At 34.2% G+C, this 128,841-nt stretch overlaps 7 protein-coding genes and 3 long non-coding RNA genes across 12 annotated transcripts; 4 read left to right on the forward strand and 6 right to left on the reverse strand.

The window, feature by feature from the left end:
* Window positions 1-4,565: 4,565 nt before the first annotated feature.
* LOC144547290 (long chain acyl-CoA synthetase 6, peroxisomal-like) lies at window positions 4,566-17,184 on the reverse strand. Its single transcript, XM_078295900.1, has 23 exons — window positions 16,977-17,184; window positions 16,485-16,545; window positions 16,188-16,265; window positions 15,760-15,831; window positions 15,564-15,645; window positions 14,832-14,937; window positions 14,668-14,744; window positions 14,475-14,519; window positions 14,281-14,367; window positions 14,029-14,118; window positions 13,221-13,300; window positions 12,831-12,924; window positions 12,514-12,602; window positions 12,340-12,428; window positions 11,966-12,095; window positions 11,425-11,543; window positions 6,145-6,268; window positions 5,945-6,031; window positions 5,607-5,710; window positions 5,408-5,493; window positions 5,129-5,215; window positions 4,953-5,039; window positions 4,566-4,860 (listed from the first exon to the last, which is right to left on the reverse strand). Exons 1-23 carry the CDS (start codon window positions 17,095-17,097, stop codon window positions 4,777-4,779), a joined length of 2,079 nt encoding a protein of 692 aa, XP_078152026.1. The 5' UTR covers window positions 17,098-17,184; the 3' UTR covers window positions 4,566-4,776.
* Window positions 17,185-23,989: 6,805 nt separating this feature from the next.
* Window positions 23,990-106,017, forward strand: LOC144547294 (nudix hydrolase 16, mitochondrial-like). Of its 2 annotated transcripts, XR_013509065.1 has the most exons (5): window positions 23,990-24,299; window positions 25,423-25,537; window positions 25,761-25,844; window positions 26,540-26,886; window positions 106,004-106,017. XR_013509065.1 is itself a non-coding variant. In XM_078295905.1 (4 exons), the coding sequence occupies exons 1-4, from the start codon at window positions 24,229-24,231 to the stop codon at window positions 26,825-26,827; spliced, it is 558 nt and encodes a 185-aa protein (XP_078152031.1). In that variant the 5' UTR covers window positions 23,991-24,228; the 3' UTR covers window positions 26,828-27,056. The 2 variants fall into 2 exon arrangements, 1 of the variants encoding a protein (XP_078152031.1); XM_078295905.1 differs by lacking the exon at window positions 106,004-106,017 and having other exon boundaries at window positions 23,991-24,299; window positions 26,540-27,056.
* LOC144547496 (R3H domain protein) lies at window positions 34,397-37,831 on the forward strand. The gene is made up of 7 exons (XM_078296163.1): window positions 34,397-34,692; window positions 34,863-34,933; window positions 35,093-35,201; window positions 35,647-35,729; window positions 35,973-36,131; window positions 37,192-37,293; window positions 37,377-37,831. The coding sequence occupies exons 1-7, from the start codon at window positions 34,626-34,628 to the stop codon at window positions 37,527-37,529; spliced, it is 744 nt and encodes a 247-aa protein (XP_078152289.1). The 5' UTR covers window positions 34,397-34,625; the 3' UTR covers window positions 37,530-37,831.
* Window positions 50,786-52,576, reverse strand: LOC144547173 (uncharacterized). The gene is made up of 4 exons (XM_078295764.1): window positions 52,545-52,576; window positions 51,330-52,359; window positions 50,885-51,248; window positions 50,786-50,802 (listed from the first exon to the last, which is right to left on the reverse strand). The coding sequence occupies exons 1-4, from the start codon at window positions 52,574-52,576 to the stop codon at window positions 50,786-50,788; spliced, it is 1,443 nt and encodes a 480-aa protein (XP_078151890.1).
* Window positions 73,746-76,513, forward strand: LOC144547293 (uncharacterized). The gene is made up of 3 exons (XM_078295904.1): window positions 73,746-74,191; window positions 74,354-74,429; window positions 74,533-76,513. Exons 1-3 carry the CDS (start codon window positions 74,156-74,158, stop codon window positions 76,005-76,007), a joined length of 1,587 nt encoding a protein of 528 aa, XP_078152030.1. The 5' UTR covers window positions 73,746-74,155; the 3' UTR covers window positions 76,008-76,513.
* On the reverse strand, window positions 84,991-90,814 carry LOC144547503 (uncharacterized). The gene is made up of 8 exons (XM_078296169.1): window positions 90,704-90,814; window positions 88,547-88,832; window positions 88,160-88,261; window positions 87,970-88,077; window positions 87,589-87,690; window positions 87,099-87,206; window positions 86,173-86,384; window positions 84,991-85,495 (listed from the first exon to the last, which is right to left on the reverse strand). The coding sequence occupies exons 1-8, from the start codon at window positions 90,743-90,745 to the stop codon at window positions 85,184-85,186; spliced, it is 1,272 nt and encodes a 423-aa protein (XP_078152295.1). The 5' UTR covers window positions 90,746-90,814; the 3' UTR covers window positions 84,991-85,183.
* Window positions 99,084-100,791, forward strand: LOC144547640 (uncharacterized). Of its 2 annotated transcripts, XR_013509125.1 has the most exons (4): window positions 99,084-99,315; window positions 99,402-99,773; window positions 99,853-99,905; window positions 100,577-100,791. It is a non-coding gene; the product is annotated as an uncharacterized LOC144547640 (long non-coding RNA). The 2 variants fall into 2 exon arrangements; XR_013509124.1 differs by having other exon boundaries at window positions 99,402-99,905.
* Window positions 101,914-103,558, reverse strand: LOC144547612 (uncharacterized). The gene is made up of 3 exons (XR_013509116.1): window positions 103,474-103,558; window positions 102,260-103,387; window positions 101,914-102,171 (listed from the first exon to the last, which is right to left on the reverse strand). It is a non-coding gene; the product is annotated as an uncharacterized LOC144547612 (long non-coding RNA).
* A 1,195-nt stretch (window positions 106,018-107,212) lies between the features above and the next one.
* LOC144547295 (uncharacterized) lies at window positions 107,213-108,134 on the reverse strand. Its single transcript, XR_013509066.1, has 2 exons — window positions 107,990-108,134; window positions 107,213-107,547 (listed from the first exon to the last, which is right to left on the reverse strand). It is a non-coding gene; the product is annotated as an uncharacterized LOC144547295 (long non-coding RNA).
* Window positions 108,135-108,566: 432 nt separating this feature from the next.
* On the reverse strand, window positions 108,567-113,295 carry AILP1 (aluminum induced protein with YGL and LRDR motifs). The gene is made up of 5 exons (XM_078295906.1): window positions 112,827-113,295; window positions 109,675-109,915; window positions 109,453-109,573; window positions 109,241-109,350; window positions 108,567-108,918 (listed from the first exon to the last, which is right to left on the reverse strand). The coding sequence occupies exons 1-5, from the start codon at window positions 113,027-113,029 to the stop codon at window positions 108,883-108,885; spliced, it is 711 nt and encodes a 236-aa protein (XP_078152032.1). The 5' UTR covers window positions 113,030-113,295; the 3' UTR covers window positions 108,567-108,882.
* Window positions 113,296-128,841: the final 15,546 nt, after the last annotated feature.

A 128,841-nucleotide genomic window follows, 5' to 3' on the forward strand; every position in this document is an offset into this window, starting at 1 on the left:
ATACATATATTATAAAAAAAATGAGTTATACATATATTGAGTAGAACTAGGGTGCTCTTAAGATTACCAAAGTTTTGGTGAGCTTAACTCTAAAACTCATCAAATCAATTTCAAATGACGAATCCGAACCGTTGAAACCCGCCTACCTTACGTGCGATGCATCTACATGTGAAATTTTTAAACATTCGAATTAATTTAGTATAAAGTCAAGCGGTCAAAAAACGTTCAAAAAATGAATGCACTAAAATTAATTTATTAACCTTCTAATTTTGACCGCCTGACTTTATACTAAATTAATTCGAATGTTTAAAAATTTCACATGTAGATGCATCACACGTAAGGTAGGCGGGTTTCAACGGTTCGGATTTGTCATTTGAAATCGATTTGATAAGTTTTAGAGCTAAGCTCGCCAAAACTTTGGTGAGCTTAAGAACACCCTAGTTCTACTCACATATATTATATATACATATATTTTCTTTCTCCAAACTCTAAAAAAAAAAAAAAAAAAAATCTGGGCCGCAAAAAAATCTGCGCTCGGAATAAAAAAATATTTCGGAGCACATATTTTTTCCACGGTCCGGAATAAAAATTCCGGAGCGCAGAAAAAATCTGCGACCTGGGTATTTTTAAAATTCCACTCAAAACCTGGTTATTTTTAATAAAATAATTTTTTTTTAGGTATTTTAAAAAAAATCGGAAGATTCCTATGCAACTGGAACTTTCTCAAAATTAAATCAATTTTTATAGTGTCTTTCCTTTTCGAAATCTTGCACTAGATGTTTTTTTTTCCATAAGATAAACATGGTACCAGCCCCGTTCAGCAAGATGGATTAAGGGGTGAAGGATTAAGCGCTCAAGGAATGCTAAGGAGCTCATGTTCACTAAATGAAAGATTAAGATGAAAAGAGGATTATACATTAAAAAAGTCCATTCTATTATGTGATAAGAGTCAAAGACCAATATACCTCCATCCTATATTATTATATATTGTTATATAGATAACGGTAATTGATTCAATGTTTTTCACAACATAAATTGAATTAAATATAAAATGAAATTTGATGAAAACTAAACAAATTTTATGACAAACAAAACCTAACAACAGCTCGGTAAGCTAAGTAATACAATCTTGTTTCGTATGTAACAGCTAAAAAATAATTTTTTTTTTCTCAAAAGTAATAAAAAGGAAAAAGAAAAGAAGAAAAGGAATTGATATTATTTAAATCTTGTTCACAGCTCAAAAAAGATAACAGTAATGTATGTTTTAATCTGATGAAAATTAATAACAGTAATGCATCTTTCACAAATTTATTAAAGCTTCAACTTCACAGCTCAGAAAAAATAAAATTAACCAAAGTACAACACTTGCCCATTGCAGTAATGAATCTCCTTCATAAACATGCATCTCCTTCATTGCAGTAGTGAAAAATAGCACATATTCAAGGTTTATATCTTGTTTTTTAATTGAAATCTGTCACAACTTTTAACAACTATTATATAAAAAAAATGAAATCTGTCTTATGAAGCTATGATGGCAGCTAACCCACTTTATGAAGAGGCTAAGACCCTTCTAGCAATTTCGCTTCAAAGGACTGATACCGACTTACCCATGTCAAGGAGATCTTGTAGATATGAGTTTCTAAAACTCATTTCAATTGTTTCATTAATCTAAAAATGAGGCACTTGGTGTATGCATACTCATCTCAATGTACTATGTCTCATTTATAATTAACACAATATCAAACTTAGTTGCTTAATGGCATATATAAATATCATACCAGAAAATCTGAGGTATTAAGATTTAACCATTTTATACACAAATTATTCATGATTTCTCAATAATTTCCAACAATTATTTTGTTAATCAAGTGGAGGCCTAGAGTTGATCAACAAATTGAAATTACAGGAAAAATAAAAATTTTCTTGTACATCTTAAAATAATACAAACTTTAGAATCAAAATTAAAAATAGATACACATTTCGTTATAATACCAGAATTTTTCACATGCACCGGTGAAAATATTTGTGTTCTTCTCATGTCGATGGTGTCATGACTCATGTGTGATGTGTACTTTTATTCAAAAAATAATTTGTAATTAGTTTAATTTGATTGAACTTTGAGCTTTTAATAACTCAAGTTACCGAGCGTTGAAATTTACTCAATAATTAAATTGGCTTGAAAATTACACTCCGACTCAATAATTATAGAGATTTCTTTAAAAATTCAATAAATTCGAGGTTACTTTACATAGATTTTTCAAGATAAACATTGTGAAAATATTTCTTTATTCTCGTGTGTCCATCGCGTCATGCTTTTACAATAATAAAAAAGGAACTTGTGTATGATTTAATAAAAAAAAAGGTTTGTAATTAGTTAATTTGATTGAACTTTGAGCTATTAATAAATCAAGTTATCGAGCTCAAAATTCTTATGAATTAAATATGACTCCTTGAAATTTACTCAGTTATTAAATTGGCTCGAAAATTACAAAAGTTGAGATTAATCCGTCTCGATAATTATAGATACATCTTTGAGAATTCTATAAATTTCGAGGTCTATTATATGCTGGTTTTTCTCGTGATAAATCCTGACCACATCACACTTAACTAGAAAGTAAGATTTCTCTAATTATGTCCAGGATATTCATATAAGAAAAATCTAAATAACAAAACGCTCAAGAAAAGAAAATCAAAATTGAGGGGATATACCGATTAATTTAGACTATGGCCAAAGATTCTACGGGTGTAAACGGAGCGGATTCAGAGCGGATAATGCTAATATCATATATGTATCTGTTTTTCAATGAGCGGATACAGATACGGATACGAATAGTAAACGGATATCAAAATTTAAAATCATATCCGCCTTAAACGGATACGGAGCGGATAATCAACGGATACGGATTCAAATACGGATACGAAACGAATAATTGTCGGATAATTGAGTTACGCACTTTAAAATACAAAAAAGTAACTTCTTGTTGTCTTGAAATAATGACTAAAATCAATTTAGCAGAGACTAAAAACATACTACATTCACGGACTAAAATCTTGAATGAAAAAGAATGAAGAAATGGAGATAAAAAAGAAAGAAAATTGCATTATTGTAGCACCATCACCAGCAAAAAAGATATTAAATTGAAAATCATATCGTATTATCATTTATATCACAACCAATACTGAAATGAATATGGGATAATATATAACAACTTCTATCTGAAGCATTTAAAGTTAAAGCTGGTTGAGAGTAATTTCGGATCAGAATAATTACAGATATGGATACGGATATTCACCTTTATGAAATTATCCGTATCCGTATTCGTATCCGTCATTTTTTCACCATATACAAAAATTATCCGTATCCGTTTAATCCGGATACGAAGCGGATTATCCGTATCCGTTTACACCCCTACCAGATAAGAACTTGGAATATTTCACGACAAGCAAATCGGAATAATTTAAAGTTTAATAGATAATATAATAATTTGGGGCTAAAATTTAAACTTGCAACTGTTTGATGACGAAATCAAACTATTAATAAATAATATCAAATTAGCTTGAGCTCTAACTATTCAAACTTTTTTAAGTCATGCATTTTAATTTAAAATTAGACTGTTTCTAACTAGCTGACTCATTTGAGTCATTAGAGGGTGAAAACAGAGCGTGAATAGTGGTAAAATTATAATCATATATATTTTTATTTTTTAAATACGGATACGGATAGGAATACGAATTGGATATTAGTCGGATACAGATACAGATTAAATACGATGAATAATATATATCTACTATTCGGATACATAAAACTATATTAACATTCATATCTATACAGTTATTCATATACCTAATATCCAGATCTAATATTTTATTCCATACCGTTTTCACCGAGAACTGATTAGTCATTTGTGTAGCCTTATTCAACGCACAGTTTTAAAATTAAATTCGAGCTCAGGTTTTGGTAGAATTAAATATTGAGTCAGGATTGCAATATAGCAGGCTTTAATGGTCCGGCCCAATCCTTGGCCTAATTGGTTCACACTGTCCTAGCCGGGCCGGGCCTAGGTGTCGTTTTATCAAATAAGAATACGTATCGTATCCTCCGAGAAAAAAGCAGGATAAGGTTAGAAAGTAGACCAAGTAGCGATTAGCGAAATGCTAATTAAGGAAGAAAAACGCCACCAATATTTGTACCAATTGTCCCTCTTAAAATAACTGAGATAACAAACCGCTTCCATATTATCTCTTACAAAGACTTAAAAGAGCTTTGAACTCTTTCGTTTTGACTCTATCATACAAAGCTTTTCATCAAATCCCCACATGACAGTTCACACTTGTTATATGATCAAATTTGTTGCTTTTAAATGAAAGATGGAAATTTCGGCCATTTTATTTATTCACATGAAATTTACTTGTAATTAAAATAAGCAGAATTAACAAATTGAAGAAACCTTCATTGTTCAAAAATCACAACTATTGCTGGGACCGAGTAATAAATTTTTCCATTAGCAACATTTTTACAAAGGTATTATTATTCATCATTACTTTTCACCTGAAGGCATGTTTCCAAAGGAACACATCCAATAAATATGCTTTGCATTAGTATAATCCCAATATTGTCTCTCTCATTTCATTCCAGATTCCTTCTATGACTATGAGTTAATAACATTATTGTAACAAGCTATGGACAACTTATTCCCTCCCATTTTAAACAAAGAACATATTTTATTAACAGATCTCGATATTACCTTTTATTATATATAACAGAATATTTTGTCCCTAATTGTCTGGAGACAGAGACAGTTGGGCATACATGTCAGCTATCGCCTTTGCAAAGTACTCCTTGGCTTGAGGTCTCTTTATCTGAGGAAAATGTACCCACAATTCAGCAATTGAAAATGAACTCATTAAAAAACTGAAAATTAAAAAATAAAATTAAAAGGTATTCATTGTACCTTGAAAGTAGGTGTGAGGAGACCATTTTCTAGGGTGAAAGGCTCAGAAACCAGTGTCACCGCTTTTGCAAATTCAAAACCTCTTAGCTGAAACCAATTGTAATTTCCCCAAATTAACATAAATTTCCTCAAAAAAAAATTTTGTTTTTCAAAAAGAAAAGTGACACGTGCATAACCTGAGCTACTCTTCCAACCCGATCCATGTCAGCAAGAACTGCAGTCCGCACCCTCACGTCATTCACCAGCTGCCCCAGATCTTCACTCTGTTCAGTATTTAAATGGTACCGTACTATTAACAAATAGCTACATTACTTGAATGAAATACATTGTGGGTATATTTTTGCTTTGTTGGGAATTGCTATTTTCAACAATATGTTACGTATGAAATAGGGCTCTGAAATACAAAGACACTAGATAATCATCAATTGGAATTTCTTCAAAAGGTTAGTAATCACCTTGATTCCTTGTGATTCAGCCCAAGATTTCAATATTTCTGGTTCAACAGATACAATAGCCACTAGTACAGAATTGAAACTATCACCTGAAATGTTTTTTCACAACAAATAACAGAAAAAGAAAAATGAAATTAGGTAAGGATGTTTCAACTTCTTTTTTATTTTGAAAAAAAAAGGACGTGATTCATGAGGAGCTTACCATAGACAAAGCACTGTGCAATGAACTTGCACTTGGAATACACATTTTCTATCTTTTCAGGAGCAATGTATTCACCTTGTGCCAACTTGAATATATTCTTTTTCCTAAGATCTCAAAAGAAAATTTTTTGTGTGAAATTTTGGCAAGGGGTCATGCCATTGCATAATCGCATCAACATAGAAAGAAGTCATTTCATCACACTAAAATTTGGCGAATGGCCATTGAAATTTGGCAAGGGGTCATGCCATTGAAATTTGGCGAATGGCGGAAATCTCTAACATGGTAACTTCCCAGTACTAAATCCAAATTCATTAAATTCATGCTGACAAATGAAATACCTGTCTATAATCTTTAGACGTCCCATAGGCAACCACAAGCCAATATCTCCAGTATGCAACCATCCATCCTCATCAAAAACCTCTCTCCTGAAATTAGAGGGGGAGGGGAACAGTGAAGAACAGAGATAGCCAAAGTTAGAAATTAGATTGTTTCCCAGATTGTTATTTCAATCATTACACATGTATATAGATGAAATTACGTTTGAACTTCGTCCTTGAAATAGCCTCTGAAAATGCTATGTCCCCTCACACAAATTTCACCTCGAGGATATGGTACATCATCAGATGTATAATTCATCTCAGGTACATCCACAAGTTTAATCTCTGAAATATTTAAAATTAAATTGAAAACATATATTCATTTTGGTCCCATCAGCCAAGTCAACCAATTCTGTATCTGGTGCTGCTGAAGCACACGTTATGTCCAGTACCACTTTTAAGTATAGTACTGCACAAATGTTGAGACAGCTGCAAGGAGTTTTCTCAATTTAATTATACATTTGTATGCGTTCATGTTTGTTTTATGTAATTTTCATTATTCAATCACTTTATTTATATTTTAAACAAAAGGGAGTTTAATACTAATGATTCTGCACATTCAATCAAGAACTTCTGTATTAGTTACTGTTAAAGGAAAGAAATCATAGTAATTAGAGCATAGTTGTAATTAGGTGATAGCTGTGATATATATGTTTCCTTTTTTAGATTTTTCTTTTTTAGGTTTTCCTTTTCTCTATATATCTGTACAAAACTATCAATTGAGATATACAGAAATTTCCACTTTCATGGTATCAGAGCCCGGACCAAACCCTAGCCGCCGCCGCTGTTTTGTAGAGCTGCATTGTAGCAGCGCACTGTTCCGTCCTGTAGCAGCACCGCACTGTTCCGTACTGTAGAGCACTGTTCATCTGCCGTACTGTAGCTCTGATCAGCCCAGATCTGATTCGCAAGTTGTGTGATCCGATTTTACCACACAAAGACCGCTCTCTTACATCGCTCTCAAACTCTAGATTCTAATGGAGATTGATTCAAATTTTAGGTGCTTGAAAAATGTGCAGTGTCATTATTGCAAAGAGTGGGGTCACATGAAGTGGGATTGCTCGAAGCGCCCCAAAGGTTCTCCACTCCCTCCCCGTGCTCAAGTGGCCCCTGTCGATCAATCACCCTGCGAACGCTCCATTTTAAATGAAGTTACCACAATTGTTCAGCGACTTGAGCAGTTGGGTTTCACTCGTACCAACATGACCTCTCAGACACAGATTCCAAGGGCTACTTTAGCCCACTCAGGTATGATCTCCAATTGTTTTGTAGCATCAAGACCATCATGGATTGTTGATTCAGGTGCTACTGACCATACAACTGGTAACAAAAGTATACTGTCAGGACTTACTACTACCTCACAACCACCTGTCCAAATAGCCAATGGTTATACCTGTAATATTGAAGGAATTGGATCCACCCAGATTTCACAAAATATGCCCTTATCATCCGTCTTATATATCCCTTCCTTTCCTGAAAATCTTTTGTCTGTAAGCAAAATAGCAGAACAGCTATATTGCTCAGTTACCTTCACTCCAACTAAATGCACCTTTCAGGAACTAGGGACGAACATGTTGATTGGTACTGCATACAAGGACAATGGTTTGTATTGCATGGAGAGCTCACCTCAGCGAGTGGCATACTTGAGTACTAGGAGTGCTAAGGAGGTTCATTATCAGTTGGGGCATCCATCTCTCCAGGTTTTGAAGAAGATACGTCCTGAATTTCAGTCTATCTCAGAATTAGTTTGTGAGTCCTGTATCCAGGGAAAGCATGTCCGTGATTCTCACCCACCTAGAGCCATTAGTCGGTCTGACAGTATTTTTGCATTAGTGCATTCTGATGTATGGGGTCCTTGTCCGGTTAAATCTATATCAGATTCTCGATATTTTGTTACTTTTGAGGATGATTTCTCTCGTGCTACTTGGATCTTTATTATTAAATCTAGACAAGAAATCTTTGCAAAATTTTCAGCCTTTTGTTCTTTTGTGAAAACTCAGTTTAAAACTACTGTTAAAACTCTTCGCAGTGACAATGCAAAAGAATATTTTACAAAAGAATTTGTGCAATATACGACTGATAATGGTATCATCCATGAATCATCATGTGCTTATACACCCCAACAAAATGGAGTAGCCGAACGAAAGAATAGACATATTCTTGAGGTAGCTCGTACTATGATGATTCATGGACATGTTCCTCATCACTTTTGGGCAGATGCGATTTTGACCGCGTGTTACCTGATAAATCGCATGCCATCTTCTGTACTTGATGGTGCAATACCATATAATGTCATGTACCCGTCTGCACCTTTATTTTCTGTTCCACCTAAGATTTTTGGTTGTGTCTGTTATGTGTATGATACCCGACCAGGCCGTACAAAACTTGATCCCAAATCCATACGATGCATCTTTGTAGGCTATTCTGGGACTCAAAAAGGTTACCGGTGTTACAATCCTACTCTTAGGCGTTATTTTATATCATCTGATGTTACTTTTCTAGAGTCTGTACCCTACTACTTAGATTCTGAGTCTAGTACTTCTCCCACTCCTGCACCAGTCCTGTCTATTCTGAGATATCCTGATATTCTGATCAGTTCTTCTTCAACTCCTGAGAATGATGGGTCACCGACACCTCCTGCGCCTACTATTACTCAGGTATATACTTGAAGGGGTAAGAAACACCATGTTGGTACTAACTCTGTCCAGACTATGCAGGATCATGAGACTTGTGCATCTCTTGTGACATTACATATATCACCTGACCCAACCACTGAATCCGAACCTGACCCAACCACCGACTCTGAACCTGACCCCACCACCGAATCTGAACCTGACCCTACCACCGAATCTACACAATCCCCTACACAAGCTCCTGACCCTCCATCATCTAGTCCACCAATTCCTACCATTAGCCCTCCACCTCATATCTCAGATCACGATCTTCCTATTGCCCTTCGCAAAGAATCACGCACCTGTACCAGATATCCCCTTAATCGCTTTTGCACCTATGCAGCCTTATCCACTGATCACCGTGCCTTTACTACCAGTCTTGACAATTACTCTGTTCCTAAGAATGTGGCAGAGGCTCTGCAACATCCAGGGTGGTTTAGTGCTATGCAAGAGGAAATGTCAGCTCTGTGGAAAAATGAAACTTGGGATCTCTGTCCTCTCCCTCCTGGTAAACAAGCAGTTGGTTGCAAGTGGGTCTTCACAGTTAAAGTCCATCCCGATGGGTCCCTTCATCGCCTTAAAGCTCAGTTGGTTGCCAAAAGTTACTCTCAGTCCTATGGCATTGACTATGATGAAACATTCTCTCCTGTTGCCAACATGGCATCTGTTCACATCTGCATGGCTCTGGCTGCCACTCGTCACTGGCCATTATACCAACTCGATGTCAAGAATGTCTTTCTCAATGGCATCCTTGAGGAGGAGGTATATATGACTCAACCACCTGGGTTTATTGTTCAAGAGGAGGTATCCAAAGTTTGCCGCTTGCGGAAATCCTTGTATGGTCTCAAGCAATCTCCTCGAGCTTGGTTTGGGCGTCTATCTCAGGCTCTCAGTCATTTCGGCATGACCAGGAGTGCCAATGATCACTCAGTGTTCTACAGGCACTTGAAGGGGAAGACCATAGTGTTAGTCGCATATGTGGATGATCTCATCATTACTGGTGATGATGACGACGGGATCTCCACTTTGAAGTTCTTGAGCAAGCAATTTCAGATTACCGACCTTGGCAAACTCAAGTACTTTCTCGGCATTGAGGTATTACGATCTCGTGGCAAGCTTCTCATTTGTCAAAGGAAATATATACTGGATATGCTCTCAGAAAGCGGGTTGCTTGGATGCAAACCTGTTGATTCACCGATGGTCCCTGAGACCAAGCTTATGCCAGAGGATGGAGAGCTATTACATAATCCTGAGAGATATAGAAGACTGGTTGGTAAGCTGAATTACTTGACAGTTACTCGACCTGACATTTCTTATCCAGTGAGTGTTGTGAGTCAGTTCATGTCGGACCCTCGCACTACACATTGGGATGCTGCTGTTCGGATCCTCAGGTATCTCAAGGGTTCTCCAGGAAAAGGGCTAGTATATTCTGACCAAGGACATGACAGGATAGCAGGCTTCACTGATGCTGATTGGGCAGGCTATCCTATCAGTCGGAGGTCCACTACTGGAGTCTGTGTCTTCTTTGGTGGAAACCTGGTTTCCTGGAAGAGTAAGAAACAGACTGTTGTAGCTCGATCAAGTGCAGAGTCAGAATACCACGCAATGGCAAACACTTCCTATGAGCTAGTGTGGACAAAGCGTTTGCTCAACGAACTAGGTGTTCACCACGATGGTTTGATGACACTACACTGTGACAACCAAGCAGCGATGCACATTGCCAAGAATCAGGTCTTTCATGAGCGGACCAAACACATCGAGGTAGATTGTCACCTTGTTCGGGATTTTGTCAGAGGCACAACTTCGCACCCTCCATACATCCAACTAAGTCATGTTCGAACAGATCTTCAGCTCGCAGATATTCTAACCAAGCCACTTCGGAAAGCACACATTGATAGTATATGTAACAAGTTGGGCATGTTAGATATATATGCTCCAACTTGAGGAGGAGTGTTAAAGGAAAGAAATCATAGTAATTAGAGCATAGTTGTAATTAGGTGATAGCTGTGATATATATGTTTCCTTTTTTAGATTTTCCTTTTTTAGGTTTTCCTTTTCTCTATATATTTGTACAAAACTATCAATTGAGATATACAGAAATTTCCACTTTCAGTTACCAATACCAACTTGGTAGTGACCGCTACCAGTTTGTTACACTGGTATTGTACCAATAGTACACCAGTCATTTCAAACAAATGAAAATTTTATGTTTAAACTTCACTGCTGGTTAACTTAATTGAGGTCTTATCAAAAGGTAGCTAATTATTTACAAATTCCTCTGGAACCAGCATGCCAGCTGTGATGTAATCCTTTCAATTGAAGAAAGGCAGCTTACAGACACAGTTCAGGGAGCCGATAACGTCAAACTTAAAAAAAACTGTAGAACTCAAACTATATGAGTGAGGCTACATTACTATGCATAACGCACTTTGGTCTGTTCTACGGCTCCATATCTTCATTTTCAAACTCTAAATAGTCAATCCGAACTGTTCATCATGTTTTTCATATGAAAATGTACTTGAAGACTAAATGTTACAATTTTTTTACTAATTATTTAGATAGGTACAAAATCATTTCCAATTTAAAAAATAGTAAAATATTCCAAAAAATGTAAAACTTGCCATCAAATCACATTTTCATATGGAGATCATGTTGAGCGGAACGGATTGACTGTTTGCGCTTTGAAAGTGGAGATATGCATCCATAGTACGGACCAAAGTGCGCTATGCATAGTACAATAGACTCATTCAAACTATATATAGCACTTACCAACACAAGGGTTAGGCGAGCCAACATGACCTGATAACATGTCACCACTATCCATTGTTGTCACGCAACAGGATGTCTCCGTCATGCCATACCCCTCCAAAATCTCACATCCAAAGCATCTAAATAAAATTTTCAATTCAATACGAAATATGAAGTGAAGCAAAAGGACCTCCAAGGAAATAAATGTGATGTAGATGTTCATTAAGTTTACATTTATCAGACTGTAAATCTCAAAAGAACCAACTTCTGCTTGCACGGCTTTACTCAATTTTGGAAGGTTATATAGGAACATTTCCATTTCTACCCATACAAGACATCAAAAGTGTTACGGATGCCTGTATAAGGAGATATACCTCATATGCACCTAATAAATAGGAGGAATTGATATGTGTGCCCCAAAATTATCCTTCTTTATCCCTTGCTCATCTACTGACAAAGCAAGATAAGGTATATTTGGCATATTTTGGAAAGGTGGAGAAAGAAAAACATTTTCCAACATTTGCGTGGAGAATTCAATAATTTGAGATTTTCAATAGCTTACACTTTAATAAAATCCAAGACTTCACCAGACAATGGTGAGGCACCTGAAGTCATAAATCTTACACGGCCGCCGAGCTTTTCCTTTATTTTATTGAACACCAACTTGTCCCAAATTGGAGAGGGGCTCTTACCTGAAAAAAATATCATAAGAAAAATATTGCTTTAATCCCTATAAAACATAGGAGATGACATGTGCACCCCAATAAACTATGACAGCATTTTCTTCAAAAGACTAACATACTCAGCCTCCTACATAGCATGTCATTGCATGGGAAAAAAGAGAGGTACTTTTGGGTATTGATTGAAGCAATTGGAAAATGTTTTCATTTTTGTTCATAGATTCTGGCATTAAGGTTGCTGAGGAAGGTTGCATACCATTCAACAATGCTTGTCTCTTAGAATTGAAAGCCACATTAAACAATTTTTCCTTCAAGCCACCCGATTGTTTGACAGCATTAATTATTCTACAAGTTTAAGAAGTGGCAAATAAAATCTATTAAGAAAGTGGGTATGTTACACTAATAAGCAAAGATAACAGTAGAAAATTACCCTGCATAAATTTTGTTATACAACTGAGGGACGCTGGCAAAAACTGTCGGTCTTAGAACAGCCAAATCATCCATTAATTTCAAGTTATCCTGAAAAAAGAAACCAAATAATATACAAAATGCTCCATATATGCTTGATGTATTTTTTTTGTCAACATGAAGTCGTGTACCAGCATATGCCAGTCTGATGCCAGAATTTTCAGAATTAATTTTTAGAGAGTAATGTGTTTGGGATCATAAAAGTTGGATCTATTCTGACAATACTGGCAAAATGCAAGGTAAGATCAAATTGAAGATAAATAAAGCATAGTGCAATACCCCCTGGTAGAAACCAATAGCAACACCATGATGTGTCATTGCAACTTGATAGGCTCTCTCATAGATATGTGCTAGAGGAAGATAGGATAAGTATCTGAAGCCCACGATTGAAACAATTGTAATTTGTAAGTATACAATGATTTTTTATGGGAACAAAAAGGATGAAAAAGATCCTAGTGTTTACAGTAGTGTACTACTCTACAAGCCCATTGAATTTTTGTTTAATTCCTCCTCATAATGTGCTTCTCCTTTCTTTATTCTTATTGATTACTACACCTTGATTCTTTTTAATTCCATTCTTTCTTTCTTTGGGTTTTTTAGTTTTCCCTTTTCTATTCTTTATTCTTTATTTGGCGGGGGGGGGGGGGGGGTTGGAGAATGATTACTAACGTGTCAGTAGGGTTAAAGTCAAGAGAAAGGCAGGTGCCAGCAGTACTTGCTATCAAGTTGACATGCATCAGGACAGCTCCCTGAAAACAAGACAGAATTCCAGAAAGTTTTATCTAAAACACATTCTTCTTCAAAGCCTTTATTTCCAAACAGGTTGGGGTAAGCTAGAAATGAAACCCAACCGGAATCAGCAACACAAGGACTTCACAGGAGGTCACCCATCCTAGTACTACTCCCGCCCAATTCGTGAAACACATTCTTCTTCAAAGCCTTTATTCCCAAACAGGTTGGGGTAGGCTAGAAATGAAACCCAACCGGAATCAGCAACACAAGGACTTCACAGGAGGTCACCCATCCTAGTACTACTCCTGCCCAATTCGTGAGGATTTCATTTCCAAAAAAGGTTTATCTAAAACATATATCAAAATATTCACATGTAAAGAATACCCAGATATAGACATATCAGAATATAAGAAAGAAGCCTATAAGCAGGGCTTTTAGCATCTGTTCAACTATGGACCTCTCATATTTTCAATTATTTCAGTACAGATTATGAACCAGCTTCTTTCTTTCTTTTTTTTTTTTAAACCTTGGCAGGTGCTGCCAAGTGCATGAGTGCATGAACCAGCTTTAGTCCTTTGTTTCTTCCTATAATTTGTTAGGCTTTTCGAATTGCAATTGTAGGTACACAGGTTTGAGGTACAGCCACAAACCACATAACCAGTGCATTGGCCAGCACAAGTTTGTGATAATATTTCAAACACAAACAATTGTATTACTTTGTACAAAAAACAAGTTTAAAGCGTACCTTTGGTGTACCAGTGGTACCGCTTGTGTAGCAAATTGTGGCAATGTTATCAGCCTTTGGAGGTCTGAATGGTTGCGGATTCTTCTGACCCTATAAATATTAATATAAGATAGGCAATCTGATCAAGATTCATCAGGTATGTATAATAGATCTGATAGATAAGTAGGAACACAGACAACTAGATGTCATTTGTCATTTGATTCTTGGTCGAAATTAAAACCATAAAATGATGTAACTTACAAACGAACTCACCTCACTCAGTAATTTAGAGAAGGTAATGACTTCTATTCCATTAGTTAATGGATGAGATGGCATATTTTCATCAAGTCCTCCAACAACCTGTTTCAAACTTGCAGTCAGTTGAAATAAACTACTAACTAAACTTATAATTACATGTCATATACAAAAGTAAATAACAAAATTTTATAATAGTTGCCCGCACCTACCACCATAAGGCGAACAGATGGGATGTTTGATACAAAGCTTAACAGCTGCCAAATAAATATAAATGTCAGGTAGGGTAAAATATCAAGTGAATTTCTCCTATACAAAGTTCTATAAACTGAAAAGAGCATCACGAAGGGAAAAAAAAAACCAGCACAAGAAAAATGAATAAAATATATGAGCAATATGACTTACAATGCTAAGCGTTTGTGGTACACAAAATATGACTTGCACTGAAGCATGATTCACAATGAATTGCACAGCATCAGGACCTGTACAAATATATAGACATAAAATTTTAGCAGAATATAAAAAACAAAACTAAAAGTACTGCTCTTAGAAGAAGAATAAAATTATACCAAGAGTATCATAAAGTGGCACAGAAATGTAAGAATAAGCTGAGCATGCATGATCTGCTATTGTCCATTCTGGCCGGTTTATGAGGTATAGTCCAATGCTTGATCCCTATTCACAGGGAATAAAACAAAACGAGTGAACTTTATAGGAACTCATGAATTCGTAAAGGAGCCGTTTCACATGAGCCCCTGCAAAATCTCAAAAAGCTGCAACTATATACCCTACGAATATGAAAGAATCTCATTGGCAATGGAAAAATCCTTAATAAAATTTACCAAACTAACTTCTTCCTTGCTGAATCACACTCCTTATGATGGAGGTGCAATTTGGCATCCTTATTAAAGATGTGGAATAATAAGGTATGCAGGAGATTTTCATTTAATTTAATGGGAAAATAAGCTACATCTAAATTTTTTTTTTTGGGGACGGCAGGAGGGGGGGGGGGGGGGGGGGGGGGGGGGGGGGGGGCAATTAGGATCCAGTGAAGTAACCCAATCTTTGGGTTTTGGATCGAGACCGTCCGATTTGAATCCGCGACAATCCATCCGAAGTGGAGCGCACACATCTCGAGCATCAAATCCGAATCCCGAGACAATCTCGAGCGACGGATTTGAATCGAACGGTCCCGATCCAAAACCCAAAAGTGTTAGGGGATCCGGACTCTTGGGGGGGGGGGGGGTACTTCTCGCCGTCTTTCTAATCTTTTTTGCATCAATATTAAAATTAGAGAAAACCTGAGGTATTCCACGATTGACAAGGCTAGAACCAATGGCAGTACGGCTTGTGCTTGCTTCTCCATAAGTCATCCATTTATACCTTCAATTTTTCCAGTGTTAAAGTTGAGAAAAAGAGAACATTACAAAATTTTGAAAACTATGCTAGAAAATAAGAAAAGCGATAGGGGGGGGGGTGGGAGCACAAAATTCATACTCTCCAACTGTCCCATCATCATGGACTCTTGCTCCCAAGTATTTATGATCTCTAAAATTCTCCGCTGCATACCTAAAATAATTGCAAGGAACAAGTACAAGATTTCACTTTCCAAAAAAAGAAAATGTTCTACTCCCTGGACTATTAGTTCACAGCAACATGATTAAACACAAGGATAAAGGGCATGAATTGGTAAGACTAAAACTTCTACTGGTAATTACCAGCAGGTTATTTCCCATTAATTGATAAATAGGCTATCAAAAATAAACATACTTCCTATTGAAATAGGGTGGAGAAAGAAGCTCGAAAATATCTAAAAAAGATACCTTTTCTGTTCCTTCTTATATACTCCCTGAGATGACTTGCACTGTATATTTTTATTAAATTACTTCACTGGTAACACGCGGAGCAAAAATAAGAAAACTTACACGAAATTATCATGTAATGTTCGTATTTCAGGATGATCTGGATATCCCTCTAGCAACTTCAAAGGAGCACGTACTGATCTACATTTTTATGGATAATTGGATTGTTAAACTAGATTTGTCCAATGGGAAAGAATAATTAATTAGTTATTGCAATTCTTATTCAAAACCATAATCAATGTTGGTGTTGCTATGGTACTGGTCCATGGCAGTACTGACAGTCTGGAGACATGAGTGGGCATTTGAACAAAAAGTAACAAATTAAAATAAATGAATGAATGAATAAATAAAAAAGCATGCCTATAGACGTTCCACTTTCCAGTCTGCAATTTTTCTGGAAGAACCACAGAGTAGCCTTGCACTGCATGAAAAGATCATTTTTTTTCTTAAATTGGAAGCAGACTATACAACCTCAGGTGTATACATGGTAATTTCATTTAGTCAATGCAAATCAAAATCGGTTCCATGTCAAGATTCCTGTAATTTGCTTTTCTTAATTTTCTCTCACCAAGTAATCGAAATTTTTCATTTCATTTCCAAATCAATTCTTACCCAGAAGTAAACCACCACCTTGGCTAATTTAGCCTGAGTGTGTACCCCAAAAATACAAATTGTAAAGTCGGGCAGACTAAATAAAGTATAATCCAAGCCAAATATTTAAAAACATCTTTAAATTTGTTTTACTTGATCACTGAGTAGGGACCACACAACAGACTCAGAAAATTAAATCAATCAATCAAACATGTTTCCTTCTAATTCCTTTTTACAAAAGCAAATGCATCAAAACAATACCATCTACGAACTCTCCAGCAGTGGGGCTTGTGCTGAAGCGAGAGGAGGCGAAATCGCCGGAAAGAGGAAGGAGATGGCCGGAGATGGCTCTCAAGCGGCGTTCGACGACCGTGGGTTCCATTCAATAGTGGTTGATTATGATTTGCTTCTCTCTCTCCTCCTATATATCTCCTTCACTATGTGATTTCTTTCTTTTGTTTATTTTTTTTTCCAGAAATTAAAAATAAATGTTTTTTAAAACCCGAAAAGATGACAAAACATTTTCATATTAGATTGAACCGAATTAAAAATACGATTTTTTATTTATTTTAGAATTCATCAAGAAACCATATTTTTTTTTGCAATTCTTTTATTTATTTCAGTTAAAGTAAACCACATAAAAAAAATACGAGAAAAAATCGAATTCTCAACTTTTATAACTAATAATTTTAAAAAAAATTTCTAGCCAACTATACCACCCTTTCTCTCACAGTTTACAAACTCAATTGGAGATATTTGAATATTGTGAGATTTTAGTGGATAGTTTTTTTTTGAAGGTTAGTGGAGATTTTCACTAAGATATATTGATTTAAAAAAACTGTACAGGGTGGCTATTAGGATGAGAAGATCTCCATAGCCATATTAAATTACAAATTAGCTCAACTCCTGAAAAGCTCTGATAGTAAAACTAAGAAATCCCCAATGGCACCCAGCCCTCCCCTCACACTATTGCATCTAGCTAAATAGCATCCAATTATGTGCATCCATTGCTGCATCATTAATTAAATTAAACTCTGGTTTGCTTAGTGGATAGTTAGTAATTGCTTATCGGGATATTATATATCAGGGGATCGTCATTTCCAATGCGTTATAACGCAGCATACTGTATATTGCTATTTTGATTTGGAATAAATCATATGAAATCACAATAACATAATGCACTCCATAAACATAGCGTCGACATAATTATTTATCTTGAATATTTTTTTTCTAACAACTTGTTTGTCTTTGGCACAGCGAGAGAAGTTCATTTTAATATTGAAATACAAAAGTGTTATTAAGATGCATCATAATTGTTTATAAAAGTGTTTATATAAGATGCATCATAATTATAATTAGAAGCTTATATATATTTTTTACTTGTTACTTCTTCTTTTTTTTTGACATATATGCGGGTCCTCATGCCAAAATTTTTATTTATAACATTAAAATGAAATGAAATTTCAAAACATATCATCACATTGAAACAAATTAGAAAAATATCACTTTCACCAGATAATTAAGCAGAATGCATAGTTGGAACTGTTGGATAATCGAACAGAAGTTTTTTATTATTTTCAACATTTCATTCAACCAATTTATAGATATAGTTGGGAGGCAAAAATCTCAATTATGTTGAATAATCCAACGGAATTGAAATTTGTACTGGATAATCCAGCGGAAAACATGACTAACTCTACAGGATTATCTAACAAAAATATTTTTGGAAACTACATTAATGTGAGGATATGTTCTGAACTTCTGATATATATTTTTATGTTATGAATAAAAAATTTGGGTCTTAATGGTCAAGTTGATAAATTAATTATTGAAGTTTCTTCGTGTCTTTATTCGATTTACAATAAAGTGTCTCTAATCAGAACAAACTCATAGTCATAGGTTCATTGTTGAAGAGTTTGAAGTTGAGTTTTCCACGTTGGAGCAGTTGAAGTGCAATAAATTAATGAAGCAAGTTATATTGGGATAAATTAATTTTGGAAAGTATGAAAGAAAAAAAAAATAAAGTTTTTGAATTATTTTAAGTAACTTGTGTTAAATTTTGAAGGGGTATTCTTTAAAAAAAAAAAAGGCGGAGCCTACTATCATTTGTTGAAGAGTATATTCTTTAGCGGAATTCGTATCCTCTGCATTAACTCAAAAGGGAATTTTTGAGTTAATGAATCTTGACCATCATATCATTTTAAGATTCGTGCAGACTAGATTCGCACTAATATTAAAAGACCCCTTATATCATAAGTAGTGGCCGGATTGGCTACGTTTCAAATTAGACGGTTGAGATTCATTAACTCAAAAGATTCCTTTTTGAATTAATGCAGAGGATACGCATTCTTCTTAGCGTGCCATCTATAATTAACTTCATTCAATTAAACGAGCAATACAATGCAATAGTCATTGATTTAGTTGTGCATTCAACTTTATAGTTGATGGTTTAATCAAGAGATGCAAAAAAAAAAGTTAAGTCGTGATCAGATACGTGTTATGATTATTTGTAGGACTTTATTACTTTTAAAAAAATTAGTACAGTACAGTATGTCACGTCACGTGATTATTATGTAAGTTACACGTAATCTGTAATAAGAACCGTTAAATATTAATTTAATGTAAATTTTGAATAAACTAACTGTAGTTATGAAATAAACACTTAAACGTGACTAAATGTGATCAAATACTTGTATGCCATCCCTGTTTAATTTATCTATTTAGGTATTTTTCCCACAATATATATATATATATATACTGTTGATATGTTAGAAGCCTGTACGTTTACTTGTTTAGCATTCCACTGATTTAGTAGTGCGGTTTTATTCTAAAAATATTATGAAATTACAGCAGATTATATAGAACGTTAACGTCAATGTGCATTTTGATATTTTGAATTAGTGTTTTATTTTCTTTGCCATATTACATATATATATATTTCGCATAAAGATATTTATAAAAGATAAAATATTAGGAAACTGAAGCAATGTGAAGAACTGAAGATGCTCTCGATCGGCAATATAATATAATATAATATATATTGCTGTTGCGGTGTTGCCTCTGCTACAGTGCTACCAAGGCCAATTAATTAAATTTTAAAGTCCAGAACTTTGTTTGTTTGTTTGAAGAGATAGAGATCGATGATGCGATTGCTCTGTGAGATTAATTATATTGTAGCTAGGGCACGCACTAAGAAGTAAGAAGTTGGGAGACATCGATCGGCTAGCTATTTAATTAATTTCCATTTCTTTCTTTCAAGAGATGATAGCCGAGCCGCCCGTCTGAAAGGTGGTGGCCCGTTTCTTATAGCCACCGGCAGGCACCAATCCTCCTGTGTAGGTGGCGGCACTATACTCTAATATTAACAAATGGAAATTAACTTACGTTGTGGAGGATCACAGTGCTGCATTAGCAGGCACATAATTGTTTCAGGCTCGTCATCACGCAAGTGTTTATATCTCGCTATACAAGTATTTATACCTACACTTGTAAGTATTTTTTACATATGACACTGAAAGTATTAATATCTAAGTATTGAAAGTATTTATACTTATACACTGAAGTATTTATACCTGTGAGGTCAACTAAGTTTGTTAGATGAAGGTTGACGCTGGAATGATTGAGGAACTCGAAAAGAGATTATCTTAACGAGTTACATATCAAAGTATTAATATCTTATTTTTTTTAAGTGCTAATATCTTATCTTCTAAGTATTTATATCTACGAAGATATAAAGATCTAAATATTTTTAACATATGACACTTAAAGTATTAATATCTAAGTATTGAAAGTATTTATATCTATGCACTGAAGCATTTATTTTTATGAGGTCAACTATTTTTGTTAGATAAATGTTGACGCGGAATTAGTGCCGAGACTTTGAAAGGGGACCATAGAGAAAGGATGCTGCTGGGATTTTAGAACAATAATTAGTTAAGACTATATAATATCTTTTTAGAATAATAATTAGTGGGGACCATAATACATTATTCCTCTAAGTGCGGGTACTGTAGCACGGGGGTACTGTAGCACAGGTACTGAAATTATTATTCATTTTATTTAATAATTTTAAATTTTAAATGAGGAGGGTTCAAATGCATCATGATTTTGTGCTTCAATATGCTCCACATCTTTTATTTTTGTTTTTAAAGTTCAAACAGTTGATCTAAATCGCTTAATACGATCTTCATAATAAAATAATCTTGGAGACCAAATTTATATTTTTTTAGAATTTTTTTACTATTTGTTTTACATAGGTACAGTATCATTTTTTTGGATAGTCCAGAATATTCTTAAAACAGTGATTTTTGTACCTATCTAAAAAAAATAGTAAAACGATTCTAAAAAATTATAAAATTTGGTCTCCAAGCATATTTTATTATGAATATCATATTGAACGGTTCAGATTGACTGTTTGGACTTTGAAAACATAAATAAAGGATGTGAAGCATATTGGAGTACAAAATCACGGTGCATTAATTTGAACCCTCCATAATTTAAATTGAACATTTAATTTTAAATAAAAGTGTTATTTGCTTTTAACTATCTTTTTTCTCTCAAGTCTGATATAGAAAATAAATAGTAATTGTCTCTCTATAACCTGTAATTCGAATAGCAATAAATGTCACTTATAAATAGATAGAATTGAGTCATAGCCAACTGTTGGACAAATTTCATTAAGGGAAAAAAATTGGTGTGCCCATATAAACTTTTGAAATATTCAATTTACTCATAAAAACATCATAATATTCATAATTCTCATAAAATTTAACATTCTTTTTTATATCAGTTTTTTATTATTTAACAATTTTATTTAATAACTTTAAAATTAAATTGATCAATATATTTTTTAATTTTAAATAGAGGTGTTCTTCAATTCTAATTGTTTTCTTTCTCCCTTGTACTTCACGCTTAGGGTCCGTTCGGTGAACAACTGTTCACTGTGGGAAAAAAAAATTTGCTCAGAGCTAAGTTTTTATTCCCATGGTGAACAGTAAAATCCAGTTCAAAATTTTTGATTCCCACACCCATTGAGTATAAAAATATTATATGATTGGATTTAATAAGGATGAAAACTTGATCCCCATACTCATCTCTTTCAAAATTAGTTGTTATTTTTTAAAAATTGGACGTACTTTCATTATTTCAATATTTTTCTGGATTAACAAAAAATCATATTCGAAAAAGGGAAAAGGTGGGCCGTCGTCGGTCATGTGCAATTGATGAATTAAAGGAGATATCAAGCAAGTTTTCAAATTTTCATTTTCAAACACGTAAAATAAAAACCATACTCGTTTGATAAATGACATTGCCCATCCTTAATTGCAAGATGAATTAGCAAATTGAGATTTATGTTACTTCAATTAATGAGATTCATAATAATGTAAGTGTACAGTACATTTTATTTAAGTGACTAATTAATTATTTAAAAAAATATACTGCCATCCAACACTCTTCTAAATAATAAAGTTATATTTAACGATAACTATCTTGTAAAAACTCCAGGTATTTGAATTATTGTTTTCATATAAAGAACCTAGTTTTCAATACATGACCTTCAGAGCACACTTGTTTATGGCGAGACTCATCGAAGTATTCATAAAATCAAATGAAATATATTTTAAAAATATCCTATTTTTGAGAGAAAAAAAAGGAAAAAAAATATCCTATTATTACGACTAGAGAAGGAAATATGTGACACGCCGTAACATGACATGACAAACACGTCGTGATTTACTCAGTGACATGATGTGATCAACTTTTTTTTTTTCACGTGACGTAACGTGACTAAAATGGTGGCGGACGGTCATGTCACGCAAATGTTCACGTCACGTGTAGTCGCACCATGATCATACATGACGCGATCACACGTGACGTGACGTAAATTAGTTACATCAAATTTTTTTTATATTTTAATTTAAATTGTTGAAAATACAAAGAAAAATGATATAAAAGTATTAATAATTCTAAAATAAGTAAATAATATTGCAAATTTTTATTTTCTGAGAAAAGACCGTTGGATATCTGACATTACTTTAAAAATTCAAACTACAAATATTCATTACACTAAACTAGAGAAAATAAAAATCAATAATACATGAGTACCAGTATCACTGAACCTACACTAAAAGAGAAACATGGATATTCTATGCGTACCAAAAAAGTTGAATACTCTATGTTTCATACCGTGACGTGACTTAACTGGTTCACGTGATGTAACGTGATATGTAATTTTTGCTCGAATGCAGTCACGTCACGTAAATGATCACGTCATGTAATCAACACACATGACATGACATAACGTGACGTTCCGTAAAGAGCGTATAATTTAATAACAAGTGACCATGCCTTGTGTATAATCCTTCTTTGTTTGAAACAAATTATTAAATTTTAAGAATTGTATTTCTTGCAAGTTTCGATAAAAGCGAGCGTCTTAATTTTTTTAACAAAAGCAGTTTCTGAAATATACCGTATCCCATATTCATAAATCATAACCTATAATGTATCTACACCAATAAATGTGATTACATGAGAAATTTATATATGAAGATGTTTTATTAACCGATTTATTTTATACAAAATTAATTAAAAAAATTATAGATTTTGTATGTAAATGCAATATTCGTACACTAATTGATTTTTACTATTTAAATTTGTCGTTTAATTAATTGGTTAGATTTTAAAATTAAACTAGTAACTCACTAACTTGATATGCATGCCGCATAGTTAGAACTTAGAAGCACATAGAACCTTGATATCACGACAGGTCGGCATAAAGACCGAGTCCGCATCGTCTGCATTAACTCAAAAGAGCATCTTTTGAGTTAATACATATTGGCCGTACGATTATAAACGGAGCTCATCTGGTTCCCGCCTATAACATAGGGTAGTTTTTAATATTAGTGCGGATCTAATTCACACGAATTTTAAAACTTATCGGACGGACAATATGCATTAAATCAAAAGAGATTGCTTTTTGAGTTAATGCAGAGGATACGAATTCATAAAGACCAGGTTTGAATCCACATCCTTTTGGCCAGTAGTATGGCTATTTTTGTCTTTATTGGATTCATCATAACAACGAAGAAACCGACGGGTTTCGCTTTCCATCTTTTTTTTTGTTTGCGGATTAATTTCTCCAGTTTGTAAATGCAGGACTTCTCCAGGAGAATCCACGCCTCTGCTGACCAGTACTTTTCTAGTATACGTGAGGCTGGGCAGAACACCCTGAAGAATGGATCTCTCCTTTCATTATGAAATGGAGATGATTATCTTTCCTAGATTTCTCTCGCGTTGGAGCGCCCCCCGCTCCGTTCTCGTGTTCGCCATGAACTTTTCGCTTTATCCTTCTGAATCTGATTCCTCTCCCTGAAATTTTTCGCTTTATCCTTCCAATGGGGGGTAATAACCTTTTGAGATCCGAAACTAAGAGCAAGATTCACTGATATTAGGAGAAGTTAGTAATAAGAGAGGAATTATTACAAGCAGAGAAGAGAAGGGCATTAGAAGGAATATGTGCGATTTGGTAGCCCGTACCGGTCGCCATCAGCAGCGGTACGAGGATGGCTGTCGCCTTGTAGCCGGGTCTCTTTCTCCTCTCCACTCAAAAGATGCTCTCTTCTTATATTAAACTTTAATTTAGGTTATTTTGAAAATTTTGAATAGGTCTACTGTTTCTTGCTTTGTCGCTGTGATGCCTGTGTAGTGTGTAGTGTAGGCCCAATTAGCTAGTCCTATCAACCGATTTACTTCGATTTGATTGCTTGATTGGTTTGTTCATTAGTTGGCCACGTGGCGTGTGGCTGGGAATGATCAAAATAGTACATGGGCCCAAAATTTAACAGGAGTATTAAACTCTTATTCTGGTTTAAGTTGGTTGTAATTAGCTATTGATGGGAATAAACCTTATTCCTTTACCTTTAATGGGAATAAAAAGGCTGATTCCCACTCTTACCACAAGCTGGCATGGCATGTGAGTAAAAAAGGCTAATTACTAGTCTTAGTCTTACCTTATTTTTACTAGTCAGTTTGATGAAAGGTCCCAATAGACACTGTTGCTAACTCGGCTGTTTTCTACTCTTAATTAGATTTTTTTTTTTTTATTAGAAAGAACAAATTTGATTCAAATGGAAACACCTAAGCTGTTTGGTTGCTAGGAAAAGCAATTGGTACGGTAGAAGATGGGAGGGTGTTTTTTCACCGTATTAATGGTACGGTGGATTACCTTTTTGATACGGCCACAGGCTAGCCTTTTTTACCATTAATACGGTGGAAAAACACCCTCTCATTTTTAAACATACTATTGGTATGGTGGAGTTGCTTTTCCGAAAAAACTCTAAACAGCTTAGCTGTTTCTTTTGAATAAGATTTGTTTTTTTTAATAAAATAAATCTCTTAATTAAGATCCCAGTTTTTCAAGTTTTGCATTATTTAAATGGTGTTTTGTTATTGTTCCCATTTACAGTGGATTAATACCTTATAGATTGCTTTAGTAAATTGCAACAATTTTTGCTTAGAGTTTAAGAAATAGTATGTTACTGATGTATGTATTAGTATATCATGTTTATACTACAACATATGAATTGATTTGCATCATATCTATTTTTCAGTCTTTAACTTGTGTTCAGATTTTTGCTTGTAAATTTTTCATCCAATCATAACTTGTACTATTTATCTTGCATTTTCTGACAATTTCTTACGGCTACAGGTGTATACCATTCAGATACAAAAATAATGACGAGACTTGTGATGGAGAACAGAAGAAGGAAGTTGAAGTTCTTATGATAAACTCAACAAGTGGTCCAGGCCTCTTATTTCCCAAAGTACAGTTTCCGGCTTTAAAATTATAAATATTAGTAACAACATTTACAGCACTATTGCTTAACTAGACCAGATACTCGTATCATTCATTGCAGTGAGATCAGTACTGATAATAATTAAACTGTCCTATCTTGAATAAGTCTGGGACAGTGATGGTACCAGTTTCTGAAGTGATTACTGTATGAGCTTTTATTATCTGTTATTCATTTAAATTTTAATTAATAGGGAGGCTGGGAAAATGACGAAACGGTAGAGGAGGCAGCTATAAGGGAGGCTATAGAAGAAGCAGGAGTACGTGGTGAATTAGTGGTACACCATTCTTTTTTTTGTTTTGCCAACGTTTTATTTTCTTTGTCCAACTTTTTCCCGCCCTGGAATAGTTTCTTAGCTTTTCTACGCTCGCTCCCCGAATCAACTATTTATGTGATGTACACTTTCAATTAAGCACTATTGTACTGACCTTAATGTGATTTTGAATTTTAGGTCAAATGCCGTAGGTGTGGTAGTTTTATATCTGTCATACATCATTTTTTTTTTTGAAAGAACAACTGATAACCATTTTTTTTTTTTTTTTGGTATTTTGTCTGTCTTGCCTTTTCTATATTTGATTGGGTTTTTAAATAGGGATTAAGGCATTAAGCATTACTTAGCAATGAGTTTTGATGACAAAAGCTAAGATAGAATAAGACCTGGTAGCTAATATAATCCACAGCATCAATTTTTATCATTGCTGTAAGCGGTTTTATTGAAACCCATTCAGGTAACCCTTGTTTGCTAATAATCAATAGAGTAATTATTTGATAAACAAAGGTGGCAATTTCTATCATTGCTGTTAGCGGTTTTATTGAAACCCATTCAGGTAACCCTTGTATGCTAATAATCAATAGAGTAATTCTTTGATAAACAAAGGTGGCATTCAAAACCTACCAGCTTAGTTGGTCAATTAATTTTTATTTATTTTTTTAGCTATCATTATTATCTTTCATTTTTTGTTGTATTGTCAGGAGTTCTTGGGCTACTATGACTTCAAGAGCAAAAGCTGCCAGGATGAGTTTAGCCCAGAAGGCCTCTGCAAAGCTGCTTTGTTTGCAATGTTAGTAAGTGAAGAAATGGATGCCTGGCCAGAACAGAGCACTCGAACCAGACACTGGGTCACGATTCCTGAGGCAATTGATCAGTGCCGGCATCCCTGGATGCGGGAGGCCCTGGTAAAGGGATTCTCCAGTTGGCTTCAAAATGCTGTTGACTACGGTAACGGTCATGTTGTAGGGACCGGTACTAATGATTTTTGAACTTGTTTTGTTTGTATTACTGGGTAGTTGGGTGACGCAACAAACTTTATTTTCATGCAGTAATCACCAGTGCCATTAAAGAAGGTTTGCCTCAAATGAAATGAGTTTGGTTGTAAATTTTGTTGCTGCATGACCTGGTTTCCCAGCTTATCTTTAGAAAGAAGCTAATTTTCATGCAGTAGTCTAGTCTCTAACAGTTGAATGCTTAATATAATGGCCTTTTTAATTATGGAAACTGTAATAGTGCTGATTTGTGTTCTTGTTTACTTGTAATTTGCAGTTTCCGGTTGGAGTTTTGAAAAAAAACGAGAGAGAGGAGGTTATATTAGTAGCGAACTTATTTGACGGCTATAATAGTCAACAATTAAAGCAGTTAATAAAATCAAGCAAATGGAATTACATGTTTTTAAAACGATTAGTCAAAAACATTGAATATGTTTTAATCTGTTGTATCGGCATTTTATTGGTGGCCGAATGATTTCCAAATTTGGTTACGAACATGTCCCTTTCTCATTCCGTGAGAAAGAAGACCTAAATGTAAGATTGTATTTCGCTATTTCTACTCAACTTGCTTCTTTTCTTCAAAGATATTTTTTACCTTCAACGATCTCCTCCACTGGATGTGTTAAGGTTGTACCAAATCCTTTCATCTAATTCTAGGCCCAAGCATAATTAATTGGGACATGTTAATGTTTTTTTTGTGTGGGGTTGGCGGGTTGCTTGTTTGAAATTTAAAAGTGATATTAGTTTGACCTTCAACCTTTATATAAAAAAGAACAAGTCCCAAATTCGTTCTCAACTCGACTTCTCTTTGAAGCCTACCGGAAACGTTTCTTGTGCCTCATTTACTGACTACTGTAGTGTGGATGAGATATATTTCGCAGGTCATCAATAGCTGTCCTGTGCATAGTGTATTAGTGTATTGCAAAAAATATTTATTACTAGTAGTAGTACAACACAAATTGTGGTACAATGACGCAGTGGAATAGTATTAGATTATAGATATATTGTGTCTGCACATGTTTGTGTCGCGTTATTAGAGATGTTGTGTTTGATGATGGATAAAATTATTAGGAACAAGACACTACTAATACGTGTTAATTAGCTCATCCAGTTTGCACTAAATTTACAACTTGAAATGTTATGTACATCCAAAACAATTTTAATTGATAGAAAATGTTTTTGAAAAATAGGAAATGACCATTTTAAACCTACTAAAGTAAAAATTGAAAATTAAAATTAGCAACATATTATTTAGGACAAGTTTTCTAATTTTAATACAATTTTAAATATTTTTTCTATTTAATTAGTATATGTATTGAGTTTTTCAACAATTCAAAGTTTTGTCTAAACATTTGGGAAAAGAATAAAAATGGTCAAAATAGAAATTTGTCTTTGTTTCCAAAACTAGTTAACTGCCCGTGCGTTGCAACGAAGATTGAAATATTATTTTGATTTTTTTTAATGTAATTATTTTTATTTAATTTCTTCATTATGTGTTAGTCAATAATAAGAGCAAACGATAAATCTTCGAGCTTGATAATATATTATTTGTGGAGATAATTAATTATAAATACATTAGTCAGCATATATATTATTTGTGGAGATAATTAATTGTAAATATATATCACACATGTATGTATGCTGACTCTTGCGGAATACACCTTCATCGCATCTATGGACTATATAAAAACTTGATATTAGATAGGCATAAAGTTCACATGTTACTGATCCCATCCACATAAATTGACGTCAGTTCTATCCAGTATATACAAGATTTGAATAAATAACTTGCTAATTTACTCCCTTTGAAATTAAATAACAAAAAAAGCAACTCTCAAGTACCTTATCGGTTACAAATTCTCTAGTTTCCAAGTAGAAAATCCAGTTTTGAGAAAATAACAGAAAAAAACAAGAAAAATTACAAAAGTTGAAGAAAAAGAAAAATAGGGACCCTAATGTAAAGATTACATTCTCAGCCTATTATAATTATATTTCTCCCAATGCACTGTATATCCTGTGATACTTGCCTCCACTGTTCATGCACTTTCTGGATGACATCGGGAAGAAGTGACGACAGAAGCGCGTTACGCGCACGCAAACAGAGAAGAGAAAGAGCAGAGGTTTGTACAGCGTCATACAGTTTTTCCTGTGGCGAGTAATTTTTGAACTCAATTTAAATTTTTACATGGTTGACAACATGAAACAAATGCATAATATCTAAATTTATAACTAATGGTTGAGATTGAGATGTACTTTTGATGAGCGGCTGAGATTTACTCTATGAACGGCTCAGATCTTCTCTAGACAGATAGATGTTTGGATGCCAAAAAATTCAACGTGATATTAGTAGTGCTGATTTTGGATGTATGTTCATATTTGTTTCGGTCATTTTTATTAATACCTCCAAAAAAAAGTTAATTTTAAAAATAATCCCGCATTGAGTTTTTTTTCATAAATGTCCCGACCGCTGGGCCCACGGGCGACCCAAAAAAGCCACCAGACCGCCCCCTGCAGAGGCGGGCCACACCCCTACCAGACCGCCCCCTGCAGGGGCGGGTGTCACACCCCGCGGCCACGGGTCGTAACAGTCCCCCGCCGTAAGTATACACTCCATGTATACTTACAAGGCATTTAAAATAAATCAAGCATTTCACAATAAAATAATATAAAAACAGGTTCATATATGTAAATCAGAGTACACAGTCTGGTCAGAATATAATACAACAAAAGTATCTCATCCGGATACCAACCACGAGGCCTACCCTAAAACTACACAACAAAACATATATAGGGTCCTGTGATGGTCAACTACTAAGGCCTACTACTCGCGTGCCTCTCCGGAATCAGTCGCACCCGTACCTGTAAAATAACCCGAAGGGTGGGGGTGAGAATTAAATTCTCAGTGCGAATTTGCCACAGTTTAGACTATTGGACTTGCAATCAGACTCCATATTCAGAAATGAAACCCAAACCATAACAATTTAAACAGATATATATATTCATAAATAACAGAATTCTAATGCTCGACAACAAGTAATCAAACTGAATCACAGTTTACGGAATTTCCAAGATGAAATTTCAAACACAACACATATTTGGCTTAACTCGACTCATTAAGGCTTGTAGCAACTACAGATGTTCTTTCGAGCTGGACCCTTTATCAAACCCTCGTCTGTATGGTTACTGACACCTACAGACGCTCCACCGAGCTGGACCCTTTATCTGACACCCATCTGTAATCGCTTGGCTTAACCGTTTATTAAGGTCTGGTTCAAATCATATAAAGAAAATCCTCTTTGGAATCATTCCAATGTTCGTAATATTCAATTGACCGTCCAAATGCATTAACACGTAGGAGAATGCCACCGAGCCACAGACGTTACACATGTCACCCACGATTCCAAATCACATATCATAACATAATCACCCTCCCTCGTCCCAACCGGTACTGGGAAACATTGAGAGTCGTTCACCTAAGGCCATTAGGATCATGGGAATCAAAGTCAGCATACAGCCCGACTTTGCAAATTCATTGGATCCAAGTGCTTAACTTTGTAAATCCATTCACATACATAGTTTGTGGTGACTTTCAATCAAAATCAGATCATAATAGATCGACACAACCAACAACCATACCAGCATGCAAATCACTCAAGTCACATAAATTCGAGTTTAATTTGATTGGGCTATGCAAATGCTTTACACAATTCAATGATGCAATCGATGATATTCAACATGACAAACGAATACACAGTTTAATTCCTGAAAATAAAGTATCAAACAAGTCCAAGAATCCCGCACCTGATTATGACGAGCGTACTGCTTAATTAAGGATCAGGCGTCTCGAATTGCCTCGCGAAGTCTTGCTCGACCGAGCCTACACCTATATTACACGTATACTAGGTTTAACTGTGGTTCATTATCGAGGTATTCACTCGAGTTATATTAGGGTTTATACTTCCTTATTCCTCTTTCTTGCTTTAAAATCTATAACTTCTCACAATTTCCATTTGGGTCTTCTAGACCATACACGATCTCAATTTGGTAACAATTCATTTACTAGTTCACAGTTTCGGTTCCCGTAACAATTCAATTCACCAAGTGGTTAACCCTAATTTGGTCAAAACCTCAAATTAGCCGTTAAACGTTCTAGCAATTCAAGATCAAGAGGGAACCCTACCGATTACAAGTCTAATCGGTTGGATTAAACTAATCAATTCACGATTATGCCCAATTTCAGTTTTGGCACAAAAAACCCTAAAAATCGAAATCCGAAATTGAGCTGAAATCGGGAAGGAATCGGCAAATAAACAGTCAAAGAAGCTCAAGGAGCTAGTCTACAAGCAATTCGAATACAAATCTCGGGTTTAAAACGAAAACCCGAGAAATCAAGAAAATTCAAGATTTAGAGAGAAACGGGAAGAGAAAAGAATACCGAATAGGAGAGCTAGGAGAGATCCACGGCCGCTTGCTCGGTTCCAACTTTGATTTCTCGCAACAATCGGGAATTTGAGAGGGAAAGGAAACTCTCTCGCTCTTTTTCTTCTCTCTTGGGTGAAAATCACTAAAAATGGGGAAAGGGGCGGAGGGGAAGAGAGAGAAAGAAAATTTTTTTGGGCTTTTATGAAAAGATACCCTGAGTGCGGACGCACTCAATTCAGTGCGGGTCGGCCACCCGCACTCAGCACTTAGAACAGATTTTCAGCAGTTGAAAATGCACAGAAATATACACGAGTGCGGACGCACTCATTTTCAGTGCGGGTCAATCACCCGCACTCAACACTTGGCATAATTTCGGCAGCTTGGAAAACACAAAAAAATACCCCAATGCGGACGCACTCAGTCCAGTGCGGACGCACTCAGTCCAGTGCGGACGCACTCAGTCCAGTGCGGACGCACTCAGTACTTAGTCAAATTTTCATGAAAACGACACTGAACAAAGGAAATGTCTGAGCGTAATGCGGACGTACTCAATTTCAGTGCGGGTCAGTCACCCGCACTCAGAACTTGGTCAAAATTGGAGGAAAAGAGAAATTGGAATCAGTGCGGGTCACCCATCCGCACTCACACTAGTGCGAACGCACTGAGGAGAAATCCAGACAACAATCCAAGGCAAACAGAGGCCAGTGCGGGTCAGGCACCCGCACTCACCACCAGTGCGGACGCACTGAGCCTATAAAGGTTCAGAACTTCGAAATTTCGACGCGGTTTCGTTTCACACTTAACTTACTTATTTAGAGGAACCTTAATTAAGGTTTAAACTTCCATTTTGTTAGCACGATTTTCGATTCTTGCTTTTAAATCATTAAAAATTAATTGTTAAAATTTCGTAACGTAACAGCGGGCCACACCTCTAGCAGACTGCCCGGGCCAGGGGCGGTCCACTAGGGACCAAACTGCCTGTGGTCGGAGCGGTCCTCTTTTTATTTTTTATTTTTTTAGAGATCTTAATATTTTGAAGTGATATCGTAACTCTTTATAACTTTGATTTGGTTTGTCAGTCGGATATCACAAGTTTAAAAATAACACTAATTAAGGACTTGCCATTGATTTAAAAATTTCCAACCTCTGAAAGCTTGTTGATCTTCTTATCTTTATTTCTATTACTAAAATAGTAGTTTAGAGCTACTAAAATATAAAATCTCAAATTAGATCTCTGTCCATGCACAATGCACCCTAGACTAACATCTGGTATGGTACCAAGTTCAAACTCAACGGATAAGCACTAAAAACATCAAATTTGACATCTTCGGTAAATCAGCAAGTCTGAACTGATACATGGACCAAACTGAAAAAGTGATTACACCAACATGTAGAGCATTCAAAAATACATAAAATTGACACAAATTTCAATTTATTTGTATTTTTCTACAGCATGTAGAGCATTCAAAAATACATCAAATTTGTTATTTGAAGTTTAAGTTGTAATAATAGTATGCGCTTGTTGGACGGACTGGTACTGTCAAGCAATTAATCGGGAATAATCGATCATAATCATAAATAATCGGCCGATTAGTTCGGAAAATCTGTGATAGTTTGATTGCCGCCAACGACTAATTATCAACTGGTTAATCAGTCTAAACAGTCGCTTTTTACAACACTGATTTAAAGTATCATTATTTGTTCTTCTAAAAAAAATATCTTTATTTGTGAATTTTAATTCTCAAAAGTTTTTGGAAGTACATTACTATTCGTGAATCATGTACTAAAGTTTTTTTTTTAAATAAATTAGTTTTTTCGTTACTTGATCAAAATTGAAGTGTAAGGTATCTTACAATATTTTTGGGAGTCATTTAATCAAATTTTAGACTACAAGAAGCAACGAGCCCATTTTTCTATTGTAGAATGGTAGCTTTCTTGATATGTTTTATGTCTGGTTCAAATTAATAAATAACACAAGATTATGCATATATTCGTCAAACAGATCGCATGTTATACTCGTGCTATTTGTAAAGATGAGATAATGTTAATTTGAAAATAAGGTTGGCCGAACCCAATAATTACAACGAGAGAGATCTACCATTGAAAATTTAAATAATCAATTTCTAAGACAAGCAAAACCATCACTGGGTTTTACAAGATAAATAATACTGACATGTCATATTTAATTTTTACTCTGATCCATCTAACCTAGTTGCATTCAAGGGCAATATTCATTTTCTTCATAAAATTATTAAGATTCTAAAAAAAAAAAGAAAAAAAAAGAGGACTGCCCAGACCACAGGTGGTCTGGTCCCTAGTGGACCGCCCCTGACCCGGGCAGTCTGCTAGAGGTGTGGCCCGCCCCTGCAGGGGGCTGTCTGGTAGGGGTGTGACCCGCCTCTGCAGGGGGCGGTCTGGTGGCTTTTTTGGGCCGCCCGTGGACCCAGTGGTCGGGACATTTATGAAAAAAAGCCCAATGCGAGGTTATTTTTAAAATTAACTTTTTTGGGGATATTAATAAAAATGGCCGTATTTGTTTCAACATTAGTTATGTCTTTGTAATTTTTTATTTTAACATTTCAAATAGCACATCGAGAAAATATATGTAAAATATATGTTATTTGAAATGAGCTTTTGAATTAAAAAAAAAAAAATGTTTGCTGGACCCATCTAACAATAGCTTTTCCGGAATTCCGGTTCAAAAATATTAAAATCAACCTCATTGTTTTTCAGCCGTAACCGCCATTTTAGTCTCTCTCGTATTGGCGTGTGGAACTGTGGATGATGTGGTCCTGTCTGAACTCAGAACAAACACGGTTCTGAGTTTTGTAAAGTGCGTGGCACGGCACCGTTTGATTCGGCACAAAGGTGGGGTATATTCGAGTTCGAATTGGTGCCATTTGGACCGTCCCACAAGAATCCGGATCAAGTCTGGAACACACGGTACTTTACGATTTGTGCTATTATATAACGGACGGACGGGATGCAAACCTGAAAATGTAGGTATCTTATTAGATGAAATGAATTGGGGTATATTCTCGGCTCACGTACGGTCTATCCGTGCGTGTCAATGCGAAGCGTTCGATGTAATCCAACTGTTCTGATACAAGAAAAAATTCTCCATTTTTCTCATCTCTGGAGTCTGGACTGGAACCAGAACAAATCCTCCGCCTATTCTTCATCTTCATCTTTCCTAATTCCTCCATTTCCCGTCCTTTTGTTTCTCACCTCCTCAAGTCGAAACCCTAAGCAGCTGTTAGATTTCTCTCCATTGAATCATTTTCACTACTGTCAAGCTGAATATTTTTCAATTCCATAACTAAAAAGGGATCTGCGGTCGGTGCTGTTCTCCCCCTCCTCCGATCGTGCAATCATGGCTATGGCGGATTTGTTGAAGCGAGAGGAGGAATTTTTCGCCTCACTTTTTGACCTGGGAAAAGGTTTTTTTTTTTTTATATCTCTAGAAGATTGTTTTTTCTTATTTTTTTACTGGAGGAGCCCTCGTCCGTTAGATTGGCTCCTTTTATTATGGAATTTGTGATTCTAGGTAGGAATTTTAAATTTGTTTGTTTGATCTAGTTGAATTCTCATTGATATTAATTGATTGAAGGTGAGGTAGGGGTAACCCGTGGACAATTGATAGAGAAAAAAATTGACATTCTTGAAAACTTAGCTGAAAAGGTAACAAAATCTCTTTCCTTTTACAATTATTCATTTTAATGTTTGTAGTTGTTCTGGAAAGTTCTATTCTGTGAAATATTATTGTTGTATCACAGGTTTATGAAAGTGTTCTGTACTTTTTCTTAAGGCTGACATGTAAATTCAAATTATATTTTAAAGGTTAGCAACAGGAGGTCAAGGAGATGGTTGAATGATCGGTTGCTAATAGAATTGGTGCCTCGTTTAAATGTTGAAGAAATCAGAGGCCTTTTTGCTCCTCCTCCATTTGGTAATTAATTACTTTCCCAACACCATGCATGACTGTAGGGATACTGTGCCAATAAAGTTCACTTCTATTTTTTTCATTTTGTTGTTTAAGTGAACTTATGGCCAACTTGTGTCCACTGGTACATACAAGTAAATTGTTTGTAGGGTAATGTGTGGTTTGTGATTCCACTGCCAGCATTGATTTTAACTGATCTCATTGAACTTAAGAAAAAGTGAGCTATATTTGTTGATTTCACCTTAATTTAGTTTTAATATCTCTTAGCTTAATGCAAGTCCTCTGTGGTACATTGTTATTTTAATTTCACTGTCATTGATTAGTAACTACTAATTTTGCTCTGCTGTCAGTAATTTTACTATGCAATTATCCTGCTTGGCCCACCCATTTGTCTTGCAAATATGTTTGTTTTCTTTTGTTTAACTCCTATTCAGTCTGTTTATAAATACAGGTGATTATGCGCAACATTCAGCATTTTGCATGACAAATGTACAAGAGTGGGACCGATTTAGAAGTATTGACATGGATGTCGAGGTTAATTGCTTTATCTTCTTTTTGCATTTCTACGAGACATAGCAAGTATTGAATGTACACCTCAAAAGCAACACTGCTTCCATTGAGGGGGGAAAGTGAAGCATGTTTTGTTTAGGCTTGTTTAGAAAAAGGATGAGGGAGAGTTGGATTAATTATTCATGTTTCTAGGGGTTATTCTTCATGTTTTGATATTCTTAATTTTTTTATATGTTTGTTATTGAACTTTTTGTGACTTGTCAACAGAACCGTCTTATTAATGCAAGTACAAAATCCAAAACCAAGAGGAAAAATCCAGTGGTGAAGAATAAAGTGTTAACATTGAATGCATGGAAGAGGGTTGACTACAATACCAGAGCTGTTTTGAAACGCTATTTTCACTCTGACATCCTCCTTGAATATGAGGTACGAGCTTTGATTTTGAGATTCCAGAGTTGTTATTACCCCACAAAACTTCAACTCGTTAAATATGCTTCTGCAAAAGTGTGATGACTGTGGACATAAAAGTGTGATGACTTTTGGCCTTGGTAGGGTTAATGATGGTATGTGTTTTTCTTGATAGGCAAGGATGTTTGAGCCTTCACCTCTGTAAAACATTTGTTTTTGATCCTCGAAACTTTAACATATCAAAACAGAATCCCAGTAAATAGGAAATTTCTGGTGGTAGATGAGAATTTTTTCTTTGAGTAACAGTGAAATTTTTAACTTCTGAATTTGAATCTGCTATCCAATGCAGTCAGAAAGTACATAAAGTATTTTCTGCTGAATACTTGGTGATGACTTATTTTCTATTAAATACTTGGTTTCACAAAGTACCAAATTTATTTGAAACACAGTGCAAATAAGGTGCTTTATCTGAATGACAAAACGAACGACTCAATTGGATAGATTACGTTTCTCTTCAATACTGGATTAATGTAGCCACTATATTTTGAAGAATGTGTTTGCATTGATCAATAGATCAAAAATCTATTGATTAGGAAGTCGTTAAAAATTTATAATTTACTGTGTATGGGTCTGTAGGTTGTGAATAAATTAAGTTAAATAACCATCCCTTTACTCCAAATGTTAAATATATTATTACGTAAAGTAGAGAAATCCAAAAGTAGGACTAGTAGTAGAGTTAAAATATTTATTATAAAAAATTGAGGTGCTGCAGGTGTCATTGGGCAGAAGCTTGGCACCACTTAAGCCAAGAGAAACCTTTGGAATGGTTGAAAATTAAGCTATTAATGAGCTGCATTTACTCTTTCATTCAGAGGCACATGCTTCAGCACTTTTCGAATTGCTGTTAAGCACAAAAAGTGCTCACTTCTTGAACCGCGCTTGCTTGAGCAACACAGAAATGCCCAATATGAAAATTCCCTCGCCTCTGCGCTTAAGCGCATCAGGCGCTCCTTTTGACTGCATTGCTGCTATCTCTTCACAATCTCCTCCTGAACTTGTGATATTTCTGTGTATACAGGAACTGGTACGGGATTTTATTAGTGGTACTACAGATACTGACACACTTGTCCTAGATGTGCAGAGCACATTCCACAGGTTAATTCTTCATGGTGTATGCCAGGTAATATAAGTAAGAAACAGTACCAAAGATACATATTCTTTCATAACAATATAATCTGAGCCTGGGTTCTTCTTTTTGTGCAGTTTTACAATGTGACATGTGTGACTGTGGACATTTCAAGAGATGGAGAGGTTTTGAAAGAGACTACAATTAAGAAGAAACCAGGCTACTGTGAAGTTATTCCAAAAATAACCCTTGTTCATTTCCTCAAATTGGCCAAAGAAGGAGCATTTTAGTGGTTAGTCAAGAAATCAACTGTATAGCTAATCATGAGCCTAATGCTACTGATTAGTTGTTATGTACATTATCTATCCAATTAGTGTAGCATGTCTCTTGCTGCCGAACAAACATCACTGATAAACTATGTTGTTTATGAAGTTTCTTTTTTATTGTGCAATTGATGAGAAGTGTAGACGTTTGTTCTAATTTTATTAGTCGTGTCAACTTTTAATAAATTTCAAATATGATGGTACAAAAGAGTTATTTGCTTGGTGTGTGGTATTTTCCATTGTAAGTATTGGCTGTAGCTCTAAATAAAGTCTACTGTGTTCCCTAATTCAGACAGTAAATTTCATGTAAAAATATAAGACGGATACATCCCAAATTGGCTTTTTTAATTGTTATTATTATCTTTTACTTTTTTGGAATGTTTTTTGTAAACTTTGTTTCACTAAATTTATATGCTCATCTTTGGTAGGCGATGGAAACAGTCTATTTTTATTAGGAACGATTAACAGTACCCCATATCATTCTCCTCAACGTCTCCCGCACTAAAAGACAAACAACTTTTGACAGGGGACCGCTAACTGACTCCAACATCTGATATGGGGTATTTATACTCTGATTTAATAGTCAAAACATATAGTATTCATACCTACGAATGTATAGTATTCATACTTATTATCAGAACCATTCGTCATATGTAAACACAAGCTGGAGGGGACCAGTAATGATCAGGGGGGCCGTTGACGTCTTGTGACAGCCTGGATTGGGGACCGCAACCGTCTGAAATGGACATTTGCCAAGATTGGGGACCACTACAGCAAATCTATATATTATTCATATCTAACTAAAGAAGAATTCATATCTAAACAAATGAAGTATTCATACTGACGATTACGAAGTATTCATACATGTTTTGAAATAATTTATACAATTCAAAATTCAAAGTTAGACCCTTTTTCATGCATATCTAACAAATGAAGTATTCATATCTAACTAATGAATTATTCATACATATTTGAAATAATTTATACAATTCAAAGTCAGACCCTTCTTCTTGAACACCTCTTCTAAGAAATATTCATATCTAATAACATGAATGCATATCTAACAAACGAAGTATTCATATCTAACAAATGAAGTATTCATACATGTTCGAAATAATTTATACAATTCAATATTCAAAAGTCAGATTCGTCTCTCCCACCCCAGCTCTTCCAAAAAGTATTCATATCTAACATAAAGTATGCATATCTAACAAATAAAGTATTGATATCTAACTAATAAAATATTCATATGTTCCACTGTGACAACCTTTGCTGGGCTAGCATGGACCCCCTCAAATGGTGCACCACGCTCTCTCCGCCGAATCTTGACGGTGCATCATGCTCTCCTCGCCGGATCTCGACGGTGCACCACGCTCTCCTCGCCGGATCTCGATGGTGCACCACGCTCGCCTCGCCGGATCTCGACCGCCATCACAACTATCGACGTGGGTACATGGTGGCGAGCAGTAGAGGAGAAGAACAGGGTGAGTTTTGAGTTGTGTTGATTTTTTTTTTCTTTCTAAGAGAAGATTGAAGAGAGTGGGTTTTGACCACGTGAGGGAACAAAAAATGAAGGTTGTTAGGGAGACAGATTCAAAGAAGACAACATCTTTACTCTTTTTATTATTACTGCCACAGTGGTTATTTATTTCTCTCATTAAAAATAATTGTCTGTACCCCTACTTTTAATAAATATAATTTCTTATTATTCTATTATCATTCCATCGAAGAATGTTATATATTTTATATATACTTGATATTGAAATTGTTTGTAACATTTCTAAAAATGTATATGTTTAAAATTAGATCGTCATTCTCTCCTTGCAAGCTTCATTTATATTTACTCGAACACTTGACAAAATTAGATCGAACGACAAACACAAAATTAATATAAAAGAAAAGAAGAAGAAGAAAAAAATAGATGGAACGACGTAAAAACCGTCTTGGTCTCTAGTTGGAAATATTGCGGTAATAAGATATGTAATGAATTAATATAATGATGAAGGCGAAACACGAAGTTGAAGGAAAAGTTGGATTCGGTCCAAAGGGGGATTGACCGAGGCATGAAAAGCAGAGCCACCGCTTTACTTTACCTACTTTACTTTACTACCAGCAATCCCAATTGTCTGCGACTGCGACTGCGACTGGATTCATAGATATACATATTTCTCTATAATATTCAGATGTAATGCTAAAGCCTAAAGGTTATGTCAGTATTTACTTTGTTGAATACGATACTGATAAAGTAGCTCAAAATTGTGTTTTACCGACCGACACTCTTGTCTCTTCATGTTTCATGTCAGACTATTGCGACTGTTTGTTTCAGCGTATTTAACTGTTTATGATACGCAATCGGAAAACGATTTCGAAACTTTGCTTTATTAATATCTCTTTGCACCGAGTCATGAATTCATGATACATAATCTCCTGCTATTTTCTTTATTAACATAGCATTATTCAAATATTTTAACATATAAATAATTTTATCCTTCATTATTTATCTCTTTTAAAACTACTACTCTCTCGTGTACACTGTTATGTGATTTTCTTTTCTTAAAAGTTTTGTTTATATAATAAATTATTCTATTTAAAAGCTTATCTTTATATCATATATTGTTATGATTTTTTCCTTGAAAGATTTATTTATAAAACGAATCAATATTTTTCCGTATTTGTTATTTTTATTGTGTTACATCTTTGAAAATATTATTTGAATGGAAGTTTCAATTAAGTTGTTAAAAAACTATTCCTTCACTAGCTATATCATTTTAAATTTATAAAATAAAATAAAAAGGTAAATACATAGCTTGATTTCTGTAAACATTAATTGAGGTACTTTGTTATAAACATGAATTCCTTGTTAAATTTGTATCCCGACAAAGACAGGACAGGCTGTTGTGTTGCCCTGTTGAGAGTTGAGACTATCCTCGGCCTCGCACCTCGCCTGAACAACTTTAAAATTGAATTTCAAGAGTGCGGTGTGGCCCAAAAACATCCACTTTGATTTATTTAGTGAAGATCTGAAATTCTGAGCATTTTGTCTATTTGTCTTGATTTTAGCAGCAAACCTTTCACCTTCCTTCTCTTCTCCACTTTTTAAATAGGATTTTTTACTTCTTGGGCTTTTAGGCGACAAACGCAATAAAATTGGGCTCCAATTTTGTAAATCGTCCCCAGCGGCCCATTTTACATTATTCTGAGAGGGGAGTGGAGGGGAGGGGAGGGGATTTAGAACCGTACACGTGGCAAGTACGAAGAGGCGACACAGGCTGACTGGCACCGCCTGATATTGCTCATCACACATCACTGACGTTGCAAAAGTCAATGCCATTAAACTTGCCACTTAAAGTAGGGGAATGAAATGAAAGAGAAAGTACTGTGGCCCCCACCCACATTTTCTCATCATAACTCTTTACAGCTCATTATAGTATCTATAATTTTACTAATATGAGGGACTTTATACAAAACAAAATATAGCCCAATAAAAAAGTTTATATTTAAAGCCGAATTAATTATTAATAGAAGAAGATATGGTGAAATAAATATTGATGCGAGGTTGTGAGCAGAGCAGAGCAGAGCAGAGAGTGTTGAATTCCGTTCGGTCGCCTCGACGGGTGCACCAAAACAGTAATTTCACGTGGGCTGGTTGCTTCAGTGAAAGGCATCCTCTGCATTGTACGCATTTTTTATTTTTTTCAAGGCCCCACCCCACGTTGGATTTTATATGGATATTTTGATTTTTGTGCCTATTTTAGTCTTTTCTTCGCATAAAGTATTTCTTACCATCCGCCTACGCGCTTCTACCTGAGAATCCAATGGAGATCCATCATCGGATTAAAATAAAGGGTTCGTTGCCGCTTGACGAATAAAATGCCGTCCTCTGAGATATCTCATACTTTGTGTGTGACTTTTTGGATACGACTATTTGATACTGGCTCCCTACGTCTACGTCACCTCCTCCCAATAGGCACCGCACCGGACACGTCAGTCACGCAAAATATGACATATCTCAGAGGATACGCACTTTATTTGATATCTTAATAATTGTATCATATAATTTAATATGTATTATAAAAACATTTATACATATATCTACGGATATTTCCAATTCGTATTGGTAGAAAAATAAAAATAAATATGAATATGATTTTACCACTATTCGATCTGCATCGGATCGATTTGCACCTCTACGAATTTGTGCGATTTAAATAAACATATAAGATTTATTACCTGGTCCAAAGATGTACTCCAGAAGAGAGGAGGGGAGGAAAGGGGAGGGAAGAAGAGGAACAAGTATTTTGTAAGCTATTGCACAGTGAGACCTATTACTTTATAATTTAAGATGACATAAGGACATTTTTTGTACTTGAGATTCGTGAATAGTTAAAAAAAAAAACACCATTTTACAGTACCTGAGAGGATATGGATTCAGGGAATGACTGACCGCACTTGACCAATTTTTATTTACTTATTAACATTAGCAAATCAAAGAAGATTGTGAATTGTTTTCCAAAGATGAAGACAAATATTTACAGCAATAAATGTTCTGCAATTCAAATAACAATGAAAATCCGAATGGTTATTACTTATTAAAGAAGCACATTTCACTCCGAACTTGATTAGTTCAGATTCTCATCAGACATCACATCACATCTGGATCGAACCATAAAAAAAAGAGGATATGGACTCAACGACTCAGTAATTTGATGGAATTATATATAGCCATGCCCGAAATTCTTTCTATAACATACATAAAACAAAATTCAAAATTTTCACTCGTACCCATCATTTCTTCAAAAAAAATTTGTAATCTAGCGTTTTGTCAGGCCGAAACATTAGCAATACCAATACTGTGTTTCACTATGTTCAAACTAGTAACGGTTTTTCTCATTTCGTCTTCTTTTGAAACGCTCAGAGTCAGAGATCATAGCATAGCAACCGAGATGTATTTTTATTCTGGTAATTAAGATGCTGTAACAGGTGGATGTCTGTGACTGTGAAGTGAAAAAAGAATAGGAATCTGGTATCAATGCACTGATTCACTCGTCGCTTTATTTGATTAGATTGACCATCTTTTCATGTAACATTTGGCATATGAATCTATTGTGCAGTGTAGTGTAGTGTAGAGGATAAACACGATAACACAACATATCGATCGATCGAGATGTAATTAACATTGGCGCGTTATAATCTTATAACCCAAAATTATACAGGTCAGATCATGTGTTGCTTTTTGTTTCTAGATTTTCTTTCTCCCAAATTATAAAATAATTTTATAACCCAACATCAGAACAGAACAGAACAGAACAGAACATGTCAATTTGATTCTTATTTTCTGGTCGCTGTTTGGTGTACAAAATATTCTATTTCTCCTGTTCTGTCATAATCTCCTTAGGTCCACATTGACAATGCAATGTACTACACTTATGTATATTCTTCTTCTTCTTCTTTACAAAATAAATGAAGTTAATATAGACGAGTTGTGCAACTACAGAGAAATAGTAATATGGATTAGATCGAGGTTAACAAAAATTTGTCGTGGTATGAGTCCAAATTAGTGAAAGAAACACGCGACGTGATGTGATGTGTTTAAATTGAAGAATAGTTATATCACGTGAATGTTCATGCAGGAATATAATTACTTGTGATGTGATCAAATGCAATATAATTGGTCGTGTTTAATTATTTTTTCTAGAGTTGAAGTTAGTTCATAGAAATAAAATATAAATAAATGTTAAGAAATAGAAAAAAAATAAAAATAACATTGGAAAAACTGATCACGTAATGAGCAGTGAAAAAAATTGTATTGTGGTGACTAATTTTCAGAAGAAAAAAAATCAACAAATTATGTGCCATGCATGTTTTAAAAACTAAAAATAAAATAACAAGGTAAGTCGTGTAGTATAAGTGTATAACAAATAATGAAATGTTCCTAACGGATTGCGAGACGAATTAATTAAGACATTAGTTAGAACTGTTTACGGTTATATATATATAGATGTAGTTCTCTTTTTTTTTTTGAAGTGCTGCTATATATATATGTAATAAAAAGGTAAAAATATATACATGATTTAATAAATTGATATTAGTTTTCACGATACGTTGATTTCCGTTTGGCAATTCGTAGCTCAAATTACAGTCCTAGTCTGATGAATTAAAATAGGGAAAAAAGTTAGAATATAATTATCTTCAAATTTTCGTTTTTTAGTTACCACCAAACAATTGTGGCTAATATTCTAAAAAGAAAATCTAATAGTCAATCTTGTTTAATATAGAAAATATTTCAAAATGTGTTCATAGAAAATCGTTGCCTAACCCAATAAATAAATTTGAGAGACGTAAACAACTAAACAAGGAATTAATCATCTGAACATAAATTAAAAATATTAGACGAAACAATTACTGTTGTTGGTCAATAAAAATATAAGCAGGGATTGCTTATTTTTCCACGCAATTAATCCTTGCATTGTATTGCATGTATGACCAGCAAGTGGCCGCTTACAAAATTATATATATTTTGAATTTTCATACCATGTTGCGCATATGAAACCGCTACTTTTTTGTTCGTATTAATTGTGTCATGTATTGTAGGATATGTTGCTCAGATTTAGAAAAATAACCCAAAATTTAGCGACAAACACTCGTGGGAAGAGATTGATTAGAGCAGAGAAAGCGTGCAAGATATGATTTTGCATCATGTCAGAGAAGGATTACTTGTAATCAATTAAAGGGGGAATTTCACGTATACCCCTCAAAAACTTCAAATTTATGTATTTTCCCCTCTAAATTTTGAAAACTCACAAATTTACCCATTTTATTATCTTTTATATTAAAACTCATTCTAAATTTATAAACTACCCATTTCACCCTTAACTAAAAGCATAAAAATCCCATCGGACTCAAATTTAAATCTATAGGGTTCATCTACCGTCCTAACTGCTTTAAGATTCGAGCTTGCAAGGATCAACCCGAATCTTAAAGTGAACATGCACGAATATTGAAGAGATGTGCACAGATCTGAATACGATCCATGCGGATCAGAATTGCATTAAGATCCGTGCGCACTAGATCAGCACATATCTTGAAGTGAACACTCACAAATCTTAATATGATGTGCTCCGATCGGACAGTAGAGGAACCCTTCAAATTTAAATTTGAGTCTAATTGGTGTTTTATGCTTTTAATAAAGGGTAAATTGGGTATTTTATCAATTTATAATGAGTTTTATTATAAAAATATAATAAAATGGGTAATATCTAATTTTAAAGTTTAGAGGGGGGGAATACGTAATTTTGAAGTTTTTGAGGGGTATACGTGAAATTTCCCCTTAATTAAATTACAAAATGATGACAGAATTGGACTTCACGGGAATGTTATCTCTGCATGGAAAAGAATCTTCAGTACATGAAAAGGATATATTTTTTCTTATTTGTTGGATATCTCATGTCATAGCATTTGATTGAGAAATTATGAAAAGTATCTTAAATGACTAGTACATTTTTAAAGATAAATTTCATGCTTCTATTAATTGTTCAATATCATTTTGAAAACGTCTCTTGAAAACTAATACCACAGAAATAATTAATATTGCAATTTTGCTATAAAGTCCCTGTCAATATCAGAAAAGTCACACCTCTAGTTTTCTCTTTAGTTGAAAAGTAGTATGAATTACACAAGGAGGAGGAATGAATGCTGGAAAGCAAATATAAAGCAACTTAAGAAAAAACCTACTAAATATAACAATAAAGTGGAAAGACCTACAGAAGGAAAACCAAAGTGCAACTATGTCATTTTAGAATTTTAAATGTTCATTTTTGAGTTTTTTTTTTTTTTATTTACAAAACTAATAAAATGCATCCAGAAAAAAATGCATGATTGTTGCTTGATTAAATCTATAACTGCACATGTACTGTGCGTGCATGACAATTGTTCAAAATTAGCATTCAAAGATCTTATTTGTGCTTGATGAAATATTTTGATGTAAATAGCCCCAACATTAATTATTACTATTACAACCAACATGTGTAAAGGGATCCACTATTGGAAAAATTGCCAAACAGCTTTCAAACTAATTAAGAGAAAAAATAATATGATGGCAAGTATGAGTTGCTGTTTACATTTCTATGAATGAGGTTGGCAACATTGATCACTAGGGAAAAACCTTGAACAAACTCTCTACTACTGCACACCTCAAATAATTGCTCTGTGGGCTCCACTGGCAGTACTCTCCTACAACAATTAATCAGTGCCATGCCATGCCCTCTATTCCTTGAGAGGTACCTGATTACTGTTGACACAGCTTCTTGTTCTTGGCAACTCATCTGCATCGAGATTCGTTCTTTCACTGTTCTTGATGCAGGCGAACGATAGAGATAGCAGCGAAAGTAAACCGATTTTTTTTAAAATACCCAAATAATAAATAAAATTAATAAAAATAACCAGAATATCAAGAAATTTCTAAAAATACCCCCCCCCCCGCGGATAATATCCGCGCCCCGGAATATTAATTCTCCCCCGCGGATATTATCCGCGCCCCGGACTGTAAATTACCCCCCGCGGCACACGAATCTTGAAGCAAACCCGCGGCTCCGAATTTTTGCTTCCAAGCGCGGAAATTATCCGCGGGCCGACCCCTTTATTTTCAGATCCGAAACACAGATCTTGAAGCACTCTTTCTTCTCCAAACCCTGACCTGACCTCTGTCCGCGTGTTGGCCCCTTGCTCCGCCGAATCCCACCCGCCAGCACTCCCTTCCTCCGCCAAAACCTACCCGTTGCTCTCTTCTTGCTCCGCCCTACTCCATTGTTGGTCCGGCCCGGTCGATTCTTCCCTTCCTCTCTACATTGCAAGGTGGCAGTGGTGGCCGGTGAACCAGCAGAGGCGGCTGATCAGAGTCTCGATTTTCGATTGTTAATTTGTTAGTTTCCTCTTTCAATTAGTTTAGTTTGATTTTCCTCTTAATTTGTTAGTTTAGTTTGAATTTTGATTGCAATAAAAAAATTAGTGGTTTGAGGTTGAAAATATTGTAGAATTAGATGTAGGAGGTATTGCATTTTTGTATAGTTTGTAGGAATTTAAATGACCAAGGTTTAATTTATGAGAAATTTTAGAATGTAGGTGTTCGGTAAATTTATGAAAAATTTGTTAGGAGGTATGTTTTTTTTTTTTTTTTTTAAAAGACGTAATATTACAAGTAAACTATATTAAGTATATGAATACTAATAATTGATTATGATTAATATAATTTTTTTTGGAGAGAAGAAGCATATTATATTATTGATGTTTTTGGAGTCTTTTGAAATGCAAGTGACTTTATTTGAAAATTGTTTTTGGAGAAAAGAAGCATAGAATCCGAAATTATTTTTTAGTGTCATGATAAGTTTCTTGATGTTTATGATGTGTTCATGTGACATATTATATATTATTTAATCATTTATTAAACATATGTAGGTTTTAATAAATTTAGTTTTTAGTTGTTTTGAAATAAACAATCAAATAAAATTAAGGACTAATGCTATAATTAATGATGTACCTTGTACAATTTACAATTTTAGATCACTTATTATGTAGACCAAAAATTTAGAGCACTTGCTATAAATATCAAAGCAAGTTGGAAAAGTAATTATTCAAATATTCAATTTTTGTCCAATACAGAGTTTTTTTAACTAGGAAAAAAAATCAATTATGTATATTTGAAAAGTGAATCCAGCATAAATTTGGAGTATGTTAGAATAAGAAATAGATGTATGTAAGAATTTTTAAAAGAATGCAATGGTTGGAGACTTGGAGATTAAATTTGGAGTTATGTGCATAATGTAAAACCATAATTTGTTTGTATTTTAGGGAACATGAGTATGTAATTTTTTTTTTTAATAGCTTCTTATATTAGAGAATTTTTAAACTTGTGTAATTATAAGATTCGTATCTATTGCTCTGCAGCATTATTTGTTTGTTTGTGAAGAATTACAATGTTGTATTTGTCCATTTCTGTTATGAATCTCCTTTGTTAGTTAAACACTAGTACACTACCAAAATTGTAGTTATTGTTTGCATAGAGTAATTTCAATAGGACAAAAGGTTGGTTTTTGCTAATGAGCAAAAGGAAAAAAAATGATACTTTCTTACCTTTTACAGAGTATCTTTTTTCCTTGTCTTGGTAAAGTTTTAGTAAATATTCTTGTACAACAATATTAGATCTTTTTTAAAATTAGGACCATGATTTTTTTTTACGTTTTGGGTATTTTTAAAATTAGTTGAATTGTTTGCATTAGTTGAATTGTATATATAATATAATGTAATATATGTATTGTGATTAATTAGTTGAATTGTTTGCATTGGTCCAATTTCATGAATTGTGAGAATTGTGATTAATTAGTTGAATTTCTTTATTTCTTACATGTTACGGTAAAATACTAAAATTATGTTGTTGAGTAATTATTTTTAAGAGAATTTGTTGTGATCTTATTAAGTGTAAGATTAATTAAAATGACTTCTAATTTATTATATAGTTACAAATATTTATATCCTAACCGTGTGACTGTATATATATAAACCATTGTAATAGTTAACTAATAAATTAAATACAATAACAAATACAATAACTCTTTAACATTTTATTTAATAATAGTTAGGAATAAAATGACCCATATTAAATGGCAACACATATTTCAGTGATAAAGCATTTCTATTAGTTATGTAATTATACTAGATTTAATTATTTTATTATAAATAATGAATTAATGTAGCTTTCACTTTCATATAGAAAATTCATTTGAGTTTATTTTACCCGAATAATCCAATTTTTTGCATATTAGTCTAATTTAGCAAATTTTTACCGCAATTAGTGAATTGTACCCAATTGTAGCATGTCTAATTTTTTTTTAACGTAGGATGGCGGCTTGGGGACGGGGACGGCCTAGGAGAGTACCACCACCGGACCCTGATCTTGAGCCAATTCCCGATAACAGCACGGAACATTTCAGTCCTCTGTTATGGATGACTCACGCAAAGCACCGAGTTTCACTGGCGTCTATTGAGGTACTTGATTACTTTTTTAAGTTTAAATTTTGTGGAGTTGTCGTATTTTCAGTTTTTTATGTTATTTACTTCTTTCAACACAGAGTGAGGACACTGTAGATGCCAGGAGTCGGCATCCTAGTATACAGTACCACCCGTTGATGGACCAGTATCTGCAGAATTTGGGATTGCATCATTTGGTCGATATTATGGAGACGGAGACTAAGGCCATTAATGGGTCCCTCATTGCAGGACTAGTAGAGCGATGGCGCCCTGAGACTCAGACGTTCCACCTACCGTTCGGAGAGATGACAGTGACTCTCCAGGACGTTAGTGTCCTATGGGGGCTGCCCATCCAGGGTGAGCCTGTTGGTGGCATATCTGACCCCCTTGAGCAGGATGATGACATGATCAATGTCAGACTCGCAGAGCTGTTGGGAGCTGAAGGAGATATACGGGATTATAATGGGAAGTCGAGATACGCTATCAAGAAGACGAAGCTGCGAGCTCTGTTTGCGGGAGGTCTGGATCGGCATGCCACGGAGCTCGAGATTCAGAGGTACTCAAAAAACTATTAGGAAATAAATTTAAATTGTACTATAATTAATGTCGAAAAATGAGTTGCCTTCTAATTTTAATATTACAGATATACACGGGCCTTCCTGATGGACCTATTTGGTTGTATTATGTTCCCTGATTCGAGCGGTGATACTGTCCCGCTGATGTATCTGGAGCTGGTGCGGGACCTTGAGCCGGATAAAAAGTACAACTGGGGTGGGGCAGTCCTGGCACATCTTTACTTCAACTTGTACCAAAGTTGTCAGGTCAGTAAGTTCTTCTTATCTTATTTTAAATTTTTGAACATCTATGTGATGGCTAATATTCTTCAAATTACAGAAGAAACAGAAGGTTATGTACGGGCCAGTAATTTTACTGCAGCACTGGGCATGGTCACGGATACCGGTGGGGGTACCTGTGGGGATACACGAGTCTTAGTCTTGGTCTTAGCCTTAGGCGGCGTCGCTACATTAGTTTCTTCTTTCTTTGATCCATAACCGTAGTGGTTTTCTACAAAATCATCATCAGATATGTCATTCCGGTTAAAAAATTCATATATCTGCAGTTGTCTCGGACAGTCACTTCTAGTCTTTCCGCAAAAGCAACATGTGGGGTTTTTGTTTTCCTCGCTCTTTCCTCTAGTATTGTTGTCCATCCTTCTCGTCTACAATTTACAAAATAATAATTAGAAAAAAAAACGTTCATACATATACAAATAAAGTTAATACAAACCTCAAAATAAAAATTGTTCACAATACTTTGAAATAGTGCATTACTATGAAAGAGCACTGATGTTAATTTCTACGACTTCGAAGAAATTGGAATCCTAGTAATCGTCCAGATCCCCATGATGATGTGCTCCTTCTGGCTGGTTGCACTGTTTCTTCTTGCTGGTATGCTGTCCCAGATGGTCCTGCGCCAGATGTGCTCCTTCTAGCTGGTTGAACTGCATCTTCTTGATGATGTCCTGCTTGAGATGTGCTCCTTCTTCCAGCTTGAGATGTGCTCCTTCTTCGCTGGGTAGTACCTGAAGGCCCTTGCATCCCAACCGCCTCTCCTCCTGACAGTCTTTCTCCCATTGCCTCCCTAAACATCATAGTTGCATTTTCACGGTCAGCTGTACGGCTTCTGGATGTGCTTCGCCGCGCCCCTCGCAATCCGCTTGACTCTGCCATGACTCGTTCGTTTTCTGCTGCATTTGCTGCGTTATGAGCATCTGCATCCCACATATGTTACTTAATAACCTGTTCAATATTGGAATGAAATGTAACCATTTTTCAAGGTTGAATGTTACATACCTCGACTCTGCCTATCAGTAGTGGAACGGCGAGGACGGTGCCCCTGTCGCCTACCTTGCATTTCATCCATGGTCATTACATGACGGATGTGTTTTCTCCTACCACGCCGTATCCAATCTTTGTTTGGCTCAATTTTAGGAGTAGTGGTCGCAGGCCAATTTTCAGGATTGCCATAAGGAACAAATACAGCATTCCAAGTACTCAAAAGGTAGTCCACCCTATACCGGTGGTCAACAAATAAGTCGGGTGACCAGTTTTTTTGGCGACAGACAACTAACACATGAGCGCACGGAATTCCAGTTAATTGGATACCTCTGCATGTACATTCAACTGCTCTCTCCGGCCCGAATGTCACGATATACTGGAACCTTCTATGAAGCATGGACATAGTTCCATCCTGCATTTGGACTACTGGAACATATTCATTTGGGCCCGTGACTTCGTACTTACCTTCGCCGTGCGAGTATGCGATGACATCCATTTCTATAGCTTTCACCCACCGTTTGGCGAGCTTAACATGTACCCGTTCGGAAAAAGGCTTTCCTGCATCCCTTTGTTCCATCGCTGCCTGCCGCCGCTGCACAAACCAACTATTGCACTTGTAGAATGTCTCCTCCACAAGTGCAGCCACGGGCAACATACGGCTCTCCTTGAAGACAGCGTTAAGGGACTCGGAGCCGTTTGTTGTCATGATACCAAATCGGTATCCTCCATCACAGGTTTGGAAAATTTTATCAAAATTTGATTGCTCCATGACATCATTAGGACGTACTTTGCCCACTCTCCTTAAAAAAGCATTACACCTCGGATTTTGCTGCAATAGAACAAAGTCAAATTACACAAAATGCATCTTAAATAATCGAAAATGACATAAATTAGACAATATTAGACATACCATGGCGAAATCTTCGAACATCTCCTTCAGCCTTCTTGGCTTCTTCTTCCTGGCTCCTAGTTTGAACCTAGTTCCGTACCATGCGTCCTTCCCACAGGCCTGGACAAGGTTATCAGCAACGTGTTGGATACAATACCTGTGCACAAAATTATCACTGTCCCATCCGTATTCAGGTTTCAATGCAGCTTTTATCCCCTTGTGTTGGTCTGATATAACACATACGAATCTATTAACACCAATCACATTAATCCTAAGCCAATGTAAGAACCATCCCCAATTATCTTCATTCTCCTTTTGCACAATTGCAAATGCTAGGGGTAGCAATTGGTTCTCGGCATCATAGCCGCAATCCATCAAAAGTCTTCCCTCATACCGCCCAGAAAGGAAGGCTGCATCTATACTGATCACCGGCCTTAGGTAACCAAATGCGGTGATGCATGGTCCGTAAGCCCATGCCACGGCCACGAATTCCACAACACCTTGCTTGACCAGTCCTGTATCTTTATCGAAGCTCGGCTTGGTCCAAAATAGGTGCCTCGAGCCAGGATTCTTGTCACATATCCCGAGAAGTAATAGTTTCATAAAGTTGTACGACTCCTCCCAACTCCCAAATTGCCGGGCTACTGTAAGCTCGCGACCTCTCCAAAGTTTGTTGTACTTCGGGGTTATACTGCCAAACCTAACTTTCACGCAGTGTGCCACACTCCGGATGCTCATAGTGGGGTTTTCCTTAATGTTAGGCCCGATGATATCTGCGATAATTGATGCCGTCAATTGTGCATGGTCGATCCTGGTGTACTCAGATGTGCATGTGTGAGTCGTGTCTTGCTCAGTTATCTTCCATGTATCTCCAATTTTTGTTGCTCTTGCCTTCAGTTTAAAACGACAACCCGAAGTGCGGCATCTAATTTCTAGCTTGGATGTGTCACTTCTCTTCGTATATATCTCTTGGTTCTTGTCAACATGGTACTCTCTGATCTTTTTCGTCAGTTGCTTTTTGTTGGCGAAGAATTGGCCTGCTGCGAGCTCACTCTTGTATTCAATCCGATGACCATATTAAGAAACATCTGCTTCTTGAAAAGCAGATGTGTCATTGAAGTTTAGGAACGGGTGAGTCTCAGAACGGCCACTTAACAGCATATCTCTATTTTGCCTCACAGTTGGCTGTGTGTATTCTTCTTCATCTTCTTCATCTTCTTCATCTTCCTCATCTACCTCATCATCCAAGTCTCCTTCCCCCCATTCATCCCCAGTTTGCAGATTCTCATCCGGTACCTCGTTCATAAATTCAAATTCTGACTCGTTTGGATCTTCATGTACTGGTGGCGGTCTGGGGTAAGGATTTGGTTCAGGTCCAGGTAAGAATGGAGAACCTACGGATATAGGTGGGATAAAAGGTGGACATTGTGGTTGGGGTTGGATAAAAGGTGGAGATTGGGGTGAATTACTGTATATTTCTGGTTCTGGTTCTAGTACTGGCATTGGTTCGGGTACGAATAGAGGAGTGTGTGGTTCATAATTTGGTTGATAATTTTCTACAACCAAATTTTGGGATGAACATCTAGCTCCTGACTCTCTGTTAATTCGGCATGCAAAAACTTCCAACAGAGGATCACCGGACCTCACAACCTTCCTAAGCAGGCCTCTAAATGCTCCTTCATCTCGCAATGTGATTCTGAGATACTTTCCTGCTTGGAGCATACGGGCCTGTATTTCTAATTTCCAGTGATTCCTATTGTAGCCGCTCGCTTCATAAATAAGCGATTGCAACTCCTCGAATGAGAAATTTTCTTCAACCCAATACGTATTTACTGGAGGTTTGGAGTAACGTACACCATACTGATCATTTATGAATTTCCCTCCAAAATGTAATGAAATTCCAATAGACATTGCCAATGAACTACATTCGTAAATGTCAAATATTTGGTCAGTTTACTAATTTCAATTGTCAACAGTATTTAGGAACGGTATATATGAACAGTATTTAAACAGTGATTGAACAGTGCATATGAACAGTAACTCTACAGTACATATGAACAGGGCATATGAACAGTATTTGGGAACAGTGATTCTACAGTGTTTGCACAGTACATATGAACAGTAATTCTACAGTGTTTGAACAGTACATATGAACAGTGAACAAACAGGTGTGAATAGTGCATAAACAGTGCGTGAACAGTAAATACGTATACGTACATTATAAAAACAGTGCATGAAAAGAAAATACACATAAATAGTAAATACGTGAACAGTGCATACCTGAGTTACGATGCCTTTTCCTTCTCTCCCTCTTCTTCTCGTCTCTTTCTCTTTCTGAAATCTTTCTCCTTCTCCTTCTCTCTCTCTCTCTAAGGAGAGAATTTATAAGAAAAAATTGCAGCAAAAAAAAAAAAAATATTAAACGGCCCGGAGCGCGGATATTATCCGCGGGGGGGATTTTTTAATCCGGGGCGCGGATAATATCCGCGGGGGGGAATATTTATTCCGGAGCGCGGATATTATCCGCGGGGGGGTATTTTTATAAATTTTGTTGAAACTTGGATATTTTAATTTAATTTATTTATTAAATGGGTATTTTTAAAAAAATCGGGAAAGTAAATATTGCATAAAAGGGCTAAGCAGCCCCTTTAAATTAATTAATTTTTTTTTATCCTTTAAATTTTTTAACTTTTACAAAATTATTATTATTTGTCCCCTTCATAGATGAAATTTCATAAAACTTATTCATCTAGTCCTCCCAATCTTAATTTTCTGGTTCCACTCCTGTACATATATGTAATATACCGAGTTCTATTTCGAAAATATTTAAAATATCGAACTTGCAAAAGGAATTGCTCATTTTTCACACAGACTTAATCCATGAAAATAAGATATTGTTAGGTTTAAAAGAGATTGATATAACAATGTAAAGTATAGCAAACAGCCAAAATTTGAAATGAATTGGTAACAAACAACACAGAGATATGGAGCCATTCTTTGGAATTCGTATCTCCTCTGCATTAACTCAAAAGGAATCTTTTTGAGTTAATGAGTCTTGACCGTCGGTTCTGTTTTAAGATTCGTGCAGACTAAATCTGCACTAATATTAAAGGGGACCCCCTATGTCGGATTGGCTTCCTTTGATTATTCGTGCATGCATTCCATTGTTTGACCGGAAAGAAGGAAGGAAGGAAGAATTATTATTTGGTGAGAAGGAATGTGTGGCCCATGCATATATTTCTGTCACAAAATGGATCTATGAGTGCTCAAATCAGACATGACCATGACCATGACCTGCTGGTATAAACATTAAACAGCATGGCAACTGTGCAAGAGGGTCCATGTAAATATGTAATGAACACATGAGCCTAAAATTAAATTCGCTCCTGTTTAACCCAAACTACATATACGGTATCAGCTACACAAATATACGTATTACTGTATGTAGTTAACAAGTGGATAGAAATAATTAATACCCGGGATGGATAATGGATTTCTCTTTTTATGAACCGCAACAGTTTTCTCTATTTGTGCCTACTCCTTGTACCAGTTATTTTCATCCCTGCGCCTTTCTTTGTCTGGCATGGAATCATTTCCTTTTATCAAAATTTTGGAATACATCATTCACCAAATATGCTCTGCCAAAGTAATTTCTACAGTAAAATACCATTACAAATTAAACCACTTTATAAACAATACTGGAATTGGATTGATGCATCTTAATTGAATTGTGATTTTTACGTCTAGACCTTGCTAAGATTGGTTATTTTTACTACATTAAGCAAGAATGATTGTAATGTTATCTACGCACCACCAAAGAATTTACAAGTACCGACATGTCACGAGGCTGCCACCCTTGACTAGTACGTAGAAAATATGTGCATGTCACTCTTACAAAGTACTCAGTAATATCTTCATACCATATAACTTTGAAAATAAAAAAATAAAAAATCAATTTCATGTCAATTTTGTATTTTTTTTTCAAATGATAACTAAAAAAATTGGATAAAACTGACAATATAAGTCCCTATCAACTTTTTTTAATTTTCCAGTTAGGCAAATCCACCTGTAATAGTAGTTGTTTATGGACAATTCATTCTATGTTGGAGATATTTCTTCTTCAAAATAAGATCTAAATTTTTTATTTGTAAATTATCCCACAAATATTTATGGATTTATGGGTCATTACTCATTAGTAAAATACATAAAAGGAATTGACGATGTTGATGAGACGCTCATGAGATCTCTCTTTGACATAATTATGACAACGATACTCTAAAAACCTTACTACTTCCACATAAAATGATTCTATTTATTGTTATTTTTTTAGCTTCCGCAGGTATTTTCATTGCTCAGGATAAATCTATTACACATAGTTTCGTATCATACAATTTTCGTACTAGTACATAAAATATTACAACTAAATCACTTTACAAAAGTAAACAAGAAAAATCATAAAATAAAAGTAAAATGAGGGGTTTCTGTCCCCAAATTGGTAGATATATATTGAGCCTGCATGATTTTTTGTCCTTCTATTCAAATTGGTAGATTGTAAGCCTACAAAATATCTTATTGTTAGCACAAAACAGTGCTGCTGCAATCAAGGCGAGACAGAGATATCCAGGAAAGCATTCGCACTCAGATAGAGTTTGTGCCTTATTTATTTAAAAGGAAACACAGAATAACGATATAGGAAGAAGAAGAAGAAAAAAGGGAGAAGGAAGAGGAAAGCGATCAACATCAGCGCATTATCATTAACCATAATTCCATAAACATACCTTATTAATACATACATATAGTAGATACTATGGTAAATGTGGAGCGAATTCAAAACACTCCCATTCGAATCCGGAGAGTTACGGAGGAGCGAGAGAGATTGATCAGACCTGTTAGACAAAAGCACCTGCTCAATTGGAGTATAGCAGAGTGGATCCGAGAGTAACAATCAGATCCATCAGAGAGAAACATCTGTTCAGACAGAGACATAATGATAAGCATTGACCAGATCTATTAAACATAAGTATACCCTTTTTTTATTTATATCCAAAAAAAATAATTAAATTTTAAAAAATAACCAAAGTTGGGTGTGATTTCGAAATCTACCCAAACCGATTTTTTTTTTCGGTAATTAAGTCTAAAATCGGAAAAAGAAATTCCAATTTTAAAATTCCAAAAGCAGCGCTAAAAAAAATAAAAATAAAAGAAACCGCAAAAAAAATTTCCGGTTTCAATATTTTTTAATTTAAATAGAAATATTTATAATTTTTTTATTTTTTATTGAAATATTAGAAATATTTAATATATTTCTTTGAAAATTGATGGAATACTATATAATTTGATTTCTTAGAAGGACTGCTACAAATAACCCGAATCAACATTTTTCATGCCGGTTTTTTTGCGGCTGTAAGAAAAATTAATATATTTATTTATGTGTTATTGGAAAAAAATAAAAAAAAATTGGATTCTCAGTTATTGATCCCAGTTCAAAAGTCGCTTCTACGCAAATACAGAAAATATTGTCATGTTTCTAATACATTTAATTTCTAAAAAGTGGTATTTATTTTTGAAAAAAAACAAAAAATTTAAGTTATTTAATGATTGTTATTAAAAATAATTTTGAAAATAAATACAAGTTTTTATAAATTAAATGTAATAGAAGGATCACAATATTTTCTGTATTACCTAGAAGTAACTTTTAAACCGCTATCAGTAACTCATAATCCAAACATTTTTATTTTTTTCTAATAATTCATAAAGAAATATATTATTTTTTCTTACAACCGCAAAAAAATCCAGCATGAAAAATGTTGATTCGGGTTATTTGTAGCAGTCTTTCTAATAAATCAAATTATATAGTATTTCATCTATTTTCATAGAAATATATTAAATATTTCTAATATTTCAATACAAAAAATAAATAAATTATAAATATTTCTAATTAAATAAAAAAATCTGAAAAAAGAAAAAAAATATTGAAACCGAAAAAAAAAATTTAAGGTTCTTTTTTTAGGCGTTGGTTTGGAATTCGAAAACCGGAAAAAAAAATTCTGATTTTATACTTAATTACCGGAAAAAAAAATTCCGGTTTGAGTAAATTTCAAAATCCTACCCAACTTTGATTATTTTTTTTAATATAAATAAAAAAAATCGGTAAGTATACGCTCGGATTATATTTATTTACCGTGCGTGTCACATGGTACACTGACCAGTGAATAAAATCAATCTATTGTGGACCGAGAAAATCATTGCATTAATTGATCGGTAGTCAGCGATTACAAGTGTAAGATGCAACATTATTTTGGAAGGATTTTCTTAAAGTAAAGTTGGAGTTACTCAACTGTTTTTAATATTTGTTGTGGATATTTTAACTGGATTTCAACTTTATGATCTTTCACACAGAGCACATTATTATTATTTTTATGACTAAACTGAATATTGGTTCTCTTGAATATTTGTCTATCATTTCTCATTTTAGTAAATGAAAGGCCCGAGCTTAAAAATTCTGATAGATTATGAATTAGTATTTGATGTGCTTTCCTGACTCCTGAGTAACTGTCATGACAAGTTGGATAATTCAATTATTTAAAATATCTATTTTTAACTTTTGGTTATTTTTGTTGTGTTAAATGAAGAATTAGAGAAATTTGTTTATAGTTACCAAATTAAATGTAAAAACAAATTAGACCGCGCATATAGAACAACCCTGTCTCAACCTAAGAAATTTTTTTATAAATCACCATCACGGACTATAATTTGTCATTATTTTATGTTGATAGACATCATATGCAGTACAAATTTAATTGGGATAATAAATTATAATAACCAAAAGATGTACTTTCTTTGATTAATTACCAATTTAGCCCAGATACATTCCCTGATTCCCTCTCTTCAGTCTTCACCAACCGACCTACACTACACATGCAAATTCAATCTCCTACTATACTACATTACTACTATGACTATCTAACAATGCAATGAGCCTTGTCAAGTACTCTTTTGCCATCACTAGTCTAGAGTCTCGAGTCTCGACCTCTTTAACAAGCCCTAAACCTAACCTAACCTAACCTAACCTAACAGACCCCAGCCTTCAATGCCTCTCACAATAGTCTCCAGTTAATGCTCAAGGAGCACACGTGTCCCGTCCATGTACTTGCTGTTCATCACATCTTCTCCATTTTTAACGCACTGCAAACATCCATTGCTCTGTCATTAAGGATTCATAAGTGATCTTTTGGTTTTGTCTAGTTCCTCCTCTATCGGAGAAGGAGATCACCTGCTCTCCGGGGTGCAGGAAAATTATGTCCTCTCAGTCACTGTTGGTGGGGCCGGTCACTGTTAATTTTTGAACTGGGGGTTCACCGACAGTGACTCTGGAGCCAGAAAATTCCTGTCTTCAGAGGAGCAGAGAATTCAATCTCCTCTATCTGAGTGAGTCTATGGACTACAATAATATGCATGTTACAGATCAATTCGTGTAATGAATATTTATATAGTCTAAACAGTCTATATGAACAATTAAACATTATTTTCTTATGAAAATGCACTTGAAAACCAAATATTTGTATTATTTTGAGATAAAAATTAAAAAATAATTAATTAATTTGATATTTAAGCATATTTATATACGAAGATTATAATAATGATACAGATTAATTATTTGAACTTAAAAATGGAGATACGATTTCATTATACGGCCGTTCTATTATATTATTTACATATATATTACCATAGCTTCACTCGAACTAGTTACATAAGTCACGCTGTCACGAGCAGAGACAGTACATCAGGACTATGATATTTAATATCACATTTCTCCATTTATTATATATATATAACATAACTGGCCTAAAACTTTATATTAATAGCCTAAATAGTTCCATCAGTGCACGGACACTGACTAGTTTATACCTTAAGGCCCTGTTCGACGGCCTGCGAATGAGAATGGGAATCAATAATTTTGAACTAATTTTTACTGTTCATCGTGGAAAAAATAACTTGGCTCTCAGTGAATTTTTTGTTCCCACAGTGAACAGTAGGGAGCCGAACGGGCACTAAATTTGTCCATGCTTCAATTAAATTTATCTCTCTCTTGTATAGTTGTATTCTTCACGGTCACGGGCAATGTATTTCTGCCTTCACTGTTAACATCAATTCATATTTATATATATATAGAGTAGAACTAGGGTGCTCTTGAGCTTACCAAAGTTTTGGTGAGCTTAACTCTAAAACTCATCAAATCGATTTCAAACGACGAATCCGAACCATTGAAACCTGCCTACCTTACGTGTGATGCATCTACATGTGAAATTTTTAAACATTCAAATTAATTTAGTATAAAGTCAAGTGGTCAAAATTAAAAGGTTAATAAATTAATTTTAGTGCATTCATTTTTTGAACGTTTTTGACCGCTTAACTTTATACTAAATTAATTCGAATATTTAAAAATTTCACATGTAGATGCATCACACGTAAGGTAGGTGGGTTTCAACGGTTCGGATTCGTCATTTGAAATCGATTTGATGAGTTTTAGAGTTAAGCTCACCAAAACTTTGGTAAGCTCAAGAGCACCCTAGTTCTACTCTATATATATATATATATATATAGAGCTGGGCTACGGTGAGTTGCGAAGTAAAGCGACTATTTTACTTCACGCTCATATTTTGTGATTTTAAAGTTCAAAACGTAGATCCGAACCGTTCATCTTGTTCTCCATATTGAAATGTGCTTGGAGACCAAATTTTACATTTTTTGGAATTTTTTTACTATTTATTAAGCAATTTTGAATGCCGCTGATCTGAGGGTTCACAAAATTTTACTGTTTTTACTGTTCACAGCAAAACAGCAGTTTTCAAAAATGCTTAATAAATAGTAAAAAAATTCCAAAAAATGTAAAATTTGGTCTCCAAGCACATTTCAATATGGATTAAACATCTAACGGTTCGGATCGGTCGTTTGGGCTTTCAAAATAAAAATACGGCGTGAAGTAGAAACGTGTTTTACTTCGCAACTCACCGTAACCTATCTCTATATATATATATATATATATATATAGAGTACGGCTAACGCGCTTCCTCTAGCATATGGGCCGAAATACTTCCGGTGGAAATTTGAAATTTCAAAATCTAAAAAGTCGATCTGAACCGTTCATCTCCTTCTCCATATTAATATATGCTTGGAGACCAAATTTTACATTTTTCTGAAATTTTTTACTATTTATTAAGTCAATTTGAAAATCGCTGATCCAACGGTGGCTTAACAAAACAGTAAAACCATTAGATCAGCGATTTTCAAAGTGGCTTAATAAATAGTAAAAAGTTTCAGAAAAATGTAAAATTTGGTCTCCAAGCAGATATTAATATGGAGAAGAAGATGAACGGTTCAGATTGACTTTTTGGATTTTGAAATTTCAAATTTTCACCGGAAGCATTTCGGCCCATATGCTAGAGGAAGCACGTTAGCCGTACTATATATATATATATATATATATAGATGGGCTATGGTGCATTGCAATGCATGAACCCTCTTATGCATTGCACTATAAATCATGGATTTAAAGTCCAAATGACCAATCCGAACCGTTCATCTTGTTCTTCATATTAATATGTGCTCGGGGACCAAATTTTACATTTTTTGGAATTTTTTTTACTATTTATTAAGCAATTTTGAAAGTCGCTGATCTGATGGTCCAGAAAATTTTACTGTTTTTTACTGTTCACAGCAAAACAGCAATTTTCAAAAATGCTTAATAAATAGTAAAAAAATCCAAAAAATATAAAATTATATATATATATATATATAAATATGAATTGATGTTAACAGTGAAGGCAGAAATACATTGCCCGTGACCGTAAAGAATACAACTATACAAGAGAGAGATAAATTTAATTGAAGCACGGACAGATTTAAGGTATAAACTAGTCAGTGTCCGTGCACTGATGGAACTATTTAGGCTATTAATACACAGTTTTAGGCCAGTTATGTTATATATATATAATAAATGGAGAAATGTGATATTAAATATCATAGTCCTGATGTACTGTCTCTGCTCGTGACAGCGTGACTTATGTCATGATGGATATTAATTATATAGCATCTCATCTCATCTCATCTCATCTCATGAGAAAGACCATCATCCTGTTCCTGCCCCACTTCCATAACTTCTGGGATCTGCTGTGTCCATGCTTTTTATCGCTTATCAGTTGTTGTTTTCTTTAAACAACAACAACTTCACCTAATTCATTTAATTTAAATTACTATATATAAAGAAGTAATTGTAATTAATTGGATTGGATCATTGGACTTTGGAGTAGATATACTATGTCCACATAAGGGTCCTAAATTCTAAAGCACAAATCTGACATTGGATTTGGATTTGGAGGTACTGGAGCAGGAATACTTAGTCCATAATTTCAATATGTATCAACTAAAATTATATTTTTATACTACTATAATTGTTTGTTTTAAAAGTCAAGTCATCAAACTATTTAATATCTATAAATAAATTTATTCTTTTTAATTTCGAACCTATAAAATTTATTCTCCTTAATAATGTTTAATTAGTTTAACACGTGAGAGATGAACGGCTAGAGCACTGCTTAATGGATAAATTGAGGGTAGCTTAGGCTGAGATGTATAGGTATATCATAGTTTTCTAATTAAAAAATAAATAAAAAATAAAATAATTCCCAACTCAAATCTCCCACTTACCCACTATGATCGAAACACGTGAAAATAATGTCATGGCAATGATCATTTTTTAACAACTCATGATCTCGTTTTAAATGGACCCCAAGTCGAGTTCCAAAATATAACATCCGTCTTTACTACAAAATTTGAAATATGAACCTCTTTTTATAGTTCTTAATTTTTCCTCTGTCATACCGAACGGTAAAAAAAAACTATCTAAACTATCTATTTCTATGTCTTATTCCACCACCGGCGATGAACATTTTTAGCCAAAAGTATCGTATCAGGAAATTGCGCAAACCGCGCGCCAATAGAACGAGCAAGTACTAGTATTAATGTATTATAGTCTGATTGATACTTTAATGTTCAACTTCTATGTTACTGACATATCGCTGAAAAACAAATATATGTGTTGTGAGTTGTGACTTGTCAGACAAATCTTATCATATTTTATTACTAATAAAGTTAAAATAAGTTTTAAGTTCAACAGTAGGATCCGTGAAGTTCAGCTAAAATTTAATTCTTAGGTCTACTAAAACTAGTGTATTGATTTTGCCCGCCTAGGGCAGCCCCTGCCCTGCCCGTCCGTATCCTATGCCCGGGGTATCCGTGCCCGAGCCCGGGTATAAGTCGGGTAAACGGGTACACGAGTACGGGCAAACAATGAGCCAGTCACGATTTTTTGGGCAAATACCCGACCATACCCGTACTCAATCATATCCGTGCCCGTACCCGTGTACCTTTTTTTTTTAAAAATTCAAAATTCAAAAAAATTTCCCCCCACCCCCTACAGTATATATACTGTTTTCTGTTTTTTTTTTCTTCTTTTTTCTTTCCTTTTTTTTTTTTTTTTTCTAACAGTGTCGTAGAAATATTATTACGTGTTTATAATTCGACTTTTAAAACCTGAATAGTTTAATATCAAACAGTATATATATATATATACATATACATAAAATTATCAAGTCACATTTTTATAATTCCTACAGTATATACTATAGCCTATCCGAACCATGTTGACAGAGAGAAAATTAATGAAAGTCCAAAATAATAAAATTAAATAATCAAGTCCAAAATTACAAATTAATATTATAGGTATGATATATGTGATGCATATATATTATATCATGTTTATAAAAATAATAAAATTTGATGTGTGTTTTACTATTTATAAAATGATTTGAATCTTTCAATGATATAAAATTGATGGTTGTTGTTATGTCACCTAAGCATCCGATTTTTTTATTTATATCCAAAAAATAAATCAAATTACAAAAAATAACCACTTCGGCGTTGAATTTCGAAAACTACCTAATCCGGTTATATAGTAACCGTATTTTTTTTTCGGTTACTCAATTCCCGGATTAGTGAAATGGGTCCGATTATTGGTTAACCGGAAATGAGCAAAATGTTTGGTATGGTATATGTCCGGTTAATGGGGCACCGGTTTTGTGTGTTTTTTTTTTTTTTTAAACAGAATTTTTTTTGTATTAAAATATTAGAAATGTTGAATATATTTCTTTAAAAATAGATGGAATACAATATAATTTGATTTATTAAAAAGACTACAACAAATAACCCGGATCAATATTTTTCAGGTCGGATTTTTCGCGGCTCTAAGAAAAATTAATATATTTCTTTATGTGTTATTGGAAAAAATATAAAAATGCTTAGATTCCGAGTTATTGATCCCGGTTCAAAAGTCACTTCTAGGTAATCTAGAAAATATTAGGATCTTTCTAGTACATTTAATTTATTAAAAGTTGTATCTATTTTGAGAATTATTTTTGAATAACAATCATTAAATAAATTAAAGTTTTTATTTTTTTTCAAAATAGATACATATACATATATTATCTCTCCTCCTTATTAAGGAGCTTAGTGTCTAGATCCTGCAAGGGTCTTGATTTATTATTTTTTTTCAGAATGATGCTCAGCCGTTGAATTTTTAGATCGCACATAGATGAATTTTCCAAATTATGAGCTTCAACACTTAAGTATGCATTGGTCGGGCCGCATATGATCCTAGTGCTGCGCCGCATATGATCCCAGTGCCCGTAGACCGCGCCTCTGAACCACGCACGGCACCTGCGGACCGAGCCTGTGCACCGCACACCCTTTTTCTTTTTTTCTACTGAAGGCGGGATTCGAACCCAGTTGAGTTCTGTTGGTCCCAAAATTCTCACCACTACACTAGAGTTCACATGTGTTATCTTGTAGATAAATATAGTATTTAACTATTTTTCTCTACAAATTTGATTTAAATTATCTCTCCTCCTTATTAAGGAGCTTAATGTTTTCTACTACATAATTTGCTCCCGTTGCTGTGCACGGGCACGATTACTAGTAGGAAAGATGAATACCTCATACTTTAGAACTTAACATTGAATGTAAACATTAATGACACGAACACAATTCTATTTAATGTTTCATTCGGGGTCTGTCAAATACCATGTTCATAGAACATGTATCTATGTGATTAAAATGACATCTCGTGTCAGGTCGTTTGTAAAACTTAATCATCTTTTAATCCACATACTAACCTTATTGCGGTAATTAGTGTTCCTGCTAATTACCTCGGTCAATGACTTTATAAGAGTGTATATCATCTATATTATGGAGTTTCACAATTTTAGTCATGAACTCGAAATGATCCATAAATTCAATAATGCTCAAGGCAACAAAATGATATATAAATAAACATTCAATTCATGAACAAACCTTTATGATAAATTATCGTATTATTGACTTCTAGATTATTACAAACTAACACCTTCGAAAAGGGAGGTAACACAATTGGCTAGGAAAATGTCCTAGAGTTGTTATACCCAGAGGTCGAGAGTTCGATTCCCTCTCACGAACCTTGGTAGCTACTACCAAGTTTTTAAAAAAAAATTGCAAACTAACACCTTCTAGAAAAAGGATATAAAAATAATATAATTAGTCCATGTGTTTTCATTAAAAGATCAAATATAGGTTTCACAATCATTGTAGTATATGTTGATGATTTAAACATTATTGGATCTCCTGAAGAGATTGAGAATGCTGCAAAATTGTTGAAGAATGAGTTTGAAATGAAATACTTTGGTGTTACAAAATTTTGTCTCGGCCTGCAGATCGAACATTTAAAGAATGAAATATTTATCCATTGATTAAATTATGTTGAAAAAGTATTAAAGAGATTCAATATGGATAAAACTCATCCTTTGAGCACACCAATGGTCATACGATCGTTAAATGCAGAAAATGATCCTTTTCGTCTGTAAGAAAATAATGAAAAAGTGCTTGATCTTGAAGTACCATACTTAAGCACAGTCAGAGCATTATTATATCTTGCAAATAATATGAGACCTGATATTGCATTTGCAGTAAATGTGTTAGCAAGATATAGTTCCAAACCAACCAGAAGACATTGGAATGGAACTAAACAAGTATTCCGGTATCTCTGCGAAACTAGAGATATAGGGTTATACTATCAAAAGGATACAAAATCCAATTTAATTGGATATGCAGATGCATGATATTTGTCAGATCCACATAAAGCACGATCTCAATCGGGATATATATTCACCTATTGTGGAGCTGCAATTTCATGGCGATCGACAAAACAAACTTTTACAGCTACATCTTCAAATCACGCCGAACTGACCGCCTTATACGAGGCGGGTCGAGAATGTGTTTGGTTACGGTCAATGATTCAAAATATTCAAGAAGAATGCGGACTTGGAAACATCAAGGTAAATCCTACTCTGCTAAATGAAGATAATGCAGTATGCATTGCACAAATCAAAGAATGATATATCAATGGAGACCGAACTAAACATATTTAACCAAAGTTCTTTTCGATATATGACCTACAAAAGGAAGGTGTAATAGATGTTTGCTAAGTCTGATCAATCAACAATCTGGCAGACCTATTCACAAAATCTTTACCGACAAATGTTTTTGTACAACTCACAAAGAAGATAGGTCTAAATCGATTGAAGGATATTCAATGATATCAAAATGATGGGAAGCATTATACGCACTGTACTCTTTTTCCCTTAACCAAGTTTTTATCCCAATGGGTTTTTCTTGGTATGGTTTTTAATGAGGCAGTACATGGTCCTAAAGTATCATGTTAATATTGATCCTGAAGTATTATATTAACAGCGTATAATGAAAGATAAACATTCAAGGGGAAGTATTATAAAATATATTTATGTGGATGTTCAATCTATAACATCCAATATTAACTCTTATTTCATTGCCCACTACCTCCACTACTATGGGCATTTATTTTCTCCTTTATTATTGTAACATCTATTTCTAGCCTATAAATAGAGGTTTTGTAAATGGAGAATGAACACATATATTATATACAGTAGTGGAGAATAAAATTATATTATTGCTTTCTCTATATCTCTTGTTATTTACTTTACTTTTGTTGCAATTTTATCTTAATTTTACAATAAATTAAACGTTTTGATTGATTTTATACAAATTAATTATAAAACTGCCACATTTGGAACAACGACATATTTCATAAAGTGGATCAATATCCGTCAATTAAATTTGTTGTATAAAACCAATTATACTTTTTTAGAAGAAAATATTTAACCTTATAACTTCTTTGAGTGAGGCTCTCGTAATTTCCATATTATATAATAACGTGCAATGTGGACTTATATTATCATTTTTAAAATCAAAACAGTCAATCTAAACTGTTGAACATGGTAATGTAAAAATGTACTTGAAGGCCAAATTCTACATTTAAAAAAATAAATAGCTATTTGTCTACAAAGATAGAAAATTACTTGATTTGAATATTCCAATTATTTAGAAACAATAATTTTCTACTTATATAAATACATTACAAAATTCTAAAAAAATGTAAAAATTTGGCTACAAGAACATTTTTTTATGGTTCAGATCAGCCATTTAAACCATAAAAATAAAAATACGAATCCATAACACATATCTATCTGTAATATGCATATTATTATATCATCACTCATAGACAGAGCCAGACTTTTGAACGGCTAGATATATATGAAAGTCAATTATATATAATTTTTGTATAGGCAATGGAGAGTCAATTATACAAATCCACGACATTTTACTCCAAATTACATAAAAAATTATAAAATAATACAAAAAAGTTGAAAAGAAAAAAAAATATAAAGATCAAATGATCTCATTCTTTCTTCTTAATTCCGCTTCTGCCCTCACTCTAACTTCTTTTGTAATCTTCCCCTAGAATACAAAAAAATGCAACGGATTAAAAAGAAAAACAGCACACAAAAGGCCATAGAATAAAATGACTGGAAAAAGGACCAAAAACAGTGCAGCCTATGGGCCATTAACCCAGAGAGAGAGAGAGAGAGAGAGAGAGAGAGGCCCCAGGGGACAGTAGGGACTAGGGAGAGGCTTTGACAGGAACAGCTTAACTGCTAAATTGTCAAAAGGGGGGGAGTTCTCTTGATTCCTCACTGTTAGATCTTGGATGGATGGATGGAAGGAGACGAAGAAAGAGAGGGGTTCTGAAACAAGATCCACTAACTGTACGTGCATGATCCATCTACTTTGGTGTGACTAGTCGACATTGGATTTTTGGGAGCTTGAGCTGTTCTGTATTTTTTGATATTTCGTAACCCAGTTTTATAGCGTCTCCAACCTTTTTCTTTGCTAGAATTAAAGCTGATCTTTTTTTCAACAAAATAAGCACCATCCTATTCTTCTATCCGAACCGTTCAAAATCGATCACACGGTTTCAATTATTTTTTTTATATCAATATAATTTATTAAAACAAATCAAATATAAATGAAACCGTATGATCAATTTTGAACGGTCCAGATATAAGAATAGAAGGATGCTCCCTTTCAGATTTGAATATTTTATTTGCTATTTGCTTTCATTTTTATCACTGTTATTTATTAATATTATTCATGACTTTTTTTTTTTTGCAATGTTGTGTGCGTCGTGGACTTCTGAGAGAGATAATTGCTGGATTTTTTTTTTTTGATAAATATTAGGGTCAAACTATCTAATTATTTAATATTTATAATTATAAATATTTTTTTTAGTTCCTAATTTGCAATATTTTATACCGAGAACATTGTTTTGTTATTAAATCAGAGACTGATTCTCAATTATCAAACTTTAATTACCATGCATTCCATAAAAAGGAATAAACTAAGTTGATATGAGTTTCAACAACAAAATATTACCGGGTATGCATATATATAAGATCTGCACACCTCTGAAAATGGAACACGAATATTATCTGAACAATATTTTTTTGTAATATTTAGTCAAAATTAATACAATTTAGTCGCACGTAGATAATATTTAGATAATACATACGCGTGTGCAAATATTATCTGCGTAACTTAATTTTTTCAAACACGTGTCTATTTTTCATGTGAAATGGTTTTTTTTTTTGAGGTGAAAGCCCTTAGGCGTTAATTGGAGATAATTGTGTATGAAGTATTTGGTTTTTTTTTTTTTTTCCGTTTTCTCCGGTGATAAGTTTATTGATTTTATTTTTACGAAATTCATTAACAATAATTATTTTTGATAACATACATTTTACAGCTGTCAAAATAATGTGTAGTTTATTCCTTGGTGGCATGCATTGAATATTATGACATTAAATGCTGACCTGTCAATGACTTGCACAGCAGAGATTTCACGTTGGGGTAATTAGTTTTGTGATATATATTTTTTATTCATAATTAAGTTTTCTTGCGTCATTAGTTTCATGCTTAGCTTAATTAATACAAGTATCTTGATGATTTGGAATTTCAGACAAAAATTAATATTAAGATTTACTCTTCAATCATTATCTTCACTAAATTTTAACTGACATGAAAATACCATATAAGACTCTATACTTCAAATATCGAAGTAAACAACCATTTTTCTAGACTAAGCACATTTTTTTTCTTTTACTATTCTCGCATTTCTTATCTACATTTTCAAAGCATAATTTCTTATCATTAGCACAAAACAATGCTGTTGAAATCAAAGCATGACATGGGATCCATGGGAGCCTTGATGCTCAGATGAGATTTGTGCCTAATTTATTCGGTCAGAGGTGTGGCGAGGACAAAGAAAGATCGAAGCAGATAAGAACGGAGATAAGAAGAAAGAAGAGAGAAGATGAGGAGGAAATCACATTACTGCTAACAACATCACTCTCATCAACCATAAGCATGTACCTTATTTATGTATATAGATAGTAGATACTACGGGTAAGGTGGAGCGAATTTACAGCACCTCCATCCAAATATGGTGAATCAAGATGAGAGAGCAGTGAAACATAGCAGTGGCCAAATCTATTAATAAAAGCACTGCTCGAATTAAATAAAGGCATAGTCGACTGAACGGAATAAAAAGAGGAACGACGGAGGACGGAAGAAACCACAGACTTCTTCGACTCTCGAAATCTCTTATAAAAAGCCTGCGATATATTAAAAAAACTTACAGAGGAAAGAAAATAATGTGATAAGACTTGAAGGCTCAACTCATAGAATATATCATAGATCATATATTTTTGTCTATGCAATCACAAAATATGATGTTTTGTGTCCAATCAACGACTTTACCAATTCAAATCATCCTTGCTCCTATAATTACAATTTCAATTGTAAGATTCAACTAATATTTTAATACACTTCTGATATCTTTCCAATTAAGTTATAAAATTAGAATTTGTCTAGCATCAAAACGTAATTACAATTTCAATTGTAAGATTCAACTAATATTGTAACACACTTCTGATATCTTCAAATTAAGTTTATAAAATTATAATTTGTCTAGCATCAAAACGTTTGAAATTCTATCTAAGTTTTTAGAGTAAAGATTAGATATCAAATCACCAAACTATTTAATATCTACGATAAATTATCCATCCGTATTTCAAATACACAACTAGAAGCAGAGCCATAATATAAAAATGGAGGTTAGTTGATCTCCATTTTTCTTTTTTTTCAGAATTTGTTACTTATTTTCTATATAATATATAGTAAATTGTTACAAGTAGTGCAAAATGATTATGTTTGCAGTAAGAAAATTTTATCTAATTGATCTTCATTTATGTTTAACCATTATAGTTTGAAAGTCTGACTCTGTTCTTGACTGCGACTTCCTATGTACAAATGTTATTATCTTTGCCACTAGACCAAAAATGATTTTCAATTTCGATCTAAGTTTAAACAAGTTTTTTTTGTGATTTCAAAATTCAAACAATCAATCTAAAACACTCAACATATTTTCCAAATTAAAATGTACCTGAACACCAAATTTTACAATAGGAAAATATATACTGATTTTCATACATTCTAAAAATAATAATAATAATAATAATTTTTGAAAAAATATATAAAATTTAATTTTGAGACACATTCATTCTTATATGGAGAATATATGGAGCATTTGAAAGAGACCGGGCTGGGTTGAACACCGTTGTAAAGTGTAAAATTGACAGTTATTCCCTTATTTTTACAATTAAATGGTCGGCATTTGATTTAGAAGAAGATTCTCTATAACGAATATGTCGGTCGTGACTGGATAATCATTCATGACATGATACGATGACAAAACGGTGGCAAATGGCAATGGAAGCTGCCTGCCTCCACATAGTCATTGGTCACATGTAGAGGCAGTGTATATACTATAGTTCCCTGACAGAGTGTTGATTTTGTGCATACCATACGGTTATATATTCGGAGTCACCTGATCTAAGTCTAACCGATGCAATGCAATGCAAACAGATACATATATATCACACAACACACATTCTTGATTTGAAAGGACACAGGCAGGCACATCTGCTTACAATTCAAGATGGACTCCACGAGACGAGACTAATTGCTGTCTATATCTATATAATAGAAATTATAAGTCAGATAAGAAGCACACGAAACGAAGGCAAGAGATGGAATATGAATCTAATTAATTATTAGTTATTTTATATCTAAAACGTTATAATTTTGATAGAAATTGTAAGTCAGAGAGCGTTATCAAGGACCTACCAGTCGCATTATTATAATTGTGCACTGCATTTATGATAGATCATCATTTAATGCGAACAAAATATAATATCTAATTAATGATAAATACATGACGCTGACGCTCGTAAACATGGTAGTAATAATTAGTGTTTACTTACGAGTTATAAAGTTGATCATCATTTTTAAGAGTTTTGTCAATTTCTAATCAAATAGTGTCTAAAATAAATAACATCAGCAAATCAAATTATCCGGATCAGAAAAGAAAGCTCAAGGGATCATTAAATGTTGTTAGATTAATTAATAGGGGAGGGATAACTGACGCCAGATTGTTGGGGGGTGCAACTTGGTGCGGTGTAGGAGGACCACTGAAGCACGAGAAAAATAGCGCAGAATGGAAGGTTAATTATAGAAATTCACATGCGAAGGGGGGTCGTAGGTAGGACCCATAAATGGAGGAGTAAATGCTCTTGCTAACTCCGGCGCGCCTCTTCTGACACTGCGCCAGTGGGTTCAACAACACGCGTTGTGGCCAACTATTATCACCACTCTACCTTTCCTTCTTTCTCCATTCCCTTCACAATACATGCCTCCATTCATTCTTCAAATTTTACTTCCAACTTCACTGGCTAAATTGCAATTATTTTAGATAATTTAAGAAACAAAATATATGAAAATCAAGATTATTTATTATTGATAGACTTCAAACTAACTACTTAAGTATTTATTTTAGTTAATTGTTGCTCAAGAAAACATTATTTTTTTTCATTTTCTTATTTTTATTTGAGTTTATCATGTATTATTAAAGAATAATAAATTTAAAGTATTTGAGTAATTTTTTTTCTAAAAAAAGCTTCTTGTGTGCAGTGCAGGAGTGGAGGAGATGGAGGTACATTACATTACATAAAGAGAGAAATGGAGACCTCCATGAAAGAAAACGGAGAGAGCTGAGGAGCAATGTGAGCGCGTGAGTTTCGTTTTGGTTCACTGGGCGGTGAGCGCACCTCGCTTCTCTTGAAGTTGCTGAAATCATAGTACCAGCCTGTCTACTGGGTACATGATTAAACGGTAAAAAATCACATTTTCTTACCGTGTACCTTTTTTTGCAGCCAGAAAAGGCAGTCACACTCTAAAATATCATCTTAACCCCTCAAAACATTAATATTATATATTTCAACTCAGGAAACCTCTTTTTTTTTTTTTTTATTCCATATCTTATCTTCTGAAATAAAAAAATAGCTAAGTTTAGTAGAGGAAATTTTTTTATCCATAAGAAATTATAAAATTTGAACGTACATAAATAAAAAGAGTATCTTAATTGTATCAAATGTAGTAAGATCGGACTCATTGAGTCCGATTCATAATTTTTTTTCTAACTATAGTAGAGGAAAAAAAGAAAACTTTATGGACCGATTTATAAAGGAGTTGATTTTCTGAAGCACAAATCCTATGTAATTATTGATTTTCTATGAACACAAAGACTTTTGTGCAGCAGAAAATCAATCTCTTTATGGATCGGAATCATTGAGTAAGATCCATAAATTTTATAATTGATTTTCTACGGCACAAAACTCTCTGTATCAATAGATATAGATGATTTTGTGCCACAGAAAATCAACATTTTTATGGATCGGACTCATTGAGTTTGATCCATAATTTTTTTTTTTGTAAATTCTATGTACAGTTTAAAAAAAAATATATGGATCAGACTCTCTTACTACATTTAATACAAACGAGGTACTCTTTTTATTTTTGTAATTACGAATTTTATAATTTTTATGAATAAAAAATTTCCTTAATAGAGATAGCTTACTTAGTTGGATCCGACTCTGTTGAATTGTGTGCGTAACTATGTTCAATACAATATATTGACGATCCACTGAAAAGATTTAATTAAAATAATTAAAAAATTCATCCAGATCATGTTTGATTGTGGAGTAAGGAGTGGATTAAATTCTTTACTTCACACTTAATTCATCAAACAATGAGTAAAATTGATGGAGTAAGTGAGAGTAGTATTTGAATTAATCCAATTTAGCTTACTTCACCAAACATAATTAACTTACTGCCTTAACTTGGAGTAAGCAATTTAATCCAGATTAAAGTTGCTCCGCAACCAAACATGACCCTAGGAGTTTTAGTTGTTGCCTTAGTAGCAGTACTCGTTGAATTGTACATTATGTATATTTTAATTAATATCAATTGATTTTGTGTTGTTAGTTAATATTTGAATTTGGAACTTCATCATGACGGTAATATAAAAGGATAAGCCTTAAAAATTAATTAGGATTTTTTTTACTTGGGTGTTTCATCACATGCTTTGTGAAGGTTATCTAGTCAAATTGATGCTTTAACCGACCTAAAACATGTATTTTTCATGAATTTTACTTTTCATAGAACTATATAAGGTTACTATGATAATGATACAACGGTCATCCGAATTTAATTTACTAATGAAATACTACATTTTGTGTTGATTATGTGGAAGCAAAGGTAAAAACACAGGTAATTTCTATTTACGTTCTATCCAGACACTTTTATTTATTTTTGTTGAATTTCAAATCTATAATGTTTAGTAATATCATGGTAAGGTAGTTGTGGTCATTGAGTTTAAATTTTTGGTATAGGTAAACAAAAAGCTGATACACTAATTAAAGTCTACCATAGTAAAAAGATGTTTCATTGAAAACAACTCACCAAATTCTTTCTTCTAACGGTGTTTTGTTGGCGGAGAAGGGGATTAAGAGTTTGAAAAACAAAATGCAAAAGCGGCTAACGTAAAAGGGCGAAAGAGAGAAAAGAGAGATTTAGCTGCTCTGTACTGTACTGTACTGTACTCTGAAAGAGCCTTCCTCTCTCTATCTCTCTAAAAACCAACAACTAAGGACCCAAGAGCTTTTCCTTCAAACACACACTAAGCGCTCTCTCTCTTTCTGTGTGTTTCAGCATTTTCTAAGCAAATGTTTTCTCTCAGTCTCGGTCTCTCGGAGCAGTGAATATTTAGGATAGCACCCCTGTTTTTGTTTCTTATTTTCCTTTTCACTTTCTATCTCCGTCACCTTCTCTTCTTCCCCTGATTTTAAGGGCTCTTTGACCAGATCTGTTAACACTTTGCTTGCGTTGCGCGCATCCTCTCTCTCTCTCTCTCTCTATTCAGTGGAGAAGCCATGAGTAAAGACGACTCCAATTTCCTCAAAATACAGGTTTCTCTCTCTCTCTCTCTCTCTCCCCTCCCGCTCCCTCTACCTCTATCTCCCTTGCTTAGAGAACTTGGTGGTTCCTACACTTCTGTGTTTCTTCTCTCTGTTGCTAACCATGATTTTCTTCTCTTCTTCTTTCTCTGTTTTTTTTTTCTTTTTTTTCAGACGTGTGTGCTGAAAGTGAACATACACTGTGACGGTTGTCAGAAGAAGGTGAAGAAGTTACTTCAGAAAATAGATGGTGCCAGTTTCTCTTCACTCCTCCACTCACTCTGTCTCTATGTAAAGATCTCAACTTTTCTTTTATGCATGTTGGTTTACTCTTGTTTTGCAAAATCTTTCAGGTGTATACACTACGAACATAGATGCCGACCAAGGCAAGGTTACAGTAACAGGCAGCGCTGATCCTGCCACCATTATAAAAAAGCTCAACAAGGCCGGTAAACATGCCGAACTCTGGGGCGCCTCTAAAGGAAACAACCTCTCCAATCAATTTTCTAAGCTCAACCTTGAAGGTGGTAAACAAAAAGACGGTGGTGGTGGTGGTGGTTCGGCCAAGTTTCCAAAAGGAGGTAATGGACATGGGCATGGAAATCCGGGAAATGGGAATCCTGGAAAAGACCAATTCCCTCCAAAGGGCGGGATGCAGTTGCAGGGAATCAACCCACAACAGCTGGCGCAACTCCAGCAGATACAGCAGATGAAGGGCTTCAAAGATCTCAAGCTCCCGCAACTCAAGGATTTCAAAATGCCACCTCTTGCCAACAATGGTGGTAATAACGGTAAGGACAATCAGAAACAGGTCAAATTTGCACTGCCGCCCGAAGATGAATTCGATGAGGGGAGTGAGCTTGATGACGACTTTGACGATTTTGATGATGATGAGTTTGATGATGAGATAGACGGGTTTGATGATGATTACTTTGATGAGGCGAAGATTGTTAAACCAGTGAGTGTGAACGGTCAGGAAGGAGGCAAGAAAGGTGGTGGGGGTAATAATGGTAAGAAAGGGGATGTGCCAGTACAGAATAAAAATGCTGGTGGGGGTAATGGAGGTGGGAAGAAAGACGGGAATGGCGGAAAGGGGAACCCGAATCAGAATCAAAATCAGAGCGGGGGTAAAAATGCTAATAAAGGTGGCGGTGGTGGTCCAAGTGGTGGTGGTAATAATAACCAGCCGAATCATGGCGGTCCGGGAAATGGAGGTGGCAAGAAAGGAGGCAATGGAGGCGGGCATCCTGCCGGGGGTGCTGCTCATGGCGGGCCCCGTCCTCAGTTGCTGCAGATGGGAAAACCCGATGCCAGGATGATGGGCCAAATGGGTCAAATGGGGCCCATGATGGGGCAGATGGGTGGGCCCATGAGCATGGCAATGGCTGGTCCTGGAGGTCCTGGTGGGGCCCACATGGGGAATATCGGGGCTGCGCATGCGCAGGGGCTAGCGGCAATGGGTGGTCCTCCGCCACATGAAATGAATCCGTACCAGCAACAACAGTACCTTGCTGCGTTAATGCAGCATCAGCAACAGCAGCAGCAGCAGCAACAACAACAACAGTTGCAGCAACAGCAGCAGATGCAACAACAGCAGCAGATGCAGCAACAGCAAATGATGATGAATGGTTATGGACATGGCCATGGACACGGGATGCCGGCACATCCACAAGGTCATCCCGGTATGGGATACCAACATCCCGGCATGGCGTATGGGTATGGCCGGCCGGCATACATGCCGCCACACATGATGCATAACCCACATGGTGCCGACCCGTATACAAATTTTTTCAGTGATGAGAACCCCAACAGCTGCTCCCTCATGTGAAAGGATTGAGGAAAACAAAAACAAAAAAAAAGGAAAAGATAAAAAGGGTGTCAAATAGTGGGTTGTGTGTTAATGGTGGTGCTTCTCTAATGCTTTTTCTATAATATTCAGAGACTTTTAAGGGGCAGTATACAAGACAAATGGGGATAATATATCAGAGACCCTAGTTTTTGTATTCTCTTTTTTCTAATGTTGCCATCTTAATTTTCTTTCTTTAAAAGTTCGTCACTTGAAGGTGAAGTTAGGTATAGTACTTGGTTCTTCTATCTATATAATAGATATTCTCATAACATAAGGTTGGTTACTTCATGTTTGTTCTTCAAGCTTTGGCAAAGAGGAAAAGAGAGCGAGAAAGGGGTTAGCTAGGGTTTGCTTTTATGAGCTCTTGTTGCTATGTGCGATGTTACAACTCTTTTCCTTCTATAGTGGGTGTATTTATTTGTGTGTTTTATAAGTGGCAAAAAAGAAAATGAGGATAATAATGGTGGTCAAACTAATTGTTTGGTGGTGAGCGACTCTGCTTTGCTTTTCTTTTTTTTTTGCTGCTCCGTTATCTACATTGTTTCGTTTGTCTAACATTTTGTCGGAATGGTTTATTGGGTCGGGTTACAAAAAACGAATTATCCAAAAACCCAAATGGAATATGCTGGTAGAAAATAATTTTATTTAGTCTCCACTCTCCAACAAGTTTAAATTATGAAGAGTCAACTATTGTAGTAAAGTTATATTTACAATGTTAATTATTATTCAAATTGCATCTGGCAATATTCAGAGTTCATTTTTCATGTTTCACAGTGTCTTTTGCAAGTTCCAAAAACTATAAATATTTAGTTATTTGCCGTTGAAATCATTCCAAGTTGGTTATCTTATTCTTATCTAGCATGTGAAACGAAAGTTGACAAACTGAAGCTTGGTTATCTTATCTTTGAGAGATTTTGTTGGGATTGAAAATTTTTCCATTTTGATGTAAGAAGTTTTATTCTGGCAATTTTTTTTCATATGTAGGCTTATTTATTTTGTTAAAAAATTGAGAATCTCCTTGAGCATATAGTTTTGTTGTGAGTTTTTAATTGACTTGTGTCAGTCACATAAAACTGTGGAAAATTAAAATGAAAAAACTTGGAGGGCTTTTAAGCAACTAATGGGAGATTACGTAGAGCAATTACTTGTAACATGGATTGCTCATTGCTTCGACTTAAAAAGTGCACGTAATGATGACTGTGGAGTGATTGTCTCCTAGTTAATTGCAATATTATAAGTAGTTCGTATTAAATTGCGATCACCGAGACACATGATTGTATCTATGGCTTTATGCTATGCAAATGCAAGGGTAATCTTACACTAAAATAAAATAAATAAAACCTCGTATGGCTGATAAGTTTCTCCCGAAAATCACCTCCAACTCATGCCATTATGTGGCACAGAAACTTCTTTAAATACTTCCAATTGTTGACATGACATTTGATTTGTAGCTGTTATTACTACTACGTACTTTTAGGTATGGTTAGCCTAGTTAACCTAGCTAGTTACTGAGGCATTGTTAGCCTAGTTTATCCTTTTTAGCTCATCTTTTGTATACTCAAGGCATGTTGGTATAGTCTCTGTACCAATACATTTTGTAAGAACAACACACTATTAGTTTCGTAATGAAACCAATGGAGAAAAGGCAAGGAGGCAGGAGGCAAGGAGGCAAGGACAATAATGAGATTAAGTAATATTAGTCCCTGGTTTTACTCCCCGTTTTAAGGTGGGGGCACTGAATCATTGCTCTCTATTGCTTCAAAGTTTTAACATTACCTTAGTAGCTGGCTGTCATTCTGTGGCTCCCACCTCTTCTATCTTTAATTCCATGCAACACTTACACATGAGAAGAGAACTTAGTAACAACTAACAAATACATACACCCTTTTTATTTCATTTCATTTCATTTCATTTAACACACCCTTGACCCTTGACCCTTGTCTTGTTTTTCATTTCATTTAACCACCCCCCTCTAGATCTCCTTGGCAGTGTACTTCTATTAAGGTTGCAATGGGGAAATCAAACACTTCAAATGAAGCCCTTCCATTCAATTTGTACTGAAGCATTCAAGTTACCTTTTAAATTTCTTTCTCAAGTACAATGAATATTTTTTCTTCATAGTACCTATGATCAAATACATTTTTTTTTTCTTCTAGTGAGTTCTATGCACAACAAACTAAGAAAAAAGAAAAAAAAATGGCACACAAAATGATATATTATGATTTTGAAAATAATATAAAAGTTAAAAAAATTTAATACCAAAATCCAAGTCTACTTAGAAGAGAAGCTTCTTCTTGGGGATATCAAAAATTCCTTTTGTTCCAAAATTACACACAATTCGTCGCCCAATGTCCACGTCCTGTCTCTCTTTGCACATAATTAGCTTAGCTCTATTAATTTTCTCATTTTTCTTGGAATATGTCCTATTAAAAATGGATTTTAGAGCGTAAAAACCAAGAAATTTTTTACAAAGTAAGAACCCAACAACCAATAAACAATTGGTGCCGTCTTTCTTTTTTAGCAATTGAGTAGTTTCAAGCGTTGATGCGTTAATTAATGTTGTTAACATGTTGCATTATTGGATTGATACATTTGTGTAGCTAACACCATGTCCTTCAATTTAATGAGCATCAATCAATTAATTTGCTATCATAACCCCCAACCATCTATTTGGTATAGGTTGATATATTTTATTTTAAAAAAAAGATTCAAATTTCATTGGATAGCGCTAATTTAATGTTTTTTTAAAGCCGTAGGTAATTTTATCGATACAAAGAAATGCAAAAACAAATTAAAATATTTCAGACTATTATGATTTTCAAAAAAGATTTTAAAATAAGATTTACTCTAATTAAAATAAGACTTTAAAATTAAAATATTTCATACTATTATTATGAATATATGAATCGAATAATTTAAAAATGTTTACTCTAATAAAAGAAATGCCAAAACAAAATGTAAGTATGTAAATATAAAATATAAAACGATTTAAATATCTCCATTTTGTATACATTCATATATTATCAATGATTTAAATATCTCCAAACACTGTGTTTGGAGAGCTTAAGAACACCCATAGTTTTACTCATATTATTTTTTGAAGTTTTCTTCAAACGGAGAAGACCAATTTCAAAGTTTTCTCCACTTTTAAAATTTTCAGCAGAGATTTTTTATGGTTATGGTATCGATTTTGATGCAACGTAGAATTTGAAGAAACATGGGAAGAAAAATGATCTGTTGGATTCTAATTGAAACTGGTAATGAATAATTAATGATACAAATTCCATCCGAGGAAGGGTCATATGGGAACTTTTTCACACTTCTTTGCTTTCTTTGACTAGTTGGAACTTGGAGTGTATCAACTATTCAACTCACATGCTTCCCGATTTGGTCCGTACAATGATGTTAGTAAAATAAAACGAGTGGAGTGCTGAGAGAGAGCCTGAGACACGTTACGCTAAGACTATGTTCGGATGTACCGAGGATAGCGCTGTTTTGATCTATTTAAATATACTTAATTGCTATTCGGAACAGCGAGAATACCGTTGTTCCGCTATTCTTATAAAAAGTCAGAATAACAATTGGTGCTCTCTCAAATGTTCAATTCAAACAATATTTTTGCTATTCCGAATAGCATCACATCAACGCTATTCTCATACTCTTTCAAAAATCACTATTCTCAAATAATAACTATTTTAGCTATTCTAGAGTGCATCCAAAAGTACCCTAAGAGTACTGGATTTTTTTTGTGACATTACTTGTAATCCGCAAAGTGTAACTTCTCACTGACTATCAAGTTAACTGATACCTCGTAAATCTTTTATTTGAGTTTTAAAGTCTCTAAGACATGTTAGTCACGAATAATTCTTAAGTGGTAAATTAACCATTAATTATTGTGAAATTTGATCATATGATTGATATTTATTTATTTACCAATAAATAATGATTCAGGCTTTTGTACTATGCACAATGCATATTGGTCCGTACTACGAATCAACATCTCAATTTTCGAAGTTCAAACAATTGATCTTAACCGTTCAACATGATCTTCATATGAAAAGATACTTGTAGATCAAAATTTATATTTTGTAGTATCTTTTTACTATTTTATTAGATAGGTAGAAAATTACTTAATTGGACAATTTTAGATCATTCAAAAGTAGTAATTTTCATGTGCAATTAGTAAACGAGTCAATTATATTCTACACACCAGATGAGGCAATGGCTCTTTAATTTTTTTTTCAATAAATTGAAATAATTTTTATAATAGAATCTACTTGAAAAAGGCCAAAAGATTGAGAATTTGATCTCAACAATCGAATTACACATACTAAATGTGATTTTTTTCACCAATTGGTTTTTCTTGTTTCACTAAGAATAATTCAATTCAAAAAGTTAGTAAGCAAATAAAATAATTAGTAAAAAAAATCAATTAATAATTTTTTTAAAATAAAGTATTGGAATTAAGCTTTTTTGGATATTTTATCTATGTCATAAATATAACTATTTTTTTTAATAAATTTGATTGATTAGTACTATTTGATTTTCTCTTATGATAAATAGATGAAACAATTGCTATCCAATAGCAGCTTGAGCAGCCGCAATAGCTATAACAGAGATGGATAAAATGTCTCAGACCATTCTATAAAGATAGTACAAAAATTAGAAATAATGTAAAATGTAGTTTGCAAATGTATTTTCATATACAAATCACGTGAAACAGTTTAGATGGATTATTTGAAATTTGAAATTAAGATTGATATGTAGTACGGACCAATCAACAATATGCGTAGTTTTGTAGACTCACTCATAAATAATCATTAATGCATAGAGATATGCTTTATTTAATGTATGAAATTAATTACTTTAATATGTGATCATTAATTGAAATTTTATCTATATTTACAATAATGATTTCACTTCACCATTTGTTGTGTATTGTCCAAGCATTATTACAAGTAATCATTTACTTTTTTTCTCCTATGTAACTTGTTGACGCACATTTTGTAATGATTTTATACACAAAGCACTAGTAGAAAAGGTAAGATTGATATATACACACTCTTTTGACCGAGACATTTTGGTCCTCAAAAAGTTGTCAGTAACATGCCACAAAATGTAATGATGCACCATCATCCTTGCAATTCCACATTCCACCTCATTCATTCTTCACCTCCTTTTTTTTTTGTTTTTTTGAAGGAAAAGCCATTGGGCAATTTCTTCACCTCCTGAGAAAGCAGTAATTTCCTTTCTTTAAAAAGAAGAAGAAGAAGAAGAAGAAGAGAAAACTAATATTTCAGTGGGGCCGTTTTGATGAGATGGGACCCACCATGATCACATGATATTTCCAATTATCTCCTCCCAGGGGATAAGAATGAGAGGAGATCAGCACCATTGCCATTAAATAATGGTGCTCTTGGGTCGCTATCACTAGGTCTCTCCAGTTTAATTAAAGTTATTGACGGTCCTAAATTAATAAATGTATACCGTCCGATTAAGATCAGATGGAGTGATGTAATCTGACCAAAAATATAATTATAGCCAATAATTGTATATGCTACCTGATTTTAATAGTATTTTGTCAGATCCGAGTCCTGCTATTATATCACATTCTTTTCCCGTGAAGCTCTTAATTTGCGTAGCGTAGCGTACCGTTTTTGTCATTATTTATTTTGGTGAAACTAGGTATTGTCAGTTGGTCACTCTAGTAAATAGTAAGCATTATTTTTTAGAATTATATGACAGTGTGCGGTGTGCCAGCGTCGTGGGTATTAATTTAATTAGATGTCTGATTTTTTAAATGAAGGTCTAATTTCAGACGAATCTAAGATTCTAAGCTAAGAATTGAGAAATTTTGAGTATTTAAAAACGAGATTTGATTTACAATGAAAAACAATTTACTGAGCATACATTTAATTTTAGCGTTTGTATTTTTATTTGGTAAACATATAATTTTGGTGGTGCATAACTGCATATGTTCATATGCAATAAATAAATCACAAGTATCTCAGGTCCAATTTGGCCCAGGTGATATCTCTCTCATTATTGTCTGTCCCACCTCAAATTTAATATTTGCCTACTTTCTATTTAATTATTTGGGCCTAATATTGGGCCCAAATCATACAGAAATTCAGGTACATGTTACTGTTTAAATCCTGTATTGTTCATTGTTTCTAATAAACTCATATGCAACTATGCAAGTATGCAAGGCAAGCATATATTCTATTTTACTTTTATAAATGATGGAATGATGGAAAACTTCTTTAAACAAAACCAAAGCAATCTGCTGGGGACAAATGAAATATGCAATGAAAAAACGGACAACTATTAACGCATTTTACAACACATAAGAAAACAATTGTTTAATTAAACACATCCAAATTTCAAACACAGTACCATCAATAAACTAAAACAAACAGGATCACGTGATATTCCCAACAGACCATTCACATCTCTAATCTAAAATAAAATAAAATAAAAACAAAAATGAATAAAGAAACAGAGAAGGAAAAGGAAAGTAGAGATTGACACCTTTGTCTAAACGCTGCACTCATGCATGACATGCCAGGGATTTTGTTTGGACCTGGGATGGCATTTTTCTCGGTACTGACAAAGAGCTGATTATTCGTTATTCCCCAACAAGTATAAAAAAAAATTTCAATTTCAATTTCAATCAAATAAAGGCAAAGAAAAGAGGCCCCAGGAGTCAAAGCTAAACTAAACTATTAGCTAGCACACCCCACCAACTGTTTCTCTTGGAGACCACAACGCACCACTTTAGACTTTTGTTCTCTTCTCGCCTTCTCGCCTTCTCGGGTGTGTTTCTACTTTCTACCAGTACAATAACAATTATATATAGAGTATAATATATACATACTGCAGAGAAATCATTTACCAGGGGCGAGGTACTTGATATTGATATGTTAATTTAGTGGTGGTGGTTGGTGAGTGTATATACTTAATATTAATATATATGGCTGTATTTCTTTCTTTTTTGTATATACTTTTTAGAGGTTGAGGTTGTATTTATCATAATAACATTGTCCCTAGTGATCTGATGTGACCAATCAAGTGACATGGCTTCTCTATCGGTTTGGATCCACCTGAGATATCATATTACATTGAAATTCAATTCAAATCATATAAAAAATTCTACATACAATCCTAACGTTTAGTTAGTGCTATGAGATGAGCCTACGATACCATATTCTTTAACCTCCGTTTTTAATCTCTGAAACTGGTACTTGATTCAGGAAAATAAAATTGCCAATATAGGCAAGTTGGTCCTGGTATTAGTTTGACATTTAGCCTGTATCTTTTGTAAGCTTTTTTTGTTTTCAATAAATTGTCTGTGCATAACTGCATATTATAGTAATTCTGTCAGGCGTTTGGTTTGTGTGCTCTGTACAATATCCATGTGCCAATGTAATTTTGTCAATGGGTATGCGATCACAGATCACTAGTGGTGCATTTCCAAGGAGATCACAAATTTGTCACTATTTGGACATGTCTCTTTAAGATCCACAGAAATATTAAATTTATAACTTAGATCACTGCATGTTCAAAATTTAATGGTGTGATGATGTTGCCAGTTTTTCTACTTGGCGTGGCATTAACTTCTAATTAGTTAAATATTGATAAAGCGATTTGGTTGAAATTAGGTTAAATTAGAAACTTATGAAAACATATTAAAATGGTGGCTCCAATTTAAAACGGACCCAACTTGAAAGTTGAAAGCAATCCGACACAATTTGTTTCTCCTAGTCTTCTGACACAGCAATCCTATTCTAACCTAACCAGGATTTTTTTTTTTTTTTTTTTTAAAATTTCCAATGACCAAGGAAACTTTAATATAGGATTATAATGAAAAGGCTCATGGTGAAGTCCATAGAACAGCTCATGAAGCCTAGCTGTGATATAATAACACAAAAGCAGCCCAAATTAAAACATAGAAACCAAACAGGAAAGGGCAAAATCAAGGCCGCAAAAAGAAATTAGAGAGAGGCCCATAATCAATAAAAGGAACCCCAGAAATCAATGAGATTCAGATAAGAAGCAATCCTGACTCCTGTCCTGAGTGACAATTGAATTGAGTGATACCAACCACTTTAATTTGGTTGTTATTATCCGCTTAATTTACTTGAGTCAGGTACCTAGGACTAGGAGTATTGGGATTCTACTTTTTGCATCAAAATATCAAGCATGATAAACCTAGCTGCATGATAAACCTAGCTAGCTAATTAGTCTTAGACTGGAATTATAGCATTAACAGATAAGTCACCAGATATATATATATATATATATATCTATTTATATTATATTATATAGATTATAGCATTTTATACAAATTAAATTCATCAAGCATCCTAGCACTTTTACAGACCTTGCCATATTCTTCATTCTTCCACCTCTATCACAAGCATCTCTTTGCAGACTTGAATAGTGATAATACAATCACTATCATCAGTACTTCAATTTTAGACCTCTTCCTTAATTTGTTGATCAACATTCTCTGTCCAATATGAAATAGTAGACACATTAGTATTACTAAATTTAAATTCCTATTTTTTGGTATCAAAAGGAAGTGTTACGAGATAGAACTGAAGTTAAGAAAACGGATTAAAATGTGATGACCAACGGACTCGTAAATCGTAATTGGTGGCTCCAATTTCAAACGGACCCAACCTGAAAGCAATCCGACCCAATAATAAAACTTGTTTTTTTTATTCCGACTATTCTGCCTCCATAGAAGAGCTCATGAAGCCTACTCTTATAATAGCCTCCTCTTTCCTATCTCTTTCTCCTCCTCTTTCACTGTATATGGAAACAAATGAGTTTGCACTTCGTAGTTAAACAATTCTCTTTTATACGCTTTCATTTATCCCCATCAAAATTTACTAGATGTATGACAATGTACTGTATGAAAAATTCTTGGCGAAGTTGAAACCAAATCACCAAATTCCATTAATAAGGAAATCTAAAATAATAACCTAAGAGCTCTTAAAGATAAATAACACAGATACTTTGTCACAGAAATAGTACCAGAAAGGGCATTCCTCATACCTACTCCCAAGCACAACACTTAGTAGCAAACTTCTAAATTCCTAATATAATCTCTAAGTCAATTTTGATGCTATAAATTATACAAATTAAGCTCAAATAACTTTTAGGGGCTTAATATCCTTAACAACCCTAAATATGTGCACTTTCATTTCGATCTTGTGGTTTTCCAGCTGGATCTTGTTCTTCTTCATCATTTCGAAAACCAGTATGTCGCCTTCCTCCAGGTTGTTTGCAAAGGAGAACTGCCACCAGCCTCCGCTAATCATCCAGACATGCTGCTTCCCTGCCTTTTGTACTCTGTATCTGCAACTGACCTCCCATTTCTCAGTCTTACCAGACACTCGGAGGGAGATCTGGGTTGCATGATTCGGTAGGTTTGCTCTGGCAAATTTGATTGGAACAACCTATGCATGAAGTAGGGCAAAAAATTGTTTATGGACTTTGTAATAGAATTGAAGTAAGAGAGAGGCTATGGTACTATAGATAGCACATAATGGTCCGTAATATGGATCAATATCTTCATTTTTGAAGTGCAAACAATCAATCTAAACCATTCAACATGATCTCCATATAAAAATGTATTTGCAAATCAAATTTTACATTTTTTATTTTTTTATTATTATTTTAGATAGGTAGAAAATAACTTGATCAAAAATTTATAGACCATTCAAAAGTAGTAATTTTCTACCTATCTAAAAATATAATAAAAAGATTCTAAAAAATGTAAAATTTAGTCTGAAAGTACATTTATATATGGAGATCAAACGGTCCAGATCAACTATTTGCACTGTGGAAACCAAAATATTAATCCATAGTACGAACCAATCTGCGCTATGCATAGTATCATAGCCTTGCTCTTGAAGTAATTAAATTGCATGAGTTTTATCCTAAAATCGTAATATGTTAACAATCCAAGAAGCACTAAATTTTCAATTTTCAGAATGTGCCAAGATGCATGATTATATTTGATGAGTGAAAATGCATAATAGTTATTGAATCAAAGCCAGAAGGCTTCTTCTTTTAATTTTATAAAGCGAAATAAATAAATCTTGCATGCAGTAACATAAACAAGTGATCTTACAACAAACAAGTCTTTGTAGACACTACTCTTCTTCATTTTTTTGAGGAAGTATGGCCTCGACGATTTAAAGCCTTGAGCTGCTTTTAGTGTCCTCTTTTTTTCCACCTTAGTTATTAGCCTCCTTTGTGAAAAAAAGGTCTTTCTACATCTTGCTACTATGGTGTGCTGGCTTTCAGTTTCACTGTCAGAGCTATCTGAGGCGTCTGATATTTCTATAGTTTGATAACAAATAATAACTGATTAGAATTTTGCAATGCAATTTTTAAAAAAAGGATAGACATTAAAGCAGGGTAGCAGGTAACAATAATTTTTCTTTAATGAATCAGCAGCCACAATCTAGTAATATAAGCATATGCTTATGTGTACCAATAGGTACCGGGTCTCACTAAATAATAAGTGGTACTGATTTTTATAAATGGGGAATCCAGTTTATCTCTTGTTTACTATTTCTTTGTATATATTGTACAAAATTACCTCAATATTTTTGTACAAACTCAAGGAACAGATCAGCAGAGAAATATTGTTGTACAAATTACCTCACTAAGTTCAATTCAGTAATTTTTTAATTATAGTTAATGCTATGGTTATTCCAAAATATGAGATTCTAACAAATCAGCAGAGAATTTGGTGCTTAACTATCATCGATATACATACTTGTACACCAAATTGAATAGTGAGGTTTTACATAATAAGTTGTTGTCAAAATAAACTTAAATTAAGTATCACTTTAGTGTATCCATTTCATTTATAAAATCAACTACCTCATAATTACATGATAACAGTGCATCATATATAATAACAGATCATCCATTTTGAGATAGGTGGATGATTAGTCTGATGTTGATACCATTGATGTATATCCATATATAATGCCTTGATTACTGTAATAAAATAAATTAACAGTTGGTTAAGTAATAGAGAGTTACCCTTTCTTTTCCTTGGAAATCTTGAGCTGGATGCAACCGCCTTCTCCTTTTTGCTCTGGGACTGAACTTCTTTGTCAACCGCCTTCCCTTTTTTGCTCTGGATCCCATCTGCTTATTTCATAAATAATACACCTAAGTGAATTCTATTATACTCTGTTCATATTCTTACCTCCAGTATCACACTAGTTTTGATAGAATAGAAGTACGTACCACACCGGTAAGGTCCTATGTTTCAGTTTTACTACACTGAATTTTGCATTCTTAAAATCTTCTGTGATTTATTTGGATAATAAAATTACTCTTATAACCCATGTTATCTTTAATGGTAACACTTATGATCAAATGTCAGTCCTTTGATCATACTTTTTTCTCCCCGTTCAAACTTTTTAAATGTATTGGAGACTTGCTCTAAAATATTTTACTATTTGTGATTTTGTTGGAAAGTAATTATAATTTAGCCTTCCTAAGTGCCATATGAATAGATATTTACCTCTTTGAACACAAGGTTTCTTAGCTCCTGATGCTTGCCCCATTCCAGCATCATTATCACTTGAGTCCGAACCGATTGAGATCAACTCTGGTTTAATAGTACCTGATTTTTGGATCAATGAGATGCATTAGATGATGTCTTCATACATTTATAATATGGAAATCAGTATTGTTGTGCCATGTCTGATACATTTGCCAGGAAATACTGATATTTGGCTTATGCAATGATCAAGGAAACATTTTGACTTCAAATTAAAATCTGACCATCCAGAGTAGAATATAAATGTCCTAAAAGAAGTACAAGTACTCTGTATTTCCTGAATTAATGCCTTGATTACTATAATAAAATAAATTAACAATTGGTCAAGTAATAAGGATTTACCCTTTCTTTTCCTGGGAAGTGTTGAGCTGGATGCAACCACCGTCTCCTTTTTGCTATGGCACTGAGCTTCTTTCTCCTTTCTATTTTTATGCCCCGATACAATTTCATCTGCTTATCACACCAGTCACTTGATTACTATCATAAAATAAATTAACAATAGGTCAAGTTATAGAGATTTATAAAGATTTACCCTTTCTTTTCCTTGGATATCTTGACCTGGATGCAACCGCCTTCTCCTTTTTGCTCTGGCACCGAGCTTCTTTGTCATTTCTATGCCCCAATACAATCTCATCTGCTTATTGCATAAATAATACAACTAAATGATTTTAATTATACTGTGTTCAGGTTCTCACCTTCAGTATTACACCAGTCACTTGATAGAATAAAGTATTGCTTTAGTCCATTGGTACTTGACTGAGGTTTCAGGCACTGTTCAAGTACCAATTGATTCCTAAATACCAGTTTCCTTACTTGCTCTGTGCCTGGTCTTTGGTTACCAGTATATGGTTGTATGATACAGTTGGAAAACTTAAAAGTGAAAATGGCCTTTTCATTGTAAAGAAAATAATTAAATTACCTTCTTCAACCTCTGATGGTCCGAAACGATTTTCTACCAACATTCCATTTTTATCAAAAATGAGAACAGAGAAACATCCATGGCATCCACAAGTAAATATCAGCTTGTCTGTGTTGCAAAGATGGTGAGCTCGGCTAAACTCAGCCCAGCCTTTCTTCAATATTACCCCTTCTTGGGACATCTTGGTACTGATATCATATTTAATTCCATTTGGGCCTATAACAATGATTACATTCCTATGGGCAAATAATTCTTGAGCACTACCTAGATCTTCTTTTGATAGTCTCTGTGCAGATAAGTTAATAATTACAATGCCATCAACATAAATGATAATACAAAATTAGCAGGACAGGAAAAGAAAGCAAGACTTGATTGCATACAAATGTTCAGAACTAAAGAAACAGAAGGTTTGTTTTATTGTATTATTGGATCTAGCCCCATCTATTGTTTCATAACTCATAAGGGTTTCCATCCTAACTAGCGCCTCACGAAGTAAGAGGCCCTCTTTAGAGAATAATGTGAGGACAAATAATGAGACACTACTTAATGATGAGTTTATATACTGTTATGTGTTTTTTTTTTTTTTTTTTGGTTTCTTTGGGTACTCTTTTTTTTTAGAGGTTGTACTGTTTTTGATTATGAACTGTAAGTTTTACTTTGTAGAAATATACAAACTACCAGGGGTATTGGGTAAAAAAGACACATTTTGTCAGATGAAATTGTAAGTTCCATATTATAAGTTTTGTCAGATGTAATTGATTTTCCTTAGCAAACAGGTATGTACAGAACCTGTCAGGTTCCTTAGCAAACTAGTTAATTAACATAGGATTGAGCTGATCTAATTAAAAGATATTTGCATTACGAAACATTTTGGTGTTTGGCATGGCAGAGGAGTTTGGCAAAATTTTAATTAGTTGACTCCTAGTTGTTTTAGATTTTAGTATATTTTGGTTTAGTTGTATTAGGCTATTAGCTTGTCTATGTTGCTATCTTTGTGGATTTGGATGTTCTGTTGTTTCATATTTTTTGTTGGTTGATGCAAACAATGTAGCTTGTTTTAGTTGTTGCCTTCTGGTACTGTGGTGTGGTATCAGCTTTTGAATCTTTAGTTTCTAATAGAATAACGGTAACCATTGCTAAAATCTTAGAAGAAATGAGTTCAGCTCATGACCCAATCAGTATATTACTTTACTGGTATGTATCACCTCACATAAATCAGTCATAAGTCATAACTCAACCAATTTTATTTGATGTTGCAGTGATAGACCTACAAATCTTCGTTAATTGACATCTGAGGTTTGGAGAGATTGTTGGTTTTTTTTTAAATGTGTCACTTAAGATTAGCTTCTTAACTCTACAGAGATAGTTTTATATTATTGATTGTTTAATATTCTGTCCTTCTGATACCACTTCTATATTCCTTAATTGTTTCGTACAATGCATGGATATATTTTTTAATATATGGTTAATGACAATACTTATGTTCACCCTAAAAAAAAATCAAACTAAAGAAAAAAAACAGTTCTTTTGTTTGATCTTATATATGTCTGCTAGCGCTATTTTATTCAAGAGAATGTGTTGTGTTATCTTAGATTTTCTAGGTAATATAAATTTTTTGATGATCAATTTCAAAAACAAATTCATTGGAATAACAATCCAGTCCATTGTAAATTTGATATGTATTTAAGAAGGGGACTTCTTTAATAGGCCCAGGAATAGACAATTATTTTGAACTGAACAGTTAATGGGCTGAACGCCTGAACCATTATTGAGCAGAGACGAGCTTTACAATTGAGATATGAGTTGTTTCTCGAGCCGGGCCAAAATATGAGCTGAACCGAGTTTGCGCTGGGTTAAGTACTTAAAGTGTTCAAACAACCTGAGCTGATCTGGGTTTTTTTAGCTATAATTATGGCTTTCTCATTGAGCTGAGCCGGGTCTGAGCTTAAGCCCGCTCATGAGCAGGCCTATTAATACTGGTAGAAATTATCATGCTGTCACTAATTAATTATTGCACTCTAATGTCTCTTGATACAGGTTGATTTTTAATTCTTGTTCATTATTCTATTGACAGTGATGGAACTGAAATTAAACAGAACAATTATCCATCTAGGCAGTCTACCAAATTATTTTGCAAAATAGGCAGAGAAAAATTACCAGGTAACTAGAGAAATCCTCATTAAGAAGCTTGGAAAACATAGTGCTCGAATGATCGAAGTTGGTTTTGGAAGAGATCCTTGAAAGTCTTGCATGTTCAAACAAGAGAAAAGAAAAGACATCAAGAAGTCAGAGTACTTGCAGATTTTAGATATTACAAAATGAACCTCTTCAAAAGGTAAATTCATAAAATGCTTTTGCTAAAATTATAATGCATATAGGGGGCGTTTGGTTCGCGCTATAGATCATTCCAGGGAATGTGTCATTACCATGTTTGGTTCACGCATGACTATCGCTTCAGCATTCCAAGGAATGTACTATTATCATGTTTGGTTCGCACATGGCTATTGTAATAGCTATCGAGACATATCTTCACTACTTTTAAATTATTAACTAAATATTATCTAAAAAAACTTATTTAGTTCGCATAAATATATTATGAACCAATCATGTTATATTTAGAAAATTCTTATGTAATAAGTTAAGAAATAATCTTATAATATTTTTTATTATCAACTAAGAACAGACAGAACAGTATAAAAAGAAGAAAGAAAAGCAGATCTAAAATAAAAAGCTATAACTAGATACCGAAACATATAACTATATTTTTCTGATATGTTCACAGTCAAAGATATTATACTTGTAACGATACCGAACAGGGTCAATAAATTACCAGTACACAACTATAAAGTTAATGATTTCACCATTAAAAAGTTACAAATTTAAGATGTATTTATTAAGCAAGCTAGGAAAATGAAGCAACAAGAGTCAAATTTAAGGTGCCAAAGCCAAATCATAGGTCAATGACTATACTTTAATGACAGTGGTTCCAGTAAAATTAGGCACAAGAGGTAAAAAAAATAGTACTACATTTTTTTTTGAAGGAAAGCCCCCAGGCATACATTAATCATAGAAAGTGGTTACATTACAAGATTTCTGTTGTCAGCTAGTCTTTACAGTAGAGAGCAGACTGAAAAATTAAAAATTAAAGCTAGTAAAAGTAAGTGATATCCGTACTAGGAAAATTAAATTTCTAAAGTACAACAATACTAAATCAGAATCTGGTATGTGAACCAGTACCAGTAAGTGAGCAGATCAATTTGAAAACAGTAATAAACTGTAGCCCAGTAAATGAACCGGTACCACTGAGTGAACAGAGAAAATAAGAAACAATACTGAACTGGAAACCCAGTATATAAAACCAGTACCAGTAAAGTGCTAGTAACCAGATTGCTCGAAAAGCTTGGAGCTCACTTCTCATGTTGTGTTTTTTGTAATTCTCTTGGATCCAGTGTCGATGCAATTGGTCCAGCTCAGTTGTGATTCCTGTTCAGCTCAGTTGGCACAGATCGAATAAGCTTTTTCCTACCAATTGCAATAACTTCAAAATCACTACCTAGAACCTAAAAATTCTTATTCAACAAATTTTAAGATCAAGAATGGAATCAAAATTTATACATGAATAAGCGACTTCTTAGGTAAATGTGCTGGTTTCTACTTGTTTCTCAGCAAACAAAATTTATGTATATTTTTGTTGTAAATCTATTAGTTCCAATATATACAACAATACAAGGAGCTGGATAAAAGTTTCTTTACACTTCAAATCAGTTCTCAGTTATATTAAACTTTCTTTTCACTACCAAGTAATACCTGAAGATGAACCTGCTTCGCTTGAGCTCAACAATCTGCAGCACATGTAGTCTTTGTGGGTAATTTACACATCTCACCTATCACCAGTGAACAATATGATAAATTCATGAACTATGCCAATTCACAACAGCATGATAAATTTATGAACTATGAAAGACATTTTTAACACTAGCATATCACATGTTACTACTATAAATTCATTAAAAAAACATAAAGTTTGGAGTACAAGCAGATCACAACAGCATGATAAAAAGCTTTTCTATACTAGCACCTTTCCTAATCTACCCCTGAAACTACAAAAAACAAAATAACAGTACATAACAGATCTTCTAAAAACATAATAAAAACTAACTATTTTTCCTTAATTACCCCTGAGCATGATACCATAACATGCATGAAAACAATCTAAAAGAAACCAAGCTGAAAAGCTAGCTATAGGTCTTGGACATACCCCAAATTGCCCACCCAGATAAAATATATCCCGACAAACAACCATTACACTTGATTTCTATTTATGATGATTTTTTAGCCATTTGTACACAATGAATTTCTAAAGTGTGGTTGTTCAGAAAAGGGTAAAACAACCAACAGTGACAAAACCTCATGTTAAAATTGACAAATTGGACATTTAAAAAATTTCAAACAGTGACAAAACCTCATGCATCAAACAAAAAAATTCATAGAGTACAGGACACACCAAATCTCTAGAGCCCTAATTAATGAATGTGCAAATTAGTGGGGGTCATGAAAGTAAGGAAAGAGAAGAAAATTTCATCAGCTAATACTGTGAAAAGGGATTTGAGATACTCTTGTGAAATAAATTTCATTACTGGCCACTAATTTTGAAAAAAAAAAAATGAGCATATGAAATATAGAAAATAGAAAACCATTAACGCAACAATAGAAGGTACTAGCAAGCAGTAAGAACAAAATTGAAACGGCGAGAAGAGAGTAAGAAGAGAGATCGAGAGAGAACAAACTGTAATCTGAGAAGAGAGTGGAGAGGAGACATGGAAACCGAGAGGAGAGGAGAGTTGGAGACGAAGTAGAGAGGAGAGTAGGAGACGGAGTGGAGAGGCTTCACAGAAATAATCGGAGACGGTAATCGCGAAAATGGCATCTCAATGCCTAGGAATCCCTCTCCGATAGAACAATCCAATGCCCCCATATGGAAAAGAGAATTGACGTAAAACCACCACCATTAGTGCTTTCCCAAAATTGACAAAGCTCTTTTTTTATAGCTTCTTTCTAAAAACAGAGCTATTGAATCCAAAAATGTACATTCGCACTATAAAGCCCCGCTTACTCCAAGTAGGAGATGAGTCTGCATGGGAGAGATGCGTGAAATTTGGTTGCACCTGGTGCAGCACTTCTGATATTTATAACGGCCAGATCTATTTTTTTTTTTTTTTTTTGGCTCTGGCTGTTACTGTCTATCCCGACATTTTTATTTTTACCCTTTTTTTAAATTATTTTAATTAAAATAACCAAGATCTGATCAGAATTTTAAAAATACCCAAACCGTGGAATAAATCCACGGTTCTGAGTTTTTATTCAAAACCGTGGAATAAATTCACGGTTTTGAATTAAAATTCAGAACCGTGGATTTATTCCACGGTTTTGAATTAAAAATCAGGACCGTGGAAAAAATCCACGGTTCTGCCTTTTTTTTTTTTTTTGGCGGATCTCTTCCTCTTCTGTCTCTTCTCTCCGTGAAACCCCACCCCAACCCACCCGACCCCCCTCTCTGTCCCCATCTCTCTCGGTGAAGCCCCACACCACCCCACTCCGGCCCCCTCTCTCCTTTCCGCCCCACACCACCCACCTCCGCCCCCTCTCTCTTTTCCGCCCCACCACCACCCACCTCCGCCCCCTCTCTCTTTTCCGCCCCACACCACCCCACCCCTGCCCCTCTCATCTCTACTATCTCTGAGGCGACGAGCCACCAGCCGAACCGCAGTGTTCAAGCTATCTTGAGTAAAGGTAAACCCCTCTCTCAAATTTTTGGTATTTGATCGAATTGATTAGTTATCGAGTTGGGTTGTTGATTTTCCCGACTCGATCAATTGATGATTGCTTATGCGACTTATGTCGATCGATTTATTTCGAGAAAACCGTAGAATATATAATGATTAATTATCGAGTGCGGGTTGTTGATTTTCCCGATTCGATCGAATTGGTCAACTCCTTTTTGATTTTCCGCGTTTTCAAATTAAAATTAGGACCATGAATTTTTTTTACGTTTTGGGTATTTTTAAAAGTAGCCAACTTCTATATAATATAATATAATATAATATATGTATATATAATATAATGTAATATATGTATTGTGATTAATTAGTTGAATTGTTTGCATTGGTCGAATTTCATGAATTGTGAGAATTGTGATTAATTAGTTGAATTTCTTTATTTCTTACATGTTACGGTAAAATACTAAAATTATGTTGTTGAGTAATTATTTTTAAGAGAATTTTTTGTGATCTTATTAAGTGTAAGATTAATTAAAATGACTTCTAATTTATTATATAGTTACAAATATTTATATCCTAACCGTGTGACTGTATATATATAAACCATTGTAATAGTTAACTAATAAATTAAAAATATTGAATTCTCTTAAGGACAAACTAAAAATCATAAAAGAACCATGGAAAAAAATGAGTTCACTTGATTGTTAACATAAATTTGTGTGGAATAAAAAAAATCTAGTTGAACCTTGCTTATATCTACATAACAAATACAATAACTCTTTAACATTTTATTTAATAATAGTTAGGAATGAAATGACCCATATTAAATGGCAACCCATATTTATATACATAACGATGTCTAACGTAGGATGGCTAGGGGACGACCTAGGAGACCACCACCACCCGACCCTGTTGATGAGCCCATTTCCGAGAACAGCAAGGACCATTTCAGTCCTTTATTATGGATGCCTCACGATGAGCACCGAGTCTCACTGGCATCTGTTGAGGTACTTGATTACTTTTTTCTTTTGTTTTTTTAAGATTAAATTTTGTCTAGGTCTCGTATTTTCATGTATTTATGTTGTTTATTTTTTTCAACGCAAAATGATGACATTTTAGATGTCAGGAGTCGGCATTATGCTATGAAGTACAATCCGTTGATGGACCAGTATTTGCAAAATTGGGGGTTGTACCATTTGGTCAATATTATGGAGACACAGAGTAAGGCCACTAATGGGTCTCTCATTGCAGGACTAGTGGAGCGATGGCGCCCAGAGACGCACACGTTTCACTTGTCGTTCGGAGAGATGACAGTGACTCTCCAGGACGTTAGTGCCCTATGGGGTTTGCCCATCCAGGGCGTGCCCGTTGGTGGCATATCTGACCCCAAGGATGAGCACACGATTAATGCCAGACTAGAAGATCTGTTGGGAGCCTCGCCAGATATACGAGATAATGGTGGGAGGTCTAAGTACTGTCTGAATAGGAAGAAGTTGCGAACTATGTTTGCGGAAGGAATTGATTGGTCTTCTACGCCAGACGAGGTTCATAGGTACTCATACAAACTATTCTAGATATATTTATTTTGTACCCTATTTCAGAGGTATACATACAAACTTTATAATTTCGACATTACAGATACACACGGGGCTTCGTGATGGACCTATTTGGTTCTGTCATGTTCGCTGATGCAAGTGGTGATGCCATCCCGATGATGTATCTAGAGTTGCTGCGAGATCTTCAACCGAAAGAAAAGTACAACTGGGGTGGGGCTGTCCTAGCACATCTTTACTCCAATTTGTGCCAGAGTTGCAAGGTCAGTATGTTCTTGTGTTAATTATTTCACTTGTCATGCACTTACTGTCTTATTTTAATTGTTGAACTTGTCCTTGACAGCTAATATTCTTTAAATTACAGCCGAAAAGTAAGGGCATACACGGGCCGGTACTTCTACTGCAGCATTGGTCATGGTCACGTCTACCAGTGGGGGTACCTGCACCGAATGTCTCGCCAGAGTGGGGAGAGCCCAATGGTTTTGAATGCCCGGCATTTGGCAAGAAATGGCACGAAAAACACGAGTTCACGAACCAGCCTCATGGAAAGCCAGTAGGTATCAGGCTGGTCCGAAGTCAGATTCAGAGCCTTTGTGACACGCAGGTGATCTGGACTCCGTACCAGGAGCTATACAATGAGGATAATCTGCCGCAGATTGTAGCGGATGATGAGGAGGCAAAGCTAGTCACCATGCTGCGAGATGCCGGAGAGGAAATTGATTGGCGCAGAGTACAAGCCGCCGAGCCCAACGAGCCATTTGTTAGGGCTAGTGAGATGCCACCGGAGCCCTCAGAGCAGCCAGAGTGGGACTACCATCGTTGGGTACTGGGCATATCCGGTTGGCACGCCTTCCTTGATGAGCATGGACGTCCAGTTCTTCCCCAGGTATCTCATTTTTAATTTTATGTCAAATTAGTTAAATTAAGTTAGTTAAAATTTTCTCATTCGGTAAATTAAGATTGAATTGTTGGTATCCTTGCAGGGTCCTGCCTTCATGCCGCCACCGCCTCAGCCGCATGAGCAGCATGAGTTTTCGGACCCCCAACCTATGCATGAGTCTCCGAATTTCCAGATCAGCGTTGATCCATCGGTGTATCCATTTGAGCCCACAGACACATCCCCGCGTCAGCTGTATCCGGCGAGGGCTCACGATTGGGAGGCCTCTGGTAGCGGGACTCAGCCTGACTATGCGTCCCAGTTTGTGGATTCTGTATTCCATACCCCCCCGCCACCGCCAGCTACCCACGAAGCCGAGGATCCATGGAGTACAGCACTCACGATGAGCATAGAGGCCCAGCCCGAGGAGGAGATTACACCAGCTCGTAGAGCGCAGGAAGGAGAACCACAGTGGAATGACTGGCATGTCCAGAATTTTAGTAGGGAAAATAGGGGTAGACCACCTGACCGATATTCGCCTTAGGATTTCCATGGATAGAGAGTTTTCTTATAGTTTTAGTTCAGTTTATTTATGTTATGTTTTATTATGTTTGAGTTTAGTTTTATAGTTTTTGTTTAGTGTAGTTTATCGTTCTATGGTAGTATTTACACAACTATTAGTTCAACTATTATTTCATTTGGATTGGTAAGAAATTATTGATGTTTAGAATGTTCAATTAATGTCATCCTTTGTATAGAAAATGAAATCTACCATAAATCAATGAGCATATTTTAGTATCTACATAGGCCCCTGGCATTTTTTATATTAATATAATAGTCTTTTTCGGTTAGCAAACTCATTTGTAATTTGAAAAATAATATACATGTATGTAGAATTATAGATAGATCAAGCCATCTTGTTAAACATTAATATTTTGGCAAATATTTTGTTTCATTGTAGATACTTAGAAATACAGAGGTATGAAAATTATGAAATATTTTGAGGTTATCCAAGGAAATTGAATCCATTTAAAAAAATAAATAATCGTATTTTTAAGTGCTCATTTATTTGGTCTATCTGATTTTTTATTCAAAACCGTGGAATAAATCCACGGTTCTGAATTTTAATTCAAAACTGTGAATTTATTCCACGGTTTTGAATAAATCCACGGTTTGGGTATTTTTAAAATTCTGATCAGATCTTGGTTATTTTAATTAAAATATTTTTAAAAATGGGTAAAAATAAAAATATCGGCTGTCTATCACGCCCAGCGTTTTTTTTTTTTTTTTTTTTTTGCACCTGGCCGTTCCTATATATCATGGACAGGATCTGGCCGTTTTTGTCTATCACGAACAACATTTCTTTTCCGGTTTTTTTTTTTCTGATTTAGTTAGAAAATAGTTAATCTAGTTAGAATGGTTGATTAAGCGCTAATTCTGGCCGTGATAAGCCATAACGGTCAGAGGTCGTGATAAATCAAAACGTTTTCCCTATATCTCGAAAAAAACCAAAAGCATTCTCTTATCTCGATATTTATTTAATATATTTCCTATTAATAAAAATTTCGGAAAAGAAATGCACTCAGAGGAGGAGGAGATCTAGGCATTAAAATTTTTAAATAGACATAGTTTATGTATGATCTACTGTTTTATTTTGGGGGTATAACTTGATACATAGTGGACCATGTCCATATTATTTACCAAAGAGACACGATGTGCATTTTAGTTTGATTCGCTACTGCGTCAAATAAAATTTCTATTTGATAAAGGTTCAAAATCATTAGAGCATCTGCATCTCTGAAACTCTTGGAGTTTCTAAATAACTGTTAACTAATTTTTAGAAACTTTATCTCTGAAAGTTTATAAACCCTCACATCCCTGAAACTCAAAATTAGAGTTTCTTAATTGCCACATCAGCAAATAAATTACAAGAGAAAAGAATTTCAGCGAATTATTTGGCCACGTCAGAGTTTATAAACGATTTCTTATTAAGAAACTTTGGAGCAAAGTTGCTAAATAAAAAACTCATCTGCATCCCTTAAACTGGTTTAGAAACTGCCACATTATATTAGAAACTCAAAGAGTTTCAAGGATGTAGATGCTCTTAGCTTGCACCGATTTTGGAACTATAATTTATTAATGAGGAGGGATCCAATTACACCAAAAATCGGTGACACATCATTACACTAAATCATGTTCCTTGGATCCACTTTAATAGGCGTGCGGATTGATTCTGATCATCAGCGAAAAAATGCATTGAAGCACTACTCCAGTACTGGAGGGGTCCAGTTCTCTTTTATTCCCAGCATCCCTCTCTCTTGCAATCCACGGCCTCCTCCCCCTCTTTCTCGCAATTTTCCATCCCCAATCCTAGAATCGCCTTCTCCTCTCTCTCTCTCGTGAGCCCCTCTCGCCAGCCCCTCACTCCGCCAGACCCTCCTTTCTCTCGCTCACCACCTCTCCCTCCGCCAGCCCCTCCTTTCTCTCGCTCCACCACCTCTGCCTCCGCCATTGCCTCGCGCCTCTCCCTCCGCCACCAGTGCCTTATTTCTACTACTAAAGGTCAGTAATACGGTCTTTAAACTATCACATTTTGGTAAAAAAAGAAGGAAAAAGTTAATTTAAATCTTAATTTTTGAAATTAACAGGCTTGTATTCAAGTGTAGCTTTGATAAAGCAAACCGTACTTCTTCGAAGTCATTTTGTGGGCCTGGCATGGAAGAAGGCTTGAAGCTAAGGTTACTCAGTGCACATGAACCATGCATAATGTGCTTGTACGAACAAGTTAATTTATTGGACAATTTCATATTGACGGATTGTTTTAATGAGTAAATTGGGTTAAATGAGACAACTGTATTGGTTAGATTTGGTAGCTGTCCAATTTTATTGAGGGGTTAATTGTACTCCATTCTGATGTTTGTTTGGTGTTTAGAACCAGATTTGTATATACTAAATGACATTTATTCTGAGAATGCAAAGAACATGCGAAAGAAGGTCATAATGCAAGAACATGCCCAAAGGTTAATTTATGTTTCACAACTTTTATATTTCCTTCTTACTTGTATTTGTTACTAACAATCGAAACCTTATTCATTTAAGGAAAAGGCACAAGGCTCTCGAAAAGTTAAACAGAATAATTGGAGCAAACTCAGGTAATTGACCAATCCTTTTTTTTTTACGGTTCTTTGATTTTCTGTGATACCTTGTAATTCAAAGTGTCTGTTTGTGGAAACTAGTTTGAAATGCCAAGCCTTAGTTTCTGTTGGCATTTTTTTTTTCAAGAAAATATCTTGAGAGCAAATTTATTGTGAGCAACTATTTTTGTCATGTATTTTTTATTATTCTTGTAAAATGAAAATATCAAATTTGATGCTATATGTTTGTTGTTTGAAAAGCTTTGATTTGTGTTGTTTGTTGTATGCTTGTTTTTTACAAGCTTTGTTGTATGCTTATGACAAAATTGTCCTTGAGAACAATTGTGACAAAATTGCCTTGAGAACAATTGTGACTAAATTGCCCTTGAGAACAATTGTGATGTTTATATTGCTTATGACAAATTTGTTGTATATGCTTTTAACAAGCTTTATTGATTTAAGTCCAATTGAACCAATTAGAACTTTGATTAGGTCAAATAAATTTGGCCTCAATTGCTGGTATTTGCTTCAGTTTTGTAGGTGTACCATCTTGTGTTAGCTAGGGAATACTAAGCTAAAATGTTACATTTTGTATGTTTTCATATACTAATAAGTTTGCTCATTTTATATCTGTTCATGTAGAAAAGGCTTCCATCTAAATTGATCTATGATTTTTTATTCTTTGATAGATATCTAGAAGAAGAGATTCAACTCAAAAGTGGAGAGCTTCTCGAAACAACTAATTAGATCTCCATAAAAGAAGATTAGATAGATGGAAAACCTTTTTTTTTTAAAGATGTATGAGTTAAAGATGTATTTTTGTATTTATCTCTGTATAAGAATTGCATTGTTTAATTAAATTATTGTATGATTATGCGAAATGTAACAAGTGTTGTATTCTCTATTCAGAATAGATCCATTAACAGTTCTAATGACACCAGATTGCAGATGAAACTGAGAAAACAGAAGAAAGAAAGGCAGTAGAACATGCAACCAGACCTTATTAATTATGAAATTAAATTCAAGTGAGAACTGAATAGTATGATGAAATAAAGTTATGTAATAATGCATCTATTTAGAAATACAAGGAACTCAAAAATATATAGATCAAGGCAACATATATTTATATACAAAAAGTCTTACTATCCTAGATCAATTACTTTAGCATTCATTCAAAATATAATTCCTATACAAAAAGTATTACTATCCTAGAACAATCTAGCCATTTTTACTAGTACTATAGTGACCAATTTCATGACAATTACCACATTTTCTTTTTTGTTTTTTTGGCAAGAGCCATACCTATACAATTACCACATTTTCTTTTTTGTTTTTTTGGCAAGAGCCATACCTATCCTATCTTGAGACCACTTTTAAACCTTCCATTGCTTGATTCCTCTACCTTATTTTTTGTGCGTCCTTTTGTTTTCGAGATTTGTGGATCAGCAACAAGGATATGAGAAACATCAAGTCCGCTTTCTTCCATTTCAACGACTTCTTTTGTAGAACTCTTCAATTTTGAAACATTTTCATATGCTTTGTCCATTGCATCCATAACCAATTCATAAGCTTCATCACACTCATGCAAGCAAGATAACAAAAGATTTGCTTTGCGGTGAAAGTCCATTGTGCGTACCAAAGACGACTTATCTGTCTCTACCATTATTGGAACATGAATGCCATTGGCTGCCTCTTTGGTCCACCTTGAAAGAATGTACTTGTGAGGAATTTGGTGTACATCTTTTTTTTTTGAAAAATTGCTAATATGTGTCGACATAGGATACCTTTAAACTCAAAAAGATGGCACTCACATGAAGCGTCCCTTGAAGAAGTGTTGATAGAAACCCTAAACTTTTGATTAGGGTCTAGGATATGTGACACAAGGTAGGTGTAATCAAAATCATTTTTCTCTAACTTTTTCTTGATAAATTGGTTGTTCTTTTCGACCTCACCGTCAAACATGTTGAAGATGTTTCTTGTATACACTATTGCGGCATGTTCAGCTATTGGAGGTCTTTCATTAGGGACATGATGCATGTGCTTAGAGGCATAGTGTTCCCGATTCTCATCCATGTATTTACGCATAAGAGCTTGTTCATACTTGGCAATAAATTCTTGTAATGTTGTACCACTATGCACAAATGAGTCAAAGAAAGAGTGCATACTCTCGACACGTTGTGTGGTACTCATACCAGCAGAAAAAACCGTTCTATTGTAAATCAGAATCCAAAAATTCCAAATTTCATAAATTTGTTGAAGCCATGTTTCACCCGCCAAATTATACCTTAACATGAAATTAAACAAGATAAATTTTATAGTACTAGAATAATAATAAAATGTCAAAAAATACAAATAGATTATACAAAATGTACATTGCCATAATTGCATTCCACTCTCTTTCGAACTCCTTAATTGTGATTGATTGGTATAAGCATTTTTTTATGTCCTTCTTGAATGGTGATTTCTTCTTATAAAGATTTCCATATTTTTCTGGAAATTTCTTCATGATATGTCAAAGACATAATCTATGAGTAGTTGTTGGAAAAACTTTTTTGACCATATTTCCAATGGCTTTATCTTGATTGGTGAGAATTGAAATAGGGGTCTTACCATTCATTGCACCTAACCAAGTTTGAAACAACAACTCGAATGATTCTTCTGTTTCATCTTGCAACAAAGGAAAACCAAACAATATGGATTGACCATGGTTGTTGACACCTACAAAGAGAGCTAGTGGTATGCAATATTTGTTGGTTTTGTATGTAGTATCAAATACCACAACATCTCCAAAACGCTCATAACATAACCGCTCCCTAAAGTCCGCCCAAAAGAAGTTAATCATTCGGGACTCTTTGTCAAGTAAAATTTCATAATAAAAATTTAGATCTTGAGTTTGCTTTCTTCTACAATAATGAAAAACACTCTCCGCATCACCCATATCCAAATCCATTGTTCTAAGATTTCTCACGTGGTTCCAACAATCTCTACTAGAAAAGTTCACACCGGGTTCATCATTCAAAATATCTGGTACTCTACCGGTAGGAAGTCCCGCCTCACTAAATTTTTCAACAAGATTTTTTGCAAGAGAAGACATATGTTTGTGGTTTCTTAGATTACCGACACTTCTAGGGCTAGCCAATACATGGTTGTGCACGTTTTCTACCTGTTTTACTACCCAATCATTTGTCCCCTTCTTTCGCGACACAGTAAATGATAATGGACAACCATTTCTACTAGTCAATGTCCTTTTCTTTTTTTCCTTTTTTTATGTTTTCTGATTTTTTCTTCAAACAATACCCCTCACATGAGCATACATATCGACGAGATTTTACTTCGTTACTTCTTGGAAAAGTAGAAGTAGTTCGTTTACGCATGTTAAATCCACTCACTTGAGCATAAAGTTTGTAAAAACATTTAGTCTCCTCAAGTGATTCAAATTTCATGCCTATAGAAGGTTGCACACCCTCATATTTTCTTAACTTTTGTGAAGTTTGTTTCTCCTATAATATCATTAAAAATGTTTTGTTAGACTATATTCTATATTAAGAGAGCAAAATAAATAATATAATTATAACATTTTTCTTACCCTTTCAGGATGGACTGTGCTCGTGGTTTCATCTAATTCCAAGTCATCCATTACGTTTTCTTCCAAATCGACAATTTTATCTAAAGTGATATCATCCATTTGTCTAAAAAAAAAGAACAAACAATTTCATCAATAAGACACCATTGATTGAATCATAATTAGTTAAACCAATAGTTAACTATAATCTAGACGTAGTTAGTTTGAGGGTCTTTGATTACTTTGATTCTTATCTTTCATAATTTTGAACTATTTTACCACTGCTACAGAAATCAAAATTACCATTTGAAAATTGCGAAAGCAAGTTGAACTATTTTACCTAGCAGTTGTTAATTAGTTTTCACTTTGCAAAGTCTGGTGATGATGTTGACCATGAACTTATACTTGATTTCGTACTCGGAGTTGAGAAACTAAGGCTCTTGGTGCAAATGATTAATTTAACTTAAATTACTTAGGGTGTGCTCCGCAATTGAGGGTGAAATCCTTCATTAATGGAAGGGGAAGGAAGACGTTCACCAAATGAGTAAGGACATGAGTAATGACTATTTCGTACCCATTTTCCTATAAGATAATTATAAAATCTAAATATATATTCAATCCAATTTCTAACCCACCAAATATATATATTTGTGTTCTTAAATTTTCTTTCTTCATAAAAAAAAATTAATTGGAATTGATTGCACATTTATTTTTATTTTTTAATTAGAATGCAATTACATATATGTGAAATGAATGAATTTTTTATGTTTAATTTGTAAAATATAATAAAACTAATTATTATATTAGTATTATCTGTTATTCACCCGCTACCGTTTCGTTATCCGATAATATTAACGGGTAAGGGTAGAGTAGATAAGGTCAATTTTTAATAGATATGGGTAAGGTATGAGTAAAGTTAATTTCAATGAGCATAAATATGAAAATGCCTCCACCCGACCCGTAATGTACCCATTGACACCCCTAAACATTGATGATATATGGTGCATATTGCCGAGACCATATAATTAACAATCAGGGTTTTTGCTTTGGGAAAGATTTTTTGTATTAGTTAAGACTTTTATTTATGTACTTCTAGGTTTCATTTTTAATAAAATTAATGGCCTTGATGCCACTTTTTTTTTCCAAAAAGATTGTCCAAAACAAAAGTCATAATTGAAAAGCATTATTTTATTATTAACCAATTTACAAAAATAATGCATAGTTTATATTTATTAGTGAACTAATATAATTGACATTTTGATTTTCACTTAACACAATTGCAGAAAATTTGATGTATGCAATAGATCTCTTCTGAATATTTATTGCACAGTTTATATTATAAGTGAATCAATTTAATACACATTTTAACTCATGTTACAGAAAATTTAATTAAGTTTAAATTAGAGCAAAAAGTCCATGAAATTTTTTTGACTTTCCTTTTTAATGTGACAAACTGACAATAATAAAGGCAAAATTATTTTTTTGCCCGGCGGCAACTTAAGGACATTATATTCGAACTCAGTGTGCATCAAGAATCACACTATTGTGAAATAAACGAACTTTTTAAAGTGTGAATTATGTATAATATTTTTATTTTTTAATATTTCAATCAATATCTCACAGAAAAGGCCACTAGTATTAACACCACAGAAATGATATTTTTTATGGGGTTTGCATGATATAAAGCAGTAGTTGAAGCCATAATCTCGAACGACATAGGGAAGGTACCATCATTGCGTGGAGTGCGAGGTGTTATGTGCATAAGAACCATAGGGTGAGATTGGAGCATGTAACAAGGCAGGCTGTACATGTGGCGCATGACATGGCAAATTAACAGTGCCCAGTGGAACGGATTCGTGAGCAACAGCAGCTAGATCAAAGGTTCTTCAAGATACGAGGGTAACAGAAGCTTGGTTATCATGCGTCAAAGGGTTTTTACTTTTTAGGCAATGGAACAAGAACACGGATGAACAAGGAGTAGACAGCAGCTTTTGCTGGTAAAATTGAAACCAAGTCGAAGGAGCATGAGTGGTTCTCAGGTTACTGGTAAATGCCATGAGACTGTCAGAAAATTAGAGCAAAAGTTACGCATAGAGCCTCCATATTTTCAATTTTCAAGAAGTGAAAGGAGCAGGTAGTTTGTTAGTTTATTTATTTATTTTTTTTTGTTTCTCGGTTTTTATTTTCCAAAAGTAACGTCAGGTTTGTAGAATCTGTTTTAATTTCCTTATTTTGCTGGCATTGTAAACTCGTTCGGTATTTAATTAATATATCATACCTACGGATTTTCATAAAAAAAGACATATTAAATTTGGACAAAATTCTTACTGGACAACTGATTTTTATAGTTTTCACACTTGACAGAACAAACATAAAGTATGTCCATATTTATTATGACCAACGTGACATGTACAAATTTAAAATTAATTTAATTGGGTTATCACTTATTAGATATTAAGCACTTAAAAATTAAAATAAAGTCACAACATTTATCAGAAGCCTTACACACAAGAATCAAGACACTATTGCCTGACGGAACGCCAAAGGGTGGTAGTATTAAGTTTGATACAATTTGTAATAGAAAACTCAACCAAAAATTATTATCTCCACCTTCTATTAATTTCAAAGGAGCGCCACACTGCAACTACAATTTTTTTTGTTATTAATTTACTCCATTGAAACGATACTCTTTGGTAATTTTATCTTTGTTTTATTTGCTACCATGTACTTATTATAAAATCATTTATGTTAAATATAATTCTTACAGGAGAACAGGAAAAAAAAGAAGAAGCTACAATTAATAACATACTAATTAATGTGGATAGCCTGCTGGAATGGTCTGCAGTCCGTATTTTTTTTTTATTGTAATACTTATCACGATACTTTCGGATAAATTTTATTGTAATGCGTTATAGATGTTGTGTATATTTTTTCTGTATATGACCAGTACCAGTACTGGTATCAAGGCAAGTTTATATCAAGATCTGTATATGTTGCATGTGTTTCTTTTATTGCTAAAATAAAATTAAAAAAAAAACAAAAAACAAAATTTGGGTGTGCTGATATATGGCAAAAATAGAGAATGGATATACTCCATTTTGACATGCAGGACATTCTTTTTCGTGTGATTTTTTATTGTTACTATTTTCTTCTTTTTTTCATTGCTTTGTAATATCGCAGTAATTGACAACTCGTAGTTCAATTGCAAGTGCAAAATTAGGAACATTTTTTTACATCTCATATTAGTAGACTTCCATTTTCAGGTGGTTACTAAGTGATAATTAAATGCTTGAGTAGACTCTATTGGATCATATCAACAAGATTGATAATTGTTACCATAAGCAACTCGAAATCATGCATATAAAGATCTAACAGTAACAGTAACAATAGGAATTGAAATAAACCAAAACATAAGAACTAGAAATAGTACACAGAGAACTAGAACCAGTATCCTACTCCACTTACATAAAAGAGAACTAGAAATCTTAAATTAAAACCAGTCTAAAAATCACTGAGCAAACAGTACTGGTATTTCATTTCTACTGGTCCTGTTCACTTCTCATGGAGATAGCTGCATCAAGTGTATTTGCTAACCCCAACTCTGACATCATGAGTACTGGTACCGCTCCAATTACAATGGTACCGGTTTTTCTGGCCAGATTGGCAATGTCATGGGGCTGCTGCAATGTACCGGTACTGCTGTATTTACTTAGTAACGAGACAAATACAAAATAACAGCTTGTTAATAGATGTGATAATCTACTTAGTAACGAGACTAATTATGCACAAAAGCTTAAACCAAATCATACGTGGTACAAAACACTAATGCTAGTAGTTTAAAATCAAAAACAACATCAACGCTATAAATTTCTACAGCTACACACTAATTACATCGACACCTCTTGTCAATTCCTGAACACCGGTTTCTTTTACCCTGCTCGGCAGGCATCTGCGTACCATATCCTTTCTAATTGTTTCAGTTTGGAGGTCTTTACGGGCACCTGGCATGGGTACCTGAGTTGGCCGACAATCGGCTTGTGGTTCACGAAGCCCCATATGCCATGTGTACCCATTAAATAATCCAAATTCATATATTATCTGCACAACAAGAAAATGCAAATGGTACATTAAAATTAAACAATCATGGCAGTCAGATCAATTTCAGATTGGGATTAATACCAACATATGCATGCCAGATACCGAGTTATGAATTGATCCAGGGAATGTACCTTTACCTACATTAAAATTTCAAATTTTGAAATACAATTGATTGGATAATTAATAATTTTTTGGATATTATAATACCTTAAAATAATAAGCACAAATTTATCCTACCAGGTCAGTACCAAATCATCTATTTGCATGTATTGGCACAACAGTACTGGCAGTGAGAACTTTTCCAAACCTTAAAATTTGTTTTGAATCCTACTGAGGTTCACCTGATCTGTATTTTGCACGAATATTCTCCCGTATTAGAGTTTTTGCAAATTTAAAAAAAAGGCAAGGTCCTAAAAAGAAATTGTCCAACTGAGCAAGATACCTGAAGAAGGGGGGAGTCGAGTCGCACGAGGTTCGCACGCGACAGAGAGGGATGACTGATGAGGTGGAGAAGCGACACAAGGGCTGAAAATCTCACTGGGAGGAGGAAGGATCGCGATTAGGTGGGTTCGAAGTTCGAACGGGAGAAAAAGATAGCGCGTCTCCGTTAACTCTCTCAACGCCTAATCTCTAGCACGAATATTAAAGTCAATCAAACGGTGAAAAAAGAGAGAGCAATTAGTTGTCTTAACTACCGGTAGTTTCCAAGCCTTGTTCAAAAATAATAATAATAATAATAAGTTGGCCTTCGAAAATATTTTAGACACAGATATTTTTATCAAATCTTCCAACTTTAACTTAAAACAAATGTAAGTTGCTCCACAAAAAAATCTTTTAATCGTCGGACATCGAATCTCAATTTTTTCACGCAAAGACTCATTTTCATCTTTTAAACTTTTGAATATAGATAAAAATTAGTTCATGAACTTTTATTTGCAATTTTGCACCAATTGAAGGATTAAGTTGATAATTTGAGAGTAGTAATTTTCTTCTAACCTAAATTTTATTAGAAAAGAAAATTTCAGCTGGAAATGGATCTTATTTGCCAGGAAAACAATTTCAGCATCACATATACACCGATGAAAACCATTAATTAGCACAATAAGCTACATTGAAGCAAATATTATTCCTAGGAAAGACTAATTCAGCTAAAACAGTTCTGAAAAGCCCTTTTAGCATCTACAAAGGAAACAAGAGAGACATAACACACACCACACAAACACACAAAGATAACATGATATAAACAAGATGGATTTTCACATTCTTCGCCGCTCTTCTTTGAACAGTCTCATCGAGCTTCTCACAACTGTATGAGCAGTAAATTTGGCACCCTTTCTAATGTGATGCTGTAAGAACAGTAGATCCTTCCACCTGTGTATTACAATTTTGTAAATTAGGAGGCGGCAATTATTAATTTCCATAAAAGGAGGGCAAATCACATATTTAATTGTATCATTTTTTTTTTCTTTATGGTTTATGTTTTGATATCAACTCAACAATTACAAAAATATTATTATTAAACTATATATACATGAATTAACAGAACTAAATAATAAATATTGGCAGTCAAAATTAGTTTGGTTTGTTGTATTAAAAAAATGCCAGATCAACCAAAATTCATAGTTGCAACTTGATCTAGTTTTTGTCAAAAATGAATACTCGTTATGTTTTAATGATAAATTAAATTTATAACCTTGAAAGTAGCACCGCATATCTCTTCTTCCTTGGCAGGAACAGCAATCACCTTGTTCTTCGGTTTCTCATAGCATTTCAAACCTCCGAGAGCGTTAGAGTAGAAGCATCCTGCATAATTCAAAACAACCAAAAATCAATCCCCAGCACTAGATTGTATCACATATACTAACCAACTAAGAACATAATTACATTAAAAACTCTCTTTTATACCTTGCGGGAATGGTGCTAGTGATTTGCCGCATGATCCTTTCATCAATTCAATGTTCTCAGAGAATGCAACACAGCCATCAGAAGTGATTCCCCAGTACAATGGAACTCTTCCATCTGAATCCTAAAATTTGCAATCACACACACACACACACACAAATTAGCTCTTACTGCTCTCAAAATTAATATCACAGATCCTATTTGATATGAACGTATAGCACTTACAGAGGCGACAAGGAGAGAGTTGGTAGACTTGTCAAAAAGGACAAAGGCGTAGGAGCCGGTGAGGTGGCTAAGCATGAAGCTTGCCGGGTATGGGGCCCGGTCCCTAAGCGCCTTGTATGCCTCAATCACCAAAACAACCTCGTTAGCAGTCTTGGAGAGGCCGTATTGCTGCCTCAGGCTCCCCAGGTTTTCTAACACTCCCTCGAACATGCAAAATATGTCATCCTTAGCCGCAAACATTCTGCAATGACATTAATCAAAATTCAAGTCAAAAAATTTTAGTCGATATTGTTACTAGAAAAAACTAATAAGGCACCTATCTTGACTCAAACTACATATTAGGTTTTTTTTTTTATGGAAAAAGAATGGAGTTATAGATTCTCTCCACTTGCATATAGCTAATAACTGTATGTTTTTTTATAAAATAAATTGAGAGGGAATGACATCACTCCATAAATTCATTCAAGAAATTTATTTTTAAAATATCCCAATTTGTCCTCGAATGACATCTGATGAGCAACAGTACCTTCTCACTGATAGGGTCTGAAATGATAGCAGTTAGTGTATTCATAAACACTTATGTAGTAAAATAATCTAAAGCATGCTATCTTCAACAACTTGTAATAATCTAAGATGCTCAAAATCATGCAATGCCATAAACCAGTTTAGCATACAATTTAGTTTGGCACTTGACTTGTTAGCCACAGCGATAAAAACAACATCAGCACTTAATAAATTATAACAACTTGCTTTAAAAGAGGTACTACTGATCCTATAGATACAAATGATCTTATTATATATTCTTTATGTTACGTTGCTGTTGCAAAGTTTAACTTGAAATTCATATCTGATTGCAACTTAATTAAATAAAGCTTGTTATTATTTACAAGTTAGATTCTTGTGTTTAATTCCCACCTAAAGTTGTTGGGTACCTTTAAAAGCTCAAGAAATATATGGTCCAGTAAAATTATGGCCTTATGGGCCTTTACCCAAGCCGACAGGAAAACAGTACCTAACGTAAAGAATCCTGTTTCTCTGTATCTCTTACTTCATTATAAGCATGTAGCGGGTTACAAAACATAATTAGAAGGAAATAATTGTCCACTCATTGCAGATTATGAAGCAATTATATGCCACAGAACTAAAAATAAATATGGATTTACACGCTTAAGAGCTTGATTGCTTTGTTGTTTCACCTGTCCTGACTTCATGACTTGGATAGGATTACAGGATAAGGTAGATAGATTCGTCGAGTGGATAAGATCAAACTCTATAATAGTAATAATAATAATAATAATAATAATATTGGCAGTACTTATTGGAGGGCCCATACACCATACTAAGTCGCGTCAGTGACTCGGTGGTGTTTGCTTTTATGTTTATTGTTCATTTGTTCTCTGTCAAACAAGGGGCTGCTATAGTCCACCAATATCCTTCCCATGCCTTTATGAAATGTTTTTTTAATAAATTAACATAACTAGTGGCATTACTAGACTTTTTAATATTTTAAATTGTTTTTTTTTTCTTTATATGTTAATAGGCAATAATAGCACTATTCAGTGATTTAAGATTCCTAAGACAGCGCTATCTGGTGATTCAGAATCTTCAGATCAAATAATAAATTCAACCAAAAAAATCAAGGTGCAAAAAGCCAACAATAAATCATTGATTTTGATCGCACGGTAATAATTCACCACCTCACCATTATATATTACATATATATGGTTGTTGTGAGCCATAGAAATATAGAACCATCCATACATTTTTTTTTAATTATATATATTTTTTCCAGTTATTGAAAGATGAATAATTTGAAAAAATAAAGCATTTTCTTGCAACAGGTAGAAGCCGAGTTGTACATAAAAAAAATCTATCATGCATAATAGATAAATTAATCTTACATTTTTAATTAATTTAGTGTAAGTGAAACGTCAAATCAATGAGACAAATTATGTACCAATGATGTTCCTTTTATTTTATTTTTCTTCTAACAATTGGATCTGTGGGTGTGCAAACTAATGACTCTCTTGCCATTTCTTTTTTACCAAATGTCATTTTCTAGGTATCAATTTCAACACCACACCACCAATTAGACTCCAAACCCACTGGAATTGTTACTTCTTTTACTTTATGTGCATCATTTGATAGTAACCTTAAATTAAATAAATTAAATAAGATAGTGCAAGTTACTGTCAAACACGTCTTGATCTTTCACAAGATGCAGAAGAGACATATGGCAATTATTATTTTTTTTCTGGTGTATATAGTGTATGTACTACCTGACAATATTTTTCTTAGAAAAAAAATATATTTGTGTGGCTGAAATAAGTAAATGAATTGGTAGGAATTATTGTAAACAAAATTATATGACAAAAATTCAAAAAAAAAAAAAAAAAAAAAATCAAAACTAGAAGCTAGTGAGTCAAAGAAACTAGTGCATTCTCCTTGATCCAAACTAGTGCATTCTCCTTGGATCAAGGACAAAACTTCTATCTAGGAAATTGTAGAGATGCTGACGTTTAATTTGTCTTCATTATTAAATGCTTAAATTAATTTTGATCATTCAAATTTTTTAAATCTACTAAGATAAAAAAAATATTACAATAACAAGGTTATTCACTAAAGTTTATTAATTCTTAATTAACTAATAATTAGCGGACTCATACCTGGCCAGATCTTGTTCTGTTAATAATTGGGATATTAAAGTATAATTTTTTTTTCTAGTAACTTATATTACTTTCATTTAAATAAATAAATCTCATATAAAACCAATATGAACCACATGAAGCAACAAGGCTTAGTCTATATCAGCTAGGAGGAGATCACACTACAATTCACCTCAAGAAATATTGACTAACAAAATTAACTTTGGCATCTTAGATCCCTCTTAAAATTAAAAATAAATAAATAAAACCTGATGTGGACCAACATGCATGTTCTTAGGTCATCTGTCTTAATCAGAACTTATTACCAAACAAGGTTCATAAATGATTCTATAAAACGGAATGAATTAAATTTGCCATATTCTAACACAAGCTTCTCAAGTGCCAACAAATAAATAATTTAAGCATATGATCACTAGGCAACTTTACCAATAATAATTTCTCAAAAAATATAAAAAGAAATATAATTATGTTTAGAGGTTAATTAACCTGGGCCTGAATGGGGATTGGTTGACATGAGAGTACACGATGTGGCCGAAGGAGCCGAGCTGAATCGACACGGCCGGAGCGGCTGCCGCAAGAAATCGGTTCACCAGCTCGGAAGCACGCGTCTTAGGAGACGGGGTCCGGCTGCCGGCAGCAACCAACTCCTCTGGCACTTCAACCACCTCTCCACTGAAAACACCCAACATCTTGTTCTCTGATCAAATTTCTTTCAAAGGAGAGAAATTAATATGGGGAAAGGGGAAAGATGTTAGGGAAGAGTACAAGAGAAGAGAAGAGAAGTAAAAGGGTTTGTAACTTGTAACTTTAAGGTGTTGTGAAGTGAGGATTAAATTAATGGAATGGAGAGGTTAGAGAGGGATTGGAAATGGGGTTATATAGGCTTAGAGGAAGGGTAAACCCGGAATGGAAATGAGAAAAAAATCTGTGGGAACTGTTTTGTTTGGTGAAACTTTAATTTTATTTAATGGAAATATTTGGTGTCCCCTCTTGTTATCCAGTTGATTCTCCAACGGGACATTTTCATTTTAATTGGAAATGGAGGCGTGAAATTCAGTGTGTCGTGATTTTCAGTGTGGTGGCGTCAAAATTTTGTTGGCTAGTAGCCTAGTGACTTGTACAAATGGAGATCTCCATTTCTATCTCTTTATTTTTTTTTAAAAGAAAATTCTAATCATGATAACGACAACAATTTATTGTTTTATGCATAACCGTATATAATAATGTAATATTATATATTTTTAAATATGAATTTGGACACATTTTTTCGGTCCATTGCTTTGAATAATCTTTTGTGAAAAAAATATTAACAGGGATGCAATTTTATTAAAAACAACGAGCTGCTGTAAATTTTATCAACAAATTAAATAGCCTAATTTCGTCCATATCTTCATAAAATTTCGAAGGTGCATATTTTTTTCTTTTTAAATTTAAATGTCATATTTACCTTTCTAAATCATAAAAATTCTTACATTTATTTTAATCCATTATATCTTTTTTTATTAAATCTATCAAAGGTGAGAAAATTTTGGAAAAAAAATCTTTTTGGCTAGTTTTTTTTTTCTCCTGAGAGAAGAGAAAAGGTGTACAATAATCGGTAATTATTAAACTAAAAATTGTAACTCGAGTTAAATAGAGTTCAACTACTGTTCACTTATTAATGTCTAAAAATTGCAAACAAGTTGGGTATATATGATATTTTATACTATTTATTTTGTAAAATCAGCGTTTTTTTTTATATTTTTGAAGAATAAATTTGATACTTATAATTAGAGAAAATATAGAATTTAATAGTTTTAGGATGAAGAAATTATGCCACAAAATTGTAAGAATTGTTTTTTTTTTGTATAGAATATATAGTCATTAATTTTGTTTAATGATGTAATACATATCATATATCGAATACCGTGTACTATAATATTGAGTCACGTATCTGCCACAAAAAAATGACAGTGGCCTGCCATAATTTCATAAACCATCCAATAAGAAACAACAAAATTCATATTATATCCTCATTTTAATAAAAATATAATAAGCTATCAAGTGATCTACTGATCTCTACTAGAAAAATACCACCTTAATTAATGGAACATTTTTCCAAAGCAACAACTGAAAGAGAAAAAAGTGGGTATGCGCTCATGAATTAAAAGTTTATTGACAACCGATCAAATATGTTTTTATTTTTATTTTAATCTTTCCACCAGAGCGCACAAAAACCATTGGACTATTCTATAATGATTTTACTGCAGAGGATTTTGAATCAATGGCTATCTTTAGGTTGTGCTCTACAATCCTAGTACGGGAGAGGAAGGGGAAAGAAGAGAAAGAAAAGGAGTACCGCATCGCTACCCTCGCTACAGTGAAATCTACATCCCGATTTGAAGGATACTGTTACGTTACGAAATTTTAATAATTAAAGTCAAATGATTTAAAAGCAAGAATCAAAAATTGTGCTAATAAAATGGAAGTTTAAACCTTAATTAAGGTTCCTCTAAATAAGTAAATTAAGTATGAATCAAAACCGCGTTGAAATTTCGATATTTTGAGATTTTATAGGCTGAGTGCGGATGGGTTGACCCGCACTGCGGGTGGGTGCATCCGCACTCATGCAAACATGTGTTGACTTGAAATTCTGAAAAATTGACTAAGTGCTGAGTGCGGGTGAATGACCCGCACTGCGGATGGGTTCAGCCGCACTCATGAATTTCCTGAAATCGGCTAAGTATTGAGTGCGGATGAGGTTGACCCGCACTGCGGGTGGAATTCATCCGCACTACTCTCGGACTTTTTCCTGAACTCTTGCCTAAGTCCCGAGTGCGGGTGAGTGACCCGCACTGCGGGTGAAGCCACCCGCACTGCGTATGATTTCTGTGTTAAATTTCACTTCCGAAAATGACCAAGTGCTGAGTGTGGGTCAAGCCACCCGCAGTGCGGATGGGTGCATCCGCATTCAGGGTAATTTTAACCCTAAAACTCAAATCATACCCTCTCTCTCTCCCACTTCATTATTTTCACCATTTTCAAGTGATTTTCGTCCAAGAGAGAGGAAAAAGAGCGTGTGAGTTTCCGTTTCTTTCAGACTCCCGATTGTTGTGAGAAATCAAGTTTGGAACCGAGAAAACAGCCGAGGATCTCTCCTAACCCTCTTATTTGGTATTTCTTTCTCTCTCTATTTCTCTCGAAAAGCTCAGATTTCTCGATTTCTCAGATTTTCGTTTTAAACTCGAGATTTGTGTTCGAATTGCTCGAGGACTAGTTCCTCTACACTCCTCGCTTGTTATTTGTCAATCTTTTTCCTGATTTCCTTCCGATTTGAGGATTTGGATTTCTAGGGTTTCGTGTCAAAATCCAAATTGAGCATAATCGTGAATTGATATGTTTAATCCAACCGATTAGACTTATAATCGGAAAGGTTACCCTTTGATCCTGAATTTCTAGAACAATTAACGGCTGAATTGAGGTTTTGACCAAATTAGGGTTAACCCAAAGGTAAATTGAATTGAACCGAGAACCAAAGTAGTGAAACGGTGAATGAATGGTAACCTAAGTGGAATTGTGTAGGGTTTAAAGGACCCAGAAGTAAATTGTGTGAGTTTTAAAGGTTTTTAAGTAAGAAAGAAGGAACCGAAAAGAACCGATACCAAAGCATCAGAATTGAATTAGGACGGTATGAACCATTGGTAAACTAAAGTAAACGTATAGACCACTGAACCCGAATTAAACCAAGTATACGTATAATATAGGTGTAGGCTCGGTCGAGCAAAACTTAGCGAGGCAATTCGAGACGCCCGATCCGTAACTAAGTGGTACGCTCGTCATAATAAGGTGCGGGATTCTTGGACTTGTTTGATACTTTATTTTCAGGAATTAAACTGTGTTTTCGTTTGTCATGTTGAATATCATTGATTGCATCATTGAATTGTGTATAGCATTTGCATAGCCCAATCAAATTAAACTCGAATTGATGTGACTTGAGTGATTTGCATGCTGGTATGGTTGTAGGTTGTGTCGATCTATTATGATCTGATTTGATTGAAAGTCACCACGATTTGATTTGATATGTATGTGAATGGATTTACGAAGTTAAGCACTTGGATCCAATGAATTTGCCAAGTCGGGCTGTATGCTGACTTGGATTCCCAGGATCCTAATGGCCTTAGGTGAACGGCCCTCGATATTCCCAGTACCGGTTGGGACGAGGGAGGGTGATTATGTTATGAGATGTGATTGGAAATCGTGGGTGACATGTGTAACGTCTGTGGCTCTGTGGCATTCTCCTACGTGTTAATGCATTTGAACGGTCAATTGAGTATTACGAACAGTGGAAATGATTCCAAAGAGGATTTTCTTTATATGACTTGAACCAGACCTTAATAAACTGTTAAGCCAAGCGATTGCAGATGGGTGTCAGATAAAGGATCCAGCTTGGTTGGCCATCTGTAGGTGTCAGTAACCCAACAGATGTGGGTTTGATAAAGGGTTCAGCTCGAAAGAACATCTGCAATTGCTACAAGCCCTTAATGAATTGAGTTAAGCCAAAATATCTGTTGTGTTTGAAATTCATCTTGGAAATTCCGTTACCTGTGATTCATCTAATAAACTGTTGTCGAGTAGTGGCATTCTGTTGTTTATGATTATATATATCTGTTTGCATTATTATTGTTGGGTTTCATTGTTGAATATAGAGTTTGATTGCAAGTCCAATAGTCTATCTGTGGCAAATTCGCACTGGGAATTTATTCTCACCCCCACCCTCCCGGTTATTTTACAGGTACTGGTGCGACTGATTCCGGAGAGGCACGCGAGTAGTAGGCCATAGTAGCTTACCATCTCAGGACCCTAGATATTTTGGTGTATAGTTTTAGGGTAGGCCTCATGGTTGGTATCCGGATGAGATACTTATGTTGTATTATTTACTGTCCAGACTGTGTACTATGATTATATATTAGAAACTTGTTTTGAATTGCGTGTTGTTTGGTTTAAATTGTTAATTGCCTTGTAAGCATACACGGCGTTGTATGCTTACGGCGGGGGACTGTCACGACCTGTGGCCGCGGGGTGTGACAGGTACAAATTTTGTAACTTTGCAAAGGCGTATTTCCATGCGTTTCTCTCGCTACAGTACTTGCGTTCCTCCCTTTTCCTCTCCGATTACGCTCCTCTGAGCAGGTAAACGGCATGGGCTGACCGTGATTGTGCAGATTTTCCCTTCCTTTCCTTTAATTAATGAGTTGTCCCCTTCTCTGAAACACAGCCTTATGAGTAAAGATTTTAACAGAGCAGTTTAGGCTCCAAACAGTGCATAAACTATATACAGTGTTGTTTTGATTCTATAGTACTTATGCTGGATGAAGTCAAAACTTCTCCGTTGAAATCTTTACACCATCTTTAGAACAAACTATGAATTATGGAAGGAAACGAAGGTTTTTTAGGTGCCAAGAGTAATTTGTATCGTCTAATCAAAATTAGATGATCATTAATATAAATTATGACACATCATTTTTTATTTAGTTTAATGATAACAAAATATGAACCCATTTAGTTTGAGTTGAATTTGACTTTATGTTGATGTTGATTTTTTATTTCCAAACATAGAACGCAATCACATAATAACGGACATGTGTAATATAATAATATCTCAATATCCAATTATCCAATTATCCATACCTTGGGAAGACAAATTCAAGAAAGGAAAAAAAATCATTGTAACGGATCACACCATACATGGCTATCCCCAATTCGGCAATTCCCCATCAATTTGGATTATCACTGTCATAAAAAAAAAAAAAGGATTATCATTGGATAGAAATTGGGGGACAGTTTTCAAACTTTCCGATAATTAAGAGATGGACAGGTGCAATTGCAAAACATTTAGTGCTGATGTCAAATGAGAAAAATATAATAAACTGATAGCAAAATAATGATGTGCACCATCTGTCCATCTTCTATTATTTTGAAACTCTTTTAATTTATTTAAATAATGAGTATGGCTGCGGTATTATACACATCGCATTTTGGTCGTATTATGAATTTATATATTTATTTTTAAAGTTCTAACAGTCAATTGATATGTTATTCTTTATATAAAAAATGTACTAGGATGTCAAATTTTAGATATTTTTTATTACTTTTTAAATAGATACACAATCACTTGATAAAAAAATTATAGACCACTCAAAAGTAATAATTTTCTACTTATCTAAAAAAGTAAAAGAATTATAAAAATGTAAAATTTGGTATCCAACTACATTTTCATATGGAGATCATGATAAATTGTTTAGATTGACTGTTTATATTTTGAAATATTTTGAAAATAGAAATATAAATATGTAATATTGACCAAAGTGTGCTATGAGCATTACTGTAGCCTTGGAACAGTCTTTGTGGATAACGATTAGGGGTTGTGAGACTTTTTTAACATTTCAAAAAGAGAAATCCAACGAAAAAAAAAAAAATTGAAAATGAAAATTTAGATGTGTATTCTAACTTCTGTATTTTATCAGTTAAGAGGAGGAAACTAAATTTTGTGAGATTTTTAAGATAAAACATCTCTTATTTATACAAAATATAATAGAAACAAATATAACAAACAAAAAAGTACCATGTCATAGAATTTCTAAAAGTTAAGTGCTGATTTATCTGCATGCGTCTCAAATTCAAATACTCACATCGTATCCATGCAACATTAAAAAAAAAAAAGCATTATTATTTTTTTTTCTTTACAAATAGAGTGAATATCATCTAAAGTATCATATCTCCGGTTGGAATTTTATTCGGACTTAACCTAGAATACACTTTTTAAAAATTGTGCTTAAAACGGACCGAGTTAGTGAATTGGTTGTGACTCGTATCTAATTTGTTTACTAATAGTTTGTTTGTTACTGTACTGGACTGTTAATGTGTCATCTTACTACTAGTTTGGTTCAGAAATAAATAATTTGAGCTAGAATTAGTTTGCCCAAGGTGGCGAGATAGTTAATTTGCCTAGAATACTAATCTATGGTATTTTTGGTATTTATAAATTTAGTTGCAAACTTAACTTATAATAGTTAATTTACTTAGTTGTACTTTAATTAAAAGTACTACTCAAGCTATGCAAATGAACATCTGATGCATTTTTTTTTGTTTGATTGACTTTATTTTTTATTTTTATTTATACGATAGTAGTCCAATAAAGTCCAATGAGCTAACGAGCCAGCTCAATTCAGTTCTAAAATGACTCGTGATGATTATGAGCTAAAATTCTAACTCGGATCTTTAATCTCATGTCATTCGACTCACTAAACAACTGTAGCAAACCGATTACGAGTTGGATCCAACTCATAATGAACCAGCTCGTTGCTATCTCTATCTGAGCTCTAACAAATGAGTAGAGAGGAAGAAAATTCAAGGCCACAATTATATAAGAAAATAATTTTTATATATTTTCCAAAGATTTATTAGTTTTTTTTTTAAGAGCAAAACTAGGGTGTGATGTGCTCACCAAGAGAGGTTGGTGAGCACACCTCCAAATGACTATCGGATTGACTTCGAACTACGAATCAAAACCGTTGAAATCCAAGTACTTCGTGAGTGATGCATGTACATGCAAAATTTTTAAAACTTTGGAATTCATTTAGCACATGGTCAAGCGGTCAAAACAATGAACATTTTATAAATTGTTTTATGTATTAATTTTTCATCATTGTTTTGACCGCTTGATCATGAACTTTATGAATTCGAAACTTTAAAATTTTTGATGTACATGCATCACTCACGAAGTACTTGGATTTCAACGGTTTGGTTTCATATTTCGAAATCAATCCAATAGTCATTTGAAGGTGTACTTACCAATCTCTCTTAGTGAGCACATCACACTCTAGTTTTACTCTTTTTTTTAATATTAACAGCGACTGCGAAGTCATGAATGAAAAACTAAATCTTAATTTAAAAAAAACCAATAATCATAGTATTTTTTTTCCCTCCCCTTTCTCAGATTAGTTAATTAATTGCGAGATGTGTCTGTGTCCGTGTGGAGATGGTAGATTGGTAGGTAGTGATCTAATCCAGTGTTGAGTGTTTGGCCCACTTAAAGCGATTTTGCGTTCCCTTTGATTCCGATGAAAAAAAATCTTACAATCTCTATGGCTTATTTAGTTATTTATAAGTGCCTTAAAATGTGATTTTTTTTTTTGACCTGCAGTCAAATATTGTCAATAACACATTATTTAGAGGGGAGTGAATAATTTTAATTTTTACCGAATTGTGCAGTTAGACTGGATGCCTGAAATTCAGTTCTCTGCTTTGGTTTAATTTAAACAATTTTAACTCAAGTTGTGAGACTATCAATATCAATATCAATATCAATATCAATTGCAATTGCAATATTATTAATTTTTGGATTTGCACAATCAGTTGAAGCTTAGCTAATAAATTAAGGACCAATCATTTGGAGTTTAATTTGGGACATCTACTTTCTCGGTTAATTTGTTGGCACATTTTCTTAGAACCATTTTTTGGGCATCTCTATACCTAATATATATTATATATGTTATGTTAATCAGGACGAATTTTCTAATTTCGCCTAAAAATATTTACTTAAAGAAAATAAATTAAAATATGACACTTTCTAACAAAATATATTTACATGCAAAAAAATTATCAAAAAAAATTATTTTTTTATGGATAAATATCTAAATCATAAATATTTGATGGAAATATATGTATAAATTTCTCTTTAAAAAATTACATAACAACATAGACACACAACAATACAGTTTTTGACCTGCAGATAGATGCAACAACAATGCATTAACTATTTGATTGAGATGAATAAGATGAGAAAAACAAATTGAACAATTATTATTGAACGTGATATAATTAATATGACTAGAAAGTTTAAAAATTCAACAAGTACTTCTATGAAGTATAGATATGTTGACATTGCAAATTTTAATTTGACAAAAGTACAAAACTGATCGATGATTTACTATCAAAATGCAACAATACTTAGCCAATCAAGAGTTAAATAAAAATATGAGAAACTGACAGAGAAAAAAACCAAAACAGACTCATAAAAGTTGGGTTCTTTTGAGAATCGAGATGCGTTAATCTAATATGAGAGAGCATTACCGAAGCTGAGAGAGATGGAGAGAAATTAAGAGAAATTAATTAATTAGGAATGTATAATTAGGTCAGATGGCCATCAAATGTAAAATTGGGTTACATGGGCATTGGAACCGTCCAATATGCTTTAAATTTCACGTGCACAAATCTCAAAGTGGGATGTGCACGGTTTTTTAAAGCGCATCGGACAATATTAATGTCCATCAAACTCAAATTTATTTTTGATGATCATCGGAACTACACTTTTCTCCAGTATAATTGGAAAGTTGAATCGGGTTTGTCGGGCATTGGAACCGTCCAATATGCTTTAAATTTCACGTGCACAAATCTCAAAGTGGGATGTGCACGGTTTGATCATCGGAACTACCCATCTTATACCACAAAAAAAAAAAATCTTATTTCCAAACTAAAAGAATCGAAAAAAAATTACGGAGAGTAATATTAAACTAAAATACGTTTAAGATAGAAAGGCACTAAATAATGATTAATTATCCTCCGACACTTAATTTAATTTTACTACACATGTTTTACCTCCTAAAAAACCTAAAAAAAATAACAAAAACATACTACCTCTTACAAATTAAAAAGAAATTATAGCTAAAACATGTTGCCTCTACATAAAAATAAAAAATATATAAAAAGAATAAACATGCATGATATAAGAGTCACATGTCATCCACGTATTATACATGCCTAGTCAAGGAATTTTTTTCATAAACCATAATTAATTAATTCAATTTTACTAAACCAGCATGATTGCATTTTTTTTTTCAAAAACCATAAAGACCGAATTGGCAATTCGGTCTGCCCCTTTTTTTCAGTTTTTTTAACTTTCCGCGTGTGGCTGTTCGTGTAATAACTTTTTCCTACAGACCGAAATGACTATTCGGTCTGTGAGATTTTTTTTACTCCAGACCGAAATGGCCATTCGGTCTGGTTTTTTTTTTTTTTTTTTTTTTTTAATTTTTTTTTTTAAATATAAATATTCTTCTCTCCCGACGTCTAATAGAAACTCAGAAACTTCTTCTTCTCAAACTCTTCTTCTATTTTTAGCTGAAAATCAAGTTTCAACGAAAGATTGTGTTTTTACAGATCAGCCTCTTCATTGTGTTAGTAGCTTTCATTTAAAGATTGTAGTAAGTTTTTTTTTTCAATTACGGTCATAATTTAGGTTGTAAAATTAAAAATAATATCGACGATTGATTGTGATTGAAATTGTTTGATCCACCTATAATTATGCTGCTCTTCATCGAGCATTCCTGTCAAATTGGTACTGATAGTGCAATAAGATGCACTTCTCCATTTTTATTTAGAACCCCCTCAACAGTACTCGTATTTTTATACGAGGTCAATTAAAATATATCTAACTTTGAGGCAATTTAGATGGCAGCCACAACCCACTCTCTAATAGTATAAACATCAAACTTGTAAATATCAATGACAAGTGGGACCCACTTAGAATAAACAACACCCTTTGTAAACTTAATCCAGCATGTCAATATCAATCAATCTGTTAAAACACTATGGCAGCCGATGCAGACTCAAATGTTTGCATAATTTTACTATTTAATCAAATATCCTTTAATGTTTACCATAAAAAAATTAGGCAATTTTTATCAAAAAAAATACCGTGATTCAATAAATAATGAAATATACATCAAACCTCATTATTCATATATAAATATAACATATAAATCATACCTCATTATCCATGTATTATTTTTTTTTACTATAAATAATTTAGGTTATAAAATTAAAAATGATATCGACGACTGATTGTGAATTTTTTTTTTCAGATAATGTCTGAAGTGATAATAAATGTTTATCATAAACGCGAAATTTCAGACGCACCGACCTGCACATTTCCTGTTTCAGACGCAACGAGTCTTGATGAGCTAAGAAAACATATATACGTTGGCATTCGTTTGCTCCCTAGTCAGTTCGATCTGACAATCAGGGCTCGTTTGAACACGGCACCACCTGACTCAGTAGAAAAATACCAGTTATTCAACATAGAATAAACTACATACCTAACGAAATTTGTAGATCTGAAGCTTTTCTTGTTCTCCTTTCAAAAATATACAAACCTATATAATTAGAATAAAAATCGAACTAATTTTGAGAGTTAAAAAAAAAAATTTGATGAACTTTGGTTTTAGAAGAAATGAGGAAGGAGAATGGAGAAGGAAGAAGGGAGCCTCTGGAGCCTCTGCGCAGAAATATTCCCGTTATGGAATTGAATTGAGCAGACCCTCTGCTCATTTCGGTCTTAAGAAGTAAATTGAGCAGACCCTCTGCTCCATTCGGTCCCATGTGTTGTGGGATTTTCTGTGGCCGCCTCGCACCAAAAGTTAAAAAAATAGTGAGACCGAATTGCTAATTCGGTCTGGAGGAAACGCATATGGAGAGACCGAATTGCCTACTCGGTCTTTGTGGTTTTTGAAAAAAAAAAATGAATCATGCTGGTTCCCTAAGAATTGATTTGTTAATTATGGTTTATGAAAAAAATTCCTAGTCAAGTGTCATGTTTAGTTTGTTTACACATATTTGGATATGTTATGACGCACTTAGACGCATTTAGCTGTGTCTTATGACGTGTCGCACACAGACATACGGAAATTCCTAGTGTCTCTCTAATACATTTCTTAACATAACTAGCGGACAAGATGTGTCGACTCAAATTGTCGTACGGTGAGATATCAAAAATTCATCCATATCATACATATACGGGACAAGATGTTGAGAATAGTTCCCTACTTTGTAGTTTGTACAAGTACCCATCGAAAGTTCGAAACAACTTTTTTTTTTTTTTTTTCAATATTCAGTTTTTCACATATCAGTTGGCACAGAAGATCCGGATGCTCGAGCACGTGCACTTCACAGCTGTTTTGGAAATTTTGGATTCTATGAAACCTCAGCTGTCAGCTTCCGATGTATTTGAGGTGGCAACTTCACAGCTTCGGAGCTTCCCAGTTCCCACTTTCACAGCAAATACCGTGCATGAAACTTCGCAGCTTCAGAACACGTCTGACACAGAAAATCCGGATATTTTTCCAGGTTCCAAACAAAGTTTGGAGAGTGCGTATCCTCTTAGATATGTCAACTTTGATGGTTTTACTCACGTAACCGACGTGTGCGGTACTAGGTGTCTAGTATCTACTCGGTGATAGGCTAGGGGTCAGTATAATTATTTGTGTTTATATTCTTGCAGAACGTATTTGAATTAAGATTAAAAAAAAAAAACACTCAAAGTTTGAGATATCCCAGCGGATGCGAATTTGCCTACATGTTTTCAGCCCCCCCAAAAAAAAGCGGATTCGAATTCAAGTTTGGACTGGATTTTTTTTCTCGGTTCCAAACTCACGACTTCGCTGTGCAGTTTTTAGTGTTACTGTGGCGAATTAAAAAAAAAAATGTTTGGATCAGTACTATTTTTTTTTTGACAATAAAATATGTGGGCAATTTTATTAATTTATAGAGTTATAAACCAGCTATTACATAATATTAGAAAAAAAAAATGTCTTAGAAAATACTCAGTTATTAACAAATTTAAAATACATAGTGGTTAGTGGTATGTGCATTATGTGGACACAATTTTAGTCACTCTTACTTGATGGAAATGATATGAGCCTAGTGATGGTTTTCTCTGTGCACATGTTGTTCTGCTAACATAGTTCATCGTAGAAGGCACTGAATCAAATCATATCGGGTACTGAATCAACTGGACTAGGACAGTCACCACTCAGAAGTCCCAAGAGAGGCACTGAATCAAACCGAACCAGAAACTGAATCAACCAGACTGTGATAGTTACCACTTAGAGGTCCCAGTGAAGAGCTGCCAGTGCAAAAAGCAGAAAAGGGAGAGAGAAGAGGAGTAGAAGAAAGAGAGCACATAAAACAAACCCAACACAAACAACAAATAAAATAAATAACGATATGTACAACTCGTTCCACCCACTCTTTCATCGCCAAAGAGGGGAAGAAGAGCTCAAGAGAAGATAAGAAAAAACGAACCGCTGGTAATGGAGAATAGAACTCCCAGAAGAACGATGTGAAGAGCGATGACCAGATTCATGAAGCAGAAGAACCAAAAAATTGTTGCCAAATCCGCTAGATGGAAGCACCGGTTCGGATGACGACGAAGGAATGAGCAGTGACCAGATCCACTAGGCGGAAGCGCTGAAAACAATTACTAGATTCATCAGACAGAAACACTGATTAAGATAGAAGAGATGGAGATGGATAAAAGGAGAGTATAGATGAAGTGGAGGAGGGGAGGGGTGGCTAATCGCTATGGCTTATGGTGATAAAAAATCGCCTCTAACTTTTGTGCCTTTTTTTATCAGTATTATTTTTTGGTCCAAGCTTTAGACCGAAAAATTACTTCCAACCAGTGTTATCAGAACCGGACCGGTCAGTTTGACCAAAAAAAACTGGAACCGGTCACCTGTCCGGTTTGGTTCACTTAATGGATCATATATGTTACTAAACCGAAAAAAAATAGTTGAACCAGCCGGATTGTATTTAAAACTGCTGAACCAATTTATGAAAAACCCGGTTTAAAGTAGAAAAAATAGTTTTCGAGAAGGGTGCACTCTCTCTCTTTCTCTCATTAAACTCATGTGATCTCTTTGCTTTTTGGTATTATTTATATAAACTTGGTCCATAATGTTCCTTTAGAAACTTACTTTATGGCTCATGTAGTCATTTGTACCAATTCTAAATAAAAAATAAAGCAAAAAGAAATCATTCAAAAATCAAACAAAAAGTTAACTTTTAATTGAAAAAAGTGCATGAATACTAGGCCCAAGGAATTTTATGTAACAAAACCGTAAGTTGTAAAAACAATTTGGTTTTAATATTAACTTGTCAGTCGCTGCTGACAAGGTTTCAAACAAAAAAAAAATGGAAAAAGTGAAGAGAGAAACAAAAGAAAGAGAAATTGATTGATTTTTATGGTTAATTCCTTTTCCGTCTATACAGGTGAATTGGTATGTATTGGTTGGATCAAGTTCAAATTATAAATTTATTAAGACAAGAATTTTTTTTTTTTTCATAAAATGTTGATCGTAATTCATGACAAATGACTTTGCATTTGTTATATTAGAGATATTAAACTTTTATTTTATTGTATGAGGCTACTTCAAATGTATATATGTATGAGACTACTTGTGGAAGTGTACCACATAATCAGAATGTTGAACTTCTATTATTTTTTGTTCAAAATACGCAAAAATAAATAAACAATTTGATTTTCAGATAATAAGTTATATATGTTTTAAAAAATCAGCAATTGAACTGATTGAACCACCGATCCAACCAGTAAACCGTTGAACCGAAACTTTGACGGTTCGATGTCCGGTCTGGTTCTAATAACATTGCTTCCGACCTTTCTATGACTACGAGTCTAATTGTCATTTTTTAATGATTTCCGTGAAAAAAATTCTCATGTATGCACATTGCTTATTAATTATTGATTTATCATGTTATTGTTGTCCATGATAATGAATTCGAAATGATTATTTTTTTTACATGCGCGGAATAAAAGATATGCAAATCATAAGAATAGTTTTCTTAAATTTGTTATGAATTTTCTTTTAAAAATTCGTTGAAGGTCATTTTCTTTACATACTGCTGATAGTATATTGATCTAAAAATTGAGTGAGCCTATGGTACATATGCATAGTGTTAGGCATGGGCGAATCCAGTGTAGTCGGGGGGAGGGGGGGGGGAGGGGGGGGGGGGGGGGGGGGCAATTGTCCCCTCTGGATTTTGAAGTTTTATATAAATTTATAGGTTCGGTTCGACTTTGTTTCCCTCTGAAATTTTATCTGTCCCCCTCTAGACTTTTGGTTTGTAATTAATGTAAATTTAATGTTAAAATTATGATAAATTTCTTGAATTCTAATTGGCAATTAGGATTAGAAGTTAGAGCATTGGAAATTAGAAACTAGAGCATTATTTTTTATCTAATACCTAATTAGCTAATGAGTTTGAACCCGATTAACAATTTAAATCCGATTCGTTATTTTTTTGCCCCTCCCTGGCAAAAATTATGAATTCACCCCTAGCGTTAGGGTTGGTAAAAAAGCTCGTAGCTCATGGATCGATTAGGACTCGAATATGATTCGATCACAAACAACTCGTTCATTACTGGCCCAGCTAATAGCCACCCCTACATAGCGTGGATTGGTCCGTACTATGAATTAATATTTTTATTTTCAAATTATAACGGTTGATCTGAACCATTCAACATGATCGTCATATGAATATGTACTTGTAAATTTTGTTACTATTTTTTTAAATGAGTAGAAATCACTGTTTTTGGATGATCCAGAATTTTGAGATCAAGTGATTTCTATCCATCTAAAAATATAGTAAATAAATTCTAAAAGAATATAAAATTTAGTTTATCAGTACATCTCCATTCTTATATTATGAACGTAGTTGTCTTGATCCGTCAACGGCTGAGATTGAAAGATGAATTTTCAGATTAAATATCAATCCTCCAAATACATAATTTGTCTCTTTTGATTAAATACATTTGTTTTATGTATAGAAGTCTAAATTTAGTTAAAAATATACTCGCCACACAGACTGCTACATGGTTGTCACAATTAAAATTTAAAATTGAATGTATTCCTAGCGATCTGTTTCCTTATTTCTCCTTACAACTATATTTGATTCCTGCAATTAGATTATTTCCTTATTTCTCCAATTCTTTGCAATTAAATTATTTCATCTATATTTTCGACATTGAAAATAGAAATTATTCAATCTTTTCGAATCGAGAAAATCAATTTTTCTAAAATGCTACATTCATGTGTGAAGAGGAGAAATTAGAGCTACTAATTAATATGCTTTCACAATTTCTTAATATGTTGCTTGCATTTGACAGAGATTGGAAATTTTGAACTTCAACAACCTCCGTGGCAAAATTCTCCTACCTATATAGAAACTTATTTCCCTGAATTGATACACTTGTAAGTAATAAATTAACACCTTCTCAATCTATGTCATGTTTGCCTGAATTGATACACTTGTAAGTAATAAATTAACACCTTCTCAATCTATGCCATGTTTGCCTCTTTTTTTTTTTTTGGTATTTATGTTTATGGGCCTTTCCAGTTAGTTTTGTTATATGCCTCAACTTCTCAATTTGTGTAATGATTATCTTTTTTGTGTTTATGTTACGGGACCTTTCTAGTTGGTTTTGTTACATGTCTTTTACTATTTCCTTGTTCTTCTTGCTACCTTTCAATTAACAACGGAGGTTTCAAATGTTTCCAATCTGGAGAGAATCATTTTTCATATTATATTTAATACGTTTTTTTTTTCATTTATTGTTGTTTCATTCATTATTATTTGTTACTAGAATGTCCATTGTTTTTTCATC

Source organism: Carex rostrata, chromosome 31, assembly GCF_964058835.1.
Source record: "Carex rostrata chromosome 31, lpCarRost1.2, whole genome shotgun sequence".
Taxonomy (NCBI): Eukaryota; Viridiplantae; Streptophyta; class Magnoliopsida; order Poales; family Cyperaceae; genus Carex; species Carex rostrata.

Coding starts and splice junctions, on each gene's coding strand:
- LOC144547290 (XM_078295900.1), bottom strand. CDS start 17,097: ATGGAACCCACGGTCGTCGAACGCCGCTTGAGAGCCATCTCCGGCCAT. Junction 14,938..15,563: donor TCAATCGTGGAATACCTCAG/GTTTTCTCTAAT, acceptor CCCTGTGAATAG/GGATCAAGCATTGGACTATA. Junction 5,040..5,128: donor GGGTTGGAAGAGTAGCTCAG/GTTATGCACGTG, acceptor AATTGGTTTCAG/CTAAGAGGTTTTGAATTTGC.
- LOC144547294 (XM_078295905.1), top strand. CDS start 24,229: ATGTGCGATTTGGTAGCCCGTACCGGTCGCCATCAGCAGCGGTACGAG. Junction 24,300..25,422: donor GGCTGTCGCCTTGTAGCCGG/GTCTCTTTCTCC, acceptor TTACGGCTACAG/GTGTATACCATTCAGATACA. Junction 25,845..26,539: donor GAGTACGTGGTGAATTAGTG/GTACACCATTCT, acceptor TTGTATTGTCAG/GAGTTCTTGGGCTACTATGA.
- LOC144547496 (XM_078296163.1), top strand. CDS start 34,626: ATGGCTATGGCGGATTTGTTGAAGCGAGAGGAGGAATTTTTCGCCTCA. Junction 35,202..35,646: donor TTTTGCTCCTCCTCCATTTG/GTAATTAATTAC, acceptor TTATAAATACAG/GTGATTATGCGCAACATTCA. Junction 36,132..37,191: donor ACATCCTCCTTGAATATGAG/GTACGAGCTTTG, acceptor CTGTGTATACAG/GAACTGGTACGGGATTTTAT.
- LOC144547173 (XM_078295764.1), bottom strand. CDS start 52,576: ATGAATGGGGGGAAGGAGACTTGGATGATGAG. Junction 52,360..52,544: donor AAGGAGACTTGGATGATGAG/GTAGATGAGGAA, acceptor TGAATACAAGAG/TGAGCTCGCAGCAGGCCAAT. Junction 51,249..51,329: donor TGTTCGAAGATTTCGCCATG/GTATGTCTAATA, acceptor GTTCTATTGCAG/CAAAATCCGAGGTGTAATGC.
- LOC144547293 (XM_078295904.1), top strand. CDS start 74,156: ATGAGTAAAGACGACTCCAATTTCCTCAAAATACAG. Junction 74,192..74,353: donor CCAATTTCCTCAAAATACAG/GTTTCTCTCTCT, acceptor CTTTTTTTTCAG/ACGTGTGTGCTGAAAGTGAA. Junction 74,430..74,532: donor GTTACTTCAGAAAATAGATG/GTGCCAGTTTCT, acceptor AAAATCTTTCAG/GTGTATACACTACGAACATA.
- LOC144547503 (XM_078296169.1), bottom strand. CDS start 90,745: ATGTTTTCCAAGCTTCTTAATGAGGATTTCTCTAGTTACCTG. Junction 87,691..87,969: donor ACTTCCCAGGAAAAGAAAGG/GTAAATCCTTAT, acceptor TCCAAAAATCAG/GTACTATTAAACCAGAGTTG. Junction 85,496..86,172: donor TCTACAAAGACTTGTTTGTT/GTAAGATCACTT, acceptor CTTCATGCATAG/GTTGTTCCAATCAAATTTGC.
- AILP1 (XM_078295906.1), bottom strand. CDS start 113,029: ATGTTGGGTGTTTTCAGTGGAGAGGTGGTTGAAGTGCCAGAGGAGTTG. Junction 109,916..112,826: donor CAATCCCCATTCAGGCCCAG/GTTAATTAACCT, acceptor ATGTCATTGCAG/AATGTTTGCGGCTAAGGATG. Junction 108,919..109,240: donor TATGCGGTGCTACTTTCAAG/GTTATAAATTTA, acceptor TGTAATACACAG/GTGGAAGGATCTACTGTTCT.